Consider the following 104,679-nt stretch of genomic DNA (forward strand, 5'->3'; position numbering starts at 1 on the left):
TGTCCATACCACACGCAAGTGGTTCAACTTCCGTTTCTAACCAGGCCACCATCCGGACCATTAGTGTGCAGCCTAGAAATATCACACCACTCAATGTACTAACACGAGCCTAGACCCAATTGGGGGACAAGGGGAAGAACCAAGCAGATGTGACCACTTCCAAAAATGGCCGGAGAAGAAGAGTGAAAAAAGTGGATAAGGGTGACGCCAAGGTCACAATCCAAGATAGATCCAAAGAAGATACGATCGACACCGACGGATCCACCCAATCAAGAGAAGAAGGGGATCAAGTGGTCAATCAAAAAGAGCCTGACCTAGAGGTACAAGGGGAAAGACCATCAACCCCTAAAGGAGTCGGGGAGTACCCAAATGCCAAAGAGGAGATAAGGAAGCTCAAAGACGCCAGTGCCTTAGTGTAAGAATGTCAATGACTTCATGAAGCCAAGCTAAGGGCTAACAGGTCAGGGATATAAGTCAGGGATATAATGTATCCAAGAAACGAGCCAACAAGGGAAAGAGAATTGGATGTTCCTACTCCAATTTCAGAAGAGATGGAAGAGGGATCTCAAGGGAATACAATGTCAAGAATGTTTGAGGAAGATGCACAGGATGAGTCCATCTATTCCTTCCCTGGGGATGGATATGAGTCACACCCATGGAAGGAACCCTAAATTGCCAGAACCCAGAGACATAGGAAGCCTCGTGGTTGTACTATCCAAGTATGTGCAAATGCCATTGGGACAACTGCTACACGCAGTTTACCACAACACTATGGGCAGACATAAAGGAATGGGTAGAAGGCGGACTAAGGCCACCTGACACTACATAGGATGTTCTGTCACCTCTGGTAGAAAGAACCCTAAAACACACAAGGGAAAGAAAAACCAGAGTCGTCACTCAAGATACCGGTTAATCAATTGAGACATTATTACAAAAGTGACAACACTAATGCTACAATCCCGATTCATCATAACAAGTACTAGGCACTGGCTATCGCCAATGGTGGGGAGGGGGTTAGCATCATCACAAAACGGTGTTGGGAAAACTAGGAAAAACCTCGATCTAAAAAGAGTAGATCTAATCGTTAAAATGCAAAAAACATCCTAAGTCATAGGGTACACAGCAATGGGTGCCCAAGGTTCCAACTTAGAAACCAGTCCCACAAGGAGGAGAAGGAGGTTAATAAGGAAACAACAAGAAGGGTTCAAAAGGGAGTCAAAGATCGGAAATGGCCTTCACAAGCAGGTTGGCAGTACTCCAAACAAATCAACACTCCACAAGGCATTCGTAAAGCAATGGGTCCGAAGGATTTGCTAATGGCACAAGGTTACTACCAAGGCAATACGATAGTATGGGTGCCCAAATCTCACCCACCAGTGGCCACCACCTCTCCGAATACAAAGGAAAGGGTAGTAAAAGCATGCAGAACCAACTCCCAACTAAAACCAATGCTCAAAATGCACAAACACTGGTGTGTGGAGGAAGTAGCCAACTCAACAAGATGGTTTAAATATTGCCAAAACAATACTAGTAACCAATTCAAAGCAACTAGACAAGGACCTTGAAGAAGGGAGAAAAAAGGAAGTTCAATAAATAAACAGTGATACAAGCCCCAATCCATAGGACGACTCAGTAGAAAAATTGTTCAGTTCGGTGGAGGGAAGAATCAAACACTCCCACACGGAACTAAAACATCTGCAACAACACCTACCCAGAAGTGCCAAGATGTCACCTTGGTTCCCATGACAATAAAAAATGAAGGTATCCATTAGTCATAAAATGGATACAAGGTAAAATTGGGTATCATTCACTCCTTTATATGCATGTGTGAATGTCTGAGCATAAAGAAAAATAGAAGGTATCAATCTTGCACACTCATGATCCAAAAAAGTTCACGCCGTGAAAACTGGTACAAAAAGGTTCACGCCGTGAACCAATCTTAAAAGGTTCACGCCGTGAACTAATCTAAAATAGTTCATGCCGTGAACTATTCCAAAGTGCTTCACATCGTGAAACGATTTGAATATTGACACGGAGCTTTGTGCCAAATACATAAAGACATATGACAAAGCCACTAAGCGGGGTACAGTAACGAAACCCGATGGCACCACATAGCAAGTCCTGATCACTGAAGATCTGATTCGTGAAGCTCTGCAGCTCCCATCACCAATCAAGATACACGCCCATGCCTTTGACAAGATACCTCTGCAACTCCTACAACTCCAATGGAGCTGAATATGAGAACATCAGAGATGAAGCAACAGAGAAGGCATGCAAGGCGATGTCTTTAATCATGCAGGTGAAGCCAGTGGACCGATACAACAGGGTACTGTTGAACAGAATCACGAAAGTCCATGAAGAAAAGGAGGAGGATTGGGCATACTACATACACTGGGAAATGGAGAATTACCTCAAAGCCCATCAATCCAAGATATAAAATCCATACCTCATGAAACAAGTCTTGAACCATGTGTCTCAGAGAACCCTTCCAGAGCTAGAACCAAAAGACCAAATGCAATTAGCACTCCTTCCAGAGCAACCAGCGCTAACTGATGTAGAGATGCAATAAGGGCAAGCTGTCCTCATGGAGACAAAAGCTATAATGAAGGAGATCAAGAAAGGAAGAAAAAAGAATATGGAAAGAAAGATGAGGGGCATCATTCCAGATGTGGATGAGGAAACACAACGGATTGAGGTTGAGCTCTCACAAGAGATCAAATTGTACTAGGAAGTACTTGAACAACAAGAAACCACTATCAGTGGGGTGAGGCCACACAAGAAGAAACACAACAGATGACTCCTCCTCAAAGCCAAGCTCAGATAATATTCAAAAACCTATCTCCGCTCAAGGATTCTACTATTACAAAAACACCTGCATGAATGGAGCCAGAGACTAGAACAGAAGCAATGCCAGCTGAAGAACCCCAAGAGCTTGAAGTAGCAACATCGTTCCCAGTGCAAGATCCAGCAGCGCCACTGGATACAAGTAAAAGTCCAAGAGATGAAGATACGCCTAGTCCGAGAAAAAGAAGGCATCTGAAGGACAAACCTATCTCCGCTCAAGGATTCTACTATGACAAAAACACCTGCATGAATGGAGCCAGAGACTAGAACAGAAGCAGTGCCAGCTGAAGAACCCCAAGAGCTTGAAGTAGCAACATCGTTCCCGGTGCAAGATCCAGCAGCGCCACTTGATACAGGTAAAAGTCCAAGAGATGAAGATACGCATAGTCCGAGAAAAAGAAGGCATCTGAAGGACAAAGAAAGAATACTAGAGTTGTCATTCCTACAGAATATAGACTATGAACAATTCTTGCAAGAAACTGTGGAAGGCTTAGATGAGCTACTGAATCTGCCGCCTAGACTGGAAAAGGCAGCGAGCACAAGTGCATCACTTTGGGAGCAGGAGCAACAAGTATGGCGGTGCCATCTCCTCACAACACATATGCTTCATGACCATAATGCTGCCCTCTGGAAGCAAGTTCAAGAGTCCAACACACAAGTACAGACCTTAAAAGAACACCAGACAGTAGCAGAGGAGACACATCGAGATGTGATCATGAAGAGTTTAAAGGGGCCACCGAGGAGCAGGAGGCCAAGTACCCCAAGCGCTGGAAAATAATAATTTGGTTTTCAACCAAACTATTGTCCAAAGAATTAAAGAGAATACGAATCGTAAGGCGCAGCTAGAGTAGGCTAAAGATCAACTTTAGAAGGAAGTTACTCATAACCACGAGCTAATAGCCATTCATGCCCAGCAGGTGCATGAGCTCCAGCGCATACATCCCTGGCCATAGAAAAGGAACTACAAAGCCAGATCGAGTCGCTATCCTTAAGTCTAAAGGAAGCAGAAAGTAGAGCTACCCACTTGCAACAAGAAAGGGAACAGACAAACAAGGCACATGTGGAGAAGGTGAGAGCCCTTAATGATACCATTAGCACTAATCAAGTTGAGATGCAGAGAATGGTGATTGCACACCAAGAGGCAATGGCACAAATCACCCAACAATTACAAGACAGTCAAAGACTGGTTACCGAAAGACTTCAAATAATCATAGAAGCTCAGGAAAGGGAGGCAATCGCCAGACGTGCACAAGAGGAAGCAACAAGGCACTTCGAGGAGTTGGATGCTACACAGATGGTCCGAGAAACAGCCATATCAAACCTCCTCTCAGCACCAATGACTCCCGTCTACAAGAATTGGAATGACAACTGGCCATACAGGACTGAAGTCAAAGACAAGAGCCTACGGATGAAATGCGCCTACTCCTTGAGCGAGCCTTGGAGATAGGTCAGTTGCCAGTAACTCCTCAGGCCCCTCCTCAAACTCTTACTCTATTTTTGTTTACACTAACCCTCTCATTGCTTCAATATGATATAAATCTATTTGAGGACCTAAGCCTAGGTAAACTAACCCTCATCAAGCAAAATATTGAGCATGATGCTGACCCCACTATCATTATGGGAATTTTGCAGGGGGATGTAGTATTAACTAATCCACAGGACATTTACTTTTATCCATTGCACCCTATTGTGTTAAACCTTCGTAGTTGGTGTCGGGTACTCCAAAACTCTGAAATCTTGGACAATAGTGTTGAAAAATTAGACATGTTTGTTCCAGATGATATTCCCGAAACACCAACCAAACGAGGTGGTAGCACAAAGTTATCAATGGATTATAAGCCATGGGTGGCTAGAAGCCTACAATACTCACCAGCACTTAAACTTATGTCATCCTTCTTTATATCACCCTTTTGGTATTCTAAAACTATACCATAATATCTATAAACATTTCGAATCCATGTTAACCAGTGTCCTTTACACTTTTGATAACACCCATATTTTATATCCTAACATAAGTCCTCAGGATATCACTAAGCTTCAAGATTTTATGAGATCCCACAAACCTAGCCACCCACCCCCCAGCTCAAGCCATGGTCAGGAAGAGACACCAACTTCATCATCCATCCCTACTTACCCAGTATATTCTAATGTAGCTAATAAATTACTTAATCCATATCCTAATGTACCACCTACTAACAAGTCTCAAGCCGACTGCATTTTTTCTACTCTCACTTCTCAATATATAGAATTTCCTACTAACCCTCTTACCCCTGAGGAGGTACCGGCACCTGACCCGTCTCCCCCACGGAAAACTCAGGAGGTACGACATACTCTCCCCCAAGATAATATTAAAGTTTTTACTGATGATATTATTTTGGGGTCATTGTTTGGTGCAAAGTATGAAGGCTTCATATGAGAGCTGGCAATCCATTACTAAAGCCAAAGCTAATGTTCAAGGTGTTAATGCAAATAACACCATTTGAGCAAATAACACCATTTGAGCTGACTCGAAGGATTCTACCAGAGGCCTACTCCGATGTCACACCAACAAAACAACATTATGTACCATACCCTCTACGAGCATCTCGCCCAGATTTAGAAGAACTACTACCTTTGGCTGGAGAGGGCACCTTGTGGTCTAACGTGGCATGACATACCAAATTAGTCAATCCACAATTGGCCGACCTGCTGGAAATTAGAGTGGTTACATTTATGATCAGTTATTGATTGCTTTCGCAGGTGGTTACATTTATGATCAGTTATTGCTTTCGCAAGTGGAGAAAAGCTCACCTAGTCCACACATGAGGGAGCTATGCAACAATCATCACAGATGATGCACATGCCAAGTTAGAAGATTTTGGAATACAGCCAGCAGACTGGAGAAAGAAATTCCTAACAATTCTAGAATACAACCATGTATATATGTGTGCACCACCAACTCAACGAGTTGATCCCTTGTACATGCCACTAAAGAGAAGATGGACTCCGCTGGAATTTCAAGAGGCCAAGCAGTGAGACTCACATGTCTATTATAACTTTCCAATCTTCATGCCAGCAACATTTACAGACATAAGGGAGCAAAGAAAATAGATATGCTAACTTGGATATAGGCATGGCGTCATATCCCGAACACAGCAATAGTGGCCACTGTTAGATTCTTAAAATTGCTCGTGGTTCTAATTGATCAACCCAAGGAGCCATATGATGGATATGAAGTTGAACAACTACAATTCGACATGAATCAAGGTCCATCTAACAGGGGCCTGATGCTGTACTATCATCGCCTAAGATGTCTTCCTGCCTACATGCATGTCACATTCGAGGACATGGTGGACACAGGGTTCTGGAGATTACACTCAGCATTCAAAACAACCCTCAAAAAGCTTCAATCACGTTGAAACTTTTGCCGCATGAGGAGTCGATGACCATGTATTTTGACCTCAGTTAAGTTCTGAGGACAGAACCTACATCAAGTAGGGGGGGATGTTAATCCCATTTTGGATTAACAAGTAGGCTCCTCCAATTGAGGAAATTAATAAGTGTCATGTAAAGGTAATATAAAAGTTATACATTATGAGATATTGGCCACCCAAGGCCTTAGTTAAGTAAGTTTTGGGCACCCAAGTGTGAATAAGGGCCAAATGTGTATAAGGCATTTTCTCATAATGAAGAGACACAATCCTCCTTTGTGCTATTGAGAACTCTTCTTCATGTCTTGAGAGAGATTGAGAGAGAGAATTCTAGCATTTGTGCATCTGCTATGCTTGTATGAATCATTCTTGTGTAGGAGAGTGAGAGAGAGTGATTGCCTTATACGACTGTGAGCAACTCTACGGTGACAGCATGGAGGTGGAGCCTAACAAGTGCGCTTGGAGGTCTAAAGGGACTTAAGTTCGAAGCATTGGTAAGTGCCCTATGACAGTTGTGTTCTATTACTCTTCCTTTAGGTGAATGCATTAAGTTCCCTCTTGGAGGTGTGGTTCCCCGATAGCAGCGCCAAAAATATTATGGGCTACCACACCTCCAAGAGGGAACTCAATGCATTCACCTAAAGAAAGAGAAATAGAACACAACTGTCGTAGGGCACCTACCAATGCTTCGAACTTGAGTCCCTTGAGGCCTCCAAGCTCACTTGTTAAGCTCTAAACCTCCAAGCTCCACCTCCACGCTGTCACCGTAGAGTTGCTCGCACCGTCGCATAAGGCAATCACTCTCTCTCATTCTCCCACACAAGCATGAAACATACAAGCATAGAAGAGGCACAAATGTTAGAATGCTCTCTCTCTCAATCTCTCTCAAGACATAAAGAAGAACTCTCAATAGCACAAAGGGGGATTGTGTCTCTTCATTATGAGAAAACGCCTTATATACCTTTGGCCCTTATTCACACTTGGGAGCCCAAAACTTACTTACCTAAGGACTTGGGTGGCCAATATCTCATAATGTACAACTTTTATAGTGCCTTTACATGACACTTATTAATGTCCTCAATTGGAGGAGCCTACTTGTTAATCTAAAATGGGATTAACAAGGGCTTCCCTTTCAGTGGTGCTGTAATTTTTCTTGGCATTTGATAGCATCTAACTAGCATAATAAATGGGCATGTACCACCCTTCTTCTATCTGGTACATGAGCACACTTCCAATTGTTGTATCCAATGCATCCACGAATACATGGAATGTCTTGTCACATTCTGGTGGTTGGATTATCGATGCACTAGCCACCATTCTTTCCAAATTTTAGAAGTCATCCTTGTGCTCTTCAGTCAAAAGGAATTATGCCCCCTCCTTTGTGAGGCTATACAGTGGCTGTGCCACATCACCAAGGTACCTCAGGAATTGGTTGTGCCATTTGATTTGGCCCAGGAATTTGCTAAGCTCTTTTAGATTTTGTGGTGGATTCAGCTTGCTTATCATCTTGACCTTGGACGGGGATCAACATCAATCCCATCTTTGGACACTGTGTCCAAGGAGTGTTCCCGCCCCTCACAGGTGAATGCACTATGTGTCCAAGGAGTGTTCCACCCCTCACAACACACTTTAGGAGGTTCACCTTCAACTTTGTTTACCTGCATGTTTCCAAGCATAGGCGTAGCTAGTGTAGATGCTCCATACACCTCTCGAAGACACTGAAGTCATCTACAAACACACACATGAATTCAGTTAAGTAATCATAGAAAATTTCTTGTACCATGCGTTAGAATGTTGCGGGTGCATTCCGGACTCCGAAGGTCATGACATTTGACATGAATGCTCCCCACTCCATGATGAATGTGGTATTTTCCATGTCTTCAGGTGCTATTCTGACCTGGTTATATCCATTGAATCCATCAAGGAAAAAATACATTTTGTGGCTTGCTACAACATCCAGCATAGAGTCTGTGAATGGCAAAGGAAACAGGTCCAGTATGGTTGCTACATTCAGCTTCCTGTAATCCACATAGACTCTGAGCTTGCCATTCTTTTCTGGCACAAACACAATGGGGCGTAGCCAAGTTTCTTTTTCTATTGGTTGGATGAATCCTACTGCCAACAATTTGTTAATTTCCTCCTTGATGTGTGTAGCATAGTTGGGATTCATCATGTACCATTGTTGCCTAATCGGAACTGCATCTTCCTTCAGGTTTATTTCATGTTGGTAGAAGCTTGGGTCGATGCCGGGCATATCTATGTACCTCCAAGCAAAGACATCTTTATACTGCATCAGCAATTCTTGGAGTTTGTTCTACATTGCTTTTTCTAGTTTTGCATTGATTTTTACTATCTGCGGTTGCTCTTCTGTCCTGAGATTAAGCTCCATGAGCTCCTCTTCTTGTACTCAAATGGATTGTTGCTACTCCGTGTCTTTGTAGCACATTGCTTACATCCATTCCTTTGGCCCCTTGCTAACATGTCTTCTTCTGTATTCCTTGAGACTTCAGTTTCTATTGTCTGCTCTTTTGACACTGCTTTTGTTTCAATTGCAGCTTCTTTTTTTGAAGATTCAACTTCTCTTGTCTACTCCTCTGATTTTGCTTTTGTGTTAGTTGCAGTTTCTTTTACTGGTGGTTGGACATTTAGTACTTCTGCTGAATATTTGGACATAATCTTTTCTATGTCTAGCTAGAATAAGGATATGAGATGTGGGTTTTCTCTGAGGATTCTTTCCCCCTCATTCTATTTGATTCCTTCCAACATGTTCATTTCTTCTTCATACAGCAGCCTGATAGCGAGATCGACTTCCCTCTTGGGTTTTGTGGAGATCTTCACCTTCTTTTTCCCTTTTCTGATTGTGATTTATTCCATGTGCCAATCGTGTTTAATCTTGCCTTGTCGGAGCCATGGTCTTCCTAGCAGCATCGAGTACGATCCCTCATTTTCCATTCGGAGAAAAATGATAGGAAAACCATATCCCCAGTGATCTGAATGTGTTTTCCTTGGGGCTAGATTATGCGATGATCTACCATCTTCACAGAACAAAAGGAGCATGGTCATAGTTTGTGATGCAAAGTTCTTTTACTGTGGATTCTGTTAGTATGTTTACTCCCGAGCCTCCATCCAAGTATTGCTCCATGGATCTGCTTCCCTTTTGACATTACTGTTATATGGGGTACATCATTGTCTGTTACTGTTATATTGTTTTGTGTTCTTCCTTGGGACCTAGCAGATTGCTTAGCAACTTCCTCTTGTAGTTGGGCACTAAGGATAGGAGTTGATCAAGGGATATGTCCAATTTTAACCCCTTCAAATCCTCCCATGTCATAGTTTCCTACATTTTCCTGTGGCTTGTTGTTTTGTGGCGAAACTTGCTTTGTTGCTTTTTGATGTCTTCTTTCCCGCAGTGTCTATGGATTCCACCTCACTGTTGCTTCTTGTTGTTGCTTGAGCTCTTTTTGTGGGCTTGTCTTCCCCCACTCCATTCTTATGTTCTTGTGCAGGCTATGCCTGCTTCATGAGCGCATTGTCTTCTATTGACCGTGGCTGCGTGGCTCATCTTCTTCCTTTGGTTTCTCAACTTGTTCATGTACCTTGCGAGGTTTACCTTCTTGGAGCTTCCCTTGTTCTGCCCATCATGGCTATCATGCGGGGATTATTCTCCCACGTCACTTCTTCGTCTGACTCCTTCGAGGCTTGTCTTCTCGCAACTTTTGTTCTTTTTCCTCCTCTAGGCTTCCCTCTGTTTCTCTTGGAAGTTGTCCAATCTAAAGAGTTTTCTTCCAATTTCCTTTCTGTGCTTCTTACACCTCCTTTGTTGTTGCAAAGTCTGTGACTTGTTTTTGTTTTTTCCATTCCACATTTTTTTCTTCTAACTGGCTAGTTCATTTGACACAGCCATCTTCTCTTTTCCCTTTTGGGATTTGGTGATGACTGCCACAGTTAGTTGCACACCTTCTAGCTCTTTGATATCGATGATATTTATGGACGTTGCTGGTGCATCCGCCCCTCCTACCTTTTTCTACAGCACTTGTTGGTTCTTCTGAAACAGCTGACAGTCATTTCTTCGATGTCCAGGTTTTTGATAGTAATAATATTAGAGTATATTTGATTTCCACCAACGCCACCTCTTCCTCTGCCTTGCCCTTCTGCCTTGCCCTTGTCCATAGTAAGGTCTATAAGGTGCTGGTGTGCAGTGGCTATGGGTGTTGTTGTTGTTACTATATTGATGGTTTTGCATGCCCTATTTCTAACATTATATCTGCAATTGGATGTTAGGTGTGTGAATGTTTGGTAGAAGGCACATGTCATTTGCATCTTGCATTCCTCTTTTGGATGTCCTTCATTTTTGCAGGTCAAACAGAAGACACATGTTCTGTGGTCAGACGAGTTAGAGGTCTTACCAGATTGCACAGCAAGCTTCTCCACCACCTTCTTGGCCAGGACATCCACCTCATCCTTCTTGCCTTTGCATTTTCTCTTCTTGCTACATCTAGTTTCCTCCTCAGCATCTGACTCAAATTCTAAGCCTTCTGATCCCGACTCACTTCCAGAGTCACTTTTCAAAGAGTCATAATTCTTGCTTCTCTTTTTATTTGACTTCTTTTCCAATCCCATGTTGCGTTCCGCTCGTTCAGCAGCTTCCATGAGTCCGTCGAACCCTTTTGTGTTGATATTGGTGGCTGCCACCATCAATTTTAGTTTCTTGTTGAGACCATGCAAGAACCTGCCCATAAGAACTACTTCAGATAGTCTGTGATCTAGAGAAAGTTATGCATGTAGAGTGTGAAACTTGGCTGCATAATCTTCTACTAGCAGCATCTTCTATTTCAGACTTTGCAGCTTGTCCTGTAGTTCAGAGTTAGTTTTAACAGTTCTGAATATTTTTAGGAATGCTTCTTTTAGAGCATGGAAGGTGTGGAAGTGGTCCGGGTCATACTGGGATGCCCATTCAGCTAGTATATCCCTGAATGTGGACTAGAATTGGTCCCGCTTCCTTTCATCAAGAACATTGACACGAGTGTGACTTACCTTCAACAGCACAGCCTCAAATTTCATGACATGTGTGTCAGAGGCCTCAGACTTCTTACCCTTGTAGATTGGGTATTTGTTGTTCCCTCCTTGGTAAGCCATTTGATGCTAATAAATTATGGGGAGATGTGGAGTGTTTTCCAAGCCAAGCGAGGCATGTTGCTGGTGCAGTTGATTTCTCACGGAATGGGTAATGAGTTGTCTTGCTTTGCTTCTGCTGCAAGAAGTTACTCTCCCCTTTTGGAGTGTTACGCTAGAATGTTGTCTTTGTGAGAGCAATAGTGATATTAAAAGCGGTAGGATTCTCAAAGTGTTTAGTATTTGTTGCTCCTGCCTTAGTGAGCCATTTGATGTTGACAAATTGTGGGGAGATGTGGAGTGTTTGTTGCCAGGCTTCTTACCCTTGTAGATTGGGTATTTGTTGTTCCCGCCTTGGTGAGCCATTTGATGATGCTGACAAATTGTGGGGAGATGTGGAGTGTTTGCCAAGCCAAGTGGGGCGTGCTACTGGTGCAATTGATTCCGTCACGGATTGGGTAATGAGCTGTATTGCTATTGCTTCTACTACAAGAAGTTCCTCTCCCCTTTTGGAGTGTTGCACTAGAATGTTGCCTTTGTGAGAGAAATAGTGAGATTGAAAGCAGCAGGATTGTCAAAGTGTCAGTTGGTCAATCCGATGGGAAAGACAGTACCTGTAAGACCCCTCACCCCACTGCGCAATGAATTTGGGGGTGCTAGCAGCGGAAGTAGCACTTCTTGCACGGGGCAGGGTCCCACACTCGGGGCCTCACCCACGAATATCCATACAAGAGACTAATCCATCGGTTCTTCCAAAACCAAACTCGAAAAAACTTCCCTTACCCGAAAAGCACGGGCGATTCCTCCAGGATAACTTTTCTCTAACGTAGTCAAAAGCCTGAACTAACTGAACTGATCTGACCTAACCCGTAAGTCCCATAGTCAGATCAGGGAAAAGATTGTACTTGGATCATAGAGACCAACGCTTTTTTCCTCATTGAGAGGCACAGCCATTGATTCTTTTCCATAGAACAATTTTTATCCAGGATCTACCTCATCTATCGTACTAAATAAAAATTGAGTCTCGATTTACGAATCCATCAGTCCAACCTAACCCCATCCAGTCCCATGGGTTAGCCAACTGCCCAACCACTATAGTGATGGGATCCAATTAGGAATTTGGTTAGGTTTTGTCCCGGGTACCATGGAAAAGAGTTCCTAGGCCCCCTAGCCGGATATTCATGCAAACATAAAACTAGTCACTCACAACACTTACACACCCAATATGAACTTGCCTTTTTCACACTTTCAACAATCTTTAAAACAATCATTTAATGAAACCATAGTGTTACTAATCATAATCCTCTAATTATCCAGTTGAATCCTAATTTCCAAATCATTCCTTCATCGGTGTACCTATGGCATCATTGGCAACCAGAACGCTCACCACCTGTTCACTGAGGGGCCTTTTCAATAGTTCCTAGCTCATAGTACCCGACAATATAATCACATAAAAATATCCAGATGGAATCTCCATTGAAGATCAGCAAGATCAACCAATAGATCCATATAAAAAGAGCCATGGACTCATCCGTTGAGGACCAGCAAGGTCTATCAACCAGATCCATGCCCAAATTCAGAAAACAACTCTTAGTCCTTGCTCCAATATCTTCCCCGACGTACTTGTGGGTATCTTCGACGACCCAGAGCCCGAGCACCGTATGGTCAGCACCCTCTAGGATCCTTCGCAGGTTACCTAGCGCTTCACTCATAGGCTGCTTCCTTGGTCCCTCATCCACTGTGCCGGAAGCTCAATATTTAAATCAAACCGAGGCTGGTCAAGACCTTGGTCGACCTTGCTACGCCAGACGTCCTCCGATGACTCTCCGTTCAGCAGTTGCAACTTTAACAGTTAGGTCTCCACGACCTCATTCACAAGACGGTCAAAATGCTTTCCCAGCATTCTTGACATAAAATAATCATTTAAAAAGAGATTTCACATACAAATACAGTTCCAACAGTATTTCCATCTTTTCTCATTACTCCGCATCCTTTCACATTATACCCCATCTTTTCTCATCTTACCACAATCTTATTTTCTTCATCGATCCCTATCACATCACATCATTCACACATCAAATCACATCCAATCGCATCATCCACACATCAATCCACATCATCCATACATCCATCCACATCATCCACATCATCCATACATCCATCCACATCAATCCACATTATCCAAACATCCATCCACATCTTCCATACATCCATCCACATCAATCCACACGTCAATCCACATCAATTTATATCATCCACTCATCAATCCACATCAATCCACATCATCCATACATCAATCCACATCATTCATACATCAATCCACATCAAGCCACATTATCCACACATCCATCCACATTCATTTCATAAGCATTTTCATTCTCATCTAATCACATCTTTTTCTATCTCATCACTTATTTTTTCATTTATCCTCACATCAGATCTCATCCACTTGCATCTACCCATACATGTCATCACTTCACCACTTATCGTTCATTCACATCTCGATTCACATCACATCACATCCATTCACATCCCTTATCATTCATCACTTATTTTCTCATTTATCCTCACATCAGATCTCATCCACTTGCATCTACCCATACATCTCATCACTTCACCACTTATCGTTCATTCACATCCCGATTCACATCACATCACATCCATTCACATCCCTTATCATTCATTCACATCCCGATTCACATGCTAACACATTCATTCACATCCTATATCATTCATTCACATCCCGATTCACATGCTAACACATTCATTCACATCCTATATCATTCATTCACATCCCGATTCACATGTTTACATCCTGATTCACATGCTATCACATTCATTCACATCCCTTATCATTCATTCACATCCCTTATCATTCATATCTATCCAATTTACATCACATCTCATCGCCTCAATTCTCGTTCATATCCATCACATTTACATCCACATGTATTCTCCCACATACATCCACATCCATACTTATCACATATACATCCATATCTATCCTTTCACATACATCCACATCCATACTTATCACATATACATCCACATCTATCCTTTCACATACATCCACATCCATACTTATCACATACACATCCACATCTATCCTTTCACATACATCCACATCCATACTTATCACATACACATCCACATCTATCCTTTCACATACATCCACATTCATACTTATCACATATACATCCACATCTATTCTTCACATACATCCACTTCTATTCGTCACATACATCCACATCCATCCATCCATTCATTCACATTTATCTGATTCACATCACATCTATCCATCCATGCATTCACATTTATCTGATTCACATCACATCTATCCATCTATTCATTCACATCTATTTGATTCACATCACATCTATCCATCCATTGATTCACATTTATCTCATTCACATCACATCTATCCATCTATTCATTCACATTTATTTGATTCACATCACATCTATCCATCCATTCATTCTTTTATAAAAATCAACTTCAGTGGGAATAACACTTTTATAAAAATCCCTTTATACATCTATTTAAACATAAATTCAATTTTAAGAAAAATAACACTTTCGAAATTAAAAAAACAAATTCCTTTATGCATCTTTCTATGCATAAAATCAAAATTGATGAGAATAACTCTTTTGAAATAAATTCTTTATGCATCTTTCTATGAATAAAATCAAAATTGATGAGATTAACTCTTTTGAAATAAAAAAAAAATTCTTTATGCATCTTTCTATGCATAAAATCAAAATTGAGGAGAATAACTCTTTTGAAATAAAAATAAATTCTTTATGCATCTTTCCATGCATAAAATCAAAGTTGATGAGATTAACTCTTTTGAAATAAAAATAAATTCTTTATGCATCTTTCTATGCATAAAATCAAAATTTATGAAAGTAAGGCTTTTATAATTTAAAAAAATTCAATATACATCTTTCTATGCATAGAATTTAATTTTAATAGAAATAACACTTTTATAATAAAAATATTTCTACTATGCATTTTTCTATGTATAGAATGAAAGTAACACTTTTAGATTACACAAACGATGGGGATTACTCTTTTTGAATAATAAAAGCTAAAACTTATTTCACAAAATTTAAGAAAATTTTGCCATAACCTCCTTTGTATGGCTAACCATTTTTTAATTTTTTCTATTCTTAAGTTACGTAAAAAAATATCCCCAATGGTTTAAAGCATTCTAAACTAATCAAATTCCACTTTTAAAAGAGAAACAATATGAAAAGTTTAATTCCAACAATTAGATTACTTATCTAAAGAAAGGTTGAATTTAAGAAGAGAAGAGGGGGAAAGCCTTTCCAGCAAGGCATAGCATCATTTTACATTTTAAAACAAAACAAAAATTAGAAAACCATTAAAAGGAATAAGAAAAAGTAGGATTTCTAACTTACATGAATTTCTGGGAGCTTTCCTTTGTCTTGATGGTTTGAGGGATCTACTCTTGTTTGCAACAAAAGTGGCCACCAATTCTTTAGAAGAGGGAATGGTCAAAAACTAATGAAATATTAATAAATTCACAGTTTTTTTACTATAGGGAGAAGTAGAGTAACAGTGCATAAAACACTATTAACCATTTACAAAGGGGGAGGCTTCATTTATAGGAAAAAGTGAGCCTCTAACCAAGCAAATTGATTCTAGAATTTTCCAGATTAGTTTGGTCAATTTTTGACCATTTTTTAAGTTAGTTTAGCTTACTTTTTGAATCTAGTTGAAGCAGGAGAGAGAAGAGATGAAAATATCTCATTATTTGTGAGTTTAAAACTCAACCAGACATGTGAAATAGGTGCCTCCTTCATGAGGGGAATTCCCCCACACTGAGGTGTCAAAAATGCATCATTTCTCTAAATATCTCTTCTTTTTTAGCTAATATCCTTGTCCTTAGTCAACTCTTCATCTTATGTGAGTATTTACTTATTTTTAGGGGATTTTCTTCATTTTATCTCCTCCCTACATTTGTTTGGATTAATCTAAATGGCCCCTCAGAACCTTAATCTAAAATTTTCGAAAATCTAGACCCTTAGGATGATAAGGCCTTTTGAACAGATTATAATTGATTTCTAATGCACCTTTTGAAAATCTTTTTAAACTTCTGTTTCGGGGGAATTTATTTTAATAAGAAGAGATATTTTTTCATCCAAAAATATCTAAAAATTGAATAATCTCTCTCTAGAACATTTTCTCTCTCTAGGCCAAAACAGGGTAAAACAAGATCTTTCTTTTATTTTAGAGAGGGGAATAATTATAAGATCAGAGGTTCTTACACCTGCACACCTCAAAAGTCGGAGGGAGGAATCTTACATCCTACCCCACTTAAAAAACGCGAGATGTCCTCATCTCGCAACATTAGAGGACAATTCATTTCCTTAAGATCCAACTGATTCTGGTTAATAGTGTGAATGAACATCATCACAAGGACTCGTCCCATTCATCCTCATTGTGGTTTTGCTTAGTTTATTACATTTCAACCAAAATTCAGGAATCTTCATTTTTTCAATCAAAATCCAATTCAACTCATCAGAATTTAAAATCATATCAAACCACATTCGAATTCATCATCTAGATAGTATTAATGCTTATAATTTCAAGTCTTAGATTTACTCGTATATACTGTCAGTAAAGAGCTGCAGTTATACCCTCGGTATATACAGGTAGTCACGGTCCTTGGAACTATAAGGTAAATTCTATCATATCTAGGCCTCAAGCAAGTCAAGGATTCCATACAATTGCGGTACTTCCATCTGAAGACCCAATTACCAATTTACGAATTTCAGTTTGAATATCAATTTGTATGTAATTTTATCACACAATTACAACCCTTTACTGCTTCTACATAAATTTTTGACATTTTTGGCTTCTCGGTCGATCCTCATTAGCTAATTTGCTCTGATACCAGCTGTAAGATCCCTGACCCCACTGCGCAACGAATTTGGGGGTGCTAGCAGAGCAAAAGTAGCACTTCTTGCGCGGGGCACGATCCCACACTCGGGGCCTCGCCCACGGATATCCAGACAAGAGACTAATCCATCGGTTCTTTCAAAACCGAACTCGAAAAAACTTCCCTTACCCGAAAAGCACAAGCGATTCCTCCAAGATAACTTTTCTCTAACGTAATCAAAAGCTTGAACTAACTGAACTGATCTGACCGAACCCGTAAGTCCATAGTCAGATCAAGGAAAAGATTGTACTTGGATCATAGAGACTAACGCTTTTTTCCTCATTGAGAGGCACAGCCGTTGATTCTTTTCCATAGAACAATTTTTATCCAAGATTTACCTTATCTATCGTACTAAGCAGAAATTGAGTCTCGATTTACGGATCCATCAATCCAGCCTAAACCCCATCCAATCCCATGGGTTAGCCAACTGTCCAACCACTGTAGTGATGGGATCCAATTAGGAATTTGGTTAGGTTTTGCCCTAGGTACCAGGGAAAAGAGTTCCCAGGCCCCCTAGCCGGATATTCATGCAAACATAAAACTAGTCACATCACTTACACACCCAATATGAACTTGCCTTTTTAACAGATTCAACAATCTTTAAAACAATCATTTAATGAAACCATAGTGTTACTGATCATAATCCTCTAATTATCCAATTGAATCCTAATTTCCAAATCATTCCTTCATCGGTGTACCTATGGCATCATTGGCAACCAGAACGCTCACCACCTGTTCACTGAGGGGCCTTTTCAATAGTTCCTAGCTCATAGTACCCGACAATATAATCACATAAAAATATCCAGATAGAATCTCCGTTGAAGATCAGCAAGATCAACCAACAGATCCATATAAAAGAGCCATGGACTCACCAGCAAGGTCAATCAAACAGATCCATGCCCGAATTCAGAAAACAACTCTTAGTCCTTACTCCAATATATTCCCCGACGTACTTGTGGGTATCTTCGGCAACCCAAAGCCCGAGCACCATATGGTCAGCACCCTCTAGGATCCTTCGCAGGTTCCTAGCGCTTCACTCATAGGCCGCTTCCTTGGTCCCTCATCCACTGTATCGGAAGCTCACCATTTAAATCAAACCGAGGCTGGTCAAGATCTCGGCCGACCTTGCTACGCCAGACATCCTCCGATGACTCTCCGTCCAGCAGTTGCAACTTTAACAGTTAGGTCTCCACGACCTCATTCACAAGACGGTCAAAATGCTTTCCCAGCATTCTTGACATAAAACAGTCATTTAAAAACAGATTTCACATACAAATATAGTTCCAACAATATTTTCATCTTTTCTCATTACTTTGCATCCTTTCACATTAGACCCCATCTTTTCTCATCTTACCACAATTTTATTTTCTTCATCGATCCCTATCACATCACATCATTCACACATCAAATCACATCCAATCGCATCATCCACACATCAATCCACATCATCCATACATCCATCCACATTAATCCACATTAATCCACATCATCCATACATCCATCCACATCAATCCATACACATCTTCCATACATCAATCCACATTATCCAAACATCCATCCACATCTTCCATACATCCATCCACATCTTCCATACATCCATCCACATCAATCCACACGTCAATCCACATCATCCAAACATCCATCCACATCATCAATCCACATCAATTTGTATCATCCACATCATCCGCATCAATCCACATCATCCATAAATCAATCCATATCATTCATACATCAATCCACATTATCCACACATCCATCCACATTCATTTCATAAGCATTTCCATTCTCATCTAATCACATCTTTTTCTATCTCATCACTTATTTCCTCATTTATCCTCACATCAGATCTCATCCACTTGCATTTACCCATACATCTCATCACTTCACCACTTATCATTTATTCACATCTCGATCCACATTCATTTCATAAGCATTTCCATTCTCATCTAATCACATCTTTTTCTATCTCATCACTTATTTCCTCATTTATCCTCACATCAGATCTCATCCACTTGCATTTACCCATACATCTCATCACTTCACCACTTATCGTTTATTCACATCTCGATTCACATCATCACATCATATCCATTCACATCCCTTATCATTCATTCACATCCACATCTATTCTTCACATACATCTACATCCATACTTATCACATATACATCCACATCTATTCTTCACATACATCCACTTCTATTCTTCACATACATCCACATCTATCCATCCATTCATTCACATTTATCTGATTCACATCACATCTACTCATCCATTCATTCACATTTATCTAATTCACATCACATCTATCCATCTATTCATTCATATCTATCTGATTCACATCACATCTATCCATCTATTCATTCACATTTATCTGATTCACATCACATCTATCCATCCATTCATTCTTTTATAAAAATCAACTTCAGTGGAAATAACACTTTTATAAAAATCCCTTTATATATCTATTTAAACATAAATTTAATTTTAAGTAAAATAACACTTTCAAAATAAAATAAAAATAAATTCCTTTATGCATCTTTCTATGCATAAAATCAAAATTGATGAGAATAACTCTTTTGAAATAAATTCTTTATGCATCTTTCTATGCATAAAATCAAAATTGAGGAGATTAACTCTTTTGAAATAAAAATAAATTCTTTATGCATCTTTCTATGCATAAAATCAAAATTGAGGAGAATAACTCTTTTGAAATAAAAATAAATTCTTTATGCATCTTTCTATGCATAAAATCAAAATTGAGGAGAATAACTCTTTTGAAATAAAAATAAATTCTTTATGCATCTTTCTATGCATAAAATCAAAATTGATGAAAGTAACGCTTTTATAATTTAAAAAAATCAATATACATCTTTCTATGCATAGAATTTAATTTTAATAGAAATAACACTTTTATAATAAAAATATTTCTACCATGCATTTTTCTATGTATAGAATGAAAATAACACTTTTAGATTACACAAACGATGGGGATTACTCTTTTTGAATAATAAAAGCTAAAACTTATTTCACAAAATTTAAGAAAATTTTGCCATAACCTCCTTTGTATGGCTGACCATTTTTTAATTTTTCCTATTCTTAAGTTACTTAAAAAATATCCCCAAATGGTTTGAAGCATTCTAAACTAATCAAATTTCACTTTTAAAAGAGAAACAATATGAAAAGTTTGATTCCAACAATTAGATTACTTATCTAGGATAAAGAAAGGCTGAATTTAAGAAGAAGAGAGGGGGAAAGCCTTTCCAGCAAGGCATAGCATCATTTTACATTTTAAAACAAAACAAAAATTAGAAAACCATTAAAGGAATAAGAAAAAGTAGGATTTCTAACTTACATGAATTTCTAGGAGCTTTCCTTTGGCTTGATGGTTTGAGGAATCTACTCTTGTTTGCAACAAGAGTGGCCACCAATTCTTTAGAAGAGGGAATAGTCAAAAACTAATGAATTATTAATAAATTCACAGTTTTTTGACTGTAGGGAGTAGAGTAACAGTGCATAAAACACTATTAACCATTTACAAAGGGGGAGGCTTCATTTAAAGGAAAAAGTGAGCCTCTAACCAAGTAAACTGATTCTAGAATTTTCCAGATCAGTTTGGTCCATGTTTTACCTTTTTTTAGGTCAGTTTAGCTTACTTTTTGGATCTAGTTGAAGCAGGAGAGAGAAGAGATGAAAATATCTCATTATTTGTGAGTTTAAAACTCAGCCAGACATGTGAAATAGGTGCCTCCTTCATGAGGGAAATTCCCCCACACTGAGGTGTCAAAAATGCATCATTTCTCTAAATATCTCTTCTTTTTTAACTAATATCCTTGTCCTTAGTCAACTCTTCATCTTATGTGAGTATTTACTCATTTTTGGGGGATTTTCTTCATTTTATCTCCTCCCTACATTTATTTGGATTAATCTAATTGGCCCCTCAAAACCTTAATCTAAAATTTTTCGAAAATCTGGACCCTTAGGATGATAAGGCCTTTTGAACATATTATAATTGATTTCTAATGCACCTTCTGAAAATCTTTTTGAACTTCTGTTTCGGGGGAATTTATTTTAATAAGAAGATATATTTTTTCATCCAAAAATATCTAAAAATTGAATAATCTCTCTCTAGAATATTTTCTCTCTCTAGGCCAAAACAGGGTAAAATAGGATCTTTCTTTTATTTTAGAGAGGGAAATAATTATAAGATCAGAAGGGGAGGTTCTTACACCTGCACAACTCAAAAGCCGGAGGGAGGAATCTTACAGTACCACTATTCATCCTCCAGAAGTAATTATGTCAATGCCTAAGCCCAATGGGTTTAGAACTCACGAGTTGTCAGCCAAAACAAAGAATACACATAGAACTACAAAGCTCACTCACTCACTCATTCAGACGGTACAATATGAAATAATGCTCAAGGGCTCTGTATTATTGTTAAACTTGTATAATGCTAGTTTTCTCCAAACTAACTCTGTCTACTATTCTCTTCTATCCCTCTATATATCTATCTCCTAACTACTAATAACTACTTCCTTCTTTGCTATCTTAGAAGGACCTTCTTCTTGTCCCATCCAACGTTGTCCTACTATTACAAGACTCATTCTCTTATCAAACTATTACAAAAAACTACATATGATTACAACAAGCGCACATGTGCACGACCATTAGTGTGTTGGCCTTTTACTATCAGCCTGTGTTCTGAGGCTAGTTCTTCAAGTCCCACCAATCAGCTCTTGTTAGGTGCTCAACATAAATATCAATTATTTTGTAGAACTATTTCTATAAGCAAGAAGTTGATCCTAATGTGAATCAAGTCGAAGCTATAAACGAATAATGGAAGAATCCTTCCAAGAATTGGGCTATCAAACAAACTTCGAGTTATTAGATAGTCCAAACAACTAGATGTGCATAGACTACTGCTTTCTCTTTTTTGTGAAGGAGGTTCATCAACTCTATGCTAAGTAGTTTGTCCATTGGAACCCTTTTTCAAAAGACTAGAAATGTTGGAAACATGGCTCCATTAAAGTTCATGGATTGTCATTGGTTTTTCTAAAGTTTCCCATGTTTCATTTTACATTAGGTTGTGACTAGCTCCTATGTCAAGTAGAGCTATGCTTGTGTTGTTGTTTCTAGCCCACAGATTCTTGAATACTAACCGTTGCAGGCTCAATATCCATGTTATCATCTTCCATGGATGATAATGTAGCCATGTTTATTAAGGTTTTACCCATTCTCTGTTTTGCTTCATTGATCTTGGCTACAGTCTCCTCTTGGGCCAGTCTTTTCATCCAGTCTTGTTCTTTCATTTCTTTCCTATTTTTATGTATTTGGGCTAGCATATCCTACATCAAGGGTCTATAATAATTTTCAATTTACTTCGATTAATGTACCCATGGGTTTCAATACCATCCAAGGTCTTAATTCTAACCGACCCTTGTGGAGTAATTTCAGTGACCCGAAAAAGGTCCCAATCCCTTGAGTTTTAACTTTTTTGTTTATTACTCCCAATTTTATAGAACAATACTAGGTTACCCTCCTCATGCTCCTTGTATTTGACATTTTGGTCAAATAATTTTTTATATTGAAGCTTTTGTACCATCAAACCATGCATGGTAATAAGTCTAGTTTCCTTCAAGGTTTCTAGGTCAACAAGCCTTTCAACCATTGGAATTGTGAGAGGAGAGGAGATAGAAATAGCAGCATGTACCTTCCTTGTGGTGTTTTTGGTGCACAAAATAGAAGAAATATATGGAGCTTACCAATGTTATGGGGAAGACCATGGCTAAGGAATGAAAAGATTAAGCACAACTAGGAGATAGACCGGATCACCATCTGAAAAGGATAAAAAGAAGATGAGAGTCTCTATCAAAGCCAAGGACAAACTAAACCTAGCAACTAAAAATTAAAATTTTTAAAATTAAACACACGAGGTGGTATGGAGAGGAGATGTGATCAAGGGAGAAGGTCGGAGGACCAATAGTGAGACCACTACCACCATAGTAATAGGTGCCCACCTCTGTCGTGGTGATAGCCTCATGGATAAATTCACTAATACTGGGTAGTTAACCAAATGGGTGTGCTTTGATTGTTTAACCTTATGGCAAGAACAACTCTTTTTTCTTCCCTAAAAATACACCAAATGATCTTAAAGTACTTATGCAAGCTCTTGAGCTATTTGGAGAGGTGGTAGGCATGTTTATAAATTTTTAAAAATCATAATTATTGCCATTGATTGAAGAGACAATAGAATTTACAAAGCCTTTATCAACCATTTCAGTACGAGCCCTGAGAATTGAACCCAGTCCACTGGTGAAACTAGTGTTATATCCATACACCATAAGGTCTCCTAGACACTTTACAAATCATAATTATTGCCATTAATTGAAGAGACAATAGAATTTACAAAGCCTTTATCAACCATTTCAGTATGAGCCCTGAGAATTGAACCCAGTCCACTGGTGAAACTAGTGTTATCCATACACCATAAGGTCTCCTAGACACTGTGTAAGCAAGTTTAAAAAACACACAGTTGAGATAAGGTTTCATAGTGGAGCTTTCTCAATGCTAGAATCTATGGATGCGACAGCCAGATCTTGATCTAGGGTTTGGTGAAACCCTATGGGTATGACTTACAAGTCGTGTGTGGTAAAGTTTCTGGGCAAACATAAATAATGATATACATGCCAGCCATAGCATTATTTTCAACCCTTGAGAAATACAAGAAACAACAGCAGTCAAGCAATAAGCTGAAGATTTTTGAAGGTGTCAAAGATCTGCATCTTTAGAGATGGATTGGCATGGCCAAGACAGATTATTTAGCCATACACATTGTTCGACACACCTAGGATATCCTCTAGGGTGGAAAATGTCTCATCAAACTGCTACTCCACTTAGTCATGCAGAGGTTGCAAGCCAAATTGGATTATTGGCACTTATCTACTTGGCCTCTTCATGTGTGACTTAGAATTATATAGTCCATTCTTATGGCTTACATTCAGTTCTTCTTGCCACTTTTAATATGTTGAAAACAACATATTTCTAGATTTATGTCAAAGACCATGGAGGTTTTATGGTGAACAAAACATCATCAAAAAGCATTGTACCTTCTAAGATTTGAAATAATTTGCTCACCCAACCTATATGGTGGTCTCAATGTTCTTGATATTCATTATCATATATCAGCATGCAAAATAACCCTCTTATATGCTAACATATGATATTCATTATCATATGTTAGCACCCAAGCTATATGGTGGTCTCAATGTTCTTGATATTCATTATCATATATTAGCATGCAAAGCAACCCTGCTATAATTTTTTTTGGTTCAACAATAGCCTTGGACGCTGATGATTACCACAATGTTGACAACTTATCAAACTTTCTCGTTTAGTAAATGGAAGCTACACTACTGGGACATATTATTTAGACATGTCCAAGGCAAGATTCCTAGCTGCCCATACACAAGCTGACTAATTTCTCATTGGGAAGCATTATTGCAATATGTTCTAAGCTATAAGACCTCCTTAGATAGGACATTGGAGTCGTGCTTTTGTTGTTCCATTAGTGAAAAAAGGCTCCTAGATTGGCTCACTTTCTATCTATCAAAGGAATATGCACTGTGCAAGATGTCATATACCCTAAGGTGCATGTTCTATCTTCCCCCCAAGCTCAACAAAGATAGGGTTTGGATATGCATATTATAGACATACATGGCAAAAAATCCAAGCACAATTACAGCCCTTCCAAAATGTCATACTGGACCTTGGCTAGGATAGACTCGAAGATTGGATATTCCATAGAGATGAGACTTTTTGTTTCTATGAAATTTCCTTTTTCACATATCATAGCAGCAAGAATCTACTGATTGATTCTACCAATTGATTATACCACCACCATGATTTTGCAATGGAGTACTTCTTGTTTGGAACCATTTCGGCAAAAAAGAACGATTGCTTTTGCTCATTGTCCAACATGTTCTTGCTTGAATGAGATCATTCATCACTTGTTGTGGCACTGCCTTGACACACAAGATCTCTTGCTTCATTTATCTAGATGCTTGAATGCCATATTTCTAGGTGCATGTTTCTCATAGCATTTCTAGATATTTGAGAAATATGAGCAAAGACTTTCACTCATGGCTCCATTTTTCCCAATGGTGGGGACGCGTTTTTGGGCTGTCTAGACAGTTTGGATTGCTTGTAAATCGGTTGGTTTTCTAGTCAACCTCAATTGACGAGCACTAGTATCTATGTCAATTGTTTGTGACAATCTCTACATTATTGTTATCAACTCTATAGCAGTTAGATCAACCTCATCTAGATTTGTTTTTCCACTATTTTTAGATTTTCCCATCTGTGAGACCTCTATTTCTTTGAGGGAGTCTCTCTCTGTACATTTAATCTAATAGAAACACTGATTTTTACCCCCTAAAAAGAGTGTGTTTACATACATACATACATACATACATACATACATATATATATACATATATATATATATATATATATACATGTGTGTGTGTGTGTGTGTGTGTAATTAAGTGTGAGTGTGTGTATGCATATATGTATGTATGTATATATTGTTGAGATTTGAGGTGACATGTAAGATAGAGAGAAGAGTGGAGATTTATCCCACATTGTTGTACAAGCCCAAGAGTGTACCTCCTCATATAAAAGGGGACCATTTCAAGCAATGAAAAATGAAGCAATCTCTCAAGCCTCTCTATGAGTATAAGTCTCAATCTTGTAACCTAATTGTGCTTGTGTCTTAAGCTTAATTAGCTTAGTTCATTCATCATATTTGTTACTAGGTATCACCAGCCCTAGCTTAGCTTAATACTAATCACATATTAATTAGATTAGGATTAAGATCTAATTAGATACTTAATTATCATTAGGAAGCTTTATCCATGAATCTTAAGATGGTATGAGAACCAATTCCTTGCTCCCTATAGCTTAGCATTCATCTCCCTCAACTCACATTGCACTAATCTCCAGCTAATAGTCATTTGCACCCACTTAATCTCAACTTTATCTTCCTTCCTCCTTTGTGGCCCAAATTGAAAATCTTGGCATTCCCTTTACCATTTCCAAATCCCTTCTATCCAAACATTGGCCTCACCTAGATGCTCATCACTCCAACCAAAGAAATTAGACGGATTCGCTCGCTCTGCTGCCCGAAAATCACAGATCTGCACCTACTAGTTTTCTGATCCATACGCCATGTGTGCATCGAATTAGGACAAGCCCTACTAGCTGTGTGTTCTACATACCTTAAGGTATCTCCAGCTCAAATCTTGTGCAAAATAGTTGAGTATGTTGGCTACAATGAGTGAAAAATCAGTCGCCTATTTTTCAACTTAATTCACTATTTTTTGAGTTGTTGAGCTGGTTTTTTCTACTCAAATCTTCACATCTCATCAAGCCTAAGAATCCTATGCAAAAAGCCCCATCAAATATTTATTCCTTCAAGCTCAATTTAAGGCTCCAAGTTGTAGCTCTATTAATCATTATGATTAGCACACTTAATCACTTCATTTAATAGAAATTGAGCTTAATCAAAGCCAAAATTGGAAAATTCTACTATTATTCCATTGTGGGAAACTCTCTGTTGTATCAAAATCCATCTTATTTATTGCATTGCTCAACCTAAGTGATTTTTTTACCGCACATTGTGTTTATCTCTAGCATATAATTTGCAATCACTTGTAAATGGATTAGACATTGCCTGAGCACTAAAATCAAGGCTCAAGGTAAGACCCCCTTCTCATTATGGAGCATGTAACAATCGTCTTAAGATTCAATGGTAATTGGTTTTGCACATGGCAAAATAAGACCATGTACTTGCTTATGTGTAAAGGGGCTTTGGCACCTAAATTGAGGATGAACAAGTGGAGGTTGAGCCACTTCAAAACAACAAAGCATTGGGTCTTATCACTCAAAATCTTGATGATGATGTGATTAGTCACATTGTTTGCATCAAGGATGCCAAGTTGGTATGGTAGGAACTCAACAAGATTTTTGGCACCGACTCAAAGAGCTCAAAGATCAACCTTCTCATGCAGTTTTACAAGCTCAACAAGGAGACCGAGACCATGGCACAACACATCAGTAAATTCAAAGGTATCAAGAAGAAACTTAGTGCATTAAAGAAAGTTAGTGAGGAAGATGAATCTATTGCCGTATTGTTAAAAAGTGTTGACAAAGAACCTTATGAATCACTTGTTGCTACACTTAAAAATGTGCCCAACAAACTTCAAGATGTAGAATCATCTCTACTTGAACAAGAATCAAAATTCAAGGATAAAGAACCATTCAAATCACATTCAAGTGGGCAAGCACTGTTTACAAAGGATGGGAGATTTCAAAGAACAAATCAATCAACATCTCAAAGACGTAATCACTATGGCAAGCTTGGTCACATCTTTGCAAATTGTCGTTTCAAAAATAAACCAAAGAATTTTTAATGCATGTGGAAGGATTGAGCACTTGGAAGAACATTTCTACTCCAAACAGAATCAAGAAAACAACTATGTGGAAGAAGGTCACTTTGTGGCATAAAATGATGCCGCTAGCTCCAATCATCTTTTCTAAAAACTTTGTATGTCCTACCCTCTGGCACCGATGATGTAGCCAAGGTAGAAGAAATAGCCAAAATTTATAACCCTACTCTTAGAAGAGACCTCTAGACCTCAAAACTGTGTACCCTTACTCTTAGAAGAAATAGCCAAATTTTGTAACCCTACTCTTAGAAGAGACCTCTAGATCTCAAAGATAGGTCAAGTCTCTATCAAGGGGGGGGACCTCACTCTCTTAGAGATGACCTCTAGGCCTCAAAGATAGGTTAAGTCACCATCAAGTGGGGGTGTTGAGATTTAAGGTGACATGTAAGCTAGAGAAAAGAGTGGAGATTTATCCCACATTATTGTACAAGCCCAAGAGTGTACCTCCTTATATAAAAGGGGTCTATTTCAAGCAATGAAAAATGAAGCAAGCTCTCAAGCCTCTCTATGAGTACAAGTCTCAATCTTGTAACCTAATTATTCTTGAGTCTTAAGCTTAATTAGCTTGGTTCATTCATCATGTTTGTTATTCTTCAAAATCACCCACCCTAGCTTAGCTTAGCACTAATCACATGTTAATAAGATTAAGATTAAGATCTAATTAGATAGTTGATTATCATAGAGAGCTTGATCCATGAATCTCAACATGTGTGTGTGTGTGTGTGTGCGTGCATGTGCGTGCCAAGATTTGGAGAGGATGCAAGAATAGTTTACATATATACATGCATGCACATGCACATACATATATATATATACATAAATATATACATACATACATACATATATACATACATACATACATATGTGTGTGTGTGTGTGTGTGTGTAGATTTATTACATACGTATGTACTATACACACACACACACACACACACACATATAGATATGTATATATATATACACATACACATGCACATGCACACACACACACATATATATGTATATATATATACATGCATGCAAACTAATCTTACATACTCTCCAAATCTTATATAGATGTATTGAGACACACACATACACACACACACACACACACACATCCACGTGTGTGTGAGTATCAATATTTGTATGTATATATGTATGCATATAAACTCATCGTGCACCCTCTCCAAATTTTAGCATGCTTCCTACCCCCCCCTCCCCAAAAAAAAAAGTTCCTTCTATGAGTTATAAAGAAAAAAATTGTGGTTTGGTTGAATAGAACACTACTTAAAAACATTAAAAATATACATATGAGATAAGCAAGTATCAGCATAGTCCCCTCCAAAAATGCCCAATCAATACTGTTATATGCCTTCTTAAAGTGGAGGATCATGTCCTCTCCCCTAAGTCTGTTGAGAGATTTAGTGTAATTGAGCACAAGGAAGGTTGGGAATGAGTAGAAAAGCCAAGCACCTAGTAATAAACCACACGAGCAAGCAACAATTCTTCCACATGAACAAGCAACAGTTATTCCACATGAGCTAACAAAGCGAAGCGGTACTCTCACCATATAAAAGGGGGACATTTCAGTGAAGCATATGTCAAGTCTTTCTATGAGTATAAGTTCTTTATCTTGTAACCTAAGTGAACTTGAGTCTAAATCTTAGTTAACTCACAATCATGATGATGAGTTTTCTTCATTTCTATCCACCTTAGCTGAGTGTTATCATTAGAGTAAGTTTAGTGTGTAATTAGAAAGTTGTTTGTAGGAGAGCTCTAGATCCATGTTTCTCAACATGGTATCAGAGCGTAGGTCTAGCTCTCCTAGCTTAGTTTCAGCTTATTAAATTAGTGGTCTTTACTAGGGTGTGTTTAGAGATTCATTTGTGTGTGTGAGTTAGATTAAGATAATTAGATTCCTCTCTTCCTTCTTCATCATTCTATAGTGCACTGTAGGTTTAGATCATTAGAGCCCCAAAGCAATGAAATTGAGTGTGTATTTTCATTAAAGTTTAGCTCAATTCATCATTCACATCCTTCTTGTTGAGAGAGAGGAAGACAAGCATCCTTGAATCAGGTAATTTTGATCAATGTGAAGAATTCAGTACAACTCATAAGCAAATGAGCGACTCCTTAAGCATAGGAGAATCAATACCTAGGCCACATCCACAGGATCTTATAAGCTACAAAGCTATAGAAGCTCCTCCAAAGCTCATAGAACAAAACGGTACTAGGAAAGATAGACGACAATAAGCTAGAAACCTAGAAGATTCGCGAAGTGAGAGAGAGCAGCAAGCACAACAACAAGCCATTAGAGGCGTCCAAGCAAAAGCGATCGTCAACAACGAGTAGTCAAGCAGCAACCTGAGAAGGAGGCGCTATCAATATGCCCATTCCAGATGTCTACAGCCACCATCGCTTCACAATATAAGTAGCAAGGCGCGGCCTTTCTTAGACACAATGCAGTACTAGAGCGAGAGGTGGAATAGAGCCTCATCTTTATGCAGTTTGCACCACTTCCACCACTCGGGGACGGTAGCCCCCTCTCCTCCTCACCACCACTCACGTATTGCAGCACCCTTGTCACCAGAGCTTGCACCACTCGCGGGACAGCAGCCCTCTCTGCTCTTCATCACCATTCAGGTACTTTAGCACCCTTGTCACTAGAGTCTACATCATCATTGACATCATCATCACTTCACCTTCCGCTGCCCACTACCACCTCGGAGGGCCTCTGCATCCAGAGACGCGAGCCTTCGACACCGACCACCTCACGGAGTGCCTTTGCCTCACATCGACGCGAGCCTTCGTCATTGATTATGCTTCAGCTCCGACATCATCTTTGCTTCTGCACTGGTCTTCTACTTAGAGTCACCTCACGTCAGAGGGCCTCTTGTACATATTTTCACTCACCATCATATATACACTCACTCACCCATTTTATGATGTGTTGTTTTGCTCTGATCTCTCATACATCTGGTCCTTTCGTCCTTTTGCCCTGACATGGTATCAGAGCTATCATCATGAGCAAAGGGATTGAAGACCTTGAGAGCACACAACATGGATCGTCTACCCACACTCTTGAAGGACCAATTTTTCTCACCAAAAGTTGATTCTACATGCTCTGATCTGGACCACACAAGGAATGGGACTTCTTACTCATAGGAGAGCCCCGTTCAAGATCTTTCCTTGGGAGACAATCAACCCATGTACATCCATTCATCTTCACCACCTTTGATATCACGATCGCCCTCTCTAACTTTATCAGACTTTGTTTCCAGAGGGGGATACATTCCTTCTGCCAGTGTGTTAGTGTGGGACCCTGGCATCCTTCATTTTTTCTCATCTTCTCTCATGGTCCCCTTTTTGGCCTGAGAGGGGGTGTGTGAAAATGGCATTATATCCAGCCCTAAAAAGGGGATTTATCTGGATTATTCTTGATATATTAGTTTTTATTCATGTTTTTGTCTTGTTGTGCTATTGACTGTCCTTTCGTTGGACCGACCGGCAGCCCACACACTATATAAAGGAGAGCCTCATCATTCTACAATTTGCACCACTTCCACCACTCGGGATGGTAGCCCTCTCTGCTCCTCACCACCACACTCAGGTATTGCAGCACCCTTGTCACCAGAGCTTGCACCACTCGGGGATGACAACCCACTCTGCTCTTCATCACCATTTAGGTACCATAGCACCCTTGTCACACCAGAGTCTACATCATCATCTACATCATCATGGCTTCACCTTTCGCTCCCCACAACTACCACCTCAAAGGGCCTCTGCATCCACTGATGCGAGCCTACCTACCACCTCATGGAGTGCCTTTGCCTCACATCGACGCGAGCCTTCATCATCGACCGTGCTTCACCTTCGACATCATCTTTGCTTCTACACTGGTCTTCTACTCAGAGTCACCTCACATCGGAGAGCCTCTTGTAGGTATTTTCACTCATCATCATATATACACTCACTCACCCATTTCATGTTGTGTTGTTTTGCTTAGATCTCTCGTACATTTAGTCCTTTCATCCTTTTTCCCTCACATGGTATTAGAGCTATCGTGAGCAAAGGGATTAAAGACCTCGAGAGCACACAGCATGGATCGTCTACCCCCACTCCTGGAGCACCAATTTTATTCACTAGAAGTTGATTCTCCACACTCTGATCTGGACCACACATGGAATGGGATTTCTTACTCATAGGAGAGCCCCGCTCAAGATCTTTCCTTGGGAGAAGATCAACCCATGTACATCCACTCATCTTCACCACCTTTGCCATCACGATCGCCCTCTCTAACTTTATCAAACTTTATTTCCAGAGGGAGATACATTCCTTCTGCCAGTGTGTAAGTGTGGGACCCTAGCATCTTTCATTTTTCCTCATCTTCTCTCATGGTCCCCTTTTTGGCCCCTGAGTGGGGGTGTGTGAAAATGTCATTTTATCAAGCCCTCAAAAGGGGATTTATCTGGATTATTCTCGACATATTAGTTTTTATTCATGTTTTTATCTTGTTGTTGGCCGACTGTCTTTTCATTGGACCAACCACAGCAGCCCATAGACTATATATAGAAGAGCCTTATCATTCTGCAGTTTGCACCACTTCCACCACTCGGGATTGCAGCCCTCTCTGCTCCTCACCACCACTCAAGTATTGCAGCACCCTTGTCACCAGAGCTTGCACCACTCGAGATGGCAGCCCTCTCTACTCTTCATCATCATTCAGGTACCGCAACACCCTTGTCGTCATCACGAGAGTCTACATCATCATTAACATCATCATCACTTCACCTTTCGCTATCCACTACCACCTCGGAGTGCCTCTACATCCACCGACGCAAGCCTTTGACACTGACCACCTCATGGAGTGCCTTTGCCTCACATTGACATGAACCTTTTGCTTCAACTCTGACATCGTCTTTGCTTCTACACTGGTCTTCTACTCAGAGTCACCTCACATCATAGGGCCTCTTGGACATATTTTTACTTACCATCATATATACACTCACTCACCCAATTCATGTTGTATTGTTTTGATTTGAGCTTTCATACATTTGTTCCTTTCGTCCTTTTTCCCTCCACAGATGATCACATGCACACTTAAAGATATGTTGTGTACATGGGCTTTCATATCATCATCAACATCATCATTTACACTTTCAAATCATACGTCTCGTAATCCTTGTAAAAGCAACTAAATGAGCACGCTAATGTGTGTGAAAAGAAGTGTGTATGTGTGCATAAGCATATCAAAGGTGCAATACACATCAAGTCTAAGCATGCCTAAAGCACAAGTGCATGAGATGACCGCATTCCAAAGCATGGATCCACACATAATGCATCGAAGGAGGCACTCAAAGAAGAAGCAAAGCACCAAGCACAAGCATTAAGGGAAAAACCAAAAAAGAAGCATGAAGCCAGCAATGAGTAGATCTCCAACAACAATATCTTCTAAGGACTACATTAACAAATCTCACTACCCAAACCTATATTTCAGCCTACATGTATAAAAGGGGTCACCAAATGAGTAGACACCTATCTTATTTTTTCTTTCACCACATCCTACCACCTTAAGTAGCCATGTTGGCCTTAATGGGGGGGTGGGTAATCACACCTTACCACCTAGCAGCAAACTAGCTTTAAGGGGGGTGATGACATGTTGTAATCCTTGCATCTAATCACCTTGCAATAGTCTGAGAGATATGGTGCCATTGAGCACAAGGAAGGTAGGGAGTGAGTAGAAAAACCAAGCCCCTAGCAATAAGCTACATGAGCAAGCAACAGTTATTCTACATGAGCTAACAAAGCCAAGCTATACACTTCCCGTATAAAAGGGGGACATTTCAATGAAGCACATCTCAAGTCTTTCTATGAGTACAAGTCTTGATCTTGTAACTTAACTGAACTTGAGTCTAAATCTTAATTTGCTCACACTCATGATGAGTTTTCTTCATTTCTACTTGAGCTAACAAAGCCAAGCTATACCCTCCCCGTATAAAAGGGGGACATTTCAATGAAGCACATCTCAAATCTTTCTATGAGTACAAGTCTTGATCTTGTAACTTAATTGAACTTGAGTCTAAATCTTAATTTTCTCACATTCATGATGAGTTTTCTTCATTTCTACATGAGCTAACAAAGCCAAGCTATACCCTCCCCGTATAAAAGGGGGACATTTCAATGAAGCACATCTCAAGTCTTTCTATGAGTACAAGTCTTGATCTTGTAACTTAACTGAACTTGAGTCTACATCTTAATTTGCTCACACTCATGATGAGTTTTCTTCATTTCTATCCACCTTATATTAGTGTTGTCATTAGAGTAAGATTAGTGTGTAATTAGGAAGTTATTTGTAAAAGAGCTCTAGATCCATGTGTCTCAACAAAGTCCAACTATAGGGTTGTCGCCTCCCAAAAGGTTTACATGTTATCCAAGACACTACAGTCCTAGATGAAGACAGTTAAAGTTTGGACATGCGCTTGGGAAATAAGCCTCATTGAAAGCAACCTAGAAGCCTACTCCCATGAAGTCTCGATGGGGAAGGAAGAGGGAAACTGGCAAACCATCCTCTCCTAGGCACTTCATGTGCAGAAGGGCCTCCAGTCCAGCTTCAAGTGCCATGTCAAAGAATGCAGAGTCTAAGTGTGTCCACAAGTGCTCCGAGACATGAGACTGAAAATGGCTCTAAACTCGCCATCTAGCCACCTCTCTCTGAGAAGGTAGTCTGGGTCAACATTGAGTAGAGAGCTATAAATGGCTCCGACATCCTTGGGGGGGGAGGAGTGATAGAGTACCACACAAACCCTCAATGGTGCCCTGGTCTCCTCAAAATCTGCCTATGGAATACACCGGGAGATGCTTGAAGAAATCATAGACAACTGGGTATCCTAACAGGAATGGGAGCCCCTTGGGGGTGAAGCTAGGTATTATGTCACTAGTGAATCTGGGTCTCCACTAGGTTTGAGAAGCTTTGGAAAGAGCGCTAGTGGGTGGTATTCCTCTCAGAGGCTTGGGGGGACAAGAGGAAGGCACTTGGGGTGGGATGGCAACGGTCTCCAGCACTAACGGAGGAGGCTCACAAGAGAGTGGCGAGGCTAGCTGGGCGGGGGGCGGGGGCGGAGCATTTATTGCCAAAGGTCGTGGCACTGAGGCCGGGTCCCCATGCAGTTTGAGGAGTCAGCCTGTGGATGGGGCAGAATGGGGTCCACTCAGCAAATCATAGTTTACTTCCTAGTTTACATCATGGTATGAGGGTGAATTTGGGTTTGGGACTTAGAAAATTTTGGAGCAAGATGTTATGTGCAAAAGAGGATTTGAACTCGAGACCTTGGGTCACCATTGTAAACATCTTACCACTAAATTATACCTTCAAGCAACGAATCCATGTGGTTTCAAGCCATTATATTCTATGTTTTTCACCCCTAGTTTACTCGGCCTAGTTTACTTTATCCAATGGTCCAAAAAGGCCTCACGATTTTGATCAATGTCATCCATTGATATCACCTGAGAAGGGTCTTTAAGACCCCGTGGCACTTAGTCCTGAGGGTGAGGGGGGAGTCCCTCTGAGCTCCAGTAAGGGATCATAACGGTTCGTCATGGACGCCCCTCAACCAGCCCCTCCACCACCTTAGCATCAGAGGGGTATCTCAAGAATTGCCCCCTTTTAATATAAGGAGAACATGTAGATGGGGCTCACATAGTGTGTCCCCCTCCTCTACAGGGGGTTGGGGTTCCCATCTTCACTAACACAATCCGGAGCACTGACACCCACGGTGTTGTGTGGACTAGGGGATGGAGCCATTTGCAGGCTCCCTCCTAGGGGGCTATGGACAACAAGGCTTAGGCAAAGTTCCCACGCAAAGAGCTACGGCAGATGCCTGGGGGTGAAAATTCTAGCTTGGCATGCCCTATCTCAGCGAGGGTATGGGCATGCCAAATGTCCCATCTAGTAGTAGATGTAACACTAAAACGAGGGAGGCCAGAGTACCCCACCCGCTGCTGAGTGAAGTAGTGGGACTAATCCATGCAGGGAATCGGAGAGGCTCCATGGATGTCATGATAATGCCAAGTGTCGGTATGCCCCGCTGCTCGAGCGATGACCCCCACGACGAGGTGCGCTATGGGGGTATCTCAACTACCCTCCCAAGGACCATACCAATCGGTGAAAAGACTGGTAGGTATTCGGTCAGGGTAGATGGAACGGCTAACATAGAGTCCTCCAAAGGGGCAGGAGAAGAGGGGGGGGCATGGCATATGAAGAACTTGAGAATATGTGCTGCACGGGAGGCCAAGCAAGGGGTGATGCGGAGAGGTAAGAGCAGGTCAAGAGGAGGCCCGAAGGGAGAGAAAGGGGGAAAACACGAAGACAAAAACAGGAGAAAAAGGTGAGTGATAGATCTCCCTTCCCAACAAGAGGAGGAGAAGGAGAAGACAAAAACAGGAGAAAAAGGGGAGTGATAGATCTCCCACCCCAACTAGCAAAGGGGGGTCATGGAGAAGTGTACACAAGAGGGGCACCATGACAAGGAGAATCACGCAAGATCAGGTAGGAGGGCACAAGGGGGAGGGGGGTTGTAGCAGGCACAGCAGCAAATGAAAGTGGAAGGAGGGGCGGGGGGATTGATGTATGCAGTTCTAGGGGAGCATTGGGTGAAGGCACAGGTGGATGGGGGTGCTAGAAAGAGGGCAAAGGGAAGGCAACAAGCCCAGGGAGCTCTCTCTGTGGATCTACAGATTTGTCTCATAGGCCAATCTGGCCTTCCATAGATGTTAATACTTCCTGCTTGAGCTCCGCAGACATAGGGACACCTTCTTGAGACACAGGCCCCAGCCACCCCGCCCCCTCCCTCGGCAGCCAACCATCACCAATTTCTTCCAGACCCAGGAGGTGGAGGATACCGACATAGTGGATCTTGTGGACCCTCCACTAGCTGCTTTGGACCTACCTCGCCCAAGAGGAGTTACCTCGGACCGAGCCTCTACACTACAACGTGCCCGACGCCCTCGACCCCCCCGTCGGCCACCACGATCACCTCATCAGCTCTAGATCCAGCACATGCTCCATCGCCATCGAGCTACCTTTCTAGGTGGCATAGCTGAGGGAGACCTTTCGGCCATACTCGTCAGCCCCATGCTTGACATTTTGGAGAGAGGTATACCATCTACTCGAAGCTGATGTTGCTCCCATGTTTTTATGTTCTTAGTATTCCATGACGAGTTTCCATGGACAGTTTTGTATCACCCCAGTGAGATAGCTATATTTATGTTTTCTTTCTGTTTTATTTTCCATTCCATGATGAGATATGCCATGGACATCATTGTATCACTTTGGTCTCATAGGCCCATTGGGTCTTTAGTAGACGCTTGATATATCTTTCTTTCTTTCTCTCTCTTGGGAGCACCATGTCACAGCGGCCCATAAGGGATGTATTAGGGTGATATGAGACCTCTCTGCTCATGTACCTAGATCAAATTTTATAGTTCTAGATTTTTGTTATCTTTTTTTATTACTATTTTGTACCCAGGATGATGTACCTCATAGATATGATGTAACTTTCTGGTCTCATAGGTCATTTTAGCCTTTTAAAGACGTTAATACAACTTTCTTTCTTTCTTTCTTTCTCTCTATCTATTGGGAGCAGCCTGCACTTTGATATTCTTAGCATGCCTTCCAATAGCAATACTCAAAATTATGTTTGCGTGTCCGTGTGCATGTGCGTGTGCGTGTGTGAGTTATATATATATATATATATATATATATATATATATATATAATTTCTTACAAAAGACCACAAGGTACCATGGTAATACATTCAATGATATAGGGACCATGGAAATACACTCAATCATATAGCTACTTTGCACATTTGCATGAAACAAAAATAAGAACACAAAACAACACACGTCTAGGTAAGTGGAGCGAGAGAGAGAGAGAGAGAGAGAGAGAGAGAGAAAACATGGATGTTAGCGAGCTTGATTTCAATGGAATATGGAAGCAAGTGACCCAAATTTGATCGTCTAACAACGAGATGTGTGTGTGTGTGTGTGTGTGTGTGTGTGTGTGTGTGTGTGTGTGTGTGTGTGTGTTTTCGATCTATTGCCACTTCGCCTCTGTTCGATCCTTGCCCTTTGTTCATGATGCTGCCACCCCTCTTGGTGGCCATGTCCCAGCTCCACAGTAGCAACGCCCTTCCTCTAGCCTCACTCCTTTGCCTCTACTTGAAGAGGAGCACATCTTGTTTAAGAGTCATTGCCTCTACTTTTGCCCAGCTTCTAGGCTTGTGTGCCATGCAAGGATGCCTTGATTATGGAGTTCTTTCAAATGTTTTGGAATATTTTGAAATCGCAAATCACTATTGGAATGTTGGATAGTTTCCATGCTCATGGAAAGAAGGTTTGCTCTGAAAATGCTACCCAGAAAACAACTCAACGAAGTTATATCGGATTGGCGTCCCATCTCCTTAATGCCTATCATATATAAATTGGTCACCAAGATCCTTGTTAATAGAATAAAGGGTGTCCTATATGCAAGTTTACATCCAACACAGTATGGATTTGTCCCTAGAAGACAAATCACTGATAATATAGCAAATGCATACATAGGCATTGAATATGCCATACACAACAGGATGTTCTCATCATACAAGTTGATATAGCCAAGGCCTCTAACATAGTGCATTGAGACTTTATAGCTCAAGTAATAGACAGAATGGTCTTTGTGCCAAGAATGAAAAATGTCATTTTCTGGCTTTACCAAGAGGGAACAACCAAATGCATTTTGGGTGGAGAACTTTCCGCCTCTTGGCGTCTTGGGAAATCTGTTCGACATGGTTATCTGCTACTACTATATGCCATCGTGACACCCAATGCTCCTTTACATGGACAAACTGACACAAGATGGGCAACTACATGATGGTCTTTCCATGCTAGATGGTACATAAGATGGGCAGCTACATGGTCTTTCCATGGTAGATGGTACACAATTTGTGGTGCATGCATATGCTAATGACTCTTTTTTCCCAAGAATACGAAGGCTGATGTAAGGGCTCTCATGGAAGCACTATCCCTCTATGGTTTGGTTGTCGGATTGCATGTGAATTTTAAAAAATTCAAGTTGCTTCCTTTGAAAAATTATGATTAGCATCAGATTTTGTGGCCGGGTTAGATCATGTCACCTAATGAGATAGTCAGGCATATGGGCTACCCCATTGGTTGGGAGTTATCTTTGAAGAATGAGACTCAATGGATGATGGCCAAATTGCACTATAAAACTGAATATTGGAAATTATCTGTGTGGCCTCTACATATGCGATTGCAGTGTAGTCAATAATAATGGCATATGTGCAATTTTATCTCCCGCTTCTACCTTGGTCACACAAACAAATTGATAATTTCATGTCTAAAAAGCAATTCACCTATGGAAAACCAAAGTGGATAAAAAGGGGCTACGTTTGTTAAGGCAAGAGCGAATATGTTCACCCAAAATACATGGTGGACTCAATGTTCTTAATATTCATTATCATGTACTGGCAATCTCCTCGAACAATGGCAACTTGCAATTCCTCCTTTAATGTAGGAATCGATTTCTATCAAACAAGTGGCAGATTGGAGTAGGGTATTTGATCGACTACTTGGCTTTGTCTCATCCAAGAAAGGCCTACAATATGTCTTCATTGGGGATTTATCACGTAGATGACATCGTGGGTGAAAATGGTCATATTTTCACCGTTCTACAAGCCGTCATAGGCAATGTAATTTGGGGATACATCACAAGCCAATCTAGAGAGTCATTTTGGAAATGATGCAGCCATTTCAGCCAATCCAAATGCTTGAGGAGATAGAAAGACTTCAAGATTGGTGTTTTGATAGGCAATTTCCAAGATATACTCTTGTGCCTTTTTACCAATTGTTTGTGGCCACCAAGGCTTACAAGTTGCTCTTACCGCCTCTATGGATTGAGGATCAAGCAAATCGTCTATAGCATATGTCAAATCTTTTGCTTGGTGAAAGGCTGCATTGAAAAGAATTTGGAAGAGTGGATTGCCCTACTATTTCTATGAGATGTTTGGCTAGGTATTCCCAATGGGAACTCTTTTAGCACGGAGGCATATTGCCACTGCATCTTGTAGGTAGTGCTCCCATCCTAAAGAGACAGTGCCTCACCTTCTTTGGTATTGCTTTCACTCTCGGGGTTTTCTTGATGACTTGTCTGGACATCTCCGGGCTCATTTTCTTGGGAGGCGTTTCCAGCAAATGTTTTGGCTTTTTGGTTGCCTTTCTCCTCCACTACTAGATTATACATACTTCTTGACTAGACTATATTTTCGGCATTGTGGACCATCTACCATGGTCAGAATCAACTACTCTTCTCGACAGATTCTGTTCAGCTCTTTGCTTACTTCCAGAGAGCCCTTTTACATATTCTCGTGAATTCAGAGAACTTTCCTTCCAATAACTAGAAGTGTTTTCCCACTATTTTTGAACTTTTCCCCACTCTAGGACAACTATGAATGTACATTGCTTTTTCTGACGAGATAGCGGTTTCACTATAAAAAGAGTGTGTGTGTGCACAATTTTTTACGTGGACAAGATTCTCCCACTGTGGACTCTCTGGCATGATAGAAATCAACAAGTCTTCACCAACCGATAATTGATATCTCTACTTATTTTAGACGCTATGTGTCTTCAGGACACTTATGAGATCACTGCTAGGCAATTAGATGTGTTTTTTCATTGTCTCTAGCCCATCCTTCCTCGTGGATAGCTATGCTTATACCATAGCTTGCGTAATTAATTAGACAATGGTTTCACAAAAAGTGTGTGTGTGTGTGTGTGTGTGTGTGTGTGTGTGTGTGTGTGTGTTTCCCTGCTCTGTTTTCGAAATGGATTCGTAGCAACAAGCAATCTACTCCCGTCGTGGGAAATATGATACCGAAGGGAATGCAACAGACTCAAAGAATCAGCAACTGTGATGCCACACCATGACAACCTTGATGCATGTGTTATATAAAGACTTTGAGGAAAATCAGATTGCGTGGGATAAACCCAAACCCACTTTGAAATACAAAATTTCAGTGCAAATTATACTGCCGGAAGTTAAGAAATTCTCGGAATGTGTCATCATTTTGTTTTTTTCTAGGAAAATGCCTAGTGCGAAAATGTTAAGACCTTTCTTGGTGGATGCTATGTCGATGGGGTTTATAATGTTGCACTTGGCTTCTGTGAAGTGGTGCTCTCAGAATTGATATACAAGCAGCAATTGTTAGAAAACTCACCAATGTTCTATGGTCGTCAAATGGTGCATGTGCTTCCATGGACACCCACGAAAGACTATTAGGTACTCTTAAAGCATCAATGCCGGCTATGGGTTGAGGTTGTTAATTTCTCAATAGAATTCACTAATGCATTGCCAGGATTGGCTCGAATGTTACACACTATCATTTGTCTCCCACATATATTGGGTAATAGAAATAGATTTTGTATTTTATGGGATATAGATAAACCCACCCCAACATCCATTGCAGTGGAGATTGATGATGTCAATATGGGGGGAAAATATTATGAACTCAAATGGGAAGTATATGCAGGAGCATGCTACACGAGTCATCATAAGTTTGGACATTTGGCCTCTGATTGTTCCACTCTTACATTGCAACCTCTTGCTAATTCTATTCCTCTGGCTCCGATTGTGGAAACATCAATAGAGCAAGTAAAGCTTACTCCAACTAAAACAACGATATGCCACAAATCGAGTCATGCAAAAGATGAAAGCAAAATCAGAATACTCACAATTGCCTACCTGGTCTTTATTACATGTGCAACTAAGGATAGTACAATCCATTTTAATGGCTTATGTACAATTTTCTTGCCTCTATTAGTATGGACAAAGAAACATGGCATTGCTTTCATGTCTCCCCATGAAAGTCCTATGGAAAATTAGACATCATAAGAAAGCTCTTACTAGACATCATAAGAAAGCTCTTAGACTCTTGAGATGTGAATGGATTTGTTTACCACCAAAGATGCATGGAGGGCTGAATATTCTCAATATTCAATATCATGTTTTCGCAAGACAAGTAACTCTACTCTCCAACTTTTTTGCCCAAGAGAAACCTTTAACAATGAAAATTGCAGCTATGTTACTACACTTACAACAAATTCTTTTCGCATGTGGCAATGTACACATTGGGATTTGCTTTTGGAAAGCTGCAAGGGAAGATACCAGGTTGTCCTTTCACTACTGGATTGATTACTAATTGGAAAAAAGTCCTCCAGTATTTGCATTGGTGTGGAAGACCTTCAAAGATAGGTAAGTCACTAAGATTGGAAAGCATTCACTAGAGCTGAGTTTTGTTGGAACCTCTAGCAATTCACGAGCCAAGGAGAGTATATTTTCTTTCAAATAAAAACATGTCTACTCCAAGATGTGGTCTCTCCGGATGGCAGAATCCTTGCCTTCCCACACGCAGAGAAATGGAATTTGGGTCTTTTCCTGCCAGATTTCCAGAATGTCGTTTCTCGAAGAATATTTCTAGATCTTTGGGAGATAGCACCGAAGATTGGCTGACTATGAATGTTTCCTTGCTTGGACACGCTTTTGGGCACTTCGGCACTCTGGATTGGCCGCAAGCATTTGATCTTTCACTCTACATAGATTGACAACTACTCGTATTTTCATCAAGCTTTGATCCAATCTCTTTATGATTGCCATAGACCACAAGAGATGGACCAGCTGCAATTAAACTTGTTTTTCCATTGTTTCTGGTCTTAAAGAAGTTTTCCTCACTTTTGAGGGCTTCTTTCCTTGTATGACGAAGTAATACAACACTGGTTTTTATAGGAAAGAGAGAGAGACAGAGGAGGGCAGAGGGGGGCGGGCGGGTTTATGTTAAGATGAGGGTCTTGAGTTATGTTGTCCATATTACAAAAACATGAAAAACGCACACACAACACAAATACAACCAAATTCACATCATAAAGTATGTCCATTAGAGCGACATTCATATTTAAGCATGGCAAGCAATCGAGGACACTCTTGTCAAATCATATCCAACCAAAAAAACACTCATGAATAAATGAATATTTGAGCTCTGGTGCATAATCTCAACATGAAAAGATACCCTTCTTGCACTCAATGAAGGACCTCTAAGAGAAGTCACCCATGGATTTGCTATGAAGAACTAATTTGTTGTTAAGTTGTGCAGGTGCACCAAACACTCAAAACTTGGGGGAGGGAGTAAGTTGTGGGAAAATGTTTGGGCACCAAAAAATGCTGGGTAACTGTGAAGATGTGGTAGGTACTAGGGACACCCACAAATGCTACTAAATGGCTACAAAGTGGTACGACCTTATGCTATCCACGTACCTCCAAAGAAAAAAATATGAAGATGGTTAAGAGAGAGACGGTAGTATACAAAGAATTGAGGTGACTCTTGGCAGCAGTCGTTGCAGTGTATGAATATGTCCATCCTTGTTGTTCTCATTGATCTCCCATTGTAAAACTCCTCCATGTGCTGCAACAAATCAAAACAAATGGCTCTGTGTACTCTTAGCACGCTGGCACATGCAGAAATCTGTGCTGCAAAACTGCCTAAGCTCTTCTGTGCTGCAAAACTGCCTAAGCTCTTCATTGCTTGCTCCATGCTGGAGAGTCATGAACAAAACCACTTCTCCAGAAGCCACAACATCAGCCTTTCGATCGTGTGGTATACTCGTGAACTAGAGCCGCGAAAAGTGTGGATGGATGCTCTAACAGCTTCGCCGGGCTATCATACTCCTTCAGAAAACCTGCAAGATGGCAAACACATCAGTACCACTACCATCAATGCATGTGCGTGTGCACATGAATGGGTGGGCGTGTGTATGATGCAGCACATAGGTAGCCTCATGTAATGCCTGATAATTGGCGAACCAGCCATGGTTCATACCTGCTTCAAGTACCATGACCATGTCACAGTCCATCACAGTCGGTATCCTATGGGCAATGCTAACAACTGTACTCGTCTGGAACTCCTCCCTGATGATCTTCTGCAGCACGGCATCTGTCTGGGCATCCACGGATGCAGTGGCTTCATCTAGGAACAAAATGTGGCTCTTTTTCAAGAGCGCCCGCCCTAAACATAGCAGCTGCCTCTGTCCCACACTCCAGTTTTCCCCATTGTCAACAACTGCATTCATGCATCAATGATTCAATCAAGAAAACCATCACAATATACATCATAAATTTCCAGTGTGTTCAACTTAAAAATGCCTTGAGATGAGAAGAGTCTTTCAAATCTATGATCCATATGATGGCACTGAAGTCCAAGAAGGCATGAACCCACGACTTCTCGATGAAGAGAAGACCAATGTGTGAACCGCTACGCCACCACTCCATCGAGAGAAGAGTCGAAGAGAAATCACTCACCTATTGCATCCAGCTTGTTAATTCTTGCTTTGACAATGTCAGCCAGCTGGCATTTTTGTAGTCCCTAAGAATTTGATCCATCATATCAGTTGCACATCCTCCATGATATATGCAAAGAAGATTATTTTACAATGGCAACAAAGTCAGCATAATTCTAATCAAGGACTACATGAAGAGCACGTAGAAAACATACCTCCCATATCTCATCATCTGTATGGACACTCAAGGGATCCATGTTTGTCCTTATGGTGCCTTCAAATAACACTGGGTCCTGTGGAATAATACCCAATCTTGATCTTAAGTCGTGCAGCCCAACCGACGTAATGTCTACCTCATCAAATGAGACTGACCCACCAGCCGGTTCAACAATTCGAAACAGCACTTGAATCAGTGTTGATTTTCCACTTCCAGTTCTGCCAACAACACCGATCTTTTGTCCACCAATAATGTCTAGACTGATCCCTTTGAGGACCAAGGGCATGGTTGGCTGATACCGGGCCTGCATAGCCCAATAAAACTTGATGTTAAGAGGTTGTAATTCATCCGGACGGGTGTGTGTCTTGGGCCCATCTCATAAATAGTTTAGAACCGAAAAAGACGGTACAAAGCTGAAAGTGAAATGACACAATAAACACCACCACTGGGGCTGAAGAGATGTATATTATTGGAGTCTTTTATTTTGTACAAAATTTCCACAGGCTTTCCAGCCAGATTTTCCATGAACAAACTGTATGAAAACATGTTACCAAACAAGAGTCTCAGTGGAGATTGTTGGAGCAGGATTCCGATCGGAGATGAGTAATCACAAGCAATCCTCATCTTCATGTGGATCACAAAACGCGTTACTGTTGTTCCGGGACCACACACAACACTGGCGCTCCTGTACTAGCACATAGCTCAAAAAACGGTGATGACGAAATGCTAGTTCTCCGTAGTACTGGCACCAAAGGTCGCTCCCCGGCACAGACAAGGTTGTGAAGTCAAATTCAGGAAGCGTCATTAGCAGCTGCACACCACATGTGGCACGCATGGTGTAAAGTCCCCCACGCTGCATGACCTGTGATTAAGCCATAATACCAACAAAGGAGACTGATAAGAAAATAGGTCCCCAAATAACCCCGAAAGGGTAACTCAAAGCACGTGTCAGATCAACAGATCCATGACCGTGAAGGATTGTGGCTAGCGGCTCACCACCCAGCCATAGGGTCAATTCACGAGCCACCCACCGAGCCTGAGGTCCAAACTTCCATGATAGGTTCCTATCTTGACTCCAGGTCAATTCACACCTCATCCATGCTAGCACCTTTGACTGAGCATGGCCATTCAAGCACGCACTCTACTAAACCCTGACCTAGGGCTTAGCTGTACACCCAAACCTCGAGTTAACTAACCCTAGCTCGTTCAGGACATAGCATAACTACCCCCCCCCCTTTCTTTTAGATTCGCATCCTCATGAATCCAGAAGAGAACTGTGGTAAGCAAACGCCGGTTTCCACGATCCTCAGTAGCCACCAGACAAGTTCCTTGGTTTGATGTGAACCATCCAAGAACTCATCTTGTAGACACTGCTACTAGGGTCTGGAAATCCATATAAGGTAACATGCTTACTGATGGTGAAAAGCAAAGAGCCCCACCAAGATAACCTTAGCTTAGGCCACTCTTTTATTCAGCTATCAAGCTAAATAATCTAGACCAATGGTTGTCAGTAGTCACAAGCTGACCCTAGCTACAAGGGTTAATGGTGTCTTATTTACATCCAACACCATGTACTTTTGTAAAGTATGTACGAGTACAACCAAGGGTACTAATAGCAAGTGCTGACTCCCTCAGCTCAAGTATGTCCAACTCACATAGGACAAACACCAATGCACAAGAGCAGTCTTGTGGCACAACTCAACACGCAAGAAAGCAAACCATGTTCCCCTATGACGGGTGCTCAAAAGCACCATAATCCAATCCAAGGTAGTTTCAAATGTACAAAACGGCACGAGCTTAGTACGTGGTATAGAACGTTGCCGACCAATTAAGTACGTCAAAAACGTTACGTACTTTACAATGTTAAAATCATATTGTGTGTGTATGTGTGTGAGAGATTGGTCAAGAAAGCTCAAAGTCTATATCTAATATCCTTTGATAGACAAGGAGTGATGTGTCAACACATGTCACATTCTAGCATTTCAGCCTATCTAAGAATTTCAAAATTAGCACTCACAACATAAACAATGTCTAGACATACCCAAATACACCATGATTGGAATTTGACAATTCAAGTAGATAGTAGAAACAAATGATAAATCAAAATCAAATGACAATGTCACATTTGTCTGATGTCATGAGTGCAAATGGGCTATACAAAGCGATCGCCGAACATAATAAATAGAAAAAAGGACACAGCAAAAAACCAAAACACAAATGTTTTTTAAGTTTGAAATGTTTGGAAATGTTCGGAAGTCCAAAAAGTACTAAATAATAAAAAACAGGTTTTAAATGCAACCTTGATCCAATCAAGATCCCTTGTATCTAATTTAAACTGCGGCCTTGCTAGAAGTGGATCAAACTCAGTCAATAGACCTCAATGCTTCTTCACATCTTTTGACCAAAAGCTCCTCTACTAGAACTGGCCCTAGTTACCAAGAGGCCCAAGTTCTAACGTAAAGGAGTCTTCCCCCGTAAAGATGTAAAAAGCTATTGATCTTTGACCCAAGTCCCTCAGAAAAAAATTCCCAGCATGCTTCCAATGTGGTTGAGACTCAACTGCAAAGCTACTCAAGTCACCGGAATCTCTCCCTCCAAGCGATCCCTTGAGACAACAAATGGAATCTCACCATTTCAGAAGACTCCTAACAAAATCTCTACCGCACGGGAAGATTCTCATAATAACACAGAGTCTCAACCACTCGGGGAGATTCGGAAGTCCAGAATTATGGACTGTCTACCATTGGAATCTCAATCTCTATGGGAGATTCACCAATTCCTTTCATTGTGATCTCAAACCCTTAGGGAGATCCCTCTCTAGGACACCTCAAAATCAACCAGTTGGTTAATTTTCTCCACAACAGCCGGAAACCAACATACTAGTTTCTATCCAAAATGACTTTGGATAACTAGCCATTTGACCCTCCATCATGGCTTACAGTCTATTCACAATGCAAAGTGATCAGTTTCACATCTAGACTGAATATAAATGTGTGTTGACCCAGTGTTCTCTCTTCTAGAGAATGGTAACACATCAAACTCCCACATCTGGAAGTACACTTTCCCTCAATAGGGAAGCTTAAAATTGCACCTATCTCTTGTCAATGGTCTGCAGCCCATCTGACATAGGTAAAATTCCCTATGATTTCAAAAAAATCAAGGATCGGGTGCCATCGTGGAGTCACATCCACCTATGGAGCACCGTATGCCTTCATGGATCCATATCCAACACGGAGCACACTAACCTTTGTGGGTACCTCATGAAAAAGCATCACAAGGCTGTTGGCCCAAGTGGGTTGCTGAAGAATAGTTAGGGTTAGCACAGCACACACTCCTCCACCGCCATGATCCATGCTTAACCAAACTTAACCCCCAGGTGCACCGAATTATGTGTGGAACATCTTTGTGTCTAACCTCAAAACTAGATTCCTCCCATCCCAATACATGACTAAATCTTGAGGACAAGTTTTACTGACTCTCTCAAAATGGGTCACCCGTGCTGATGTACTCCAACAAAGTCATCACCACGGCACAAGACTTGGCGAAATGCTAGGAAGATAAGTTGAAGCAACTCCTCATCAAGGGGTTGGATACTAACATCACATTTACCGTACAAAGTTTCGACCCTCAATCTTTTGACTCTGGCTCAAAAAAAGGAGATGATGCTGCACGGAAGCAAGCCCAAGCAAGACGAGTAAGGCTCCAAACCCTAATCATCATCCCAGCAAGGGAAAGGAGCACAAAACAACAAGCATGATAAGGACAATAAGAAAGATTCTCAAAGTAACTTAGGCCGTCAGCATGACAAAGGTTCAAAAACTAAGCACACGCCTAAGGGGAAGGCCAAGCAGGGCATTACAGGAGGTTCAGACACCTAAGGGGAAGGCCAAGAAGGGCATTATAGGAGGTTATCTCCAACCAGAAGAGAAAAACAAGTACCAAGCAGATAACCAATGTTTTTACGTGAGGGGCATAGTAAGGATTGTACCAAGTGGTAGGCTGAGAAGGCTACCAAGCAACCATCCTCTACAATGGCCACCGTTGAAGCTACACCTATACCTCCAACCTCAGTCTCTAATGTTGTTCAACTTTTGCCAGCTCTTTGTCCTCTTCAACATGGACGGCTATGAATGCACCATCTCTTCACAGTTGGCTGCTAAGACGAGTTGTACCTTAGTACCATACCATTTTCTTGTGGATGGATTTACACTTGGTCTCTACACACATATCACTCAGCACGTTTAGCAGTTTCACTTCCAAGTTCAGAAGGCCACATTCCAACAAGACTTCATTGTTTCACCTCTCTTGCGGTATGACATACTTCTCGACATCCAGTGGTTTAGAGAGTTTGCACCCATTCTTGATTGAAGGCAAGACACCTTAACTGTCTTTGACAATATACTTAAGCCTATCACGATTTGCAGGGATAGAAGCATTCTTGGCATTCCACTCATTTCTCATCTCCAGGCCCAATGAGCAGTCAGAAGCGGAGCTGACTATGCATTGATCCATGTCCACAGTCCACAATCTCATGTTGTTCAAACAACAAAACCTTCAGAGCAACGGATGGTATGTCCTCTTCCGCAACTTCAAGACATCAGGCTGAGGAACAATCTCCCGCCCAAGGTCCCATCCATTCATCCTAAGGGTCATCGGATTGAGTTGGTCCTAGGGGTAGTACCTCCTAGTAAGTTCCCCTATCACCTATCCAAGGCATTGGAGGGGGCAAGCCCGAACAGACGTTCATCCAGAAGAAAGATAAGACTGCACAGTTATGTATGGACTACAATATATGGACTGCACAGTTATGTATGGACTACAATATATTTCATCCACCAACAAATGGTCAGACATGAGCACAACGAGCCTACACCAAGTGAGCCATCCAGTCTAGACGAGATGTCAACTACAAAGAGAGAGATTGGATATTTTTCCGCATCATAAAGTAACATGTGAATCAAGTGGCCAAGTGTTGTCCCAAGATCTCTTTCCGAAGTGCTTTCCTACACGTGGCTGCGAGTTCCTTATCTACTGGCCGATTGGACCTCCATGTTGGGCATGCTGGCTAACTAGCCTCTTCCATGTTGGGCATGCTAGACTTGATGCCCATGGGTGGTGTCACAAGACGGAAAGGTGCTTACACTAATTAAAGACTAAATTCTTCATTAGTATGGTTAAGTTACCATATACATAGCCATGAATCAAGAAACACATCTCTGATATACCATAGCAAGGCATCCACATGAAAACTCTGATGACACAGTATTAGGGACCAAAAGATTGGGTCCCCCCCCCCCCCCCCCCCCCCCCCGGGAGGTAAATTCTATTGCCTTAAGGGAGTATTCTTATACAAGTACATTGAACGGGTACATGCAAGCCCATGCGACCATACAAGCAATGCAAGCTTAGGTAGGTAGCTTTGCATGTAATCTCATCCACTAGCATGTAAAGCTATCTACTCCACTCAAGTCTAAAAAAGAGCACCTACCAACAAAGAGAAGCAAGCTCATTCCATTTTGTTCATGCCTCCCTTGATGCCTAGAGATGGGCGCCTCACCTCAAGCCCTCTCCTGGCACTTCTCTCAACTAGACAACCTATTTTCAGCCCCCTCTTGGCATAGCTACTGCTGTACAACCCGTTGTCAGCCCTCTACTGGCATAGCTACTGCTGTACAACCCGTTTTCATCCCTCTCCTGGCATAGCTACTGCTGTACGACCTGTTTTCAGCCCTTCTCAAGCAACCCACAGCTGTATGGCAGCATTAGAGCTGCACAAACAGCAATTCCAACCATTTCTCTACACATTTGCTATGCCTAGGAACTCTCTATTGCTGCCAAACTGCTGCTGAGGAGATGAAGAAGAACAAATCTTGTACCTGTTGCTGCGTTTTCTATGAAGAATCACACACGCAAACTCTTGGGAAGTGCACGGCACTTGCCAAAGGTGGTAATCAGCTATTGGATAGTTGGATCTTGGGAAGCTGGGCTTCCATCTCTTGAGGATTGCTGGGCAATCTTTGAGGCGGTGCTAGGCACCTTTTCGCTTGTGGTAGCTGGGCTACTTGCAAGCTAACTAATTGATTGATTTGTTTTCATCCAAAGTTTTTGGAAGAAACGATAGTGCATGGTTGGGCCACGCTACCCGTTCAATGCACTTGTATAATAATACTCCCATAAGCCTTAAGGCAATAGAATTTACCTTCAAGAGGGGGGGGGGGGGGGGGGGGGGGGGGGGGGGGGGGGGGGGCAGCCATCTTTTGGTCTGTCATCACTACAGTTTTGTGTGGATGCCTTGTTATGGTATATTAGAGACGTGTTTCTTGATTCATGGCTTAACAATACTGATCAAGAATTCAGTCTTTAATTAGTCTAAGCACGCTTCCAACTTGCGACATGTGGCCGATATGCAAGGCTTCGTAAGGCTAGCCAAAGGCTTTGCTTCTACATGCTTGCTACAGGTATCTACGCTAGGATGACCTAAATGCTCTGTTCTCTAAAGTGGGTTGGTGAAACATACCGACACCTAAGGCTTCCGATGTGACCGTAGTTGGTGCCTGACATGTCCTTGGACTAGGGCTTACAATGGGGTCATGGCATACGACAAATAAATCCCTAAAAGGTTGTACTGAAGTACAAATGTAGCATTGATGATAAGACAATGTGTCACATAGCACCTCAGGGCATGGGTGCATGTGACATTCCCTCCTGCTTAGCTTGGAGATTATAAATGCCCCTTTCAGCATGTCATGGGAATATATAAACACGCTAACAACATGTGGACAAGCTGACTGCTGACGGGTTTGCATATATAAGCAGCCTACAGCTGAATTAATAAATCATCTCATTCTTGCATTCAGCGATGAAACACATCAGTTACCATGTGTGCTTGAGTCTTTTGACTTGGGCATACATCTCTCCAGCAGAGCACCTCACTGTGCTACAGCCCAAGGTAGCAAGAAGTTATCTTCAGCATTCAGCCATCAGTCCCGCATCCCCTCAGCAGATTTGGGTGTGTATATTGGCTCCCAAAGTGACTTCTGAGTTGTCTACAGACCGTATGACGGCTCAGCCGACGTTTGGTCTACCTCGTCCTTGTGTTTGGCATTCCATAGTCAACCATCGTCAGTAAGTTCTTGGTAACGTTTGCTATGAAAGGAGTTCTCCAAAGTAATAAAAGCAAATACTCCTGCTTGCGGGAGGGGGCCCTTAAGTGGGTAATTGGAACCCAATCTGGTGTTGACTCTCCATCTTCCCTCTCTATAGCTCTATCTCCTTGTTCAAGAATTAAAGTGGATTGCCTAAAATAAAGGTATAGAGAAGGCCTTGTTGTGCATTAAACAATCATACCGACTGCATATTACATCTAGCAACATGGCTTACTGCAAACACAGTGAGAAAACCTACATAGGCATCTATTCTTCTTGCAATTGACCTTTGTCCAAGCAAACTCTGGAGATGCAATCTTTGCTACCACATGAGAAGAACTTCGACGAACTCTAGAGATGTGGTCTTTGCTGCCACAATAGAAGCACTTCCCCTCTCTTTGCTCCAAAGTCAACCCAAACTCATGCTTCTGCCTGGGGTTTTCCTTAGTACAGGTATCTTCATCAGGTATTTTCATCTTTACCCCCATTTTTTTGCCTCCTTTGTATGCCATTTAGATAGTTGTCCACCTTTTTGCACGATTGGGACATCCCTATCTTTGCCCTCATTACCAAGCCCATCTTTGTTGGAATATCTTTTGCTCCACATGCTCGATGGAAAGAGTAGACACTATGAGCTATTGTAGAGTATGGTTTGGGTGCAATTACAGCCGTGATTGGTACACCGCCAACCTAGACTCAAACTTCCTCTTCTTCTCTTTGTCACTGATATCCAAGAAAGGTGAAACCTCCAAAAGAACCTTCCAAAACTTTGTGACAAAGGCATGCACATTGACATGCATGGTCTTGTGGTCCTTTTGCTCTTTCTTGGCCCACTTTTTGATTATCTACTTTACAGCATTTGGAGGCATGAATTGTGCATAGAACTGTTCTTTAAACTTATCCCAAGTAGCCACGGGATGCTTTGAAATCTTTTCCGAAATCCACCAATGGGCAGTCATGCCCTCTAATAACATGCTCACATGCCTTTTCTTAGACTTACCAGTGAAAGCCGAATTGTTCAATGAACGCCATGGCCTTGGTAGCATTATACTTTCCATGGTACGATTCAAACTAAACCGACTTATCGCCGGCCTTCAATTTTTTGAGCTTCTTTGCATGATGATGCTCCTCTTCATGCTTTCTTTTCCCCTTATCAAACAGGAGAAACCCTAGCTTCATGGGGCTCATGGACAACATGAGGCATGCAGGCATGTGCTCTATAAACCGGTGGCCTAGATACATGTGGCCTTACTACATAATGTGGAAATTTTAGCCCATGATGCATAGGCTCATCACATGACAATTCCACTAGAACCTCTTTCTTAAAAGCACAAATGGTGAGCTTTTGAGAAGTGCGAAGGGTGCTTGAAGAACAATTCACCTCCATCTCCTTCTATAATAGCACCTTTGTGGACACCAATCTCTTACACCATGGATTCAAATGGCTTGACACCAATCTCTTACACCATGGATTCAAAAGTGGATTCAAAGGTGGTATCAACCATGAACTCGGCCTTCTTGGCATCCACATACCTTTGGACCTACGGGTCCTCATGCAAGAATTTAAGCTCATCTTCCTTGGCTTTGAGACGCCTAGATGAACGAATTCTTAGAGTTAACCCAGGGGAGCAGAACTATTGAAGTATATCACCAAGCGTTCGCTCTCCTCCTCAAATACTCGCCACCGTTGGATGAAGAACAGCTGATGGCCAGGTTCATTCGGGGACTAAACGAACGTTTGAATATCTTAGTGAAGAATGCCAAGCCCCCGAAGCAGTGCGGATGGCGAAGGATTTCGCCAAGGCCTTTGATGTCAAGGTTCCGCCGAAGCCAGCACCATCACCTTTCAAAAGGTTTTGAGCTCCAGAAAGTGATTCCAACCTTCCACCGTCTAAGAGATAAGGGTCAAGCCCAGGATATGGGAAGTTTCCGAATGGAAGAAATGTCCTTTTCTCGGAACTCAATCCCTTGGAATTCAACTTCAGAAGTTCCACCCTTGAACAAGGGAGTGAAATGCTATAACTGTCAAGGATTTGGACATCGCAGTATGGATCGCCAAACTGCTTTTGGAACAAGAATTTCAGGGCGGGAAAATCAGGGATCAAGATTCCAGACTCCAGCTCCTTCCTTCCAGAGTAATCAGGTTTCTTTCCACCAAAATTAGAGAAATCCCAGAGGTAGGCCATCTACCCAACCCGCAGTTTTAATCCAAAGTAATGCAAGACCTCCGCCTCGGAATAGGAGAAGTCAAAGAGATGTTCCCAAATCGGCCGTCCACTTCCAAGGCAGTAACACTGAGAGAGATTGAAGAAGAAGAAGATGATGAAAGAGATCATACTCCACCTACGAGATGCGCACATCTCGCGTTTTTTATATGCTCAACTTCAGCCCGTAATGCATTGGGCTCCCCATCTGACCTATCTCCTAACCACAAGACTATTGTCCCACAAGTCTGGAGTCTGGATCATCTGCAGCATGAGCATATCTGTCCTGCAATGCATCTGAAGCATGTGCGCCACTAAAATACCCTTTGGAATTGAGCACTTTCTCACCCTTTGCTCAGTTGTCCATAGTGTAAAGTGCACTATTTACGGAATGTCCAAAGCCCACAAGATCATTTCCTCGTTGAGGAGAGAGAAACAACCATGCTCTAAACCAATGTGATTCACAGGATGGTTGTGAACACTCTTGGACACGTCTCGTAAATAGTTAACACTTGAACAGTTGATTTAAATGGAAAAGACAAGGTACAAAGCTGAAAATGAAATGACACAATAAACACCATCATTGGGGCCAGAAAGGGCTGATCCCACCCACGCACCCAAACACCGATGTATATTATTGGAGTATTTTATGTATGAAATTCCACGGGCTTTCAAGCCAAATTTTCCATGAGCAAACTGTATGAAAACATGTTACCAAACAAGAGTGTTGATGGAGATTGTCGGAGTAGAATTTCCCTTGTAGATGAGTAATCACATGGCAATCCTCACCTTCTTGTGGATGGGAGAACGCCTCACTAGCATTCCAGGACCAAACACTGGTGTTCCTATGCTAGTGTCTGGCTCTCTCAACCAAACAGTGTGACCAGAAAGCTCGTTCTCCATAGTACTGGCACTGGAGGTCACTCCCAGGCACAAACAAGGTTGTGAAGTCGAATTCGGAAAGCATCGGCAGAAGCTACACACCACGGGCACTAAACAAGCACCACATGCACCAAGCAAGCACATAAATATGCGCTTAGGGACGCCAGGGAGCTGGACAGCAGGTACATGTCACTGGTATAGTTGTCCGGCATACAGTGTGTGGCCAGCAACAGGACCCACTGGCAGCAGGAAAGAGATGGCAACCAGCAATATGACGTTTCTGTGATGGCCATAATGATGGCAAAGTCCAATTTCAGCAGCATGTTGGCTATGGAAAGATTCTTGCTTCACATTTTGCTTGCAAGAGCTAGTCAACTTCCTTCTCAAGGAAAGAGAGAGAAAAACGTGAGACCATTAGACACATGCACCAACCAAGGGACACTTGGAAGCCCACCCCACACAATTGGCACACTTGCCTTAAGTGTGTGTGGGTGCCCATGAGGGGTGCCCACTGCCCAGGCTAGGTGCCCACACCTCCCTGTATACACATGAGAAGGGTACCCTTTAAAACTTGGGCCCCTCCATTTTAATGCTAATGTGAACTCATTAAAGTATTAAACCTTACATTAAAATAAACAAGTGTTTAGGAATTACTTACCACCTGTTCACATGCCACAAACGACGTCAGAAGATCACGCACCGTTCACGGGTGGGTGTCCCTTGGCCGTAAACAAGACACGCATGGCACAAAAACAGTTCACACAAAAACAATTTCAAGCATGCAAACATGTGTGCATGTGCAACTTTGCCATGGAAAACCTCCCTTTCATGGAACTCGTAAAATACAAGCATTTCTAGACACAAATCTGGCTCACTGGAAAGCATGAATAAAGGATCCTGGGCACTCACGTCCACAAATTGGCCTCAATACGAGTGGCATGAAGGATGCCTATGTCACCAACGTAGACATTTCCCAGTATGAAAGGGGTCTGGTGGACTCCAGGACATCCAAATATTCGGAAAGAACAAGCTTTGGGAATGGGGGGATTATTCTGGAATACAAAGGATCACACTTCTAAAATTTAGGAGAGTTGCTATTTTCGGCCCTACTCTGATGGAAATTCTGTTTGCGTCACTATGTCTGGAATTGGGCAGATACCAAGAGTTGCCAAAGTACCTATGACAAATGAGCTACCAATTGGGATAAGATTATGGGAGAACCCATCTCTTAGATTGGGACATGTGGCAAGAAAGTGGATCAAAGTGAGACAAGTAGCCTCACACTTGTCATTATAGACTTCTCTTGCCATTTTAGCTCATGGAAGGCCCAAATCTATAAATTGGAGCCCTCTCTCTTCATTTGGAAGCTCTCTTGCTGCACACTGATTATATTGTTGGCTCGGCATTTATTCAGCTTGTGTTCCGGCTGAATTTTATGGTTGCCTCATGTTGGGCTGTGTTATGATTTGTATATGGATAATCTAGCATCTCCCGTGGGGAGAGTAAGGCCCTCAAAGCTTATACATGATATTATTCTCCTTGGGTAATAAAATACTCAAAAGGCGGGGGGGGGGGGGGGGGGGGGGGGGGGGGGGGGGGGGGGGGGGGGCCATTCCAACCTCTATGCGGTGTCACATGTGCAAGCTCCACTTTCACCATTTGTGGATGTTTTATCCAGCTTTTATGTTTTATGCAAAGTGATGATGGATATGTGTTAAGGCTGTGGCCGATTTCAGTGTTTAATTGCATTAGTGATCAAGTGTTTTGTGAAACCCCGGGGCACCCCGGCATAACTAGGCTGGCTTTATTGCTGAGGTATGACAATTGTGGTTCAGCGTAAAGTGACTTCAACTAGGGGTTGCTCACTAGTAGTCGTCCCCAGTAGGAAGGAGTCTTAGGAGATCAAGACCCGCATCAAGCCATGAGCAAGCTCTGTAAAGGTATGGGATGCCCGGGTTTGGACAATGTGCATCGTAGGTAAAGACCTAGCCTCAAACTCAGAGGTTTCTCAGGATAGAACTACAGCTGGTGGAGCAGTAAGCAGCGAGCTTGCCTGCAACCGCTTCAATGGTCTTACTTGTACGTTTGTGCATGATAGTGTTTTGAGGGCTTTTCATTGTCTCAAGCAGAGCTCCAAGAGCCATGTCCCTGTTTCATATAGGTCATTGTATGTACTAAAGAAATAAGCCCACCTTTGATGTTAAGTCTTCACGAATAAATCAGCATGCTGCAGACAGGCATTTTATGCTGAGGTGTCATCCAAAAAGATCATATCCAATGGATTGTGATCATTTCTTCCCCCACCAGCTTAAACATCAGCGAAGTAACTTAATAAGACCCAAACTTCTGCACACAGATGTTGTCTCAAAGGTGTAGTACTTACTGTCAAGTCTCTAATGCTGATGTGTCCTCTGCATGGCCAATCTTTGTATGGCACACTGTCCTCTATAACCAATGGGGCCTCACTCGGCAGCCTTGTGTATTGCCCAACACGCTCCACCGCAACCATTTTATTCTCGATCATGCAGCTAAAGAAGACAGATGCTGCTAACATTGTATTCAAAGATAACCCATAAGAAAGAGAGAGAGCTGCCAATGCTGCAAAAGATCAAGTACCTTTTTAAGGTCAGAACAGGATGGTAAATAACCTTTGAAGAAGAGCTTTGACATGAAGGATGATAGAAAACCCACTCACATGGTCTGATGATGCCTTCAGGAAGAACCACAAGTAGAAAAGCTGCCATACAAAGTATAATTGCTCCAATGATTTCAAGCCTAAATCCAAGCCACTCATTGGAAGCATTAAAGTGGAAGTCCATCTTAAGGTTGGTGTTAACACGAGTTAGATTTGTGGTAATAAACTCATCCTCTTTCCTGAACCCTCTGATAACCATAAACCCAGCAATGGTCTCCGTAAAATGGTGGATGACCGGGGCTTTGGTGACCGAGTCAAGCCGAGTGATCTCTCTTGATGAGTTAATGTAGAAGACCTGTTCAGAATCAATTATTTTAACATGATATACTGGGCCACTTTGGCTATGACAAACATAAACTCATCCCATATGCTCCGTGGGAGGGGGGATGTTGTTGTTGTTGGGGGGGGGGGGAGGGGGAGGGGGGGGAGGGGTGTTTGTAGACTTACTTGATACCGAAAATACACCCATCCTAGTGGCAATATTACAAAGATTATGGGCCATGTGACCACACATGTCACGATCACAACGCCTATCGTTACAGAGTAGAGTATCAATGCCAGCATAAAAGAAAGGGGTAACAAGATATCCATGGTCGCCTGATCTGTTGATGACTGTACAAATGTAAGCAAGATTACGTAAGTCAGAAAGCAAAACAATGTCCATCATGCACTACTAACAATGTGCTTGGCCTCTAGTGCAGTTGCTATCATGCCATGCATGAGCAATGTTATAGGTTACCGTGTATACATCACCATAAACACTCATACATGGCTTACTACATCTGTTATGGGTTATACAATGAATCCATCACCATGGACAACTCATGCATGACTTACCACATCATCACAAGCAAAGTTACGGGTTACCATGAACACATTGCATGGACGACTCATAAACTCATACCACCTTATTGAATTGATCATTTAGCATGCTATCATAAATAAAAAGAGAATAGGGTGAAGCATGTTATAGAAGGACCTTACTCGTGTTAGTATTCTTCCTGTCGGTGTTGTGTCAAAAAAGCTCATAGGAGCTCTGAAAATGCTTTTCAGCATGTCGAGATAAAATTTCTGTGTGGTCTTCAAGCTAAAGAGAGCCATTAGAACGGCACGGACAAGTATGAACAGCCAATTCCCTGCGCACAGCAGGGCATATACACGTATGAACACAACTGCATTGAAGGAGGTTTCTGATGTCTCATGAGAAAGCCAGAAATCACTGCTTATGGCAAAGGTCTGTGAGATGATCTGCACTGCCAATACTAGCAAAATGAACAAGGGCCCAAAAGCCCTTGTCAAATACAGCCAATACACATTCCATCCCACCCTGCCAGACTCTCTCTTCTCATCTTCAACAAGCTTTCCAGGACCTTCCTTCAAAGTGGGTGGTGAGAAAGAGCCTGAGCTTCTAAGCTTCATAAGATTCTCTTGTGAGCTCGAAAATGAGTCTGAGACCGACCGCGTGAGCAGTTCCACACTCTCATCAAAGGTCTCACTCCATTGACTAGTGGGGGTGCCTACTCTAAACTCCTCCACTTCCACAGGCTCTTCTCGAGGGTCCGCCTCAACTGCCCCAATAGCTTTCTTATGTGCTGCTACCAATGCTCCGAACTCAGCCCCGGCTTTCAAGAGATCCGAATACTTTCCTGATTGTTGTATAACCCCATCTTGCACCACCTGCAATCACAAATTATACCATCAATGTTCATGCACATATGCAATATTGATTGCATGAAGGACAAACTAAAATCAAACCATCAAACTTCATACACATATGTAATAGTGATTGCATGGCTGGGCATATACCATAACATCAATCTTCATGCATATATGCACAAATGGTTGCATATGGATGGACACATCCCGTAGCATCAATCTTCATGTACTTAAATGCATCAATGGTCACACATCATACTATCGAAATTGGTTGCATGGATGGACACAACCAAGAACCAAGCAAAACTATCGAATGCCAATTAACGTGGTATCAGCCAAACCACAAGCACACAGGGTTTATGGTAATCTCCACCCCTAATCTGTACAATTGACACTAAGCTGACCTTTCCTGATCCTCAGTCTCTGTGACATGTGTGATGAGCCCCTGAAAGTGGCCCAGGGGTCAGATGAAACCATCCTCTGGTAGCTGCACAAAAGTGATCACCATAAAACTGTATCTTATACATATTACAAAGATGTTGAGGTTGCACCCAAGTATGGGGTATATGCAGCTGAGAAAATCTAAGCAAATGATCCAATGATCTGGGTCCACAAAAGATAGTTTCTAAAAAGACAGAGGAGTTAACCACCTCTACCATCCTTTCTTCTCTACACGTGCAGACCTGCTTGTGCATACTATCTTGGAAGGAACAAAATTTTGGTGTTATTAAGGTTCATGAGATCAAACCTATATCATCAACATAAACAAAACCATGATCATCACCAAAGCTAGTCATGACACTACACTTCCAGCCTTGTCAATGTGCTCTTGGATCTTATACAGCCTATCTGTTCATGTCCGTACGCATCCGTACAATACAGATTAGGGTTCCGTACATGTACACGCCAGCCAGGTCGGGGTGCTTGTGTGTATGCATGTCTCCTTGCCTAGATCACACAATGGGAGAGAGGGAACGAGTCATGTGGGCCAACTTGTCATCCTTGGGGCCTGGGCCACACGGGGCCAGCAAATGGATACCTGGCGAGAACCCATTGGAAAAAAAAAGGTGGTTTTTTTTTATAAATTAATTCTTCCACCATTGTTCCTGCTTTTTGCTTCCTACAAAAGATTTCCTGCACACAGCTCAAACATAAAAAGCATATAATTTTCTCTCATCTAAGCAAAAAGAAAACCTACTCCAAGAACCACTTTCTTGTGCGCATATCAAGTCCTTTACCATGTATTTTGCCAACTCTGATAGGTAACCACATTAACAGGGGCATCCCTAATAATGCTTTGAACCTCCTCTTAGAAACCCACGTGTCTTAGTCCACACAGCCCATGGTTGTAGCTTATGCATCACCACCAAGTGCTAAAAAGAAGAAGTCAATGAACTATGCACAGGATGATTGGGCATTCATTATGCATTACAGATTCTTTTGTATTTCTCATAGACCTAATGGATAACTACTAAGAGGGCCACTCCAACTCTAGGCAACGAATTCGTGAATTTTCTCTAGGCAGTTGTTGCGCTGATTGGAGAGAAGATTTGACGATGAAAGGCTCCAAATTTCTTGATGCTCTTTGATATGGTGTGAGCTTAGGACCTTGGCAAGAGGCCTATGTGGTTGGTTTGAAGTAAAGAGCTACAGCAGCTTTGTGGGTTGATACAATGGTTTTGAGGTCCAAACAACTGAGAAGCCCTTGTAGATGGCTTGATTAAGTAGCTAAGATCAAGGCTGTAATTGTTCATCCATGAGCAAAACACTCCATTTGTAAACCTTCATGATCTTTGGCTCTAACATTATGAAGCATCAGAATGGCAACTCTGACAGGAGTTTAATCCAAGATGTTGGGTGGAAGAATACTAGAGAGTGATTGGATGGATCGTATATAAAGTAGGCTGTGAAAGTTCTATTTTTGTGTAAAAAAGTTCCCACATTAGGCTTTGGCTTCCAAAGAAGGGAGGCTGTGTACTGTGTAGGAAAGCATAAAGTTTGCTTTTAATACCTATCATTAAGCTTGCAATCAAGGCAAGTATGTGTGAAGGTTTGGTTTTATATGGGAGAGGTGGCAGGTTTAAGATAGAATGTGAGAGCCAATCGAAGGATTTCCCCCATCTGGGAGAACTTCATGATGTCACAATATAAAGCTAAGTACAAGGACTGTCCTTATCCAGTCTCCCTTCTGGCATATGGATGGTGGCCCCCCCCAGGCCACTGGCGGCAGGCACAGAAAGCATAATGCTATTATGCAAATTCAAAGGGAGGGAGAGGCGTATATATGGGGATTTGAAAAAGTGGTGATGCTTTTTTGGACAACATTCAATGGGCATCATTCCCAAAAGATGAATCAGTTAGGGCTGTGCAGAAATTACAGCTGGTGTATGTAATCCTATGAGGACACTTGGTATATCCGTTGAAAGCAAAGTTAGAGATTTTTTCATGCTTTAGACACTTTGTTACTATGGCTGAAAATTTGTCGATATGTAAAGTTCCCCCCTTCATACTGATCTAGAGGGGGAGTATATGTCAAAGGAGTTTCATGTATATATGGTTGTCACATGCACTCTGCACTGTAGTGCATGGTGACAAGATGGCTCATCATCAGTGCTTCATTGTACAGCAGTAAGACCCTTTAGGATTTGATATTGTCGTATGCCGTGGCCCCATTGTAATCCTCAGTCTAGAATTTGTTAGGCACCAGCTACGTAGGTCATGTCAGTCGGTCAGTCAAGTCCCTTAACCCACTTGAAGAGAATCATTCAGGCATGTAGAGTCAGTAGAAACCTTAGGGTTTGCATTAGAAAGCATTTTGCATTTGCATAGCACTCATCCCATATGCATATACATCATTGCAAAAGCATTAGAATATTAGCATTATTCCATAGTTTCTAGCATTAATTGCTACAGGCGGCCAGCTTTATAGCCAACCAACCAGCAGCCTTGCTCATATAAATAGCATGGCTTGGCTTCATTCCATCTCATCTCATCATCTAATCAATAAGCGATTCACTCCACAACACAAGGGCGCATCATCGCTTGAGCATAAAGACATACATCATCAAAACACATCATCCAGAATTTAGACAAGGAGGAAGGCGCTTCAGTCCTTGCATTTTCAGCCTCCATGCAGTTTTCAGCATTAATCCATCACATCATTTGCTCCAACCCTCAAGGTGAAGGTAAACGCAGCTTGTTCATTCATTCATAGTGCATAATCTCAGCCTAGAACAGTCCCAAAGCAGTCCATCTCTCAGCCTCAGTTTGTAGCCTTCCTCTATTCCCTTGGAAGAGTGCATTGGCATTGAGATCAGTCATCATTGGTGCTTCTACAACCGTGTACAGTTCAGCCTGACTCTTGGTCTTTCAAAGGTCTTGTGTTTGGCTTATCTACAATCCAAAGTCAATTGTTCTCTTCAAAGTAATAAAGCAAATACTCCTAGCAATAGGAGGGGGCCCTTCAGTAGGTAAATCGGGACCCAATAAGGTGTACAGATCTATTGCTAAAGACTCGCGAAACTCAAGATAAAGAAGGCGGTGTGAGACTTTGTGTGACAGGATCCTTCATCTGCGCATAATTCTGCTACATATTACATTGGTATCAGATTCAGCTTGTCCACAAACACCGCATCCCAACGTGAGAGCATCCTTGGATGGTCATACTTGGCTCCGGCACATGACCACGGACTTCAATAACATGTCTACAAAGGAGAGTACACATCAGCAAGAAGACGTCTCCCTTGAAGGAGACCATGCTCTTCCACCACCCGCAGATACCCTAGCTCTACTGCGAGCACAGAACCAGCTTCTCATGGAGCGTCTCCAACTCTTGGAGGCAACAATAGCAGAACCCACTCCACCAGCTGCCCCCGACTTCATCTCCCTCTTCTTTTAGATGGAACAACAAAGACGAGAGGATGAGGGCAGACAGCGGGAAGAAAAAGCAAAAGCAGAAGCAAGAAAACAACAAAATAAAATAGACAAACGGGACTATCAGGAAGCCCAACACAGGCTTGAAGAAGACCGGTGTAAGGCTGAACTCGCCGCTCAGGCGCACTAACGAGAGCTCGAGCAAGAGCGAATGTTTTTTTTTCCAGGAAAAAGATCCTTCTATTAGTTAAAGAAAAGAGGGCTAGATACAACCACGAAGGGCTAAATACAGACTCGCATCATTTAAGGGCAGGAATCACATGATCATAAGGGGGAAGAGACGCTTCTCCTCCGGCTAGCCACTCTGTGAGGAGAAGGCTATCTCATACTGGGGGAGGGGGGAAACAACCACATAGGTGGTGTGTAATGCCAAATGGGTCACCACCTCTATCTGTGAGAAAAGGACCACGACTCCAAAGCCTCAAGAAAGCTTCCCGCTGCTTCTGCATGCGGTCAGAACCTCCCTGTAACTTCCCCCACTGACCGTGGAGGATGTGAATGATATCAAGCCATATGCTCCTGATGGTCTCAGCTGACAGAGTGTGGGTACCCTCAATGGCCTCGCTGCATCTAGTACACCAAATGTCCTAGGTTGCTATGCTACTGCAAATCTCCCATCTTTGGCATGAGCCTGGTCGCCAGTCAAGTGTAGGTGGGGCTGTGACTAGTACTGCTGCAATACGATGGTGAGAAACCTAAAGGCCTAGCCCTCCCCAATCCTCATAAGCCTGACCACTCCAGCCTCTGTGGCCCAAGCGACAGTGCCCCATGTAATGATCCGGGTCGATGACCCTTGTCCACAGCAAAGATGCAGAGAATCCGCTACCAAATCTATTGAGCCTTCGAGCAATCCCAAAGGCAATGTCTCTGAGACTCCTGGGGGTGGCCGCACCGCAGGCACCGCAGGCAAGCTGCTGGCCAAACCTCCAATTGCCAGCCAAGTACCGACCGCCAAACTCCTATGTGCCATCAACCAAAGAAAGAGGGTGATCTTTCTAGGCCGAAAGCTGTCCCATAGTCTGTTCCAAAAATCGGAGAGGAATCGTTGTGAGAGACCTTGAGACTGCCAATATGCTACCAATGTGCCATCTATCTCAGGCATCTAGATCCTACGGCTGAGCCGCACAGTATATGCAAAGAAGGGGGCATCCAGAGTCTCCTCCCGATCTGCAAGATCATGCCAAGTCCACTCTCCCGGGTCCCACTGAAGGCGCGTGAGAGGTCAGCACTCCCAGTTCCATAGCCGCCATAATCTCTCCCTGGCCACCTTGGCCGGTGCTCGATCTATGTGCCATTCCCATGCCCGAAAACCAATCACCCTCACTCTCTGCAAGGTACAACCACTGAAATCCTCCAAAGGAAACTCAGATCTCACTAGTCTACCATGAGATCCAATAGAAAAAGTGAGCATACCACTATCCTCATCTGCTCCGTGGACCGCCACTAGGATATCGTGTCTAGTAAACACGCCTAGCCACATTGGGGGGTCAGGTCTAGGGGAGTCATGTTAGAAGTCATCTCCTGTCTATTTGTATACACCAGGGCCTCTGTTGTGGGTGTGCCCGCCCGTATATCATTTTTCCACACTCCCCGTATTTTTTCCCTATTTTTCCCATTTTTTTCTAGTGGCTGGAGGGCTGCCAGTTGATGCCAGGAGCACTCTGAAGCTGGCCGACTGCATCTGTATCAGTCGTGGGCTGTCTGAGTGATGGCCGACTTGTTCTGTCCAGGCGTGGGGCATCAGATGCTGGCCGACTGCTATATTCAGCAGTCGTGGGAGTTTTGCTCAGTCGTGGGCCCTTTCCAGTGCTGGCCGACTGCCCTCATGGGCTTGTATATATTGCCCCCCATCCTCCTCCACTTTCTCATTTAGTATCTTCGGGATCTTGTGTATAGAGAAGAGTTTACACACATCTCTCTGTGTTTCTTGTGCTGATTATTTTCTGCAGTCTACTTGCTCTTGTCTACCCAAGTTTGGATATCATTTCCGCTGCATATTCTGACATGGTATCAGAGCCCTAGGCTCTAGGAGATCTTGGGCATTTTTCTGAGCAAGAGGGGGAGCAACAGGTTGCTGATCGGTGGACTGTTTCAGGCTGAACGGGAAGTGAAGGTGGAAGAGGAAGGCGGGCAGAGGGGCTGGACAGCCACTTGCATATATTCTGATTTTCAGATTTTTCCCACCCACCCACCCTTTCAGATTACTCTCCGAGATGGCGGATTTACTCGAGATGGCAGAGAAGCACGCGAAGATTCCGACTCTTCCCACGTTCCCAGTGGATCGGCAGTTGGACGGGTCCAATTATGGCATCTGGAAGGTCATGATGGAGTCAGTTCTGGAGTCATATGATCTTGCTGATTTTATTATCAAAGGGGTGCTAAGGCCGGAAGCTAAGGAAGGGGAGGCTTTATCTCGGACCGTTCTTGCCCTTGCTTCTTCTCAGAGGTGGCCCGTGTACCAGATGGATGTAAAATCGGCGTTCCTTAATGGTGACCTGCAGGAGGAGGTGTACGTTGAGCAACCTCCAAGCTTCATTGTTCCAGGATCGGAAGGGATAGTTTACAGGTTACGTAAGGCCTTGTATGGTCTTAAGCAGGCTCCGCGGGCTTGGAATCAGAAGATTGATTCCTTCTTTATTCGGACTGGATTCCAGAGATCGGTTGCAGATCCGAACCTGTATCTCTTTCGGGAACGCGGCATGGTCACACTCATCATCCTTTATGTGGATGATCTCATTCTCACCGGCGGTCATGTGGAGCACATTGGAGTGACGAAGGCTGCCTTGTCAAAGGAGTTTGAGATGACCGACTTAGGCTTACTCCACTGGGATTGGAGATCTGGAAGACCCAGAGGGGGTTTTTCGTCTCTCAGCAGCGGTATGTTCATGAGTTGCTTGAGGCCTTTGGGATGGAGAACTGCAAGCCTATTACTTCGCCGATGGACCCGAACACAAAGTTAACCGTTACAGATCCTTGTGAGCCAGTTGATGCCTCGCAGTACCGGAAGCTGGTTGGTTCATTGATCTTGTTCACCAGATTGGACTTGAGCTTCTCCGTGGGGCTATTGAGCTCTTTTATGCAGACGCCATTGAGGACTCATTGGGACGCAGGATTGCGGATCTTGCGGTATCTGCAGAGTACGAAGGATCTGGGACTCTTTTACACAGGAGGGAATGGAGTCAAGCTCCAAGGTTGGAGTGACTCAGATTGGGGAGGAGATCCAGACACGAGGAGATCTACTTTAGGATACACTTTTACCCTCGGCTCAGGAGCGGTTTCTTGGAGCAGCAAGAAGCAGCCAACTATTGCCCTTTCTTCGACAGAGGCAGAGTATCGGGCTGCTTGTGGTGCTGCTTGTGAGGTTGTATGGCTGCGGAGGCTGCTAGGCGAGATGGGGTTTCCACAGAGGGAGCCCACAGTCATCCAGTGTGATAACCAGAGTTGTATAGCTATTGCTCGGAACCCGGTTTTCCATGCCCGGACCAAGCATATAGAGATACAGTATCACTTTGTTCGTGAGAAGATCTTGGCGGGTGACATCTTGCTACTTTATTGTTCGACGGAGGACAATGCGGCGGACCTCTTCACGAAGTCTCTACCTCAGGCTACGCTCAGGCGGCACTCCAGCTCCCTGGGGTTGGTTACACAGCCAGGAGCTAAGAGGGGGTGTTAGAAGTCATCTCCTGTCTATTTGTATACACCAGGGCCTCTATTGTGGGTGTGCCCGCCCGTATATCATTTTTCCACACTCCCCGTATTTTTTCCCTATTTTTCCCATTTTTTTCTAGTGGCTGGAGGGCTGCCAGTCGATGCCAGGAGCACTCTGAAGCTGGCCGACTGCATCTGTATCAGTCGTGGGCTGTCTGAGTGCTGGCCGACTTGTTCTGTCCAGGCGTGGGGCATCAGATGCTGGCCGACTGCTATATTCAGCAGTCGTGGGAGTTTTGCTCAGTCGTGGGCCCTTTCCAGTGCTAGCCGACTGCCCTCATGGGCTTGTATATATTGCCCCCCATCCTCCTCCACTTTCTCATTCAGTATCTTCGGGATCTTGTGTATAGAGAAGAGTTTACACACCTCTCTGTGTTTCTTGTGCTGATTATTTTCTGCAGTCTACTTGCTCTTGTCTACCCAAGTTTGGATATCATTTCCGCTGCATATTCTGACAAGTCAACCACTCCTGAGGGATAGCTGAGTCGATGTCAATGCTGAGCCTATATCTACCCCAATCCCTGTCATCATGCCTCTCTCCCACACCTCCGGAGGTAACTCCAATCTCCAAGAGACTTGGCTAGTCCCATGTTCAAGGTGCCCCAAGAAACATGGGGTTGGACTAACTCTAAAGTCGCCTTACACTTGGTTGGAAAATACAAAAGAATATGATAACTTTATTTCAACCAATCATCTTCGACACGGCTGGTTCCCTTTTTTTTTTGGGTGCCAGCTCCAATAGAGTTCTTGGGGACAGCAAGCACATCAAAGATGATTGGTTGAAATAAAGCAACCAAAAAAAAAAACTGGGAACCGTTACGACCCTGTGTTCTTCCCTCTGGACAACAGGTGGGCACGGGCATGGGATGGACAGTGTGAACAGGCATCAATTGAATGTGAAAAGGAAACCCATATATGGTGGCCAGCCCAAGTCAGAAAGGGGACAAAAGGGATTTTAAAGTTATAAGGTTTAATAACCTTGGAAAGCTTAAAAATAATAATAATATATTTATGGCATGCGTTTTTGCCATCTGCTTTTGGCATTTTTGAGAAAAGCGAATCGTATCTTTATAAGGTGAAGGGTGGCAGATTCGAGGCAGGTCGCCTTGTGAAATCGTAGAGTCGCCGTGTGGTCGTCGCATGGGGCATCGTGTAGCAGCATGTGGAATCCAGGCATGTGGGAGGCTCTGGATTGCAAACCTTGTTTACGAGATTGGGATACAGAGGATCAAGTTAAGATGCACAGGATGATGTTCTGGGAAGAGATGTGCGTTGCTCTTTGTCTGGGACTTATGTGTATTCAGGGATTGCTTGCCACGTCCTCTATCTTTCTCTCTAGGTTTAGGCAACCGTACTTGGATGGTATATTTGTCATGGAAACAGGACATTGGTTTTCGAAAAGAAACAGGACTTTGGTATCGAGGAAACAGGCCTATGGTTTATGGGATACAGGTCTTTGGTTTATCGGATACAGGTCTTTGGTTTCATGTGGAAAGCATGTCTCTGGATTCATGTGAACAGGTTCTAGATTTCTCGAGGTTACATTCAAGCTGTGACTATAGGAAGGACATGTGGTTTGGTACAGCCCTACTACTGTTTGGGAAAGGGTTTGTAAGATCCATGGTACAAATGGAGAAGACCTTTTCAAGCAGGGAGGTGCTGTACAGGTGTTCCTTCTCTATGGAATGTTTTGCTGTAATAACGAGAGTTCTTATTTGGAAGTCTTGGGTGAAAAGCTTGGAGGGATCCTATTGGTAGAGGATTCTACAAGTTGTACTTTGTACTCATATTTGATCAAGTAAAGAAATACCACAAGGGGCGCCACTGCGTTGTACTACTTGCAGGAGCACTCTAGCTCCCCCTGTTTGTTTCCTTTTCCAGGTCCCCATGGGTGATGAAGTGTTTTGTGTGCGAGTGTTTGTTTCACTGCCCGTCAGATTTTTGAAGGCCGGTTTCATGGTTCGATCACCGGGATATCGTCGACTTTCTCAAGGAGGCGAGCTCGTGGTTGTCACATCAAAAGCTTCTACATGAGGAAAGTGCAGGATTGTGAGTCTTTGCCTCTATGAGGTGAAGAGCAAAAGCTGAAGATGAAGCTCAGGAGAAAAGACACCAAGGACAGGAAGTAGTCAGCCAGGAACAAAGCAGTTGAAGAGTTATGGTGCAAGAGATGGGTTGAAGGCTATGGCTTTTGACACTTTGTCACCAGTGGTATCTTCGCGGAGGCTTCATGGGTTCGGAAGGCAGCTTCTTTCTATGTTTAGCAGTGGAGATCTACTATGCTTCATTAGGGACTTGTGCTTACCACTTGGGTTGGAGTACAAGCAGGTTTTGGGTGCCTCTGGATGTATCAGATGAGGCTCAGACGGAAGCAGAGGAACTTGATGAGGTTCTTATTCCCGAGCAGATACTCTCGCACAAGGAAAGAAAGGTACAAGGTAAAGTTTCCCGTCGCTATCTTGTGAAGTTCAAGAACTATTCACCGATGGATGCGAAGTGAATCGAGGAGGGTGACTTAGAAGATTCACCTAAGGTATTGCAACTTTATCTTGATGCCTTTGAGTTGGAGCCGACTCTTGCAACGGCTCATTCAAGTTCAGCAGAGCATGGGTCTGGAGCATTGCCTGATGCTCAAGAGGGGGGTAGCACCTCCGCTCCCTTGTTATAGACAGGCTCAGTTTTTTATCTAGGAGTCACTTGGTGATATCTTTGTATTCACCCGAAGGTACTGAGGCTGACAGTACATCTGCTTATGGGACTTCTATGATATTGTGTACTAGTCACATGAGATGATGCTATATTTCTGGAGTTGGTTTCCTTTGGAATGGCATGGTTTGGTTTAGTTCAAAGTCTGCAGCAACCTGAGCTAACACTTCGAGACTCTATGGAGGGCATAAGTCTTGCGAGCAGTCCTAGAGTTGGTTTGGTTCATATATGGATTGAACTCTATCTGTGCATGTATTTATACACTTTTTGAGGTATTATTGTATTCTGGTGCCATTAGATCCTGATACCCTTGGGAATACATGGGTAATACTCTGGATGTGTCAGGATGAGATGCATATATATTGGTATGATACATCAAGTACTTTATTATATTCATGGATGCATCACTGAGTGTGGCTCCTGCGGGATGGCCATGTGCAGAGTGGTAAAGCATCAAGAGGGACATATGTGGAAGTACTTAGTGGATGTATAGTTTAGATGCATTGAGTGCTTTCATATGCTCATGTTGTACCTCCAGTCGTGGATACCTATGGGTGTAAGGCTTGCAAGCAACCCTGAGACTATTATATTGGGGTAGGTAGAGCATCTTGAGGAGCATATTGTTTGCGAATGCATATATGTGTCATGCATATGTTTGTCATATGTAGAATGATACATGGTTTTGTTTTTGGCGAACACAGGTTACGTGTTTCCACTTGGTTTTAGACTTTTGTTGCAAGTTCTGAAGGAACAAGCGAGAGTGGTTTGTCACTTCGATGTGACAGTATGGCCTTATTGTCCAGGATGATTGTTTCGTCACCCAGATGCACTGGAGGGGCATTGCTTTTGTCATATGGGGACTCTTTCTTCATTGGATGCTTACTGTGTTATTGAGTGCAATCGAGGACACTTGCTATTTTTCAAGAGGGGGGTATGTTACGACCCTATGTTTTTCCCTCTGGACAACAAGCAGGTGGGCACGGGCACGGGCACAGGATGGACAATGTGAACAGGCATCAGTTGAATGTGAAAAGGAAACCCATATATGGTGGCCAGCCCAAGTGGGGAAGGGGACAAAAGGGATTTTAAAGTTATAAGGTTTAATAACCTTGGAAAGCTTAAAAATAATAATAATATATTTATGGCATGCGTTTTTGCCATCTGCTTTTGGCATTTTTGAGAAAAGCGAATCGTATCTTTATAAGGTGAAGGGTGGCGGATTCGAGGCAGGTCGCCGTGTGAAAGCGTAGAGTCGCCGTGTGGTCGTCGCATGGGGCATCGTGTAGCAGCATGTGGAATACACGGGCGCATCACCTTGGAGCTAGCGGCTGTGCATATGGCTACCAGGCGGCTACCAGGCTGCTATGCGTAAGTGGGCTACAGGCAGGCTGCGTATGGCTGAGGGCGCCAGGTGGACTACAGCCAGCAGAGGGGAGCACTGCTGTGCATATGGACTACAGCCAGGCAGGTGTGTAGTCCAGGCAGGTGACCAGGAGGCTGCGTGTATGGGCTACAGGGTGCTGCTGCACATGAAAGACCAGGGCGCTGCTGCACATGGGCTACAGCCAGCAGAGGGGCACCAGGCGGCTGGGCTACAGCCAGTCGGGCAGCAATGGGCAGCCAGGCAGGAGATTCTCTGCAACCAGTCGGGCAGCCAGGCGGGTGTCAGGTGGGAGGCTCTGGATTGTAAACCTTGTTTACGAGATTGGGATACAGAGGATCAAGTTAAGATGCACAGGATGATGTTCTGGGAAGAGATGTGTGTTGCTCTTCGTCTGGGACTTATGTGTATTCAGGGATTGCTTGACACGTCCTCTTATCTGTCCCTCTAGGTTTTGGCAACCATACTTGGATGGTATATTTGTCATGGAAACAGGACATTGGTTTTCAAGAAGAAACAGGACTTTGGTATTGTGACATGTGAGGGATTTGACCGTCGTAAACACAACCTTAGGCTAACTAAACTGCACTTAATGATGCTTAAGAAAGACAGATAGTGTCAATGCAATGCAATGCAGCTATATTAGATGAATGGGTTACAATGAGATCTAAATAGATCTATGATGCTGTCCTAGATGGACATTGGAGATCCTTCTCGGGATGAGAGGAATGGGCTGATGCTGAGGACTGTTCCTTGCTCCAATGCTGAGGTCCACCCTTCGATGCCGGCTTCCCTCTATGTAGGAGATAGGAATGATGACTTATATGCTGAATATGCTGCCTATATGCTGGATGAACTGCTGTCCCACTGACTTTCCCTTGTCTCCTGGGTAGGAAACGCTGCAGGGATGGCTTTGGAACTGATGCTCTCCTGCCACTGCGTTTTTTGGGGCCAATCAGTGTCCTTGTACTATTTGCAGGAGCACTCTAGCTCCCCTTGTTTGTTTCCTTTTCCAGGTCCCCATGGGTGATGAAGTGTTTTGTGTGCGAGTGTTTGTTTCACCGCCCGTCAGATTTCTAAAGGCCGGTTTCAGAACCAACCCACGTCAACGCGGGCTGGTTCCTAGTTTTTTTTTCACTTCGAGTTTTTTTTGTAAATAGCCCTTATCAGGGTTAGTATGTGTCAGAGTAAGGGTTTGATCAATACTATCCCCCCTCTAGCATTTCGAGAGGAAGGTGCCAATGGTTTGTTCGCACTTGGCGGCGAGGGTGCGGGGGATGGGGAGGCCGTACTCCTCCAGCAAGCAGTCAAGCTTCCACTCGAGCATAGCCTCGTAGTCTACCCAGCTATAGCGTGGGCAGTGCAGAGGCATGTGGAACACGCACGGCACCGACCGATTCTGCCCCAGTGTGGACGGGTAGAGCACCGGCCCCTCGCGCAAGCACGGAGAAGAGCAAGTAGATTACCCTTAGGTAGGTCTAGTTTATAAGCCACACCACCTATTTTCTTAAGAAGAATCCTCACGATGATGGGCATGGAGATCTTGCGAACGTCCCTCATTCTGGCTGTCATGGCAACTTTGGTGTTGACTTTTTGTATCCATGTGAACTAGTAACCAGTGATCACAGAGCGATGGCAAGGGCTGCAACCCTTCCCGACACTAAGGAAGGGCGGGTGAGACTAGAAGCGGCCTTTTTCCCAAACCGGAGAAAGAGAACTCAAATAGTGAAACAGAATTGAACATTCCAAAACCGGACATTCGCATGATCTCCGTGCCCATCATCGTGAGGATTCTTCTTATCGTGAGGATCTCTCTCTCACACACACACACATGCACACACACACACGTACACACACACAAAAGTCCGCCAATCGTTTTCATACGAGACATAGACATGGCAGGGTTTGCTCGAATTTCATATGGGCCAATCGTTTTCATATGGGCCAAATGCAATGTATATTCTATTTGAAATGATAGGGTTTGCTCGGACTTTATCTCGCTCATTCCCGCCCGCTCGTTGTTTGGTATACCTCCTCTTGAAACTGTGGCCATGCCGCATCCTCTACTGCCCAAATCATGTTAAAGTCACCGCCCACGCACCAAAAGTCAACCTAACGGAGGGCCTGCCGTACTAAGCTCCAAAAGAGGGCTCTACCTGTAGCACCGTTCGGAGCACAGCTGTTGAGGAAGCCAACGCTATCCTCTCCAATAGTAATGGTAATCCATTGTGCCCGCCTCGGGACAATGACTCCTAAGCCAGTCACTGCTGGCGACAGCTGCTCACTGACACAAATACACACCCCTCCTTGCGTCCCCGAGGGGCCGAAGGATAGGGACCAGAAAGTATGACTCTTGCCTGGAAGAATCTTCCCGCATTTGCGGGTGCGCCCCTCCGATAGATGATGGTCCTGGAGGAAAAGAATGTCTTTGGGTCCCCCCACTATGGCCCTCTGAAGCTCGACTCATAGGACGCCTCGTCTATAAAAGCACTCAGGCCCCCCTAAACCCTGAATGTTCCATGAAACAATCCACATATCAATCTCGGTGTGATGCGGCACTAGCGGAACTGCCCTCCACTCGAAGAGTCTTGGGCGAGGGTTTAGACGGGGAATAATCACAATCCGTGCGAGGGCAAAGGCACGCCAGGTGGGCACTAATCCTGTCCTCCATGTGACGCCACTCTATACGAGCACGCGCATATGCATGCTCCAAACTCCATAGATCACAATAGAGGTATCTGTAAGAGGGGGAAAGAGGTACCATAACAGAGGTATGCATGAACACAAAGAGCAACACCTCCAAAATGGAGAGTCGAGCCTACCATCTTCCCGTCCTGGCCTCGATGGGTTGAACCTCCAAGCTCCATCCTAGCCAGAGGCCAAAAATGGGTGAGAATGTCGGTGATGCGGAGATCGTGGAGATGGTGGGAGAGCTGAACTGCCTGATCCTAGATAGCAGCTGCCACTAACTCAGGATCCCACTCTGTCCTCGGGGCTGCACTGAAAAGGAAAGAGAAGACCATCGTGCCATTATCTTGTTGGAAGGTTGGCGATTTCGAACGTGTGATCTATGGCTAGAAGGTGCCTTGGATTATCCCATAAGTGGAAGCATGGGAAGTTGAAGAGCCATATATAGGCTAGAGTGGCACCTTGTCATAGTCATCTCCTCCGGCCGGTGTTTTGGGAGGCAGCTCACCGGGAGATGGGAGCCCGGTGGAGGGATGCTCCAGTGCCCGTTGGGGTGTTCGTGGAGCTCGATGGTGATGCGTCTCCTACGTGTGTTAGTCTTCCACTGCGCATTCTGACATGGTTCAGAGCCCTAGGCTCTAGATAGTTCTTGGGATTTGTGTGAGCAAGAGGGGGACTGTTGTGTTGCTGATTGGTGGACTGTTCGGGACTGTTTGGGAAGAGGAGAAGCAAGAGGACGGCGGGCTGATTTGCTGGACAGCCACATGCAGGTGTAAGTTCTTCTTTGTTCCCACCCACCCACCCTTTTTCAAAGTACATCCCCGCAATGGCAGATCTGTTAGAGATGGCCGAGAGGCATGTGAAGATCCCTACACTCCCCACGTTCCCGGTGGACCGTGAGTTGGACGGGAACAACTACGGCATATGGAAGGTTACAATGGAATCTATTCTGGAGTCTTACGACCTTGCTGATTTCATCGTTGTTGGGGTTCCACGGCCGGAAGTAGAGGAAGGGGAGTTACCGTCGATCCGAAAGGACCGGGAGGCACAGGCACAGGTGTGGGATCGTGTCAACGCTAGGGTCCGTTCGTTTATCTTCCTCAACTGCACACCGCAGGTAATCAATCATGTAAAGCATATGACGCTGGCAAGAGGTATATGGCAGCATTTGGCTTCTCTTTACAACAGGGTATCGCCCATGAAGAGGATTTCCTTGGAAGTAGAGATGCGGGTTAGTCGTTGACGATGCGGGAGCATATTAACAAGCTGCGGGCTCTTCAGCAAGAAGTTCTTCAAGCTGGGAAGGAGATATCGTCAGAGGACATGGCCATAACGCTGTTGTCGCACTTGCCCTCTCAGTACTCAGCATTTTACTCATTTTTGATTACCAGTGGCAGGCTCAGCACCATCACGTGGGAGGAGCTTGTGCCCATGGTCTTGGACCAGGAGGAAAGATTCACGAACCCTCCTCAGGGTGGAGGTTCGGAGGCCTTAACTGACCAACGGTCGAATGGCCGTAGCACGGGCAAAGGGAAGGCTTCATCGGAGAAGTCTTCTGAGAAGAAGTCCATCACTGACCGCGAGAAACTAAAGGCAAAGAGGACCTGTAATGATTGTGGCCAGAAAGGCCACTATTGGAGGCAGTGTCCCAAGCGGAAGACCGAGAAGGGTGAAGATTCCTCAGCAGCAATCCTGAAGACTCCAGCTTTTGTGCACCTGGAGGTGATGGACACCGATGTTTCATTTTCTTCAGGTAGGGAGGAGGTTGGAGGATTCTCCGCACGAATACTCGGGAGTGGATTCTAGACAGTGGTGCTTCCAGGCACATGACTCCTTCCCGTTCAGATTTATAGGATCTCTGCAGGTATTCTGGTCACATTCTTACTGGGGATACATCCACTATCCCAGTTCACAGTGACGGCAGGTTGGAGATGGTTCCCGATGGTGGCAGAGGGGGGAAGCATTCCTCCCAGGTGTTGTATGTTCCGTCACTTGATTTTCATCTGTTGTTGTCAGTGCATCAGGTTTGCAAGACTGGCGTACGGGTGGAGTTTGATGAGCATTTTGTTGCTCTCCGAGACAAAGCAACAGGCCACGTGGTTTGGGAAGGCGGAGTGGAGAACGGAGTTTACAAGCTTTCAGCACTCTCTCTCCGAGGTCCTCATGTTTGTGATGAGTGGCACTCTGGTAATGGCCACTTAAGTGTGGATACGCTGCAGGTGCAGGCTTTCCGGGACCAGATGGTGGATAGCTTGCCAATTGATGGTAGCAGTTGGCAGGAACTTTCCAGTACTGATGTTGGTGGTTCTTGTGTTCCTCAGTCAGAGGAAACTAAATAGGTAAATTATGCTCTGATGTCTCGTAGTATTCGGGACAAAGAAACTCATGTAGATGAGGATGTTCTTTCCACGGGGACCTCTCGGAAAGCCAGGCAAGTGGCAGTTGATTACTTGCAGAAGGAGGTGCATTCTCCAGGCTTTGTGGTTCCGGATTCAGAGGGGGTGGTTGACAGGTTTCAGAAGGCCTTGCGTGGTCTTCAGCAGGTTTCCAGGACTTGGCTTTGCACCGTAACAGGTGTTGATCCTTGTGAGCAATGTGATGCCTCTTTGACTCGGGAAGCAGAATGGTTCATTGATTTGGTTGGTGGACACCACATTGGACGGGAGCTTCCAGATGCGGCAGTTGAGCTCATGGTTGCAGATGACTCTTTGGGAGGCAGGATTGCGTATCTTGTGGTTTCTGCGGCATGCAAAGGATCATGGACTCTTTTACACAGGAGGGGGATTGATTGATGGAGTCTGACTCCACGATTGGAGTGACTCAGTGTGGGGAGGAGATCCGAACACGAGGGGATCTACTTCAGGCCCAAGAGCAATTTTATGGAGCAGTAAGAGGCAGTCATCTTTTGCCTTGTCATCGACAGAGGCAGAGTACCGGGCTGCTTGTGAGGTGGTGAGGTTGCAAAGGTTGCATTGCAGGATTGGGCTTCCACTGGAGGAACCCATGGTAATCCAGAGGCACTTTGTTCGTGAATAGATCGTTGCTGATGACATCTTGCTAGAGTTCTGTTTGACGGAGGACAGTACGGTGGACCTCTTCACGAAATCGCTATCTCAGGATTTGCTCAAGCGACACCCCAGCTCCCTGTGGTTGGTTTCACAGCCAGGAGCTGAGAGGGGGTGTTAGAAATCATCTCCTGTCTTTCTGTAGACACTAGGGCCTTTGTTGTGGGTGTGCCCGCCCTTGTAGGTGTTTTCTCATTTTTCCCCACTCTCCGTATTTTTCCCCCATTTTTCCCTATTTTTCTGTGGCTTGGGTGGCAGCCCTGTGGTGGAAGGAGGACCTCTGAAGCTAGCCGACTGCATTTGTACATGTTGGTGCTAGCTGATTGTGTTGCTTCAGGTCCACGACCTCCCACATGAGCGGACCGACACCCCTGCAGCTGGCCGGCTGTTTTTGGCTGGTCGTGGAGGTTTAGTGCCAGTCAGCTGCCTCTGCAACAAGCCGACTGCACTTTGGGGGCCATATAAAATGGCCCCCCAGTCCCTTGTCACATTTGTATTGTATTCGGGATCTTCTTTGTGTATATAGAGCAAAGTTACACGCCTCTCTCTCTCCCTCTCTTGTGCTGTTTTTTTTCTGCATTGTGTTTGCTCGCGTCCCACATTTGGTCATCATCTCCGCTGCGCATTCTGACATTCTGGCGTGTGTGGTCCTAGGCGACCCCCTCGCACCTCGGTGGCTTGCGGAGCTTGAATCGAGGGAGGGTGTTGGAAGGTTGGCGATTTCGAGCGTGTGATCTATGGCTAGAAGGTGCCTTGGATTATCCCATAAGTGGAAGCATGGGAAGTTGAAGAGCCATAAATAGGCTAGAGTGGCACCTTGTCATAGTCATCTCCTCCGGCCGGTGTTTTGGAAGGCAGCTCACCCGGAGATGGGAGCCCGGTGGAGGGATGCTGCAGTGCCCATTGGGGGTGTTCGTGGAGCTCAATGGTGATGCGTCACCTACGTGCATTAGTCTTCCGCTGCGCATTCTGACATATCTGGCGTAGAGGGCCTGGAGTGGTGAAAAACCACGCATACCCGAATAGGGGCTATTGTCTCCTCAAACATGTCAGTCCCTTCCGACAGTAGACACCAGAAGAAACTGTACTCCACAGGCTGTCCCAGGATCCCGGGGGCCCCACCTGGGGACTCTGGCGAGAGAGCCCTCACCAGGGAGGCAGCGATGGTCATCTCTACCAGATCGGAGAATCGGTGAATCAAGCGACGGACTGATCCCACCGACTACCTCCGCACCGGGTCAGGGGCTCCTAGGGGGCCCGACGAGAGTGCTTTGGAAGGAGGGGGGGGGGGGGGGGGGGGGGGGCGGCTCGGATGATAAAGGCAGGGCGGAGTGCACTGCGACGAGTAAAGTCGATGATGAGACTGGGGGAGGAGGAGGTGGGGGAGGCGCCAGCGAGAGAGGGCGGAGGGGCGGAGAGGCTGGGGAGCGGTGTTGCTGTGGGGGATCCATCGGAGAGGAAAGCTAAGGGAGGGGCCCGTCTTTGCACTCTCTCATATGTTTTCTGTTTATGCTTCCGCTTGTGCTATCTCCTTCATGGTATCATTCACATAGGTCCAGGCTGCTCAAAACTCTGCAAATCTGCCCACTTTGCTATGCGTTTTGCTTCCATCACTTCTCCAGCTCTGCAGATCAGTCCCATATAGTAGCTGCGTTTCAATACCTTGCTGCGTTTCTGGTTCAGCCCTCTTCTCGTTGCTGTTAGCCAGCCCTACATGCTGTGTTTTGCTCTTCAGAGGCAGGTTTTGAAGTGTTTTGGCTGCATTTTCTTCTAAAGCATCTATTGGAGGTGCGTTTCTTGCTCGTGGTACTGCCAAACAAGTGGCTCTACACTGTCTTCTTCCTCCACGAGTCCCTGCCCTTCTGTTAGGAGGTTCCCGGTGGATCTTGGACTGTTTTGCCGCTATCCCGCCTCTTTCTCTCTACGGTTTGAGAGGGTGCTGATTGTTTCTGGTGCCTCACTTCGTTGGAAAGCACTTGAGAGAAATGTTTGAGAGCTGAGGTTTGTTCTCTGTTGCTGTGGATATAGCTCCCCCCTGTACGAACAAGGATGACAAGTTGAAAGGACCCAACTACGCTCATTGGAAGCTTCAGATGCGGATTTGGTTCATCCACAAGGGTTTGTGGGACATTGTTCTTCAGGGCACTGAAAGGAAGCCCGCGCGTCCTCAAAACTCTAGGCGGTGGACTCAAGATCAGGAGGATGAATTTGTTGTGGAATTACAAGACTGGGAGAATCAGGACTAGAAGGCACATTCTGTGCTTGTGCGAACCATCACCGAGGAGGTCTCACCAGTAGTGCAAACTCTCACTAGTGCTCATCAGGTATGGACAAAATTGGAGGATCTCTTTGCACGAGATTCATCAATGAGGGCAGTTACCTTGCAGGGCCAGCTCTACGGCTTGTTATTTCCTAAAAACAATTCCATGCAGTCTTTTCTCATGAAGGCCAAGGTTATCCATAACCAGTTATTGGCTATGGATGCTGCTTTGTCCTCTTCTCAACTGGCTACTCTTATCCTCACCAAGCTTCCTCAGGACTATGATGTGAGTTCTCGATCTTTGCGGTGCCAGGTCACATCCACTCAGTTGGATTTTGATGATCTTAGCTCCCCACTTTTGGAGGAGGAGTCCGTTTTCATCTCAGAGGGTAAATTGACGGTGTCAGTCAACAATTCTGACCAGGCACTTTCCTCAGTTCAAAAGAAAGGTCGGAGCTGCTGCTTCTCTTGCGGGAAAAGAGGACATCTATCCAAGGATTGTTTGTCCAAGAAGAAGGACAAGACCAAGGGCAAGGCTTCATCTCTCAGAAAAGGCAAAGACACAACACAAGATAGTGATACAGATTCTAGTACCACTTCTAGGGCTCCCAGGGCGCTTTCGACTCGGGAGACCCCAGACGGTGTACTTCTCTAGTACACATGCAGTTTCCCCCCATGTGCTTCCAACCAGAAGAGGCTTGTGGGCGAGAGAGGGGGCTGATTACAGCTCCACTTACTAGTGCATGGGGACCGTGATTCGGAGTTCCAAGCATTAGACATCTGGCAGGACATGGTTATCTTTGGTACAGCATAGATTATGAATTGGATCTGTTCCAAGTTCATTGTTCGAGGCTTTTGGGACGTGATGTGTTCCGTCCACTGTTGGGGATTATGGGCGCAGTATGTCCAGCAGCTCATCATCTATTCTTAGAGTTCACTGCACACTTGTGTGGGAATTCATGGCCAAGCAAAGTTCCTTCTTGTTCGTGATGGCATCTTGTTTCGAGGAAACAGGTTGGTGGGTGCTCTCTCCGAGGTGATTCCAGTATTCGCAGTGCTAGAGGGTCCATGGTTGCATCTTCATCGACTAATCTTCTTCCGACTCTTGCACACTATGAGCTGCAGAGGGGGTGTTAGAATTGTGCATCTCAGTGTTCTAGGGCTTTACCATTTATCTGGCATTTCATTGTATTTCTCCTATTTATTTGTCCTGTGAGCAGTCGGCCAGCTCATTGTACTGTTCCCCATTATTCACTCCTTCATCCACTTCCCTTGCACATAGTTCAACACTTAGTTGCAAACAGAAATCTATAACCAGTTGGCCTTTGATGTTCTCAAGTCATACTGTCATGACCAACAGTCCAAATGGGAACATTTTCTTCCATTTGTCCAAGCCATCTTAAACGATACTCATTCATCCAGCACTCCGTATGAGGCAGCCTTTAAGGTGTACAGATCTATATCTCTCTCGTCTCTTAAATTGTGAAGTGATAAAGTGGATTGCTAAAGACTCACAAAACTCAAGATAAAGAAGGTGGTGTGAGACTTTGTGTGACAGGATCCTTCATCTACACATACTTCTGCTGCATGTTACAATGACTAAAAGAGGCATAAAACATAAATGCACAATGCCTTACACATCTCAACAAAATGGTGTGACTAAGAGAAAGAATAGATCCCTCATGGAGATGGCACGTTGCATGGTTAAAGCCCAGGATTTGCCTCATGTTTTTTGGTTGGAGGCACTTATGTGTGCCACTTACGTGCTAAACATATGTCTCACCAAGACCTTGCAAACAATCACCCCTTGTGAAGCTTGGAATGGCAGGAAGCCCTTTGTGGCTCAATTACATGTTTTGGTTGTCTTGCTTATTCTCTTGTGCCTGAGCAACAACCCCATAAGCTATAGATGATAAGGCAGTAAAATGCATTTTTGTGGGATACAACTCATAAAGCAAAGGATATAGACTCCTACCATCCGGCCACAACGCGGATTTTGCTCTATCAAGAACCCTAAAGATCCATTTTTTGAGCATTTCTAACGCCCAATATAACATAACTTGAATGCAGTTATTTGTTGGTGTTGGTCACCATCTTCTTCTTAACGCTACTATTCACTGATTTTGGTGCTTGCGTGGTGCCCGTGGTGCCTATTTGGTGTCCATGGGTGCCACTCGTTGAATCTCATATTTCATTGGTTGCGAGCTTATTCGTGCTCAAGAGTGACCTCTAAAACTAGTACGACTGAGAACCAACACTTCCAGTTCACCGTTGGTTGAGAGAACAAGGTGCTATTATTGGACACACCAGGGTTGTGCATGGTCACAAAACACTAGTGACACGTTTTCTCATCCACACAAAGGTGAGGCTTACCTATGACCAGTCCTTGACGACAAAGATTCTATTCTAAAATTCTATTCTGACATCCTTGTTTGGTAACTTGCTTTCATACAATTTGTGCATAGAAAACCTCGCATGAATGCCCATGGAACTTTGTAGAAAGTACTCCACTAATATACATCAATATTGAGGGGGGGAATCAGCCCTTTCCAACCTCAGTGGTGGTCTACATTGTGCAATTTCATTTTTAACATTGTTCTTACCTTGTGTTGCTCAATTAAAGTGAAGTGTTTAAGTGTTTAACCATTTACGAAGCATGTCAAAGAGTGTTTACACCCGCCCACGTGAATTACATTGGTATCAAAGCATGGTTGTTTCCCTCTTTTCAGTGGAGAAACGATCTGGTGGGCTTAGACATCCCGTAAATAGTGCACTTTACACTATGGACAGCCAAGCAAGGTGTGATGGAATGCCCAATTCCAAAAGGTTTTTATAGGAGGAGCTTTTCTTTTCTTTTCTTTCTTTTTTTTTTTGGGGGGGGGGGAGGAGGAAAATTGCCATAGGAATGTAGAGCATGACAGTGCATACCAGAATAAGGTCAGCTTTGTGTAGGAACTCCACTTGATGTGTCACAAGAACCCTTGTCTTCCTTTTCAAGGCTCCAAGTAAGCAATCCTGTGAAACCACAAGCATGTACACCATTAAATATAATCAATAGCCTAACAGATGCATCATTAGTGGGCGATCAAAAGCACTTGATTGGGAGACCTTGAATATGGCAGAGCCTGTATGAGCATCAACAGCACTAAAGACATCATCTAAGAAGTAAACATCCGAGTCTTGATACACGGCCCTTGCTAGCTGAACCCTTTGTTTTTGTCCACCACTGAGATTGATACCTCTTTCTCCTATCTCTGTTTGATCTCCAAACTCAAAGAGCGCCATGTCTTGCTCCAAGGCACATGCCTTTAGGGTCCTTTGGTACTTGGAACGGTCCATGGGCATTCCGAATAGTATGTTTTCTTCTATAGTGCCACTCTGAATCCATGCTGTTTGAGGAACATACGCGGTTCTACCATAAACTTGAACCTGCCACAGTCAGACAATATGGTTGAAAAAGATATACAGATGCTATCGCTCAATGCAATACACGAAATCCTTCATATATAAGGCTCCACTATTGCAATATAGGTGTTTGATGAGCTCAATGTGAACCCTCATTATGCAGTGAAGAAACACCCAAGGCGAAGAAAGAAACCTACTGTGCCAGACAATTTGGGCATTTCACCAAGTAAAGCTGCTAGCAGTGAAGATTTGCCACCCCCAACTGTTCCGACTACGGCAACCAAATGACCTTGGGGTATCATAAGATTGATGTCGTGGAGAATAGGCCGTGGCACCTCTTCATCCCATGTGAATTGGCAACCTTCAACAATGATCGAGTACCCAGGCTCACTAGGAGAATCTCTGTTAACATAGCCTTCTAGTTCGTTGCTCAGCATGTATTTGTCAAGGCGTTCAAGAGATACAAAGGCCTGGGAGACAGAGATAATCGCCTGAGGAAAAGTTCTTATGGGCTCTGAGAGAATGTTGAATGTCGATATCACTGTGAAAACCTTGGCTGCCGTAAGCTCCGTGTTAACTAGCAAGCAGGTTCCAAAAGTGACGATGGAGACCACAGAGGTCGAGACTGTGAGCACAGTGATGTTGGATGCAAGAGCATACTGAAACTTTTCCAGACACTTGTACTCGGCCTTCCGACAATCCTCTACTTTTTTGCGAAAATACTCTTCCCACGCTTGCAACTTGATGTTTTTCATGTAGTTGAGAACCTCTGTGGTAGCTCTCATTCTCACATCCTTCTTGGTCATGACTTGCAATGAGTAGAGACGCAAGAGCCTGCTGTTGTTGGTGACCATGGCCCCAAACACAAGCATTGTTGCGAATCCAGCCAACATCGATATGCCAATCTCACGGTAGAGTATGAAGAGAGCCAAAATTATTTGGAGAGGTAGCATCCATGTGTTGTGTAGCTGGACAATAGAGTCGTTGATCTGCTGCACATCCACTGTCATATAGTTCACGATTTGGCCGGCACCATGGGATTGACGGGATGAACTAGATAGCCTAAGACCTTTCCTGTAGATGCTGGTGATGAGGCATGACCTGATCATCATGCCCAGCTTCTGAGATAAGAATTGGTACTGATGGGTAGAAAGAACTTCAACAAACTTGGCCGCTAAAAGGATGAAAACAAGCACGTAGCCTTCACTGTAGTATCTCGGATCACTCTCCAGAAAGTCTACGAAACTCTGGATGAGCAATGGCCCAACATACATGGATATGGCCTTAACAAAGGCAATGGCTGCAGTGAAAGCCAACTGCCCTCCAAAGGCTCTGAAGAGTGTTGCCCTCACAGGGTGATTTGTTTTGCTCTTTGGCCAATTTGACTGGAAAAGTGTGTACAGTTTCTCGGCTTTGTCGTCCGGAGAGAGCTCGGGGACATCCTCGATCTGGAGGGTGGTTCTGGCCCCTTTGGAAAGCAAGGGGTTTAGCCATAGCCAGAAGGTTTTGCTCAGAGAGCCAGCTGTGTAGTAGCCTGTGATCGTAGCATGCTTCGTTTGATGTGATCCTCCATTGAGCAAGGGCTCTGAGAGACCATTCTCCGTATGCTGTCTGAAGCTGAGGCCAGTTGGGCCCGTGGCAGAAACGACCAGGAGGAAAAGAGAAACTGGGAAAATTACTATGTTCACAACATCATCAACTCTGAGAGAGATGGTGTAAGAGAAGCCAAAACCTGCAATTCTGATGATTGCTGAAGTGAACTGTAAGATGGAGAGGACAGAGGTGATGAACCACCATGCCCGAACAACATGTGGGTGCTTTGCCGATCTCTTGGGCAGCTCGTGTCCGACCACCAGAGTGAATGTGGTCCAGGCAAGGGCCTGGACGGCCGAGAAGACTGCCTCTGCAATGGAGATTTGGGTCCATCCAGACAATGCGCAAGCATACCATATGTGCCAACCAAGTGACACAAAAGTGAGCAAGGTAATGAGGCTTAGTAGGGCAAGGCTGGTGATGAAAAGAGGCCCGGCTCTGGCGGGTTTTGTCCTGTTCTGCTGCTGCTGGGTTTTCTTTCTGTTGGAGATTACAGAGATGGTGAACATGGAGAAGAAGAAGACATGGAAGGCAGATTGCAGGATATGATGGGAGCAAGGTGAGAAGAGGACATAAATGATCCATTCGAGCACAGGAACCTGTTGGGCAGAGAGAGGGCCAGGTCCAGAGCAAGACAAAGAGAGAAGCCACGCCATAGCCAGGGCTTAGCTTAGCTCATATTAAGCTTAGCTCATAGTAAGCTTAGCTGAAGCTCAGAAGGTGCGAGGAGAAGGAGCAGGAAAGAGGAGGGGTGTTCAAAAATTCTGGGCATATGGAGGGTGACGGAGGGGGTGGACGGAGGGTGGAGAGGCGTTGGCCGGCCGGAAGATGTGAAACGGTGGGCGACCGGGCGACGGGCGACTGCCGGTAAAATTCTCCTTATGATGTACACTGGGCGAAGGGATGCAGGTGACTGTGCACGGCCGGCAGCAGGTGGCGGAGAGACGACGAAATCCTCGTGAGAATCCGAAAGCTTGAAGTCGAAATCCTCCGAAAGCTTGAAGTCGAGAAGGTCAAAACCCTTGGCACGTGGCCCCACGGGGCCCACACTTGCTGGCGCTTACCTAACGTGCGTTGTTCCCCTCATTACTTTACCGTCGGCTTCCACATGGCGGGCCCGCCCAACCTGCCTCAACCCTAAAGCGCGCATAAAAAACCCATCTTAGCACCCTCGTGCATGTGATGGTGATACCAAATAATACCATGACCTAATCACCCTGGCGCATGTGATTGTGATGCATCATACCATCACCCTTCACGTTGGCCCAAGAAGGTCTTCTTTTTCTTTTTTTTTTGGATCAGTCAAGGTTAGATTTTCTCAGCAAAGTGGCAAGGATCCTCCTTTCCCAAAACTCATGGACTTCGAGACTAGTCTCCCCCGTCCACCCCATTTCCTGGCAAAAAATAAAATTTAAAAAAAAAATTGGGTCTCGCTGAATCGGATGTGTAAAGCCCCTTAGGCTCACTTCACAAATGTTCTCAATGCCCCTCGGCATGTTTGGAACTTTATCTAAGGCTCAATTCATTAAAAAAGCCGTTCTTGCACACTTGGAACCAGTCTTAGGCTCGGTTCACAAACATCCAAGCGGTGCTTGGATCAAGTGTGCTACAGTGATACGTCCAGCCCGATGCATTCACAAACATATCATTTATTTTTCTTGTTCACTACGATGTCAACTAAAATGGGAAACTGTGGACCTCGGGAAGTGTGGCGAATAGAAACACCAGATTGGGTCCCAACTACCCCCCCAAGCGTGTGCCAAAAGCATCCCCGCTTGAGTATTTATAGATTTTATTACTTCTAAAATAGCTTACATGGCTATTTTAGCCCTTGCTGGCTCTATAAGCTTTTCTTTCACAAAAATTGAATAATAAAATATCTGAAAAATCCTTGCTTGCTCCACCAGCTTTCTTTTACAAAAATAAAATATCTAAAAAATCTCACTCCCGTGATAGTCCTCCCGATTAAAAAAACAACCATCCTCGGTTGTAAATATCACACGGGTGATTAAACACATTAATCGTTCCTACATTGGATTCACTCACAATGTCTTTACACGCGTCGTACGTGTCTTAGAGTTGATCGGATTCACTCACAATCAAACTCACACACATTCTTTACGCGCGTCACATGTGTCTTAGAGTTAATCGGATTCACTCACAATCAAACTCCCACATTGGATTCACTCACAATGTCTTCATACGCGTCGTACATATTCACAAAGTTGATCAAACACGTCTCACACGTGTTACAACTGGTTGGATTCATTCACAACCAACTTGGGTCACCCTCTAAAGAATTAATCAAATTCGCTCTTAATTCTTATAGCACACTTGGGTCACCCTCTCAAGAATTAATCAACTTGTAACACGTCTCACACGTGTTACAACTGGTTGGATTCATTCACAACCAACTTGGGTCACCCTCTCAAGAATTAATCAACTTGTAACACGTCTCACACGTGTTACAACTGGTTGGATTCATTTGCAACCAACTTGGGTCACCCTCTAAAGAATTAATCAAATTCGCTCTTAATTCTTATAGCACTCTTGGGTCACCCTCTCAAGAATTAACCAAAAAAGTTGATCGGATTTACTCACAATCAAACTCACACATTCCTTACACGCCTCACACTTGTCTTCACAGCTGGTTAGATCATCCTCTTAACAAACTTGGATCACCCTCTCAACACTTAATTGTGATAAGTTATCCATCACAAATAAATATCACTAAGTATTTGTCACACACATGTAAAAGAGACATTGTATCAAGGACTTCTATACGTAGTAAATTCTAGTGTCCCATACCACCAAAAATTATCCCACATAAATCTAGAGATAAGTATGCATCTGAATACTTCACATAGGATTAATCTCGTGTCCCATACCACAAGACTAATACATAGTGAAAATTTCATAAAGTACAGTTCAAGATAAAAGGACTAGTTCCTCCAAGAAGTTCTACTTTTGATGCATAAGAACTCTCCTTGAAATTTACAAAAAGTCTTAAATAAAATTTATTGTAAAGATAATCAAATGAAATGAATATATTACTTCACAAACTTTAAATTCAAACAAGACTAATAGGTTTTAAAATGGTTTAAATAAACAAGTCTAAATCTTTATAATTACCTTAATGTCAAACGAGATGATAATGAAAAGATTAATTTGCACTTGAAGTTAAAATAGACTTGAATATGAAACTTGCCAATGCAAAAGTAAGAAGGTCTTACCTTCATGTATTGTTGGCTACAAAATGAAAAAGTTAAGAGAAATAGCGAATTTAAAACAGTTCGTTAATAACTGAAAATGCAATTATTTAGTAAAAATAAGGATTTATCGTGCGTAAGTCGAGCTGATAATTGTCGAAAATTTAAAACAGTTCGTTAATAACTGAAAATGCAATTATTCAGTAAAAATAAGGATTTATCGTGCGTAAGTCGAGCTGATAATTGTCGAAAACTCAACACGGCACCATGGTAGAGATCATTTTGGTAGGCATCATGCTTACACCAAACATAACAACATACCTACCCTCATGCACAAACTTAAGTCTATAAACTAGTTAAGTCGAGTTGAATACCTACCCTCATGCACAAACTTAAGTCTATAAACTAGTTAAGTGAAACAACCATACGGCTTAGAAAACTAGTTAAGTGAAATAACCATACGGCTTAGAAAACTAGTTAAGTGAAATAACCATACGGCCTAGAATATCGTTGGCCCAAGTAAGGTGCATAACCCAAAAATTTACTCAATCCCAAATCCTTATAGAGTTGAGGACACATCAAATTTGGTTTGGTCATAACTGTAGAATAGTATTCGTTTTTGGTCTCTTCTTCTTCTTCTTTTTTGTTTAATATAAATAAAATTCTTTCTTTCTTTCTCTTCTTGTTTTTCTTCTTCTCCTTCTTCTTTCTCTTCTTTTTCTTCTCCTCCTTCTTTCTCCTCTTCTTCTTCTTCTTCTTCTTCTTCTTCTTCTCTTTGTTCTCTCTCCTCCTCTTATTCTTCTTCTTCTCTTTCTTCTCTCTCCTCCTCTTCTTCTTCTTCTTCTTCTTCTTTTTCTCTTTATTCTCTCTCCTCCTCTTCTTCTTCTTTTTTTTCTTCTCTCTCCTCTTCTTCTTCTTCTTCTTCTCTTTATTCTCTCTCCTCCTCTTCTTCTTCTTCTTCTCTTTCTTCTTTCTCCTCCTCCTCCTCTTCTTCTTCTTTCTCCTCTTTCTTCTTCTTCTCTTTCTTCTTTCTCCTCCTCCTCCTCTTCTTCTTCTTCTTCTCTTTCTTCTTTCTCCTCCTCCTCCTCTTCTTCTTATTCTTTCCTTCTTCGTCTTCTCCTCCCTCTTTCTCCTCCTCTTCTTCTTCTTCTTCTTGATACCACTGAAACGGGAAACCACATACCCTAGGAAGTGTGTTGAACAAAAAATACAAACGCGAGGGAGAAACACTAGATTGGGTCCCAACAACTGCCCCCCCAAGCGTGTGCCAAAAGCATCCCCGCTTGAGTATTTATAAATTTTATTACTTCAAAAATAGGTTACACGGCTATTTTAGCCCTTGCTTACTCTACAAGCTTTTATTTTACAAAAATTGGATAGTAAAATATCTCTAAAATCCTTGCTTGCTCCACAAGCTTTCTTTTACAAAACTAAAATATCTAAAAAATCTCACTTCTGTGATATCAACGATCATTCATAGTTTTCATGGTTAAGCAGCACAATATGAAAGAGGATGAGATGAGTTCAACTCCTGCATAACCATATGTTTGTTGGAAATATATACTCTAAGTGGCTTGAGTATGCCAAACACAATGAATGACCACGTTACTTACCCCTGCCGAGTGCACACTAGAGCAAGCCCCTTTCATAAATTCCCTTTTTTAAGGATGAAAATCAAGTTCCTTTCTTTGAAGCTTATTCAAACATCGGCAAGAATACATGATCATTATCACCAACCCTAATTATGCACACCATGTGTTCACGCAACCAAAGAAAGATTGGAAACATTGGGGGGGTGAATCAATGCTTTTGTAAGAGGTGATTTTGTTGTTTTGGCATTCCGAATTTTGCAGCTCTCTCTCCTAATATTACAACTTTTTTAAAAAAATGTGCTCTACCTTGATTCCTCAATTTTGTAAATTTTTTTAGAGTGGTGGTTTGGGCAACCAAGGGCTACTTGGAGCACCACATTAGCCAAACTAGGGACACCGTGTTAAGGCAAGTGTACAATTATTTGGAGTGGTGATTATTTGATTTTGTGCTCTACCTCAATTTTGCACGATTGTTTAGAGTGGTGGTTTGGGCAACAAAGGGCTACTTGGAGCACCACATTAGCCAAACTAGGGGCTCCGTGATAAGGCAAGTGTAAACAAGCTCACTTTTTGGAGCCACAACCAAAAATGGGTGGTGGTTCTGTGCATGTAGGTGGTTTGTTGGCACCATTTGAATCAACCAAAAATGGGTGGCAATTATATAGTGTTGTGTGTTGGATACTAAGGTTCTATAGTGTAGTGTGTTGGATACTAAGGTATCTCATAATAATAAATGCATTTGTACTTTTCATAATAATTTTTGGCTTGCAGAAGGCTATGGAGTTTGTTCAATGTTTCCTCAGGTTTGAATTTGCATGTGAATGTAATGATGATTTGGAATGTTGTTTAATGATGCCTAAAAAGGGTTGAAGAGACAGTATCTTGTTGTCGCCGGCCATGGGCGGAAAAACGCAGATATGAAGAGGTAGAGGAGGGAGCATCCAACGCTGAAAATCACCGGCGCTCTGATACATTAATAGAATGTGCAGCGGAAGAAGGGAAAGTGGAAACACAGGAGAGAGAGAGAGAGAGAGAGAGAGAGAGAGAGAGAGAGAGAGAGAGAGAGAGAGAGAGAGAGAGAGAGAGAGAGATGGAGAGGAAACACAGGTGAGAGCCTGCTCTCAATATAATCACCAAAAGGAATACATGTCCCGAGCAAGAGGGGAGAACCTCGTAAGTGAGGGACTGCAGCCAGACAAGCTAGGCAAGCAATGCTAAGCGACTCAAATACGAGGGAGGCATGCCGGTTATATATACTACTACATGTAGGCAGCCGACTGGAGCTAAAGACCTCCACGACTAACATACTCTTTTCTATAGGTATAATTTACTAAACCAAAGTGAAAAATGTATGCTTATAGATCATAATATTTGCATTTCCAACAATAACATGTAAATCAAACCTCATTTTTATTGCCCTTTGCATGCTAATGATATGGATGGTTTCTTGCCTATAGGCTAGCTTGAAAAAAAAAAGGGGGAAAAAACTTAAACCTAAGTGACAACCTTTATCTACACCCTCACATACCCACAACCCCTGCTAGGAGCTAAGGCATGGCCTAATAGAATGTGTGAAAGATAAATATGATCATGAAACCAACAACGGATGTTGAGGCTACATGATGCAATGACCTCCAATATTAAGATTCTACATTTTCATAGTTCATTCCTTGTCCCTATTAAGTATTTCTAGTAGTGGCCATCTTTCAGTGATAATATAAGGCACTTGTAATCATGTGTGATCACATGTGAGATGGTGGTGAGTTAGCCGCTTGGGATTAGATGGCATGTTAGAATATGACCATGGAGTCAATGCATATTGTTGAAAGACAATTGGTTACAATGATCTTCTCTCTTTGTAGTGCCCACATTGGACTATTGCAGCCCCATAACATCCTAGGATGCCACATTGGATCACCGCCACAATGAATCACCCCATACCATCTCACTGGACCATCTCGGAGCATTTAGTGGACTACCTAGGAAATAGAAGTGCACCACCAACAACAGATACACGAGAGGTGCATGCACCATCATTAAATACATCACACAATCAGTCTGATGGCATCTACCATAGATGGGAGATTCCACATAAGGCATGTCGCTTTGATGGCATCTATTAGAAATAGGAGTGTTAACCTATGTGACGGACATTGAGACGTACTATGTTTTACGTCATTAATTTAAATATTCTGAGTCATGGGCCGGGCTTGTCGGCACCATATGTTAAGGATAAAGGGATTAGGTGATCGCCGATGAGAGGCGCACCTTAAATATCAGCAGGGTAAGGGTTAGGATCGACCGGCCATGTATGGGCGCCCATGTGTGAACGGCCAAGTCACCTATAAGAGTCAAATGTAACCCTAAAACCCTCATTCTCATGTGTTGTGAATACAAGAGTGCTCTTGCCTTATCTCCTTGTTTCCTTCTCCTGCGTGTGTGTGTGTGAGAGAGAGAGAGAGAGAGAGTGAGAGAGCGATCGAGCACTGTGTAGCGGCGACGGCGGCTCCTTCTTCACTGCTGCGACGCGGGAATCCTTCACGGCGGCGGTTAGAGCGGTGAGTGACACACCCTTGCATTTTGTTTGAGCTTGCTTTCCTGGTTGTATGCTTGCAGCCATTCGTGGCTCGCATACGGTGTTCGGCAAGTCCCCAGCTATGACCTGTGCGGCAAAAGCGCACATTTTTGGCGCCGCTGCCGGGGAGATGCCCTGCACCAAGCTCCAGTTTGCAGCTCAGGCTGCTGCGTGAAGTGAAATTTACACTGTAGGAAAGGTGACTGTGTGTTTGTTGTTGAAGTGTTTCCGTGTTCTGCAATCTGTCTCTGCAATTTGTCTTCTGCAAATCTGTTTCTTTTGTTATTTTTCTGCTCCGCGTGTGAGCGTGCGATCTGTTCTTTGGTTTTTTGCGTGCGGGGGGGATTTCTGAATTCCCAGACTTGTGCTGTGTGCAAACTACGCCGCGGCCAAGGCTGAACCCTAGAAAGAAACCGTAGAAAACTTATCTCAAAAAATAAAAAATAATAATAATTTCAAAAAATAAAAAAATAAATTTTTTTTTCTAAAGAAAAAACCAAACGTGTGGAGAGGAAAGATTTTTTAATTGGAGAAAAAAAATTTGAAAAGAAAAACCCCCAATTGATCCCGACCCCGGCCTTGGTCTTTTGATATATATATATATATAGGAGAGTGAGCCTCCATAGCTTTCAAGTGAGAGCTTATGGGAAGTTGTGCCCTATATGTAGCCCACTCCTATATATATATATATAGGAGAGTGAGAGCCTCCATAGCTTTCTTTCAAGTGAGAGCTTATGGTGGGAAGTTGTGCCCTATATGTAGCCCACTCCCCAAGGAGTGAAGTGAGCATGTGGGATAAAGCCTTCGCCCTTTCCTCCACAAGCAAATAGGTCTTCACCCTTTCCCCCACAAGGAAACAGACTGTTTTGAGGACCACAGGAGCTCTGGATAGGCGATCACGGTGCTGTAAAGCACGCTAGGACCCTTTAAACGATACGCTCGTTTCGAGCTATCACACGCCCTAGTTCAAGTTCGACCATAAGTAAGGGGGTGAGAAACAGGTTAAAAACAATACAAAAACAAGTAAAAACGGGGTGTGAAACACCTAAGAAACCACTTGTGTGGACTTCAAGGGTAGTTACCAACGCCCGTAGGGTACCCACGTCATATGCATCTACGCTCTGGTCACTCGGGTGCTAGAGCCTAAGCCACTAGAAAGCGTTTCAGTCTACGCAGGCTCACACCATCCCTCCACGTTAGCATCTTGGCCTTCGGCTGGAACCCAAGGGAGTGCAACCCAAGATCCACGAATAGTGGATAGTGACTCATCCTCTGCTGACTCAGAAGCCATGGAAGGGCACCCTACCAAGAACCCTGAGGAGACAAGCCAAAACATGCCAGTTTGGGCCCCACAACCCGAATCTAGCATGTTTAGTCATCTAATAGAGACCTTTAGTAGAGCTACACGCTCTGAACATGCGACAAGCGAAGTAAATGAAGAAGGAGGGGTAGTAGATTCGCCATTCACATCTTATGTAGACCCTACCCTCCCAAAGAGTGTCCATGTGGATATTCTACCCACTTCGTTTACTGAGCTACCACCTTCCGATGCGCCTCCTAAAGTAGAGGTCCCTAGAAGCCAATCCATAAGAAGTGACATTGCGTCCACTTCAAGAGAACCGTTTGGCACACCAAGTCTGGATGGGATATTTCTCAATGAAAATTGGGAATATGATCTACACACAGAGACTCTAACTGACCTATACACGGGCTACACATACCATGTAGGTTGGTTAGAAGTCCTACGATCTACATCTAGCGCCACTAATCTAGAGGAGCAACAACAAATGATATGTGAGGTTATTCATAGAATTATCCAAATTGAGAGGCAAAATAGGGGAGTGAACTTAAGTTCCACTGGCCCTATGAGATTTTTGGATACAGGCAAGGCCAAACAACCAACCCTATCACAATTGGAGACTCCTTCGGTGAGTCCCATAGACCCTTCATATGTTGTTTCACTTGGAGTCTCAATGCAGGTTGAGCCCACGAGCAATAACTTTAGCTTTCCAACCTTGGCTCAACTTTCCATTAGGGAACCCACAATGCCTACCCCAATGATGAGCGTGATGGAAGGTGCACCTGTTACCACTGTAGTTAGTACGACACCGCTACCTAGTGGAACAGTACCTACAACAGTGCGTGCCAGTGCCTATCGACCTTATGTACCTATCGCTACTCATGCTCATGTAGCTCCTACGCCTCTTAGTATGCCAATGGCGTATGCTCCACGACCGCCTTATCACAACCCTTATCCAAGAGGAGCTAGGCCTAGTCACATATCATATCCTACGTCATTTGCCAACATACCCAGACCAATGCCAACTCCTATCAGCCAGGCTATCCCAGAAGTGCCTCCACTAGCTATGCCTGCTCACCTAGGTGATCTCGCAACGTTTGCTCAGACGATCGGACGATCTATTGCGGAAAACATGCGAGGCATGCCTGAGAGAGAACCTAGAAGCAAGGCAGTACAAGTGGCTAAGCTCACTCAGAACTTCAGTGGTAACGAAGATGTGAGGAAGCTGCATAAGTGTAAAGCTTTAGGCTTAACCTTGAGTGGGAAGGCCGGAGATTGGTATCGAACCTTAAGGGTTGAAGAGCGCACTCACTACCCCACTCTCAAGAGATTGTTCTTGAAAGAATACATACATGAGGGTGTGCTTTGGGAAGTAGCATCTCAACTCCAAAAAGCTGAACGTGAGGAAGGGGAGTCAGTGAGAGACTTTATTAGTCGATTGAAGCATCTAAATTCTCGCTGCACTCCCGATGAGCGCTTTAATAATAACCAACTGCTCGATAGATTCATCTGAGGATTGCGCCACGAGGACATATACAATGGCCTAGTCATTAGAGGTCTTACAATGTGGGAAGCAGTCACTGCCAATGCAATCCAGTTAGAAGACAACTTGATGATTGCATGTAAAAAGGTGTCTTCGGAGACAAAATCCGTTAGTTCGCTAGTATCTGGGCACGAGCCAATGACGGTGAAACCTATTGCCAAGGAGCCCAAGATATCTGAAATGTCTGTGACCGACCTTACTAAGGCTCTCCAAGAATACTTTAGGGGTAATCGAGCTACCCAGAATAGCCATATGTACCTAAGGAGAGAGCAACACTGGTGTTCGGTTTGCTTAGGACCACATAGCACGAGTGAATGTCCCACATTCAGAGTCAAATTCAATGGGAATTGCAATGCATGTGGTAAGTATGGCCATCAATCTAAAGATTGCCTAGTACTTAAGCGAATGTTGGCAAATCAGGCACCACTAGCCTGGTCAAACACACCTCAAGTACCCGCGCTAATGCCTGCACAACCTGTCGAGCAACCGTCACAGCACATAGTTCCAAGGAATCCGAATGTAGTCCAGTCTATGCCGTTACCATCGCCAGTGCTAGGACCACAACCTCCACATCCAAGGATTACTCCTATAAACCAGATGGGTTGTGAGTCACATAGTGCGTGTGGGGATTATGAAGAGGAGATAGACCCCATTGCTCCATACGGGATTGATACGTTTGAAATGACTCCCCACTACTACATGGAGGATCATTTCAGGCAAGTCAAGCCTGTATATCAAGTGGCTGCTCTCGCCACAAGAGGGCAAAACCTTAATACCTTGGCGAGGAGACCACCTCTTCCATGCTACGAGTGTGGTGGACCGCATCGTGTAGTGGAGTGCCCTAATAGGCTACAGAAGATCGCTACTCAGATGCAACCAAAACAAGGGAGCACATCGGGAATGCCGGTACTTACATGTAATCGTTGTGGCATAGATCATTTGATTGCTCAATGTCCACATAATCCTAATGCACCCAAGATTACGCCATTAAATTTGGTTGAGGTCACCAACCAAGCACGAGGAACCACACCCGTTGTACCCGCGAATGTAGTTACACGGTCAATGCTTCAAAATCAAAACTACATTCTCGAGGAGAGGGATACTGCATCAATTGCTCGAGCAAAGAAAAAGAAAATGCGGCGGAAGAGATCGCTTAATGCCACGAGCTCCAAGCCTAGTTCAAAGACTAACATAGGGACAGGAGACGACCCCGTGTATATGAATGATCCCGAAGATGATTCCGATTCAATAGAAACCATGGGGACCAAAGCCACTACCTTAAGGGAGGAACCCACTCGGGAGCTCAACGAAGGAGAATCAAGCGACTACATAAATAAGGGGAAACAGAAGGAAACTTCCTCGGCCCCACAACCAAGTCAGTTAATGCCCTCTCGACCACCCAAACTGACTGAGACTCCCCAAGACAAGCCACGTGGGCCAAAAACCCTCAAGAAAAAGATTGGAACTTACCCAAACCCAGTTGAGGAGATTGAACAAGTGCAACACTTAAGGGGTTTGGTGGAAGAAACACAAAGAGAACTGGAGCCAAACCCGAGAAAAATTAAAATTCCAGACACAGTGTTTCCTACGCAAGTTCAACCTCACAGGAACCATAAACCGTTAGCTATACCTAGTATCATTTAGGAAAAAGTGAGGATAGGACATCAGGAAGTGGCCAAACACCCTTTTTGCTTGAAAGAATGTTTAGTGAGGGAATGCCTGACCCCATCGAAGAGGAAGTGATTCCATCTTCACCGGTCCCTAGTCAAGGGGCGATGTCTCGAAAAGTACCGTTGAATGTGTCTAAGCTAATGGATTTCATGTCCTATGAAATCAGAACCACGATCATATCCAAATTATACGGAGATCCTGAGCTATTCTTAGCTCTTCGAGCATTTCTCAATGGAGAACTAAAGGTGGGGCTATCACAATTTGCAAATATGGATAGACCCGACACACTTCAAGATGAAGGGGAACATTGGGATCTACAACCCAACCTAGATGAAGACTCGGTCGTTGAAATACCTGTGAACAAGTTGGGACAGTACTTTGAAGGTGACGAATCTAATGCAACCCTCCCCATTACTACCAAGGGATTAACTCTAAAGGGAATCCTTGATGGTGGTGCTGGAGTGAGCATTGTGACTAAAAACTGTTGGGAATCTATGGGAAGACCTCACCTCGAAGTCACAAACATAGTGGTTAAGATGGCAAATGGAACTATTGCTAAACCTATTGGAATGTTAAGGGACCTTAAGATCAAGGTTCTGGGATACAAGGTAAAACATACCTTCATTGTAATGGATTTCTCCAAGCATCCTATGTCATATCAAATGATCTTAGGACGTCCTTTCATGAGGGAAGCACAAATGGTACATGACTGGTCGAAAAACCATGTCTACCTACAATTCTAGGACTCTGTCATTCGAGTTGATCTTGAGAATGGTCGTGCACATCCTTTAGGAAGCAAGGTTATTATCAATAATCGATCGGATACCACTGTTCACTCCGCCCCATTAAGGTATTGCTATACATGCAAAAAAGAGACTGATGATGGGAAAGATCCTCCTTATATGGATGTCCTACCGGGTATGACTGAGTCGGATAACGTGGATTGGGTACACCTAGCGGCAACCATAGACACATGGGGAAATAGAGGCACAAGTTGGGTAACACCTGCTGAGGAGCAAGATATGCCACCATTAGTGCCAATAAACATGATAGGTGTTATGCACTTGACTCCTGATGGCGAGAAAGTGGCAAACTCCACTGACATTGAAAGTAGCGAAGACTCTGACCAATGCAACTCTGAGTATGAATCTCAAGAAGAAACTAACTCTGAGCCTGATGGGGGGGATGAATCAAATATTCACCCAAATGTGGAAGCAAGGTGCTCAAGGCCTAGGACAGTGACCTCTTGCAGTTCATCCGAAAGTGAGGGGGACACAAGTGAAGATCGACCAAGTGAGTCCGAATCTAATAGAAACAAAAATCAAAAACTTGGTAAGAAGAAAATGAGACATAAGCGCCAACGCTATCGAGCTAATGTACGCACTGCAATAAACAAGGAAAGATCCACTGTAGAATGGCTTAGTTATGTAGGAGCCATTGATGCTCATCGGAAGTTAGCAGATAATTGGGGACAATACCTCCAAAGTGTCATGTGGTGTATTCCGCAACCTCATGACGTCGCCCAATTAGAAATCAAAGAGAAGCCGAAACTAAGTCGTACTGCAAGAAGGCGGCAAAACCAAGAGTTAGCTCAGCAACAAAAGGAGGCGAAATTGAAAGAAAAAAGCCTGGCACAACAAGAACCAGTAGACTTACACCCCGCACCCGAGCATTTCAAATCATTCACCACAGGGGAACGTAAAGTGGTCTACACAAAAGCCCAACGAACGCCTACCAATGGGAGTAGCGGTGTCTACGATGGCCCTGCGGTAGTTAAGGAGATAGACTTAGCAGATCCGAGTGAGGAGTCTAAACCAGTTTTTATTGCTCAAGACCTCACCCAGTCAGAGGAAGCTGCACTTAAGAAGCTTCTTAAGGAATTCAAGGACATATTTGCTTGGACATATCATGATATGAAGGGTGTTCCACCCTCTGTGGTGCAACACACGATTCCAATGATTAGCACTGCTAAACCAGTCCAGCAACATCCCTACCCAATGAATCCTAAGTACGCAAAGATTGTACAAGAGGAAATTGAGAAGCTTGTAAAATGTGGATTCATATACCCTATTGAGCACTTAGAATGGGTTTCTCCGATAGTCATCGTACCAAAGAAGAATGGGAAACTCAGAGTGTGCGTTGATCTCAAAAAGGTTAATGCAGCCACCAGAAGGGATCATTACCCCTTGCCATATTCTGAACATGTGCTTGAAAGAGTGGCAGGCAAGGAGGCATATAACTTTTTAGATGGGTACTCGGGTTACAATCAGATCACAATTACAGTCGAGGACCAAGCTAAAACAGCATTTATCACGGAGTTTGGAGTGTTTGCCTTTCGCGTCATGGCTTTTGGCTTGACCAATGCACCTGTAACATTCCAACGATTGATAAACACGGCCTTTAAGGAATATCTAAGGGACTTCTGTGAAGCTTTCTTAGATGATCTTTGTGTTCATTCCTCTTGGGACGAGCACTTGATGTGTTTACGAAAAATATTTGAAAGGTGTAGATTATATCGCATCTCATTGAATCCTTTCAAATGCCAATTCTGGGTTAAACACGGAGTTATCTTAGGGCATATAGTGTCCAAAAATGGGATTTCCATTGACGAGAGTAAAATCAAGGTCATTCTGGAATTACCCCCACCCACCAACTATAAGGGAGTCCAACGCTTTATGGGCCACATTGGTTATTATCGAAGGTTTATTCTATTCTTCGTCGAGATAGCTCGACCATTGTATAAGCTTCTCATCGAGTTTATTTGGACCGAAGAATGTGACCGTGCCTATGAGCTATTAAAGAAGGCCTTAGCGAGTGCTCCAATCTTGCGAATGCCTAACTGGGATTTACTCTTCCATGTGCATATTGATGCATCAAACTTTGCTATTGGGTGTGTGTTAACTCAACCTGGAGAACACAAGCTAGACTACCCCATTAGCTTTGCCAGTCGCCAGTTGAACGATGCTGAGATGAACTACACCACTACGGAGTGAGAAGGGTTGGCAATGATATATGCAGTAAGGAAATTTCGTTATTACCTCCTTGCCACCAAGTTTGTTTTCTATGTGGATCATCAAGCATTGTTGTATCTAGTAAACAAACCATGCTCCACAGGAAGAATCACATGATGGCTATTGATTCTTCTTGAGTTTGATTTCACTGTTGTTGTGAGACCTGGCAAAAAACATGTTATGGCTGATCATTTGTCTCGCATACCTAATGGTGAGGCTCCTACGGGGGTTGATGATGACTTACCTAACACTTCCCTGTTCATGGTGGAGACAATGCCTGAATGGAGTGAGAAGATTGTTAACTTTTTAGTTAATGGCTTTCCACCCAAGGAGCTTCGTAAAGATCTAGCTCAAAAGCTAATCAAAGAATGCGAACCCTATTGCCTGATAGCCGGGACTCTCTATAAAAGAGAAAAGGATGACGTTCTTAGGCGTTGTGCCCGAGAAGATGAGTATCTATACATTTTGCAAGAGGCACATATGGGCGTAGCCGGTGGTCACTTCTCAGGAGACTTAACTGCGTGAAAGATCTTACAATCAGGGTATTGGTGGCCCACTATGTTCCAAGATGCATCACTCTTTGTGAAGGGTTGCGATGAATGCCAACGATACAAGAAACCCCAGCGGAAAGATCAGATGCCCCTACATCCGATCAAAGTAAACCAACCATTTGAAAAGTGGGGTTTAGACTTTGTAGGTCCAATTAGCCCAGCGGCCCGAAACACACAATCTCGCTATATTATTGTGGTCACTGACTATATGACCAAATGGGCTGAAGCGAAAGAAACACGTAAGGCAGATGTGAGGACAACAGCCAAGTTCCTCTTTGAAAATATAATCACGCTTCGGTTGTCCTTTTGAACTTGTGAGCGACAATGGTACACATTTTATAAATGACGTGATTAAGGAGGAGCTCACAACAAATTTCATGATATCCCATCATAAATCTACTCCTTACTATCCGCAAGCGAATGGCCAAACCGAGAGTACCAACAAGACTTTAATCTCTGTTTTGACAAAGACAGTTGAAGCTCATCGCACGGATTGGGATCTAAAGCTTACGACAGCTTTATGGGCCTATTTTGTACTGCGTACAAAGTGGCTATTAATTGCACGCCATTTAAAATGGTATATGGCCAAGAAGCAGTCATGCCGTGGGAATTTGTCATTCCTAGTCTTCGTGTTGCTACTCAAGAGGGTTGGGATGGTAATCCCTTAGTAGAGCGACTGTATATCCTTGAGCGACTAAACGAAGAAAGACAATTGGCTGTGTACAATGCCCTTGTGGAGAAGGATAGAAGGAAAAAATGGTTTGATCGCCACCGAAAGGACAAGGACATCAAGGTTGGGGATAAAGTCCTGATGTATGGAGTGCGTAACGAAAAGAAGAAGCTCAAATATGCTGGTAAGGGACCGTATAGAGTATGTGAAATTACCCCGCAAGGTACCATCAGAGTGGAGACTCTCGACAGAGTTGAAACCATTGGATTCCTTAATGGGAGTAAATTCAAAAGATACTATGACCCCCTAAGCCAAGAGGAGTTATATGCAATCCATCAAAAGAAGGCAGCTAAAGAACAAGCTGAGCTTAAGAAAATACAAGCGAGAGTTGAAGCCAAAGACCGTCAACAGCGTGCTAGGCACCAACGAGAAGCCAACTTGGGGATTACACAAGCATTTTTCGAGGAAGCAGACGAGGATTCACTCGAATCTGACCCACCTCTAAGATACCCAATTGAGTTACAGAGTCCTTACGGGGAGGTGCTGTATAATGCATTATTGGATACAGGAGCTCAACACAATTTGTTATCATATGGCGTATGGTGTCAACTTGGAAAACCACCTTTATCCAAGAGTGCTATCCAAGTTCAAGGTATCAACAAGAAGAAAACCCCTGTCTCAGGAATTCTGCACACTCCGGTTGCTTATGACAAGGGGACCATAATTCAAAGCTTTTTGGTTATGCCTGCTGGTACCATGGAAGGGACTGTAAACTTAGGACGCAAATGGATGATGGCCACCAAGTGCAATATCGATTGGGCAACCAGACGAGTCACAACGCAAGAACCAACACTAGGTCTGACCACTCAAAATCCCGCACCTAAGTCATCCACTCAAATATTAGATAATGAAAAATCACAAAGTCCAGTGGCAAAACCATCCTTGATTGTTTGCCACCCCTCTAACGCTTCAACGCCAAGAGTGGAAATAGGCAAGGTGGTCTCTAAGGTTCCGCTTACTATGCCAAAGAGTATATACAAATGGGTCCCAAAAGCTTCGTTAACAGCTACTTCCCCTGCTCAATCTCGTTCAGACAAGAAGCCTCGTAGAAGGAAAGCAGCTACCCACTCGAGAAAGGGCAATGTAACATCACGATGGATCCCTAAAAAATTATTAGTAGCCCAAGGGTACTACGAGGGGAATGACCAGATTTGGGTCCCTAAGCATAAGCTGAATCCCTCTACATCACCTGTAAAACCTTGCAAACCAATTGTTGCCACCCCAACGACAATTCAAGATCGTGGTAAGGGAAAGGTAACAGAGTGCTCTGCACCACTTCTTCCAGAGTTAGTTTGGATTCCCAAACGATATCGATCATTACCACCTAGCTCAGGAAGGGGGGAGCCACATGAAGCTTCTAGCTCCTCATGCCAAGCACACGCTGATATAGAAGTTTCTACATGCTCTACACCTACTCTTGTCAACACCCAACAAGAGACCAATGAGTCTATGTCTCCCTTTGTAAAAGTATCATCGAAAACCATTTCCTCCATTCGTCTCAATGGGAGTGTACACTAACGTCTCTGCAATTGGATGTGGCCACAAGGGTCATAAAAAGCTATCTGCCCACATCACAACCTATGACCCGCTGGACAAATTGGTTCCAAGAGACTGCAACATCATTGCAGAAAATATGATCTACCCAAGGAGAGGGGGAGCGTGTACTCACACTCGACATTCTATTGCTTCCTCCCTAACCTTCTCCCCTGACCATGTAATTACCAAATTCAAGGGGATGTATATATATAGCTTCATACATAGAAAAGAAAAGAGAAAAATAAAAAATAGTAAAAAGAGCAAGAGCACAAAAAGAGGAGAAATATCCGTAAACAATCAAGAACTAGATTGACCTGTCATCAACCTACTGATGCTATATCTGTGTTTGCAGATATGGCAAATGCAAGAGCATCGCACACTTCATCCACCTTTGGTGAGAGGTATCATCTGTACCTTTCTTAGATATTCCACATGTGCTATCCTGTAATTGAAACTGAATGGGATCATATAGATGTACTAGCCAGAGAGGATGTACTAGCCAGAGAGAAAAATGTTGAGGAATTAGAATGGCTAATTCGCCTATTGACCATGACTGACCCCTACTCCGTAGAGGACATATCCCCATTAGCCCAATGCTTTCCTTTTCCACAAGATGACTATCCTCGCATGGTTACATTCTTGATGAGTTTATGTGGATGGGAAAATGAAAAGGAAATATCTGACAATGATGAATGGGCGGATGAAACTCATGGCACTACTGAGGTTGACTTTATTTATTTGGATGATGCGGATAGAGGCTTAGCCTTAGGGCTAGAGCCAGGACTCCACAACATCCTCTTACCGTATCCTCAGTAGTAGTGTGGTGACTGGTAGGTAGGTTAGTGTTTTCAAGTTTTCTCTAGTTTGGATTCCTTAAACGAGTCTTTAATTTTTCACACTGATGTGCCTCGAGGTATAGTGCTTGGCTCAAAACTCTAGGAAGAACCACCCGTGGAGGAAACTATTTTTTTGGTTATGAAATAGGTGATGGGACTATAACTCAAACCACTTAAAGTCTTGAGAGATCTATTGTTAAATCATTTGGGTTAAGTTACATTCTTCATTTGTAGTGATGATGAACTTTTACAGGTAACCTTGATCCAATGATATATGGGAGAAAGCTAGATTGGTCCATGATTGGGATTCATACCATATTTACTAATGATGATAAAGGTGTGGAAGGTTTACCCACCAACTAGAGGGTTCCTCCTAGTAGAAGACTTTGATACCATGGCTAACTATGTCAATCAATGTGTGTTGGTCATCACACTTTGGAAGATAATCACAAAAAAATAGAGTATTCGCGCCAAAACCTAAGGACTCAGAGAATTGGATTAGCTACAATTGACCATTTATAAGACAAGCCACCTTAGGAGGGAATCAATATGACTACACCACTATGTACTCTTGGGGCTGTTAAATGCTTTGAGCCAGCAAAACACTAAGTGACACAAAAAAGTCCTATGGGGATAAACCATCTTTATCTAGGGATTTAAAACCTTGGAGATGTAAGCCAAAGAAGACTATAGCACCAACTGTACTCTTCAATGAGTTGGATCTACATTGGCTACACTATGTAAAATCTATTGGCGCATGAATTGTATAGCTTCTAACATAAAAGAGACTTGAGAAAAAGAGATTTGAGAAATGTCTCAATTCTTATCGGATCAACAACGGTTGATGTGAGGAAATGTCTCAATTCCTATTAGATCAGAGATGGACATATTGTACTGCTCAACTTCAAGATTTGTTAGGGCTCTTTAAATCTTTCCTTGAGCAGACCAAGCCCATTTCCATGGTTTTGGCTTCAAACAACAATCGTAGAAGTCAACCCAAAAATTGAGGTTTAAAAATGTGCTAAAAACCAAGCCCATTTCCATGGTTTAAATCTTTCCTTGAGCAGACCAAGCCCATTTCCATGGTTTCGACTTCAAACAACAATCGTAAAAGTCAACCCAAAAATTGAGGTTTAAAAACGTGGTAAAAACCAATGCAATCAAGCTTGCGGACTACTTTTTGAACTACCAAACGTAAGAATTTTGACAAGGTCAAGGGACCAAAGTTGTACTCTAAAAATACTACAACTCTCTAAAAATACTATAACTCTCTTAAAGAAATTGTTTCTAGATTATTTCAAAATTTTGACAGGGTAAAGGGAGCAAAGTACCCTTGCACCAAAACTTAGAAAAAGACTTCTAAAATTAAATCTTAACAAACCCTAATTTTTCTTTTATTAAACTAAGACATTTTTCTCATCTTGATACTGTTTTCCTCTCTCTACATCCCTAATCCTACTTTCTTTCTCCAGGCATCGGGCTAATCCTAATTTTAGAATTTAATTTAACCCTCCTAATTAATCTCCATCATCTATAATTTAATCTTCATTATTTATAATTTAACCCTCTTAATTAATCTCCATTATCTATAATTTAATCTAAAAGCTTGTCTAGACTTAAGTTTACCTCAATTTAAAGCATCTAGACCAATCTTCTCTCCCTAAAATTTTATTTATCCTAGGGTTTCTTTCATAATTTAAATATAAATGATAAATTCTCCTAAGTTTAGTAGTATGCTGTCCAAACCTCTAATTTCTCCAAGGTTTAGGGATTCATCAATTTGCTAAGGTTTTGCAAAGGTTTGAGTATTAATTTAAAAGAAAGAGAATAAAAATTAGACCTTAGAGGCCTCTAGTCTTGAAAAATTAGGCCTCTAGTCTTGAAAAATGTGTAGAGATTAAATAAATAAATATATTTTAATTTTATTTAAATTAAAACTACTAAATTTATTACAAAAGAAGGAGAAAATTATAGTTTATGAACAAAAGGTAATTGTACCTTTTAAAAATTAGCTTGTAGTAGGAGACATTGGATAAATAATTAAGCTTCATCATCTTCAAAAACCTGTAAATTTTTTGGTAGATCCCTAGGCTTGTACAATCTTCAAAAAATCACATCTTACACACTAAATCATTGGTCTGAACCTTGGTAAAGCTAACTTAGGGCCAATTGGACATGTGCTCTACACTGAAAACTAAGCAAAAGTGCTCTCTATAGCTATAAGAAAAAAATTTGTGGATTTCTCATTGGGGGGAGGGGGAGGGGGAGACGGGATTTTTAATTAGTTTACTTAAGTGATAGCCCACAATACCTTATGCATCTCAACCTTAAGCTTCATGCATACACCCATTTTTCACTACGCATACATCCACCCATATATCTAGTTAAT

The 104,679-nt window shown here is 43.1% G+C and overlaps 1 protein-coding gene across 1 annotated transcript; it reads right to left on the reverse strand.

Moving 5' to 3' along the window:
- Positions 1-42,868: 42,868 nt before the first annotated feature.
- LOC147615866 (ABC transporter C family member 14-like) lies at positions 42,869-84,510 on the reverse strand. The gene is made up of 11 exons (XM_086778484.1): positions 82,341-84,510; positions 81,847-82,167; positions 81,667-81,753; positions 58,326-59,018; positions 57,789-57,953; positions 57,342-57,636; positions 57,030-57,244; positions 44,414-44,719; positions 44,221-44,284; positions 43,742-43,981; positions 42,869-43,601 (listed from the first exon to the last, which is right to left on the reverse strand). Exons 1-11 carry the CDS (start codon positions 84,390-84,392, stop codon positions 43,501-43,503), a joined length of 4,539 nt encoding a protein of 1,512 aa, XP_086634610.1. The 5' UTR covers positions 84,393-84,510; the 3' UTR covers positions 42,869-43,500.
- Between the last annotated feature and the right edge of the window lie 20,169 nt (positions 84,511-104,679).

This window comes from Cibotium barometz, chromosome 39, assembly GCF_041138505.1.
Source record: "Cibotium barometz isolate CiBa-2024 chromosome 39, ASM4113850v1, whole genome shotgun sequence".
Taxonomy (NCBI): Eukaryota; Viridiplantae; Streptophyta; class Polypodiopsida; order Cyatheales; family Cibotiaceae; genus Cibotium; species Cibotium barometz.

Coding starts and splice junctions, on each gene's coding strand:
- LOC147615866 (XM_086778484.1), bottom strand. CDS start 84,392: ATGGCGTGGCTTCTCTCTTTGTCTTGCTCTGGACCTGGCCCTCTCTCT. Junction 59,019..81,666: donor ACAAAGCTGACCTTATTCTG/GTATGCACTGTC, acceptor TTGTGATTGCAG/GTGGTGCAAGATGGGGTTAT. Junction 44,285..44,413: donor CAGATGATGAGATATGGGAG/GTATGTTTTCTA, acceptor TCAAATTCTTAG/GGACTACAAAAATGCCAGCT.